Genomic DNA, 128612 nt, shown 5'->3' with positions numbered 1-128612 from the left:
CTTTTATCACTTCGGCGGCTCAGAGCCAGAGCTGCTTGTGGTGGAAGTTGCCGGGACTGTAACCCCGGGCTGTCGTGGGACGAGAGTCAAGCTCGGGCTGTCAGCAAGGCGAGTTGCAGCCGTCGGAGCCCCTGCCAGGACACGTCAGTACTTCTGAGCGTGCTTCCCCCAGTGCTGCTCTCATTAAGGAAAAGGTATGAAATCCACATCTAGACTGAACCAGTCCTTTAAAAAAAATTAAGTGTTGTTTAAAATATAAATCCTGTCCAGAATCATGGTCTAATTCCTTAGAAAATCGCTGTAAATCGAACCTCCTCTGCTCCCCGCTGCCTAGTAGCAACATGTCACATCTTGGTTTTCTCACAGAGCTGATTCACCGTCTGTGCCACTTGTGCTGCGTTGGCCTCAGCACCGTCACCTCTGCTTTATGCCCAGGTTTGCGCCGAGGAAGGACAGTCCTGCTGAACTACCAGACTGCCGGTCCCTGCAGCCATTCTCGCTTGCAGCTTTTTCCTTAGACTGTTTCGCAACACTCGCCAACAATATCTTGAGGAGGGGACTGTGACACTGAGCCCAGGAAACACCGTCAGTCGCGTTTTCCAGAGAGTAAGGAAGAGTCCAGCCTTGTCTTTTTTTTCCCAACCATGTTTTGCTGAAGAAACAATTTTAAAGGGGGAAAAAAAGAAAAACCACATTATTATGTAAGCAAGATAGAAAACAGCTTTCTGCGGGTTCCCAGGTATTTATGTGCCGTCGTCTCTGCAATGCTCTTAGCAACAACATTGCCTGTGGCTGGCTGACTATTAAGTACGGATGGTTTTGCAACAGCTGTGCGCACAGTACCTTCCTTCGCAAGCAGTGCCCTTTCCCTGGCTGTCCCCATGGCTCGGTTTATTTGTATGCAAAGCAACTGTGAGGTTATCGAGGCTTTCCATCAGCTGTACAAACTCACAGCAGAATCAGCTCTGTGTGTGTGTCTCTTTCTGAGAATTATAGGTTTTGGGTAGTAGGCTCTTCGGCAGCTCCTATGAGAGATCTTGTCTTTCTTATGTATCTCTCTAGAGGAACTGCTGCCTATACATATACAATAAGCTATGGAGTATCTATAGCCATATGTACAAGAATGAAAAAGCATATTTGCTTGTTTGTTTTCCAGCCTCCCCGTAGAATGGTTCTAAAAGCAGAAGTATCTTGCACTGTGGAAAAAATTGACAAAAACATCCTCATATTTGTCAAAATTTTCTTAGATGTTTTTCAGGGTATTGCTAAGACCTGCCAGGTTCCTCCCCTTTCCTCCCCTGCATTACCCCAGATACTTCCATTTTTGGCTAAAAAATCTCAAGTTTGGGATTTTTTTTGACCAACAGTATCAGCCAGAACCCAGGCTCTTTTCTCTAATTTTTCCACTTAATTTTTAAACTATCTTCTGGCAAAACAGAAGTATTGTTTTGATGGAAAATTTTCAACCAGCTCTGCTCATTAGTTTCTGCCAGCAGTGAAACAGGCAAAACAGTGCATCTTCCAGGAGAGGAGACTGTCCGAAGGGCCGAACACGAGGCAGGTGATGACTAACGCTTCTCTCCTCACCTCTGTGCCCCAGCCAGCATTGTGCTCTTTCGCAGGCCTCAGCCCTTAATGCGAGCTGTCTTTCTAGAGATCTTTCCAGCCTAAATCTCTCCTGGCAAGTCAGCTCAGTAATTCGGGTGCTTTGCCAGGTTAAAGGAAGATGTGGGTGGCATGGAAGGATCTTCTCTGACCGAAGGACCGTGGGACTCAGAAGAGCCGTGTTGCGCATCTCTCGTCCACACTGACTAATATTTGGAGCCCTCCAGGCAGGTACCGGTTGGCAAGGAAGGCTGGGGAGATGGGGTTGCTCCAGCTCACTTCCAAAGCAAGCTTCAGTGTGCTGTTGTTAAATGGAGATGTTTGGATACACCAGCAGCTGAGCCACGCACAGCCATGAGCAGTCTCCGTGTGACCCTGAGCCTCTCCAGGGACAGGATCCTAAAGTGGCTGAGAGGCCGAAATGACACCAGTCACATCACTGCCGTGTATCAGTTACCCATCTGTCCATGGGGAAGTGGTTTTTCACACTTAATCTGGAGCGTGAATTCAAGGGGAACCCAGCTCCTCTTGTTTCTTGAGTTCCTATGATGAACTGGGAGACAAAGAAGGAAGATGTTCTTGCAGAGTGGGGCAGAAGCCAAATTTCAGTGTTTGGCCTCTGTAGCCAAAGGAGCATCTGCCTATTGGCTACCTGAACAGTCTCCTCAGGGGACAGACATCCCTCAGCAGTCCCTAATATTTGCAAAGTTCTCTGAGATCTCTCAGTGAAAGACCTTTTAGATGTGCGAAAGTTTATAGGCCTTCTCTGACCACTGCTGATTTTAGAGGGTTAAGTTAGGAAAAGGAAATACTGCGACTAAAGGAAAGCCATTAATATTACATTCTACCATTTGCCAGATAGTCTTGTGTTATCTTTGCTCTTTCATGAAATATTTTCCAATTTTCCTTGCAGGGCATTCTTTACAGGGGTAGCAACTGAGGAGCTGTAACTTGGCACATCTCCACCTGCTTTTCTGTAGCAGTGCACATTTGTGCTCAGGGATTTGAAGAATTTCCTTTGCCTCTAGAATTGATATGCAAACAGTCAGCTGTACAGACATCAATCTGTCCAGTAGACATGCCGCGTGACCTAAGAAATAATACAGGTGGTCAGCACCATGCTGGTGACTCCTCGATTTCTGGAGCAAACAGACTCATTTTACTATGTCCAGAAGATGGGAGGTCCTGTATACACCCTCCAGTAATGTAATCTGCTGTGCTTGACTGATCACAAAACACCCACCAAGAGTTCCCTAACAAAATTATTGACTTTTGCCAAGGAAAGCAAAGATTTGCAGGAAATGAGAGCTGTGACCTTTCCACCTCACAAATAGCTTGGAGATCTCAAGATGCTCATCTCAGCAGAGAGGTGCTCGTGCCAGAGCAAACGTGGAGACCTGTGTGGTCGGTGCACAGCCCTTCCAGCATCCCTTGCTTTACTGCCTCCAACAGACGTCAACTCTGTTGTGATAAAAACAGAAATGGGCCAACTTAGTCTTCCCCTGCCTGTTTGCTCTGTTGCTGTAAGTCACTCTATGTATAGGTTCTGCTGTGTCAGCAGGTATGGAATGAGGGGTGTTAAGTCCGGGAAAGATGAGTGTTGCTGGCTGCGTAACCCAGCTCATACCATCTCTCCCACTAGTGATTTCATCACAGCCAAAAGCTGCGTGCTTGAGCTGCTCTGCACCCTGTGGCCAGCTGAAGCCTAGGGGAAAAATTTCAAAGAGAAAGAATGGGGCTCCAGAGAGCCCCATAACTCTAAGCAAGTTGTTCTCTGGGGCAGTCAGCATTTCTGTTAAAAAGAAGTCTTTCGTGTCCCATTGATGCCTCTCAGGTTGCAAGGAGAGCAATTCTTCTGCTCCTGAAGGCCCGAGCTGCAGACACAGCCTTGGAAGGGAAGCTTGCTCTCACGGCTACGGCAAAGGAATGGGAAGCACGAGATCTGGCGTGAAGTCCTGCTCCCATTGAAGCCAGTGGGATGTTTGCCATTGGCTTTGGGGGAAGCCAAGATTTCAGTCTGCAGCCAGATCTGCTGGTGTGTTGAGCTGCGCTGAGAGCAGGACCAGAAAGGGTTCTTGGTTTCCTGATGAAGCTGTTACTGCCTCGGCTCCTCTGCTGCAGTTAGCTGGTCTCTCACTTCACATTGCCTCCTGCTTGCTTTCATGTTTTCAAATCTCATTTTTAGGCCAGAAAGTTTTTGAAGAACAGACTAGCTGCATGGATGTGCCTGTTGTATTGTCCCATGACTGGAGCTCCTAGGCATCCCCACCAGCAAAATCACCCCTTCCATCGTGGATTATGGGCAGTGCAAGAGAATGGCATAAAGCAATAGCACAGGGCTGGGATATGTGGCTTAAGTGAAGTAAGACATACAGAATTTGCTCCAGGTAAATAACTGTGCCTTTTCCTTCAGACAGCGGCTTGAATTAGCTCTAGAATTAACTCTGTGTGGTTCAAGAGAGCCTGAAGAGATTGTAAAGGTGATCCAGGGCTGGGCTTTCCTGCTTCACACCAATGTGAGCTGTTGGGAATCTTGATTTTACAAGCACCCCTTTTTCTCATCTCCTCTCTTTCAAGGTGAGGTGGCAGCCAAATTGCATTAGTGATGAAACATGGCATAGGTACTCTTGAGCCTGACAGTAAACCTTTCCCAAATTATTGTTGTTCCCCCTGCTAATAAGTTGTCATGCTGCTGTAGTGATGTAAGTGTTAAGCAGTGCGTTACACGGTGCTCCCCAATGCATTATACATTCCTGTGGCAGCTCCTGCACCCACACGGCATCCACGTTTGGGCAGGGTTAGTGCCCTCCTCTGAAAGGCAGGTAAAGAAAGTGATCTCAGAGCGGACTGAGATTATTGCAGCCCCATTTTGGCCTATACGGGCCCTGTTGTTTTTATTGTAATGGACACATTGTGGAGCCTCTGTGTGCCAACAACAACAAAAAAACACATTGCAAATAATTCTCGCTCTTTATTTTTATTTCTCCCTGATCAGGTCGTATCTTCCTATTCAGTGTGTGGGTTTGGTCTCTGCTGCCCCTTTCTGGGAACATCTGTAAATGCATCACATCTAAAAAAAAATGCATGAAGGTTTCTCTCCTGGACCAAGAAGCTGCCCTGGCTCTCCTCACCTCTCCAGATGCCACATGTTTGACAGCATCTTCTCCTCCTGGCCATAGCTCGTGTCCTCTGGCCACCTGGGACTTGATCTCACTCCTTTGACATTTCCACAAAGAGTGGCTGGTGAAAGCAGCTTTCTGGTAAGTTGAAACCATTGTGATATATTTTTTCCTCACAAGCAAGGAGTTTCTAAATGTAGATGCTTAAAGTCGAGGTAATGTTGATCATATAGAGATCCACAGCTAATAGTTTTACTGTGGTTTTCTCCAGCAAGTTGGAGCAAAGCTACCCAGAAGTTCAGCACTGGTGCAGGAGCGCACCCCAGTGTTACCTCTTTAGGCACAAAGATTTTTACAGGCAAAAATACTCTTCAAGAAATAAATGGGGAAGAATGGGGAGGAAAGTAAAGAGAAAAAAACAAACAAACAAAACGAAACCAGAACAACAACAACAACCAACCAAAAAACCCCTAAAACACATAAACAATACAGTATCTTCTCCTGATCGCTTAGCTTAGCTCCGTAGCACCATTTCCAATCTGTCTTGCCCATCATTCTGAGATCGTTCCCCAAGCGTATCTTATCAGCAGATTCTTTGTCAACTTAGTGACTGCCTCTGAGCCAACTTTTTTTTTTTTCTGGTTCAGTGACTGGCACAATGTTTGCCTGAACTCTAAACTATCTACTTGTTGCTCTTCTGTTTTCTTTGCTAATATGATCCCCATCAGCTCTTGTGTTTCCTAGGGTAAGCACAATCAAACAAAAAGAATCAGAATAAACAGAGGGAATTAGTGTTCATTCTTTCTTAACGACATGCCTGTATTTTTTTTTTTCTCCATTAGCAAACTCAGTCCAGCTACTTTTGCTCATGTTAGTTCACTGTAGCAGATGAGATGAGGGGACAGGATTTTGCTTTTAGCAGGACCTCAGCATTTGTGGTTTTTGAATGTTAAGGAATGGGGCAAGGGGGCGTTACCTGATCCACTGCCACCTGGTTCTCCATGGAGTTCATTCTGTTGCTGGTAAAGTAAATGCATCATGGCCAGCATGCTCCCATGCACCCACATACCATGTTGACAGTCTCCTCATGGACATGACCCCAGAGCCAGCTTCTCATGGAAGGGGCGATGGAGAAACTCCCTTCTTGCATCCAGACCTCGAACCTACAATGTCTTCCCTCTCAGTTTTCTCCTACCGCCTGAGGTCTCTGACACTATGGCAAAAGCCCCCACTGCCCAAGGGAGCCCCTCTCCTTGTGGTGAACGTGGTCCAGAGGGAAGGTGGAGGTTTTCCCAGAAGCACATACCCATTCTATGGCTCCAGTTAGAGAAGATTTGTCTGTGTTTATTGCTAACAATGTTCTTCCTTGCATTTGGTTCAGCTGGGAGCCTGATTAGTGACTTCCCAGTGGTCTTGAAGCCCAAGGCCCATTTTTTTTTGATTTTGTCCAGTCTGTTGGATACTTAGGGAAATGGCTGGGTATATATATATTGTAAAGCAGCTTCTGACAGTGAAGAGTCCCAGCAAAGGATTGCATAGACTCCTGGTAATTATTCTCAGCCTGCCCAACTGAGGCCTGCCTGTGCAGGGAGCTGCATCATTAACCAGCAGGGACACAGCCCACATAGTAAAAGACATTGTTCTCTTCTTCTTCCTTTTCTGTACAAGAAATGGATTTGGCTGCTTGTGCTTCGTTTGGTACCTGGTGCTCATGCTGCTAGTGTTTGTGTCACTTTGCCTCTGTTCACAGTTTGCAGCTGCGGCTTTTCTAAGTCTTTATTGACAACCCAAAACTTCTTTCATCACTTAATGCATGTGCACCCCAGCTTCCCAGAGAGCTGTCTGGGCTGTGCTGACATGCCAACACGTTGTGCAGCCTTGGGTGAATCAGTTCCCTTCCCTGTAACTTAGGGAACCGCCGTGCAATAGCAAAGGTACCGCTATAGCATCACTGGGCTGCAGCTTTATAAAGCACTTTGAGCTCCTCGGGAGAACAAGGATAAGTGCAAACCTGTCCTGTTATGCTGTGGTTAAAGGGTTGCCTGAGATAATGGTTTGAAGCGAATAGAAAACAACAGCCAATAGAGCAGCTCAGATGTACTTAATGGTGGTCAGTTAGTGGTTTGGGGCATTTCCAGGGGCTACTTCACGGCCCAGTTACAGAAAGGGCAGAGCCAGCTTGGGGCTGGGACCCATCTGTTGGGCTGTGTGCAGGACACAGGAGTTGTATCAGGGCCATCCCTTTTGCCGTAACAATTACAAGTGATAAAATGGCAGTTTTCCCAACTTTTCTCCCCACAAGTTGGTTTAAAGGGAATGGAGGCAGATCCTGCTATAGCTGAGTACATTACTGGCCAACTCAAATGCCGCCCCACTGTCTTTTCATCTACATGAGACTCTTAATGCCCCAAGTCTTTGCAAGTCCTGGCACAGAGCCCAATTGAAGCATGAGCTCCAACAGAAGTTTTAAATTTAAAGCTGTTCTTTTGGCTTCAGAAATGCGCAGATTGAAGCTCAGAGATGCAATTCAGCTGTTTACTTGCAGATCTGCAACAGCCCTGCTGTGCTATTGCACTCGCTTCTGTCAGGCAGTTGTGTTAACAGCACTTTCCAATTAAAGCAGCTGCCTCAGTTACAGAAAATGCTTTTCCTATCTGGGCATTTCTGATTTTTTTTTTTAATTACTCATAGAGCAAAGGGCTGTTCTGTTTCCCATCCCTTATTATAATGAATTCCATCATCATTTCTGGTGACTGGGCTGGCTTTTGCTGGGTTTTTTATTTCTTGCTATTTCCAGCATCAGCTTGGGCCCACAGCACCCAGATGATGGCTATTTGGGGGCTCACATGATGGGGAGCACTGATGTGAGTGACCAGACAAATATCAGGTGCACAAGCAACTGCTCACCCAGAGCAGGGAAAAAGATGCCTTGTTCTGGAAGTAGCCCTGCCAGAAAATCCCAGAGCCTTGCTATGTAAATTATGGCCACTTGCCTGACTGAAATGTTCCTGTTCTGAAAACTTGTCTTTTAAGACCTTCACAGCCAATATCAAGGCTTTTCTCCGTTACCTGAACATTCAGAATCTCCAAGAGAATAAAAGGTAGCAGATGAACCCTGCACCTTTCTTCATGGTGCAATCAGATAAGAGCATCTTTTTTCATTTCACCTCACTGAAAGGGATGTGCTGGGCTCCATCCTGCCTGTAGCTCAGCAAGGCTCATCCGGTGGGATGCATTGGGATCTGAACTGAGACCTGGGATTTTTGCTCCAGCCGTGTTTGCCACTGCAGACAATGCTGTAGCTGTCTGCCGGTTTAATGTGCTTTGTAACATGAGCACAGAACTGATTAGGCTGAGACTGGAGGAACTGGAGAAGGAGCAGATGAGGTGACAAAAGCACAGGTTTCAGCGCTGACATCCTGTCCCGTGAGGCCACAAAGCCCCTCTCTCCTACGATGTGCTTTCCCATGGTTTGATCAGCTGTAGCTGTCACTCTGGGCTTGTGCCCAGCACAGTGACCCTCAAATCTTGGAGCACCTTGGTTCTGCAAGACCCTTGCAAGGATGCTACAACCACAGACTCCCAGACTGACAAGAAAGCAAAGCCTGCTGCTGCCCCCATGTGTAACTTGCTCATTATTGTTGCCATGCACCAGTAGAGACGTGGGAACCCTGTTGGCAAGCATGAAGGAAATCCAGGCTAAGCACAGCACAGCCTTTCAGCTGCTGAGGTCAAAGATCTTGCTTTGGAAAACTCTTCTGTTTCTTCTGTTCCTTCTATGAGCTATGGGCTTTCCCTGGGGCACCTTATATTAAAAAAATTGCAAAGTCAGATTGGACATGCCTGGAAGTGAGACAAGCTGGAGACAGCGTGGAGACACGCGATACGCAGCAAAGCACAGAGGTGTCATCGTCCTATTCTGAAAGGGCGCATGTGCAACACTCAGAGACTGCCATGTGATGCAGAGTGATATCGGATATCAGCACAGCGCGTTCAGGCTTGTTGGCTCCGACCACGAGGAGCACGGAGTGAGAGACAGCTCCTGGCAGGCTGAGCTCACATGATAAGGTCATTGGAAAGACAAGTGATGCTTTCATCAACCTGCCTTTCCCCAGTATCAGCACCAGCTTGAGCAAGGACTCACTTTGTGCTCCTGTAATATACTGTGCTCTGCATGGCGCCAAGTCCAAAAGCTTTCTCACAAATACATTGCAGCTGTGTTTTTCCAACCAGTGTCTCAGCCCCCACCTCCCATCCCTCTTGGTCTTGTCAGATTCCAGTTTTGAACCATTAAATGGCACATTTTGGAAGAGTTACATTCCCTCTGGATCAGTGGCACCCCTCAAGCAGAGGGGAGAACAGGCTGTAGGTACTGGCTCTCTACCTGCTGCTTCTCTCTTAGACATCCGTTAGGGATCACATGGTTTTGTCCTTCTCTCGTGGGCAGTACTTTTTTGGGGGCTGCACATGCTAATTATTCTGGAGTTCATCAATCCTGGAAGCTGCCTGAAGCCTGGGCTGATGGGTTGTTAGCAGCAGCCAAACTCTCAGTGGCCCAAATGGAGCCAGTTCGTGGCTCAGGGAGGTCGTGCAGAACAATGGCTCTGCCCGTCACCAACGCAGCTTCTTGGAAAGGTAGGGTTGACTGTTTGCCATCCTTTCACCAAGAGCTTTTTTGGACCTGGCACCACTGGGCCAAGGAAATATGCCTCAGCTAAACATTGTCCACAGACTGCCCTGGACACTGCCTAGAGCTCTCTGAGAACATGTGGAGAGAACAACATGCGCTGGCAGGACTTATGTGCTCCAGCAATTGGGGATTGCAAACATATGCTTCAGCTATGCAAGAAATCTTTGACTTGTTCTGAATGCGATTCTGCCTGGGTTTCTTCCCAGGAACATTCCTGTTCTTCACAATTTACCAGTTGCAGGAAGGGAGAAATGGGGAGGAGGGATTTTAAGAGTAAGGGAGAAGAAAGGGAACAAATCTTACAGTGCTTTCTTTAGCCAAATTCCTCCAGAAGGACAGGGTGTGGAGTATGGACTCCAGGATTTGGCACAATCCCAAGAAAATATGAACTGCAAAATTAAAACCACTTTTAATTAGTCATTTGTTTTTATATAAAGAATAAGTCTCTGTTTTTCTGAAGTAATTCAGTGTCTCCTATCACATAAACCAGGCAGTCCCTGCCAAATGGTGCTGCGTGATAGAACACAAGCACAGAACTGGGTCTCTGAGGAAAGACACATTATCTCCCCTGGGAGACAGCAGCGCTGTTTAGATCTGCGTTCTGGTTCCCAAGATAAAAGTCTCATTCCTAAGAGTCACAGCGTAGGGGAGAGACTTGCAAATGTGGTCCTCGTAGGTGGGAGTCATTTGATGTCTGAGCTGGAGATGAATGATGAAGCTGGGTCTTTGTTAGAACACCTGCTATGTTAACAAACAGGAGAAAAAGCTTGTGAGGATGGAGGCAGGAGCTGTGCTTCTGCCCTGGAAGAAGTCAGAGGCACAGGGCACCCAGCGCCTCCCCCCCTGACTCGGAGGGATGACAAATCCCTCTTCTCATTGCTGGAAACAGCAGGGTCCTCCCTGGGGAGGGCCAGGGGCCACAGTGGCTGCCATATTCAGAGGGATGGGCTAGGAGGTGGCTGCAGGGTGTCACATCGCTGCCGGGTGTACCCTTGAGCAAGGAAGGCGTACGCTGTGTCCGGGTCGGGTAAAACTGAGCCAGGGATGCCCCAGCAGATCAGGTGTGAAGCTGCTGTCAGCCCAGGCTCAGGGCTGCTCCTGCGCAGCAGCACAAACACGGGCTTTGTGCTTCTTTCCAGGCGCGACCACTTAAACGGTCAGCTTGTTCCTGAGAGTGTTCAGCTTCAATCCAAGACCCTGCAAGGACAGTCAGCAACAGGAGTAGTGCTGCTCCTATGCGGAGTTGCCCGTGGCTGAGTTTGGAACCTGCTGAGCTGGACAAGTGCTTCCAACAGGAGAAACCACTAAAAGAGGCAAGGCGTAACCCTGTGATACCAAACATGCACTCAAAGTAACCTCCATAGCTTAATTAACTATATTAAATATATGCCTATAATTAATTTAAGTGATGTTTTCTTCCTGCGTTGTGTGCCTACTGCATCAACCTCTTAATATTATTGCAGTGTATATAATTCAATCAAATTACATACAGTACCCACATAAGCTTCGTCGCTCCAGACACCAGGGAGAGAATTATTTTGTTGTATTTGGCTCATACATGCCTTAACACAGGGCATAACTTCACTGAAATTGGTTATGCTACATTAGTCCAAAGCCAGAGCAAAGCCCAGTATTTATAAATTATTTACAATAGAGGCATCATAATTTCTATGATCCTATGTCCTGAACGCTGGTGTGGTTTGCTACAGCTGCCTTCCTAGTCTCCCACTAGGAAACACCAAAATAAAGATAGAAAGGAATACTCCTTTTTTTTTAACAATATATAATTCAGCAATATCTGAAATATCAGCAGGTCCCTGTTGCTCCACGGTGCTGTATAGGAGCCTTTCCTTTGTATATGCTAAACTAAACAGGAATAATTGGTTGATATTAAGAAGCAGATGCTCAAGAAATATTTTTTTAACTTGTGCTGTACGTAGTATCAGGACAGTAGTTTGCTACCTGTGAGGATCCCCTCCTTCATCTTTTATCGACTGTACATTATACATTTTTACTGTTAATGGCCCCATATGGCAAAGTAAACGGGTGAACGATTTCACTCTGTCTTGCTTTTATTAAGGCCAAATCATGGATCAAGTCACAATTAATGGTGGCCTTGGTGATTTATGAATTGCGATTTTTACTCCTCCTTGTCCCAGGGAGTTGGAAACCATCAGATGCCAGCCTGAGCAGCTGCAGCCATTAGTACCAATGAGCAAAATGTGTGTGGCTGCGGGAAATGGCCCATCGCTGGGCAGGTGAGTTAATTGAATACCAGGGCAGGAGAGACTGGAGCTGCTTTCTGCGAGTTGCACATTCAGTTTTCAGTTTCCCAAGGGTGAAAAGCAGACTAACACTGAGTGACCTGGACGCCTTCCTGTGTTACCTCACCTAGGTGTTCCTGCCCTGGCAGGGGGATTGGACTAGATGATCTTTCGAGGTCCCTTCCAATCCCTAACATTCTGTGATTCTGTGTGATTCTGTGTGACCTGAAGCTGAAATAACAGATTTTATTGCAGAGCTTAGAAGGCTGCTTAAAGAGAAGCAAAGAAAGACACAAGGAATATGTGTCTGACGCTTCCGACACTTCTGAAATGAGCCTGAAAAAAGAGGGACAAAACCAAAGTGATGAAGAGAACAGCAGTTCTGGATCTGAGCAAGAGCTTACAGGAATCGCAGGGGTAAAAGAGAAGAGCCCTATTCTAGATTGTGCTCTCTTTGGAAAGCCGGAACCAAGACCTTCACTAAAGCTTTGATTCTTTATCACAAAGTGATTAACTCTGACGTTCCCCGGGAAGGAGCTTGCATTGATGTGAATGCTGGCTGGTGCCCAGCATCACGGACACATTGCTACTTTGGATTAAGTGAAAATGAGCACAATTTCTCAGTTCTGTTACCCTCTGCATTGGCATAAGTCAGGAGTAGGAGGATTTCTTCCTGAAATTCAGGGAACGTATGACCCTTATGTTGCTTGAATGTGTATAATGACTGAACCATTCAGCCCTCAGACAGACTTCAGTTGTTTTGGGCTTTGCAGCTCCCACAATCTATCTGCTAACAACAAAAATCTTCCAATTATTTGGAATGCTGACATCATCTATGCAACTGGCCCAGGGCCAACATCAGCTCTCCTACAAAACGGACAGTTATTTCTTGTTAAGAACGATCGTATTCTTCTTACTGAGCACATTCGGCATCACTGGAGCTCCAGCATGGCGGGGCCACTGGGAAGCAGTAACCTTTGCAGTAACAAAGCTGCTGAGCAGACACATCCCTCAGGTCACTTGGGGACCGGGTGTGAGCTGATTGCTCACATGTCACTGTGTCTCTCTGGTTTGGTTTGAACAAGTCTGCCTTAACAAAAGGCGGTGGGGAGCAGTCGAGCTTGGAGGACCAGGAGGGAGAAGCTGTTTGTGAGGTGCAGAGTTGAGCTATTCTGCTGTGAAGTGAAATGGTTCAGGAAAGGCCAAGGAACAAAAGCTGCTGGGAAATGACACAAGGCTGAACTTCAGCTGTTGTAAACAGAAAGATCAGCAGAGGATGCTCACCCTGAAAAAGCCTGGAACAAGCAGACAGGTATCTAAAACGTGTTGAAAAGCCTCTTCTTGTGGTGCCTTTTTCAGTGTAATAAATCTTTGTTGGATTAACTACCTAACAGTGAAATTATCTCACTCTGCTAGAGGCAGGTTTCTTGCTGCAATGAGAACAAGTATAATATTTTAATGTAAAATATGATAGTTTGAAGGTCCCGGAGGGCAGAAGGGGCAGGGCTGCACTCACCAAATGGACACTCATTCCCTGTCATTTCCCTGTTCGTTCCTGGTAAAACATGTCACATCTGCCACTTGAATTTTAGGCCAGGATAAAGGGAATCTTGTAAATCCCTATAGCTCAAGAATGCTACATGTTTAAAGCAGCAAGTTCTCACAGGGACTGTGATCCTTTTGCAGCACAGACTTGTTGCAGACAGACTGGGAGGGAGAGCAGGGTCATTTCCCATAAAAGGCAGGAAGAAAATTGGCAGCGTTAAGTGCCTATGAATGCAAAAAACAAAAAAAACAAACCAAAACAACAAACAACAAACAAAAACAAGCAAACCAACCCAGAAACGGGCGTTTCTTCTGCCCTTTCCACTTGGTAATTAAGGCCTGAAAGGCTCTAAATCGGCAGGTTTTGTCCTAAGGCTTTAATTCTTTCTCCATTATGGAAGACTTTCTGGACAGACAGAAAAGAGGTCAGTATGTATCAGAGGCAGCAGAGAAACCTGCAGATTCGTCTGTGCAGGGAAGTTTAAATCTCGGTGACAGGTTACCCATGACGTTGTGTTCTAGAGCACGCTTGTGTGTGGTGGTCTGGACACTGCACACATTTCTTCCAGGACAGGACTGCCAGCAAATGTCCAGCTCAGCCTGTACAAACGCACGAATGAGCTTGAATTATTTGCAATCAATTGACGCCAGTCAAGTAATTCTCTGTTTCCATGTTTACAATTTGCGTAGACAAATCCTGAGAAAGGAAGTGATTTTGAGTGCGACGATGAAAAGCTTTTTCGCTTGATTTTCTTAACAGCTGTTTCATCCCAGCAGTTGGGAGAAAACCATCTTTTCATAAGGATTCTGTAAGGACCTTTCAGCTGGATGATGAAGCAATTTCCCATCTATGTTTCCTGGTGTCTTTCCATGAGATCAATGAATAATTCTTCCTGATATTTTAAAAGTTAGAAAAAATAATAAGCAGTAAATGACAGTTAAGGGGAAGTAAGCCAACCCAGACTTAGCACTGTCAGCAAAGTCTGGTTGTTACCCCTGTTTCTAGATCACCTTAGCGGTTGTATTTTCCAGATTTGAGCAGGTTACCCTGAGTAACCTGTATTTGTTTGACAAAGCCTGATTATTACTCGTAACTTTTGAGCCTCAGTAGGCTCAGGGAAAGCATTTTGGCACGTCTCATCTAGTCCCCACGCTTGTAGAGCCCTCTCCAGCACACTAAATCCATCGTCTGGTAGGTCAGAAAAGTACGTAAGCTGGCCGAGCCCCAAAATCATCTGCTCATGAGACGAGCTGGCCCAGGAACGGAGGGAAGGAAATCCTAATACCTGCTGGGAGATGGGGTGCTGGCTCACTGCTCGGAGGAGCTGGGCTCCGCGCAGTCCTGCCTGGCCGCTCTCCCACCGCCCTGCCAGCCCTGCCGAAATCACACAGCCCCGCAAAGGCGTGCAGGAGAGCGAGAGCCGTGAGGAAGCGATGGCTGTTGCTTAAAAAAAATAACGTCGATGCTTGGGGAACCTTCCTTCCGCTCCAGCGTGTGACATTTGTCAACTGATGGTCCATCTAACTTAGTGGTAGCAAGAGCTGGGGAGGAAATACTCTCCCCTCTTGCCTTCTCTGCCTGAACAAGAGAAGGCAAAGGGATCACCAGCAACTGCGTTCAGCTTTAATTTAACTTAGAAGTAGATTTGTCCATCTCCTTTAGGGCAAAGAGCGTCTGGCAGCCCTTCACCCTTCTGAGCAAAACCCCAAGGCTGTGCCTCGTGAGAAACCTTCACGCCAGCCCCTGGGGCGAGCAGTGCCCGGTTGATTCCTGCAACCAGCTATGAGGAAATATTTCTCCTCTCCCCCCCACTAGAAAAGCTTTGCATGTGGAACTTGTTAAAGATTTGTCCTAAGCTTGTTTTTTAAACATAAGCCACGAGTCAGGATGGGCCAAGGAAAACATACCAGCGCGGAACACACCTCATCAGCTCCGCAGGCACCGGCTTCGCCGCGGCTGGAGCCAAACGCCAGCGGTGAGTCCGCGGGGCGGCGCGGCTGGAAGGCGAGATCGGCACCGGGAGCCGTGGCCGTGCACAGCGCGGCGCTGCCTTGCGCTCGCCGCAAAATGGGAGGGAAAAGGCTGATTTATGTGGAAATCACAAAACTCCAGTGGAGGTAACGTGGTGTGTGAGTGCAGGAGCAGTGTCCATGTGCCCTCGCCAGCCAAAGAGGGGCAGCCCAAGACCTGGAGTGACCACTCACCCTCCCAGCAATGGGTCACCCTTCCCAAAATTAGGCCAAGTTTACTAGAGATTCGATATATGCGTCAATATATTGACAATGTAATAACTGAAATTTTGTATCTGTATGTACAGTCAGTATAATGTATGTGATTACAATGATACCATAGGGCCGTACCGATTGATATTGTGCCCCCACCCCTGCGGGCGGTTCGGACACGGGTCTTGCCCGGGCCGGGGGGCGCGGGCCCTTTAAGTGGGGTCCGCCCCTCCCTCCCAGACGTTCCAGCGCTGACCGCTCAACCAACTCCGCTTCACCGCTTTTCACCGCTGCCTATTGGCCAGGCGGCGCTGAGAGTCCCGCCTTCCAGCGCTGCTAGCCAATGGGAGAAGCGCTGGGCGAGAGTCGGGCGTAGGTTGGTGCGTATGGCCGGCGAGCGGCGGGTCAGTGCCGGGGGCTCGGGACGGGGCCCTCCGCGGGGGCCGGGGCCCGGCCGGCCCGAGGGGCGCGGGGAGAGCGGCGGGGCCTACCCACCGCGGACCGGGAGCCCTCCGGGGGCGAGACCCTGCGGGGAGCGGGGCCCCGTGAGGCGCTGAGGGCAGCGGGGCCCGCTGAGGGGAGCGGCGCCCCGACCCCTGCACCCGGGGGAGGCCCCGGGCGGGGCGGGAGCCGGGCCGGCACCCGGGCCCCACGGCCCGCCACCCGGGCCCCACGGGCCGGCCGTGCGGGGGCCGGCGCGGCCAGAGCCGGGCTGGAGAAGAGTTTTGGCCCCCGCTGTGGAGAAGCCAGGAGCGGAGGGTGTTGGGAGGGCACCCTGCGCACCCCGGGTCACCACAGGCCGGGGTGTCCCGCCGGAGTGTGGCCTTCGGGCACGAACCCTCCTCAGTCAATGGAGTTCTGTGAGAAAGGGTTTTCTGATCTAAACTTGCCCATGGTAATAGGTTGTTTATGGGGCTGAGGGTGGAAGAGAAAATAGCAGCGTAGTAGTTGCCTGATAACTTGCTGGTGTAGGCCTAGCAGTAATTAAAGTGCTCAGGCAGGTTCTTGTGTTCGTACAACAAAATGACGTTGTCATTCAGGTTGAAGTTAAGTGTGGCTTGAGCTGTCATTAATAACGACAACAAAAGAAGTGCACTTCCATGAGATGGAAATGTGGATTCTTAAAGCATAGAGAACTAGAGACTTCTGGGAAGGTAACATAAAGGATGATTTTGACCAGTTTTTAATGTGTATTGGTAGGAGATCTGATGTGTTTCCATTAATTTTTTTACTGTAATTAAAGACACTTGGCTCAAGTGGCTCTGCTGCTTTTATGAAATTATAGAAAGTGGTTGTTAAGATGCGTAGCTAAATAGTGTTAGGTAGTGGTTTGTCCCCAGGTAGACAAAAAAAAAGGGTTTGAAAATAATCTGCCCATTGTTGAAGTTTGTGTCCATAAGGTTTCTAGTATTTCTGTCACTGCCGTTAGAGCAGCATCTTTTGGATTTGCCCCGAGAAGATCTGGGTAGATGGAAAGCTTTGTGTGTGTGTGTGTGTGTGTGTGCGCACACGTGCAAATACTGTGCTTTTTTGTCCATTCTCCCATACCTTACATGCCAAGAAATAAATACTAGTATTAAGGAAATTCAAAATGTCTGTTTTCTGTTCCAGGAGCTGGAATAGAAGATGAGGCTGAATGAGAGCCGGACAAGATCCTTCCAGGCTCCTGTCACCGTCCACAATTACCCAGGCAGGCAGGTGTACGTGTTTCCTGATGGCCGATCTGACTCAGAAGAGTCGGAGGAGGAGGAACTCAACGTTATGGAATTGCGACCGCGGGGCAAGGAGCAGCAGCAATGCAGCACTTCTCGGGACAGAGCTGGAGATGTGGTACTTCTGGAACGAGAGATTACAGAGGATGATACTCTTAACAAGCTAGCCCTGCAGTATGGTTGTAAGGTAAGAGCTATCTCTCTTTGTTTGGTTTTGATTACTTTAGAGGTATTTTAGGTGTAGTTTAGTTTCCAGAATTACAGGAAGGTGTGCTGTTGTGTAATAGTTTTGAGAATGAAAAGTGTATTTCGTGAATGGTCAATATCTGGGTAAAACTGATCTGGAAAAAGTCAAAAACAAACAAAAAGATTTCTGCAGCTAACAGCCTAGGAAGATATCAGCCCCACACCCTGCGTGACCTGCTTTCCTGTTTAATTTGGGTGACTAAGGGCAGTGTAGCAGTCACGATTTGTACTTAGTTATGTAAGTGAGGGCAAAAAGTAGGAAGCTGAGTACAGAAATGAGGGTGAGAGCCCTGCTCTCAAGGAGCATTCAGTTTTTGAAGCAAACTGAAAAGCACAAAGAAATGCTGCTCCAGTGGGGCCTAGTTTGGGGGTTTTTTTCTATTAATTTTTTGAAAGACATGAGCAAGGAAGGTCTAAGTCCAACAGGGGCAGACGTGGAGGAGGAGAGATGACAAAGTTCAGGTCACAGAGCCCAGGTGCTGTCGGTGCTTGATGTTTTTGAAGGTTTGCTGTTGTACCCAGCAGCGTGTGCAGTTCAGCCATCTGCAGGCAGAAGGGATGCATGCACGCCATGAATTTTCTCTGGAGTTGCAGCATACTACAAAATACATTTTCTTTGTTCCAAAGCAGAGCGCTTTATAGAAAAACTGTTGGGAAATTTAATTACCTGATATGAACATTTGAAGTACCCTGTTGTTTTGCAGTTAAAGCTGTATTTTTAGAGCTTCCTTTATCTGCAAGCTAGACTGTGATTAAAAAGTTCCATGATGCAGACAATTGGACGGTGACCTGGATGGGGATAATGATACGGTACTGGCTCAACCGCTGCAGTGCCATTGCGGCCTGTCTTGCTTAACAACACAACAGCTGTGTGGTGCAGCTGAAGCAAGACGGCTTAGAGGAATTGAGACAATTCCTCCCCTCCCATTCCCTTAGAAACAAAAACACAACAAAAAAGAAACCCTTCTAAGTTCTGCTGACGAGCCCGATGTGTGTGAAGCAGCAAGTCTGGTAGGACTTGAATAGGCCTTGATTGGCACCGGTAGAGCCTGAGAACGCAGAGCTGCAGCGGTTGGCTTTGTGGTTGTGACTGCTCAGCGCTAAGCGGCAGCAATTGCATTGTTATTGTCTTTTACACAGAATCACAGCAGTTTGGTGAACTCAGGAAGACTCTGAACAGCTCTTTTGGTTTATGGCATGAAAAATCCCATTGTGCCCCCTGTCCTGCCCTGCTGAGGGCTGCTGGGGAAAGCAGGCTGCTGAGGAGGGACCAGGTAGTCAGTGTTCTCCTCCCACAGGAAAGAAAACCCATCCTACTGCTTCCCTCCCTTCCAGAAAGGGCACTTTTGACTTGTTCCTGTTAAATTTAAGAGGTACAGAAATCCTTATTATTGGAGACCTGTGTATTTATCTGTTCACAGACTGGCACTGATCAATTTTCATGTATTTTGTTTTACTTGCGCAATTAAGCAGCTCCTGAAAGGCTACCAGGACATAAGCGAGGAATGTTTGTGGCCAGAAATATATGTGACTGTGTTTAAAAAATCCAGGATGAGTTTCTTCTTGAAATCGATGAGAATTTGTCATTGGTTTCAGAACTGTCAGGGCATATTTGGGGTGACATATTAAGACAGTGCAACAAATAGTTTTTTGTGTGTGCTACACAACTTGGCAGAGATGCAAAGCACTTCAAATTTCTCATTTTCACTCTTGACCATTTATAGTGCGGGCCTGGTTTTGGCATTGTTCTTAGCTGGGACAAGAGTCGCTCACTGCAGCCAAAAAAAAAAAAGAGTACAGAAAATAAGCCTAAATGGCTTGTGCAGCCAAGTGCTCCTTCACGCTTCCCATCAGCTCTGTTTGTTGTTTCTGCATGAGTGCTGCTCCACTTTCTCTTTCTAGGGCCTTAGCACAACATTGCAGTGTTTGATTGCAGACACTGCAGGGGATATTTACTGTCCTAATAATTTATTGTCATTGAACAAAACCAAAAATGGAAGCGCCACCTCAGTTAGAAGGCTTTAGGTGAGATGGTTATTTTGTAACTAAATAACTTTGCAGGGTTTAAGTCTTGATGTTATGCTGGGGCAAGCTGTGAGGAGTCGGAACCAGCAGCTGAGGATTCCTTTCTCCTCAGGGGCACCAGATGAGGATATAGATTAAACATCCCGTTTTCAGATTTCTGAAGCTTTGCAGAGTAAACGTGAGATTCAGGCATTCATCTCATCTCTGCCGTTCAGCAGAGTGGTGCTTCCTGGCTGGAGCAGACTCGCCACCTCTCAGGGATTGCCCAGCAGTTGAGTTTTGCTGTGTGGTTGGTTCCCTGACAGCCCGTGCGGCCGGAGCGGAGATCGGGGAGAGGCAGCTCCGCAGGGGGAGCCCCCACAGCTCCTCGCTCCTGCGGGGCCGGGGGTCTGACCTCCCCTGGGCACCTCCTGACACCACAGCCTGCACGTGGCCCAAACACTTTTTGCGATGGCAAAGGAGATGGTCACGCTCCCTTCCGGTGTATTCACATACCAGCTTTTCAAAGGTCTTTGCCCTGAACTGTCAATGATTTTGGTGCTGATGACACTTAGACATTTGCTTAGGACGTAAAGTGTTTTCTTGTTTTCCGTTCCCCGCTTTCATTGGTAGCCTTGAGCTTGCGCAGTGAATGCAAGTCATGCAGTGATGAGATTTCTAAAAGAAAAAAAGAGACTTTGAAAGTGCAGTCCTTGTACTATGTCTCTTCTATATGATATATCAGAGGTGGTTAATCTGTTCATGTTGTTTCTCTTTGGTTTGGGGTCTTGCTGTTTTCTTTGTTTTGCATCCTCCAGCCTTTCCCTTGAGGTTCTTTCACGTCTCTTTGGTGGCTTTGGAGAGCTCCCTGCACACACTGACAGTCCCGTTCAGTCTCTTTGATGGAGCTTTTAGAGCAGCTGAGAAGTTCATGTACTTACTTGGTTGCTGTCAGTGAACACTGTATTGAGCTGTCTTCTCTTTATTTAAATAAAGGAACACTGCCTTGCCTTTGTCTTCTCTTTGATACCATCCTTGTGACATATGCTGTAGGTATGGTTTGCACTTTCTTGCTATTCTCGCTGTTATCTGCATCTCTGAGCTGGGTGGGAACACCAGTCACGGATGGAGACCCTACACACGACCCACCAGATATGGTGACAAATGCACGGAGGTTGTTACCCTAAGCAGGAGCATTTACCGACTGGACAAACGAGCTGTGTGGAGCTGCTGTCCTGCAGAAGAGGGGTGGTGCTTGGGAACGTGAGCAGAGGGTGCTCGTGCCGGTGTGGGAGGGAGGCTCGTCTGCTCGCTGCCAGGCTGTGGCCTTACAAAACCGCACTGTGCTCAAGCTGGAGCTCCGCTCACTCTGACACGGCTTTCCAAGCAGGGGGAGGGTTTTACCTGCTCATACTGATGTTGTCCGCTCAACCGCTCATACATTGTTTAAGGTATGAAAACTGTTTTGAAAAGGATATGCTGTAAAGACTCTTCTTGCCTTAACTTGGATTAGAAATGAGAGAAGGGTAAAGAAAGCAAAAGGAGAAACAATATTAAGTGGAACACCGCATATGAGAGATACAGGAGCTCTAGAGGAGGTTATAGACTGGATTGACAGGGACCATCTCTGTTCTACAGGACCTGGAGCATCCCTGGAACAGCTTGGAATCTCTGCAGAACACCGAGCCACTTGCAGCCAGGGCTTGCCTTTATTTTCTGGCTGCTGCTTTCACACTAATTTTGCAACTACTTCCTGCTTCAGCGCTGGGTTGTCCTACACTAATATTCCTGTCCTGTTTGGATTCTGTAGGTTGCGGATATCAAACGTGTCAACAACTTCATCCGGGAGCAGGACTTGTACGCGCTGAAGTCCATCAAGATCCCCGTGAAGACCCACGGGCTGTTGACGGAGAACGGCAGAGAACTGAGGCCGCTCCCGACTGCGCCCTCCCAGACCGGCCTGACGCTCGTGGACTTACCGGAGCCTGACGAGGGTGCGAGCGGCTCTGCCGGCGGGAGGCACCTGAGCGACTTCTTCAGGGGGATTGACCAGAGCATTCAGGACGCAGTGCAGGTGGAGGTCCAGCTCAACACGGAGTACTGTATGGAAACACGGGAGAGGCTGCTGCCCGAGTCAGGGAAGCAGAAGACCGGTAATGGTGCGGACTGTGGAATCCAGTGGTGGAACGCAGTTTTTATTATGCTCCTGATAGGAATTGTCCTGCCAGTATTTTATATCATCTATTTTAAAACACAAAGCCTGGTGGCCCATACCTCTAACACAACACTACCCTCAAATATTTCAGCAGATGGATTGGAAGGGAAATTACCACAAAGCTCAGTTGTAGGAAAAAAATCCTGAGGGGGACAGGGAGCCAGAGACGGCCTCTCCTCCTGGCACAGAAGCCCATACACCAGTGACTGACTGGAGCGCGTTCAAGGGAATAACAGTACAGATTATTTTTATTTTTTTAAGTAACTGATATCGTAATCCTGAACTTGCCTGAAAGTGCGGTGATGTGATGTTTATGGAAGAATAAGGATGCTTTGTTGCTTATAAAGATCATGAGGCAGCTGGCTTGATATTCATGAAATCTGTTGAGGGAAAGTATTTTGTAGCAATTGACTCATCGTGGTTGCTTCAGGCATTTCTTAATGCCGTGTCTAAGAAGCGAATCCTTTGCCGCTGTGATAAAGAGTGCAGTATTAATGTGATTGGAAAGTTGGGGGTTGTTTGCATTTTAAGACAACACTTTTTGCTTAGATTAGAAATGGGGCCTCTTCTTTTTCTCTGAACTGTCCTTTTTATCTCTTGCAGACCATGGCAGTGTTTGCATACTTAACCCAAACATGGTGATTTTTGGTGTATTAAGCTTGGTGTGTCACAGCGCGAGGACACTGACAGCACCTTGTTTTGTCATTCTTTTGAGCAAAGGTTTAAGCTGCGTTGGTTAGGATGGTTCCAACCACAGGGGGAAGGGTGAGCCCAGGCCTCTTCTCCCCAGTTAAATCCTTCAGGGACTTCTCTTGAAATCCAGAGTCTCGCAGAGGGAGCTCACTGCAGAGTTTGTGCTTTCACCAGGGTCCTGCTAATCCAGAGCCAAGAGGTCAGTGTGACTGCAGGTGGCCAAAGTGTTGGAGGGCGGGAGAGGAGCATTAGGCCTGCGGTACATAGTACGCCTTTTTTTAAAGCCTTGTTTGTTTTGGGGAGGTTGAGCCAGTGTTACTTAAAAAAAAAAAAAAAAAAAAAAAAAATCCATAATGTTGCATCATCTCAAATCCCCAATTTCACTCATGGACTTGAGTTTCCTTGTTTGTAATTTTCAAGTGAGAAAGCTTGGCTAAATTGCATTTAATTTGCAAGGTCAGGAAGGAAGCCCTGAGTTACCTTGGACAGTCGCAGAAAGCAGTTGTCAATGCTTTACAGGCTGTGAACTGCTGACGTTTGCATTTAAAAGCTTCTGAGTGTGTAGGAAAGACCAGTGAAGCTTTGCAGGCTGGTGGTGTCTGGAGGTGGCAGTAGCCTGAGCTCTGTGCTGTTCGGGATGCGTCAGTAAACTCTGCATGCTGGAGGCGAGCAGAAAATGAGGCTTTGGGGAGTTTTGCTGTGGAGAAGAATTTGCCTCAAAAATTTAATTGGGCAAACGCTCTCCTAGAATGGAGCACTAAGGTATTTTGCAGCACAGTTGCACAAATCCTGTGGTGCAGTAACGCTGTAAGGAGCAGCCAGCTCACAGGGGCTTGCTCTGGCCGGTGTGTCAGAGTTCACTGAGGGTTTCGTGGTGGTTGTTCCTCAGAGCTCTGTGAGTGAAGGCGGGTCGGTGGTACAGGCTGTTGTACAGCCGCGAGCGCTTCCTGCCCCGAGGAACAGCAGACTGACGGTGTCTGCGCAGGGGTGACAGGATTGAAGTTTCCCAGGAGCCCCACGCCAAGTGAGCAGAGCTGTGTAATGGTGTAACCATAACCTGTGTTTCCTGCAACTGTCAGTGCTCAGCAAAGCCTGAGGGAACCTAACTTTGTAAATGAGGACACTACTAAAAAAAAAAAAAAAATTTTCTTCTGTGAAGGAAACGTATCTCTGTTCTAAGGGGGGGGTTAATTACTTTTTTAAATAAAGCAAAATGAAATAAAAGCACAAGGGGCACCACCCACCCCAGCCAGCTTGTGGGTTTTTGGCACAGCCAGACTGTGCTGTCACACAGCTGAGCGCTTCCCTGAGCCAGCTGTGTGCCTTGCACAAGAAAGAGTAAGAATTCAGAACGGTTTTCTCTGCCAAAGTTTTTTGTTTGTTTGACACAGCACCCTCCGGCTGCAGGAACCTGAGAGGTGGCCCCAGGTCCTCAGCACTGGGTCCACAACAGAACTACAGCCACGGAGCCAGAGCCGCGATGGGGACGGGGCAGTGATGGGGATGGGGCAGCTCTGCCTGCAGCCCCACCCCAGCCTCCCATACCCGTCTGTCTGTCCGTCCGGCTCAGGGCAGCGTTGACAGCCAGGACTGGGAGCCACAGCAGCACCCAGAGGTGTGACCAGTGGAGAGCGGCAGGAGGGACGGACTCGCCTTTGTTTCCCAGGTTTTTGGCAAGTTGCATTTTGTAATAAGGTTCTTACAGAGCATCAGGTCTCAACTTGAATGTGATGACAAGTGTATGTACCCCCAGAATCCACGTTAAGAGAATCACTGCTGTGATTTAAATCAGCACCTCAAGACTGTATCTGAGGAGTGTTCTGGGTACCAGGAGAGGGCAAAGATGCAGCAAACGGGAACACGCTCTGCAAATACGAGAGAGGCTGGAGTACACAGTAAAAGCCAGTATCTTTACTTTAGTGAATGCAGGATACAAATATTTTACAACAACCTCTAGCATTTTTCTTAACCATTTGATAAAAAGTTCACTAGAATATTTATTGTATATTGAAGAAAAAACAACACATTCAGGGAAAAAAATTGAGATTAACTTATTTTTTTCTTAAAAGATTCGTCTCAAGGATGGCAACAAAGTCCAGCTTGTGCCGCCAAACGGCTTATCATCATTAAACCGTGAACAGCTTCTTTGTGAACTGTTGACTACAAACATTTACCAAATACATAAATCTCTTTTAAAAAAGCCATTTTAAATATAGCAAAGCAGTGTTCTCTTGCACAGCAAAGTGAAGAAAGGTTCTACTAAGATTTAAATGTTTACATTTGTTATTCTTTCTTTCACATTCTAATTTAACTTCTTCCCATGATCAATTGTTAGGAGTTATTTTGTTCCTTATTTACTATGTATTTCTTGTGCGCACAGTAATTCGCAAGTTTCTGATGCGTTAGTGTCCTTCAGTGAAAGGAAAGGCTAAAGCATTTTTCTCTGACAAATCCCTGATAATGTTTATTTTTAAATACCATAGTGAGAGCTCAAAGATGGAGAAGTGATTTGTCACAATAGCAGATAAAAATTTTAAATCTTTCAGACCAGGATTGGATCCCCTTGCAACTTCATCAGTTAATTTAAAAAGCTGTCTTTTTTTTTAAAACCTGTTGAAATATCTGTGCTATGTTGTCTTTTTTATAAAACATTTTTACAATTCCTAAAAAAAGTATGTTCCAAAGTTAGTTACTAGTTATTAAAAATCAGGATTCCCATTTATTCAATGGCATCAGAGTCTCCTGGCCCCGGGACGTCTGTGAGATTTGTTCTGCTGAATCTCTTGGAGGGTTTGGGGCAACATGTGAACAGTCCCATTTGTGATTCCAAGAATCAATATTTTTTTTTTTTTAATTCATTGGTGCAATTTCAATACAAACTCTAACCCTTTTTTTTTCTTTAAGAAAACAGTAATAGTACTGTTTAAAAACCTGCATAGAAATAAAGACTATTGAGATACAGTCAGCAAAGCCATCTTATAAGGCACACAAGAAAATAGACAGTAAATGTGAATGCAGAACTCCCACTCAAATGTACAGCAAAGTTCATATATGTGCATAAATAACAACAAAAAAAATCACATAACTTTTCAGAGCAGTAAAAGGTTCTCTGCAGTGGTAAGTGAATTCAGTCACTTGGGAAACACCACAGTTGCCATTAGAATGAGTTGCATTTTCCTCTCTGCTTCTGGAAACCAGTAACTACCTGCAATAAATGGAGAACAATTTCCAAAGGTAAGTGGCTGAACCGAATTGAAACCTGTTTTAAGGTTACCATGACAACAGGAGCAGTTTTGGAAGCTGAATGTACTGACTTTGTGCTTCAATCCCACATTAAAGCAGCGGCCGCGGGGAGAGCCGGCCTCTGGATTGCCATTGCCCGCACTTCTTAGCTACAGCATCCAGTGATTTTTTTTTTTTTTTTTAAATTACAAGGAAAAAAAAAATAAAGCCCAAGCAAAGATTCAATAAATATGAGGGATAATTTTAAAGAGTTTGGATAACAAGACAGCACTGCAGTTTCTTCCCCAGAATTACCAGCATTAAGATTTCTTTGTATCTACGTAATTTGGTTCCCAGTACAGCCAGACACTCCACATCAGGGACCTGGAGAGAGACCAGATCTCACAAGACAAGGCCCCTCCCCAGCACCGCCACCAGCTCCACCAGTAAACCCGGTCTGTGGCTCCCGAGACTTTGAGCCGGCCTGGATGTGCCGGGGCGAGCAGACACCCCGGCTGCCCTGTCCCAGCACAGCCGGAGCTGCAGAACACGATCCACGTCCAACAGAACCTGCCCGGGGCAGGTCCAGGCCACACCGGGCCCCGGGACTGGGCACCCCGGTTCACGGCCCAGCACCAGGAACAGCACGTTTCTCACCGAGGATTTATCCCAAACCACTTACCAACTTAAAAAACCTTTTGTGCTCCTCTGATATGTGTTATTTCCCTATCAGGAGAAATTAGGTCAAGTTTTTCCACTTTTTTTTCCAACTCCTCAGAAGAGGCAGCTTTAAAATGATGCCTTAAAATGTGTTGTAACAGATTTTTTATATTTATGCAGGATGAACTTAACACCGGATTTTTTTTTTGCCACTTTGCTATTTATATACATATATATAAAATGTATAATGAAGCTTAACCATACAGCACAGAGATTACAATTTAACGGCACACATTCACCACCAGTGAGGGGGACAACCCCTTTATACACCCTCTGAAAAATCTGGATAATAATATTAATAATAATTAAAATCCAAAGAAAGTACAGTATATTTAACAAAATAGTAAATATTAAACAGTGAATACTCTACTTAATAAGGACCTCGCCTTTTTTCAAGTTGGCGTCAATCCACAAAAATATACTTTTTAATCTGGTGAACGTACAATACATAGGTACTTACACCAAAGGTGATAATATATTTAGGATGCTATATACACAAAGAGTTTGGCTCAAATTTAAATTTACATATAAGTGTTCATGGCTTATTTTTCCCCCAAAGGTTCCGCCTGCAAGTTTTTCCTTTTCATCTTCGAAAGCAAAAACTAGAAAATCAAAATAAGATAAAACTATACTCTACAAAAAAGCTACAACATACAGCTTTGGCTTATATAAATAATTCATAGCAGAATGTGTTCAAAAGTACTGTATATAACTTTATATATAGTCTTCAATTCATTAGGGTATTGTTTTCTTTAATATAAAATATACAGGAGCTAAAATCCGTTTCTATATTTTTCAAAGGTATGAACGTAAAAACAAATTTGTCAAACATATTCCAATTATAACTTAATATATTAATTTTATTTTGTTAATGTTCTATTTTCTAGGCTAATATTTTCTGAATATTTCATGCGAGTTCTCTATGTCTCTCTTTCACTCATTAAAAAAATCACTTCTTTGACCCAATACACTATTTTTTTTGCACGTGCAAAACAGGGTTTTTGTTTATTTTTTTTATTTTTATAGCATCAGCCCTTCTCCATGCACCCTCTGCAATAGAGACCCCATGCCACGTTGGGTAATATAAAGGACATTTTATGTACAGTATTGCTTTCTTCTTCCTGCTTTTCTACTGCTCTGCTGCTACAAAGCATTATTTCTTAACTACGAGTAACCATACAGCTTGAATAAAACACACAGGGACGTTACTACAGGCGAGCCCTCTTGGTTTCTGCAATCTAGTGTGGTAGGAGTATAATGCGGGTACAACGGTTCTCTGCAAAACAGGTTCTATTATTAAAACGACGAGTCCAGGTAAGTGCCAGACTAGCTCAATGCCTACGGGATTGTTCTGTTACGTTTTACCATGGGACATCTGCAGCTATACAAGAAGTTTGTCATAAGTGCCTGATGATTTTGTGTATGCTACACACACTAGCACATATATATGCATGTGAAGATATATATATGCACGTATGTATATACATATAAATATACTTATTTCATGTCCTTATTTATAAATTTAGATATGTCAGGACAGTTCATTTTGAGAACGCAAAACTGAAGAGGCAACACTGCGAGTTTATGTCACCCACGTGTCCATCCTCATTCGTTTTACCGACGGACTCTCTCTGTCCTCGGAGTTCGGTGGCCTTCCCAGCACCACGGGCGAGTGGAAATCGCTTCTCGGGTCTTCCCGGTCGCTGCCGTCGTAGGAGCTGCTGGAGCTGCTGAGACTGTCGACAGGAGAGCGACCCAGCTCCTGTCGCGACGGCGGCTGCGGCTGCTGCTGCGGTTGTGGCTGCTGCTGCGGGAACCCAGAGGGAGTTACACGGTCCCGAGGAGGTGAAATTGGTTCAGATTTTATGTTGATGTTTTGGTTGGTGTTAATGGATAAATTTGAACCCTGAGATATCTGGCTGCCAGTACTGGGAAAAAGAAAATGAAAAGGCAGAAATAAGAAAACATGAAAAGGAAAAGTGACCATTCAAGTGTCTGTGCAACGGTGCGGTCTTGTGGTTCAACACCCTCAAAATAAGTATCTAAATAAATGCAACTTACTGAAGCAAAGAAACAGAGTTGAAGAAAGCATTAATTAAAGTACTGAACACATTTATAGAAGTTAAATGTAAGGAAATAGGAAATATTTGTTGGTTTTTAAGTTCACCACGCAGGTGACGCCTGTGTCAGAAGCTGGGCCTGCAGGGACACAGCTTGAGCACTGTGGTGACAAAAGGGACAACCACGTGAAACAACAACGCTTTTCCAGCCGAGGAGCAAACTTGAAAGGCAACACACCAACACCGGCACACAAGAAACCAAAACGGTCCCGTGCTAAATATCCCCATGCGCAGATTATTCAGCCCGAAGTGGCAGACGCACCGCGCGGGCCCGGTTGTACTTACACGAGGGAGCTGAGCGCGGCCGGGCCCAGGTGGTGCTGCTGCCAGGCCGACACCTGCCCCAGGGACAGCATGCCCGGGGAGTTAAACCCCTGCAGCGCCGACAGGTCTGCGCTGGACAACGAGTAATCTGAGAGGGGAAAAACAAATAAACAAGAAAGCAGTTTGCAGATTTATTTTTGTATATATACATACATAGATCTAGGTGAGAATCTGCGCTACGTGCATGCACACAAATAGAAAGGCTTTCTGCCCAAAACAAACGCAAGCGACCCAAAGGAGCCCAAAGGTGAGAACCTGGAAGTCCTTCTAACTTCACAAGGAGCTTAACATGACATGAGCCTCCAAATGCCAATTTCTTTGCATTCTGCTTTCAGTTCCTATATGTTGCTGTCTCATATAGCTTCTTCTAAACCCACAGGTACAACATATTTATGCATTTTTAATATATATATGTATGTGTCTATCTTCCACCAAGACAAGTATTTGCATTTTTGAAGATTTTAGTCTCCATGGAAATTCCAAAATGAAACAAAAAGGGAAGAATTCACACAAGGCGTTCGGGAGGAACGGTGTTTCTGGCACTGCACTCACTGAGGATCCCGGCTCTGGCTCAGCTCGCAGGTGGGAGGCAGCAGCTGTGGGATGCCATGCTCACAGTCCCACACCCCAAACCCTCCCGGGAGCAGCGCTGGCTGCTCGTCCCGCCTGATGAGGTGGGGACACGGGCAGGGACAGGTCCCTGAGGGACAGTGTGACCATGTCACTGCAACTGGGACCTTCGTGACCCCTCTGCCCACCCCATGTCTGCAGTCCTACTGTAACTTTCTCCCTCTCCCCACGATAGCTTCACTCGTTAAGTTATGTCTGATTAAACTGTCATCTCTGTATCAAATAAACAAAAGGGACCTCTTTATTTAGAACAACAACAAAAAATAATTATTTAGAAATACAACTTACATGAATAATAGAAAGTACAATATATTCCTAATCAACACCACTGACTGGCTGTTAGTTTTGGCCAGGCTGTAATGCTGAGACAGTTCTCACTTCATTCACACAGGGGAAGTTATTTTCACTTTATCATTATCACTCACTTTTAAAACAAAGCCACAAACACTTCTCTGCTTTTAATTATTTGGTAGCATAGCTTCTTTAAAATAATTTCTAGTCTCTTAAGAATACAACAAAATGCTGGCAGCCAAAATTATTTTATACTGCCAGCAGAGGAACCAAAACTTCTGCTTCAGTAGGGTTTGTGGTTTGGGTTTGGTTTTAATTTGTTTCGGTTTTTGGGTGGGAAGAGGGGGTGAGTATTGTCCTAAAATGCCAACACCATGATGATTTCTCTCTCTTGAGATAAACTTTCTTGGACAATTTGCCCATTCGCATCCAGCAGCTTGTTTGCTGTGGCCATTTCCCGGTGTCCCTTTCCCAGCCCGGGGGCAGCAGAGCCCAGCGCGGGCAGGACCCTCAGCAAACGCATCGCGCTGAGAACCTGCCCCAGCAACTGATGCCACTTCAGCTGCCCTTTGGTTTCTTCTCAGTTGACAGTTTTATCTGAACTCTAGAAAACCCTCACAATTTCTGCACTGATTCAGAAAGATTTTTCCCAAGCTGATCAATCCAAAGTCCTTTTGCAAGACTAAAATTAAAAAAAAATCCGGCCCTCCAATGAGTAGGAGATGCCCTCAGCCTTCAAAGCAGCGAGACCTGTGGCAACGTGCACATGTGGTAAATGTAAACCCGTGAGCTGGTGGTGCTGGTCTGTGCCCGTGGGACTTCTGGAAGAGCAGACCTGAAGAAAATGTTCATAGGAATTCCATTTCCATGTATTTTTTCTTTGCAATTATAGCTTTTATGATAATGGCCAATTAACTTCTGGTACTTCGGACAGAATGTGTCTGATGACAGGGGTTTGAGGAGACGCTTTCCCAAAGAATACGTACGCCACCACGCAATTAGCTGCATTATCATTTCCCTAAATCATCATGTATCTGCTGGCAATTAAAAGCAGGACAGCAATTTCTAAATGTGCAAGATGGAAAAGTCGTTCAGACAAACGAGCGTCTTCTACGTGACAGAAAACATTACTGCTGTGACCTTAACAACAAGATAACCTTTGAAGTTTGTGACTTTGCAAAATAACTGACCTAAAGCCAGTAATATAATTTATGGCTAGATATGCTCTATCCAGAGTAAGTTACTATTTAACTGATCTCTGTGGGTTTGGAATATTTTTTTAAAATGCCTAGACTGTTTTTCCATAAGTAACTCTGTTCTTCTGGCCCTTCCTCCAGCAATCTGCAGAAAGAATATTTCTCCAGCGAAACAAATTATATAGAATAGCAAATTTGTGCAAAACTGATATCCAACGATTTAATTAAGGATCTAAGGGCTGAATCTATCCTTTCCAGCCCTGGAAAAACCTCCATCAATCCAGAAAAACAATTCAGGCGTCTTAAATTTTATCTTAGTCCTTGAACTGCAAAACTGAAATTACTATTTAAGTGGTGACTACCCTGAGAATACCCAGGTGACCATCTGGTTTCAACATCGAATTTCTGTTTGCAAATCCCCTGAAAGGCTCAGTGAAATAGAAACAATTTTAAAATGTCTGAAAAACACTAAAGGCTGAGAGCTTTTCACAAATTCTTGAATTATCAAAGGAAATGGGCTGGGTTTTAAAGCCATATCCCAGTGACAACAGCACTTGTTGATTGTGCGGGACACCAGTTTCAAAGGTCTTTGCTGCTTCCCGAGATTCCCATACGTGACAGGTAAGACTCAATGTGGGTCTTCTGAGCAGGGACCAGAACTATTTGTTTACTTTAAACAGACATTAAATACAATATATAAGCCATCTTTGTGGCAAGTATCAAAGATCTATATGTCTAGCAAATTCACATTTAAGGCTTATAATCCAAAACGAGTCACCAAGCACAATTCTTCACGCTCTCACTTATTGCAACTCCATCTTCTCCTTCATTCATTTCTTTAGACTTTAACCCCCCTCAGGGCAGCAATTATTTGCATAAACGCTCAACAATTTGGTGCTACCGAAGTATAAATACTTAGTGTTGCTGATGACTAAATAGTCCCTCTCAAAACACAAACCTCACACAAAACACACACCTCACTGTCAAAACTCCCCGGGGGCAGCACCTCTGGGCAAACCAAGGCAGAAAGTGGCTGAAGGGCAATAAGTGGCACTTAATGAGCACATTGACACAAAAAAATACAAATACAAAAAGATGTGAGTGGTTTGGCTGGAAGATGGCTACGAGTCTAAACTCAAAACTGTAGCGCAGGCTTTCAAAGCTATAAAGAGGTGCAGAAAGTGTATGAAATCCCATCTTCTTTGGCAGAGGAAAAATCTGAAAGTCTACCAAATGAGACTTAAATCTTAACACTGCCAACACAGCAGCCTCCCATTCAGAAATTGCTGTTTCAACAATTCTAGCACTTACATTTGAATGTCTTAACTGGATTTCCATAAAGAGAATGGCTAACCGGGGAATTACTTCCATTGTTTTCCTTTTTGGTTATAACCAATAGCTATTTTAACTCTGACTTACAAAATGTATGGACATTTATCTGCAATGTAGTTTCCCTGCAGGTGCATTTGAAAATTAAACACTGCATCCCAGATCAACGGTAATCAACCTAACACCATCAAGGCCGCAGACTTTCAAGAAAATGACTACAAAAATTCCTTCTCTGGTTACACACAGAGTTTGTAACAAATAGAGAACCTTGAGACTGAAGTCAAAATCAACTCTATTGGTGTGGAGACAAAGTGGGAGGCACCACATCATGAAATACTTTCTGAACTGGCAAACCAATTATGACATTACCCAATTCCTTGCATCCCACCCATCTTGTGTAAGAAGTAGCTTTAAGGTCATTCAGATAATCCCGACATGCAGTGGTGAAACGGTGAAAACGCCCTCCCGCGGGTCCTACCTCGCTCTCAAAAAGACAAGGCCCTACCTGGGTTTTGTACGTCTGGGCTTTTTATAAATTGAAAGAATCCAATTCCCTTCTGCTGCTGGAACTGAGTGGAGCAGAACGAACGGGACCGTACGCTCTGCAGTATCAGTTCTTGCTTCAACATGAGGCGTTTCCGTTCTCTGATGAACAGCTCAAATACCACTGCTCTAAGTAACGTGTTTTATTGTCTGTCTCTGTGTTCAGCTGTGTGCAACCTGACTGAAAGCTGCTTCCTGATCTGAGTCTCAACATTTACACATTTTCCAAGCTAAAGGCTCATTTCTGATGAATAAGAGCCTTCATTTGAACTGAAGAGGAAAATAAAGTGAAGCGTCACAGAAATGCAAATCTTCTGGGCTTATGAATCACAAAAGTCTCGTACAAGTGACAAACGGAGCCGCTTCTGGCAAACAAAGCTTACCAGTGTTGTAGGCGGTGGGCATGGCCGAGTACACCAGTCCCTGCGGGGGCAAACTGGGAGTCGTCACGGACACCACCGGGGTAGCAAGAGGCTGCGTAGACTGAGAACTACTTATCCTTTGGGTATTCTATAAACGATTAAAAATAACAACACTTGTGATATTGGTTAGAACAACAGAAAAATCAAGTGATTGATGTAAAAATAGCATTCAATTAAAATGTGTTTCTTCGCTTTATTTTTTAGTTACAAATGCATCCTTTTTGTCAGGATAGATCTTCTAAACAAGCCAAAACATTTCAAGACAACCAAAGTGATCTTGGCAAATTGAAATGAAAAATTAATGAAGACTCACTGGCCCGCTTCCCGTGCATGCAGATTTCAATAGTGTTAGACATAAAAATAAATGCAATTTCTTAGGGATACACACAACGATTCTCAGAAGTTCTTAAGTGATTTAAGAGTTTCTAGTCTTATTTTTAAAGGGGTTTTAGTACAGATGGTGAGGTGCAGTTCCACCAGAAAAGAGTCTCCCACTTCCCAGCTGTTTATCCAATTTTCAGAATTTTAGCTGCCAGTTTTGACACCGTGCTGACTACACCTGTCCTGAAAGGAACACGGAGATCTTCTAAATTTGTGTTGGTAAGACCTCTGTGATAAAATAAACTATGCTGTTCCCATGGCTCCCGAGAAACTGAGAGAGTTCTTGTTATAATGCAGATTTGTTTCGAAGCAAATGACATTTGAGTTCAGACAGAGCAACCGTGCTTTTTGACAGGAAAAATAGCTGAACTAGATTGTCTCAGATTATCTGTTCTAACTGTAGGCACGACGTGGCTTTTTAATAACAGTCTGTCTTTCCCATGTACCGGCATGAACATCTGTAGCAAACATATCACTCAAATTAAGCTCTTGAACCAAATCTGCTGTTTATAAAAGCTTGTATTAAACACCGTGGTCAGTACCAGCAGGCAGCACAGCTGCTGTCCCTGAACATACTGCTCTTCAGGGAGCCAACTTGAAATCTTTCTTCAAAATACGTAGTTCGACACCATCTAGCCATGCCAGACACTGTCAAGAACAGGAAATGTCACATTTTTTTATTTTTAAAACAACAGATACTTAGTTTTACCTACAGAAGTCTTAGCAATACTACAAGTCTCTACACCCTGTATTTCTACATTCTTACAGAACTGGTCCCAACTAAGGGAGCTAGATTTGAAACTGCTGAAAATATGTTTTAAAGCAAGCCTCTCGCTATGCCTGAAAAAATATTTGCCTCGAAAAGTAGCAGGTTTTCATCTCTTTGGCGGAGTTCCGTTTCCTAGCTTTAAAAGATTGAAGCTACTACTACTTTTCCTTTATTTTGGACAGGTACACAAGTATTTCAGTATTTTTTTCTTCCGCTCTGATCCTGAGATTGTGAGCAGTATTAAAAATGCATGATTCCCTTTATAATAACGGTGTGAGCAGGTACAGAACCACGGCTCTATTCCATTTTAAGTTGAAATTTGTGAAGATGAATCGAGGGCTATCAATCCTTGGTTACAACTTCCCAATTTAAAGAAAAAAGTGTACCATGGCTACCACATGAAAATTAGCTACAGTCTTCCACTGGCTCCCAGCTCCTGATCTCTGGTTTGTCTGGCTCTGTCGAAAACCCACCTTTGAGCCTCGTTAGAATTTGGAGGCTCTTTGGCATTTGCTCAGCAGATGCACCCGCTGCTTCAGAGCTCCCACATTTCAAAGCCCTCAGTCGCAGGGAAAGTCCCCGCTGATTTTCTGTGTAATTTATCCCTATAAATCACTTACGTACTTCTGAAAATCTCTGCTAGAGCAAGTTTATCTGGCATAAAGATATGTTATTAGAGCAGATTTTTGTGTCTGTCAGGAATTGACGTTTTTCCAAAGCTTTGTTGGACAGCAGCCTATAAAGTTGGGATTACTGGATAATGGAAAAGTTAGAGGAGCACACTGGGAAACAATCCAGACCAAAGGATTTCCCCATGGGATTGTTTTTTTATTATTATTTGAGTGGCTAATACAGATAGTTTTCTAAGGTAAGTTATTTCTGAATGTAATTCCTGAACACTCAGCCACAAAAAGAGTAAGAAATACTTAGTTGTGTCTAATATTTGTTGCAGTCAGAGATGCAGCCAGAGATTCCTGATAATTTTCAGGAATTTTTAAATTATTTTTTTTTAACTGGTGCCAATGACAGCAGTAACAAGAAGAATCCAATATCTTTCTTTCATGCTACGCTACCGTTCCTATCAGTGTTTCATACTCAGTGCTCGGTTCCAACCACGCCGAATCCTCGCAGTTGTGATTTGGAACCGTCTCCCAGCACCGGAATGAGCACCAGAAATCGGCGTTATAGGAGACGGAACGGTGCAGGTGTAACTTCCTATTTCTTCAGCACGTCAGAGGAAGACACAACCGCATTTTCCTGGTGTGAGCTCCCTGCCCTGGCCCAGGGTTGGTGCCACTAGAGGGCCCCGGCTCCACGCAGCACCCGAACCCCCACCCGCCACTCGCTATTTCATGCTGCAAAGAGCACGGCGATTTTTACCAGGTAGGAATAACCTTAACTGAAGCGCTTTTGTATCAGTCCAATTGCAATGCTATTTTGATTAAGTGTTTTTACATTGAATTTTACATTGAATTCTTGCGCTAGAAACCAGGCGCTCCTCTGTAAAGGTGAGAGGAATATGCATGACAGCTGTTTGTAATAATAAACCTTAAAAACTTCAATATTGTCAAAAATCACTTCCCCTTACTTTTGTAAATCATGGTTAAGCTAAAAAAAAAAAAAATCAACCAACAGCATGCATTCATCAAGAAATACATCTAAATCACTACATTCTCCATGCTTTCATGCAATTAGAGCCTCATTAGCAACAGGTCCATGTTCAAAACGGAAGGTATGTAATATGCGGACTTCTTTATGTATTATCTTCACAATTTTACTCTGATGCAGCATCTTCTGCATGGTTTATGCTACGGCAGCTAAACAATTTGCAAATTGCTCTAAAAATAAGCTACAAATGATTTTAGCCTTACGTTATTTTCCAGACAGAATGCCAAATGTTAAAACGTTTTGGAAAAAAATAGAGAAAATAAAACAAATCCCAAGAGTTTCCTTTCAAAAGCAGAATATCTTTCCACTGGAAAAAAGGTAAAATTATTCATTTGCAATCCTCTATTCCTTTTGGTAAACAGGGAACACCCCTGTGGTTTGATAATCTCACGCAGGATGAAATAATTCTAAACTCCACAACGGTGACCTCACCAGCAATGATGTAATCTCCTTGAAAATAAGAGAAGTAATACAGGGCTTGTGTTACAATCTGAAGAACTTCAGAAGTGAAGCCACTTTCTAAAAATATTCCAGTAATTTAGAGGATGTTAAGTGGTTATTTATATGAGACAGTAAATATCCTATACGCATGGACAGTTACTCTGTAAGGCTCTTTTCCAATGTTCCCTCCAAGAAAAACAATAATATTTTCAGAAAAAATAACAGAAGTTTACAAATGGAAAGCACTGGACTTTGGATGTGTTTTCAACTTGAATTGTTTGGGTTTTAAAGTTTGATAAAACAAATGTATTTTTGTCTGCTACCAAGGGAACACTGGAATTATTTAAAATATGTAATGAAACTACAGTTAAAAAACTGTAGTAAAAGACATTTTCAGCATCTTGCTCTCTCTCAAACAGCAGCCCAAACTCACCAACTCCAATTCATCCTCCTCCGACTGTACTCAGCAAACAAGAGGGATAACACGGTTACTAAAAATAGCATTGCTTTCAAAAATGAAATAAAAAGTCACATTTGTGCTTCAGGATTTATTTTAATTAATACTGTGAATTTGCCACCTGATTCTCTAAATGGTACTACTAGGAAGTATAATATTTTATGTTTCTGGCTGGACCAATCCAACAAGCATCTAGGTCAGTAATAAAATGTTTTTCACATATGACCATCGTACCATCCCAGAATCTCCGCTCTGAAATCTCTTTCCTGCTTCCTCAGAAAGACCGACAAAACCTAAATTGCATATTGTGTTGTTTTCAACAACACAACAGTAAACAGGTACCGTGCACTACCCACATCAGGACAACCACATTAACAAGACGCTCTTCTTGTATCTATTTCTAATTAATTTTAAAGTGTAATTTTCACTTTAATAATCAGCCAGAGTATTTCTTATGTCTTCTACACTTCAGCATTCCTAGAAAAACCCAAAACTTCAAGAATCATTACTCTCAGAATAAGTATAGCTTTTGTTACTTGGGTTAATTCTGTATTATTCATCATGAATGGCAGTAACAAATGCAAGCACTTGTGATACCTTGAAAAAAAAAACATAAATATATATTTGTATTGCTTATATCCTGCTCCTCTTGGTTATGGTTCATTCATCCATACACAGGAAACAGAAAATGTACACATGGATGTTTAAGATTTCTGCATGACAGTGCAAGACTGGGACCAAAGGATCTGGTCCACCAAATTAAAGGAAAAATAGAGTAACTCTTCCTGAAAGACCTGTTCTGGTCTCAATGCTGTGGTTGCCCCACACCTGATGTGAAACTTGCGTGCGATTCCAAATGTAGGCTGAACAAACATTACTGCCAACATGCCAAACCACATATAGTATTGAAATGTACACAAATAGAGACTGAGCCTGATCCTCATTGTTCTCTCATGTCTTCATCGAAGACATGACGTCCACCACAGGACACACGCGGTTGCATTCCAGCGCACCACATCAAACAAGTGTTTCTCTCAGACCATCTTTACCACTGAAGCTACATTTTACATCCCACAACCATTACGACCCAGGAAAAACAGGTACAAAATGTGCTTTAGGGCGCGTTAACACAGTTCACATCAATAAGACGAGCCCATTCCTCCACAGAATAATGCATTATCCTTTTTAAAACCCACATCCTCCAAACCAACAAAGCTCTCAGTACCAAGTCTGCGAGATGTCAAATCAAAACAACAAAATCCTAATCTATGTCTCTAGGATTGCACTCTCACCTCATTTAGGTCAGACTGCTATTTTAAACTTTAAAAAAAAATCCTTACAAATTTAATTTCTCCAAATGTAATAACTTATAACTTAGATTTCCATTAGTGAAATTTTAGAAAACAAACACCTTACTATCACTGTAACCTACGGTAAGCAGATGAGATAGTTTCTCCCTGTGCATGCGGACAAAACATTTCTACAAAGCCAGTCCTGGAACAAATGTTTTAACTTACCAATGGTGGCATCATACCCTTGCTGGAGGGTGGGATGACAACACGGAGGTCGGGTTTGCGATTGTTCATTCCAAGATTGCCTCCTCCAGGTGGAGGTGGAGACTTTGTAGGCATGACTTTGCCCAGCCCGTTCCCACCACCACTGGTTCCGAGTAGACTTGGTGAAGCTCGAGAATTAACAAACCCATTTCCTGAAAGAGGAAAAACAAAGGTACCGTAAGACTGAAGAGAAGCAGCAATGCAAAAATTTGGTGCACATGTACAAATTACCAAATGTTTATTTTGTAAAACTTCCAGTAACAAACTTCTCACAAGGGGCGCAGCATTGAATAATCGAACAAACAAAAACCACTTTCGCTAGAAGATCGATATGTAAAGGTAGTATCACCTCAAGGGCACACCGTGGCAGCTTAACCGCTGAGAAGAGCGTGTTGTCAAAGAACTATTTCTAATTAACATCTGTTGTGTTTTTTTATTTTGCCCTTTGAAGTTCCTCCAGGCTGAGCTTGCAAAAAAGCGTGTGCTTTTGTACAACCCCAGGTCATGCCCACCCCCCCCGGACACAAACTACACTGAATTGTTGCCTCTCAGAATAAAAAATCAGCTCTTAAAGTCTCCATTTCTAGAACGTATTCTTCAAATATCTTGAAGATCTGCAGGACTCCAGTACCTATTCTCAAATAAAATTAATTTCAGTCTCAAAAAATACATACTGTCCAATGATTATATTCAGCAGCAGTGAGGGGAACAAATCCTTTCCCTTCAAATTCATTCCAAGCTTTAGACACAGTTCTACACATCGTTTATGCCCATCGGTTTATTTTACATGGGTCTTTCTCTACCTTATTCCTGATACTCATTCTAAGTAGAATTAGACACGGCAAAGCCTGTAGGCCTTGGCTTCTACTGACAAAACCATCATGTTCACTAAACTATATTTATAAGAAAAAAATTAAAGCCACATTCCAACCATTTTATCATATTTATAGTAACAATTTCCAAAATACACACACACCTCATTCAGCTGCAAATGAAAAAAAAAAAAAAAAGTTGTTACGCGAGGGGAATTTCTCAACAGGAAACCCTATGGTTCACACTACAGAACTTGCGTATCTGCGTGAATAAATAAATACAATTCATAGTAAGATTATGTTTATACTAACATTCCAGTTCTGAAAGTGGCCTTTATAGTCACAATTCAGGGAAAAGTCTATTACACAAAGTTCAGTCTTCTGTTCTAATAGCCCATAGCGCCGCACCAGCATGAATTTTGTATTATTGTTCTAATTTGAATAGGCCCCTATGCTCAATCCAATTTTATTACATTAAGTACATATTAATCTAAAAGCAATTAAAATAAGAAAGCTGTCAGTGTCACATTCTACCTTCTTTAGCAATATTGTTAATGCCTTTAGAAGTCTAGCAAGAATGAAGAACAATAACTTGTTCCAGGACCAGCACAACACCTGATGAAGGTGACTGGTACTGCTAAGGTAAGTTACCTGTGTATGTTGGGAATGTAGGTGTGAATTCACCAGGTGTTAATAACAAAGCTCTTGGGCTGATCTGAAGATATTCTACTGAGTTTTATAAAGCTCTTCTGGCAACAAAGTTATTGCTAAATATTTTTTAAAGAAAAAAAATTTGTAAATCAGTAGAACTTATTGGAATTTGCAACACAGTATTCTTGTTCACAGACGGGCGAGGAGCAAATTCACAGCTTTCAAGCCAGGATTTCAAATTCTGGATTTACTTTCTTTGTGGATTTCCTGCTGTGCCAAAAGCCTGACCGTACACGGATGATCTGATACGTCCATTGAGGTTTTCAAGGCTAACAGAGCAAGGAGGAGTTATTAGAATTTAGTCTTTTCCTGAAGCATCTATATGGGAGGTATGGGAATATGTTCTCTGAGTATTCTACCATTTAACTCAGAAGTTATGGGGGAAAGAAGGAACACAGCAGAAAGAAGAAAAAGCTTTTTATGTCAGCATTCTTCCTCCTGTATTAAAAACCACAGGAAAAACTCATTTCATGATTTAAGCATCTATATTCCTCAGCAGAAAATAGCAGAAATTATTGGGATGCTTCTAGGTTCATGATAAAATTTAGTTAAACTGGTTGAAAAGTTGGGCTGGAGCTGAGCATACATACTGGAGATAAATAAGCTCCTGACTGGTAGGAGAAAACCAGCTGCAGCCAGGTCATATAGAAAAAAACCCCAAACAAACAAAAAAAAAGAAATTAAGTTCTGTGCCACCCCTAAGGTTCCTGAAACAGTGAGACAGTTTTCATAGAATCATAGTTTTGTTAAAAACTACGTTAAAAACATCAATACCTATCCATTATAAATGAGTGTAGGCATTAGTTATAGACAGCCTACATAGCATCAGATTGCAAGAAAAACCTTGTACAATGGACAAAGTAAAAATAAGTGGATTGGGAAACAGATGCAAGGGAGGAAAAACTGTTAGAAAACAACATAATTTTCACTAAATTATATCTAAAAAATTGTTACAGGTTCTTCCATTTTCAGCAAAAATGCCAGAACATTTAAATAACTTACTGTTATAAAAAAGAGAAGTCTGGGCTCCAGTAATAAATAACATTTTATTACTCACTGGGCTGTCAGTGTTACCTTTGATACGTCAAAGCTGTGGTGTTCTGAGTTGAATTTAAACTTCAGAACAATAACACTTTGTATAAAGAATGAAGCTCTGTATAGCATTTTAGTCTATCTTATGGTACCATTTCCTGTCCTCTGTTTTCAAGTATTTCGGTAGCTCGTGTGTTAAATCTGGACAGTGTCTTTCTTCCACACCCAATACAGTCATTTCCTGCAGTCCTTATTACAAGGCTCTGCCAATCCTTCCGAAACATTTCATGCTTTTTGTGGTGCTGTCAAAAACAACAAAGTCCTCGCCATTGCGTTCCCTGCGCAGCATCATGCAGCAGCAGGGCAGAGCCAAAGCACTTGTCCTGACGAAAGGCTGAGCATTTCTTAAAATGAGCGTTTTGAAAAAACATAGTAAGGATGTGAGAAACAAAAAATGCTGTAAGTGTGTAATACTACGGATATAAATCAAATAGCAGCCCTTTGCTACATATAGCAAGCATTGAACATTTAACAAACACTGAAGCATATGTATTGATTATTTGAAGGATCGTATGCTGGGGCTGCAATAAGACTGTAGAATATTCATTTTTAATATGAAATAGCTTTTTTCCCTGTTAAGAATGTAATATGAAAATCGAATTACAAGTTAAGAGTGAAAGGATAACTAAAAGCATGGTATTTCTTAGGCTAAGGTCAGGAGCCACAGAAAGATGACGATGACGGGATGATGCAACTATATGGCACTTTGCCAAACAGAGGCCTTAATAGCCCCATAAATTCTGCTTACTGTTGTCCCGGTTTTGGCTGGGATAGAGTTAATTTTCTTCCCAGTGGCTAGTATAGTGCTACGTTTTGTGTTGAGGATGGGAATAATGCTGATAACAGAGGGATGTTTCAGTTACTGCTGAGCAGGGCGTACACAGAGTCAAGGGCTTTTCTGCTCCTCACAGCACCCACAGCCTGGGCTGGGGGGACAGGAGCTGGGAGGGGACAGAGCCGGGACAGCTGATCCAGCTCACCCAAGGGACATTCCGGCCACATCGCGTGTGCTCAGCATAGAAAGCTGGGGGAAGAAGGAGGAGCTGGGGGGACATTCAGATGGCATTTGTCTTCCAAGTAACCGTTACACATGCAGGAGCCTGGTTTTGGAGATGGTCAAACACCCGCCTGCCGTGGTAGCAGTGAATGAATTCCTCATTTCGCTTTGCTTGCATGCGCAGCTTTTGCTTTACTTATTAAACTATCTTTATCTCAACCCATGAGTTTTCTCACCTTTACCCTTCAGATTCTGTCCCACATCCCACTGGGGGAGAGGGGTGAGTGAGCGGCTGCGTGGTGCTTAGTTGCTGTCTCGGGTTAAACCACAACAACTATTTTGTATAAGACAGAAGTTGTATCTAACCCACCCACTACAGACCTTTCCCAAAGACAATTATTTTATGCTTAAAACCATTATCAAACTGAAAAATGGAAGCAAAATACAAAATCCTGCCTAAGTGTTAAATAAGTCTACTGTTTTTACTTCCATTGGAAGAACTTTATTTAACTCTAATTCTTTAAAACAGACTATGAAAGCATTTTCAAAACACTTCTTTGGAAAACAGACATCAATGCAAAGATGATAAGCTCTCAATTACATGAATCATAATTTAATTAGATTTTATGATAACAAACACTGCCAAAGTATATTAGCCTACTTATTTAGTCAGAAAATGTTTACTTTTGAAATAACTTCTTTTCTGAAGCTAAATATTAAAACACACCCATTTCAACAACGGTATATCCTGCCTTCAGAAACGTAGTACAGCTTAATCTCATTTATTGTCCTGCAGCCCAGGACGTAACTATCAATTACATGAGCCAGACCCATATTTCACTATATAAATCACATCAGCTGAAACAATGAGCACATGTGGCTGGAAAGTACTCTATGTACTTATTACTACTCAAGGAATAAATTACAGTCATTGATGCCATTAATCTTTTTTTGCGGTTCACCTTTGAAGAAACTGAGCAGTTATGCGCAGTTTTGGAAAATAATTGCAGGCATGCAGCTAAGCAATATAAGATTAAGCAAAACCAAGAACAATAGTAAATAAATATTTATGCGTTCAATGACATCATACAACCCAATAAATGTCACATAATTAGAAATAAAGCGAAAACTTTGTTTGCAATAAGCCATTGAGTCACTATGCATCTAGAAGAACAGATAAAAATCTACTTAAGAAAAACATTTACATATAGGACCTTGGCAGGGGGAACCAAACATATTGCAAGTAAATACAACAATAACATTTCTATATGCATTAGCTGTTCAATCTTTTTTTTCTGAGTCCAACAGCTTTTAGTGGAAATTAGGGAAAAGAAAAACCACCAGCATATGCAGGTCATACCATTTTCAGCTTTGCACAGAAATCACTGTTGATTCTACCATTATTTCAAAAAGCCTGAATTCTCTGCTAGTTTTGGAAAAATTTTACTATGGAATCTCAAGGAAGCTGAAATAAATGTATTTCCACTGATCTTTACAAATCAATACTTCAAATAATACTATGATTAGAATTAAAGTATTCCTTTGAGAGTAATGTAAGATTTTGAAACATGTCTAACATGTAAGCTTTATACTTCTAAGGCAGTACTTTAGATATTAAAACGCAGCAAAGAGAAATACACATGACTAAGTGTCAAGGGAACGCTTACTCATGTTACAAAACTAAAAAAACCCCCTCATTCCCCAGGTTGCTAGATTTTTTTTTTTTTTTTTTCCTAAAGCTACATAAAGGAGACACCATTTTCAAGGATATTTAGAATTTAAATGGGCCTTCTTCAAGACAGGAGCTATTATTCAGAATGCAGTAGCACATCTAAAGCAAAGGCACAGTGTTTTTGTATCTGAACATTATTCAAGCTTGTGCAAAACATCAGCAGTGGCAACCAAATGCCTTTTTAGGTCTTTTGTCAACTAAACAGTTTACAGTTAATGAAATCCAAGTTCCACTTTCTGAACTTGTTCATTTCTACGTATGTGTACAAAGCCAATGTTAAGAAAGGTAAAGAATGGACCACAGAAGTGATATATTTAGAACATCTAGGGATGTGACATTACATATGGTGAGACTTCACACAAAAGGATATACTGCAATACTTTAATCCAGCTAGGAGATTAATAATTTGTTATACATGTGGCAAATTCTAACCAGAATTGTCTTGTAGCTCTTAGTAAATCAGAAAGTCTGGTAAGATAATGAACACACTTAACAACATATGAAATTTCAATTAAAATCTAAGAGTATTTCAGGGACTGAACAGACCACATGTGGATAGGTGGTTTCCAAGGAGATCTTGCTACAATTTAAAAAAACCACCTCAAATGCTTCCTTTTATCAGCATATTTTTCAGGCTGACTTCAGCCAGTCATTTCTTGTGAGCTGATCTAATCAGAGGATGATTGATGGATGGATCGAACTTTGTTAAGCGCTGAAAACATCTAGCAAAGGGTTCAGCTTGCACCCTGTGAAACACCTAGAGTGCAGTCCAGTTCCAGTGCTGCCTTTTCCTTGAGGAGAACTGGGAAGCTGTAAGAATAAAGAGGCTGCTCTCAGTGTTCTTCAGGGATCCTTCAACTTCTCCCTTGGAGAAGGGTGAAGCACCGACTGTTGTATTGATCCATGTAATCTTAAAGACCAGAGCAAGGCAAAACATTATGCCAACAATATTGACATTACAGAGCAGGGCCTTTGTCCACTGCACTTAGCATCAGTTGAACACACATTCTTAAGTCAAACCCCTTTCAATACCAGCTAGGAAGTGAGGAGCTCTGTCTAGTGAAAGACCGCCTGTGACAGATACTACCTGTCGCACTGAAAAGCCAGTATAGCAGATCAGAAATACCAGCAGTAACACATAACCTTAAGGAGAAATATGCTCAAGGTTTACAGCTGCTTTCCTGAGGTGGTCGCCTACAAGTGCCAAGCTTTTTAGCTGATGCAGATGATACAGGCTGGTGAGTTTGAGAGTAGGGGTGGAAGGAGAAGTGAGTCTGTTTTCTTGAGGAAGAAGCTGATAGCTTTGATCCAGTTTCAAGCAAAAATTCTGCAAGAGCTACGTTTTTTCTGGAGTTAGTTGGATACTTCTTGTTGGAGTGTCTCTCATTTAATAAACAAACCAACATGAATACAAACGTATGCACAGAAAGCTGTTTTCTTATTGAAGCCTTCTGGTGTACTCTGAAGAATTGCAGCTTAATAGTCCCTTGACTCAGACTTGTGAAAGACCAAGCTGAAAGGTTCTTTTATCCTCAGACATGCAGAAAGAGCTCTCCCAACCAGCCAAGCCAAGACAAAGGGAACCATTCACAGGTGTGGCCTTTCACAGTCCTCTGTCTTGATCCCTCTCTGGCAACGTACAAGCAGTTTACAGGTACGTGCAAGCTGTCAACTGCACCTCCACATAATCCCTCCTGAGGCCAGGATAAAAGATCACACAACATCTAGACTGGCTCGTAATAGAGACTGAAGAGTTCACAAGACACAGTTTTTCAAAGCTGGTGTATCCTTCAGCTCTGTTCCCAAGAAATTCAATATTCCTAGAGTTACTTCACGTTCTCAGGACCTGAAGCTTAGTGAGGACACTAGAGAAGATACAGCTCTGGAAGAAAGAGGAGAAATTCAGTACTCAAGAAGACTAGATCTTTCTTATGCATTCTCCTGATGATCAAACTGTAAGAGGAAAGATAATTTCCCAGACTATTAACTGGGTCCATAATCTGCATAACTGACCTGAAGGGCTATTTTACTGACAAAGAAATGTACAGACATAATATTGTGTCCTTGCGAGATCTTAAAGAGCCTCAACTTCCAACAATGCCTTCAAAATCACCTCAGACTAGGAAGAACTTACGGAATTCATTATTACAAAATAAATACGCTTTTTTAGAGTTATGACAGCTGTCTGAAGTAAGCTCTCAGTATTATACAATTATCACTAAATTTTCTGTTCTAGACATAAAAAGCCACTTAGCAATCTTTGCTACAACACACAGATATTTTTACTCAAAGATATTTTCCGAAGAAAAACTGTTAAGTTGGCAGATTGACTGCTAAAGCAAATCGTATCTATTCCAATCAAGTTACACAGGACTTGAGAAAAAGACTCGTGTGAACCAAATATGAGCCACTTTATGCAACATCTTTATTTGAACTGGGTCTCAACAATGAAAGATAACATTTACCTGCTTTTTACTCAGAGATAAAAGCGTATCTTTCAATGAAATGAGAACAAAATCTCAAATGCTCAAAACTTCATAATGTCGAGTGAGACTTGGGTTTTTCCTTTGTCTAGAAGAGAGTATCTGGGAATATGGCAGTGCCAGGACTCCAGCTTTTTATCTTTGACATCTCTCCTATAAACTGCGAGCTGCAAATTTGGCACATGGCCTTTCACAACTAAGTCTGTAGGAGAATTGCCCTTTCCTGAGAAATTTAAAAGAATATATTGAAAGCTAAAAGAAAACATATTTTTAAAGTGAATTCTACAACAAATGTAGCAAGAAACTAACATCATTGTTGTCTGCAGACATAATTAACTTGATACATGCACTTCAACTGCAGCTATAAAGCTCAAATTGGCAAGTCAGCAGATTTACTCAATCTGGGCATGGTTTCTTGATTTTGGTTGCATTTGAGAAGGTTACTACTGTGCATCTGACAGCACTTTAAAAAAAAGCCATGCCATATCCTAGTAGAAAGTGGAGCTCTGACAGGGTACTCTGTGGCTCAGCATTCTGGTGTTTACTAAGCATGTGCGTTTTGCTAGAGGGAGATGTTCTGCTGTTCTTGTACAGCCACAACTCTTACTTGTATGCAAGACCCTTCTAGAAATGAGTGGATATATGTATAACATTTTGGGTGCGATGTTCTGGAAAGTAAGAGATAAGTGATGCATTTTGACTTTTCACATAAACTATTAATAAATGCAAGAAGGAAAACATTTTACTGCATTAAATATGTTCACCAAGCTGCTGTAACTGGGTATTTTCTACAGTTTAATATTCTATAGCAAGTGCTGCAAACAACTGTTTTATTTGCTTATTGAAAGAAGGAGTCTTAAATCTGAGGCTGCTGTTATTAAAGCCTGATTTTGGAAGAGGCCTGAAATGGCCTGATAATAAACTTATTTAGTCTGACTTCAGAAATACTATGGAAATCAACATCTGACCTCCACAGTTTCTAAGAATAGCTATCTTTTTTCAACTGAGGAAGTTTTCTCCATTTAAAATCTTGCTTACCTGATGGAAACCACACTTTAATATTTCATATCTTTGCTGCACATAGCTGAAGAACGTATAAAGAGTGGAAAGTCAATCCTGTGCTTTCAGCCTTGTAGTTGCAGCATTTTGTATTTATAAATTCAATTGCCTGACTTTTTATCTTCAGAAACTTCTCCCCACTTGCCACACTAAGTAGCCAGTGGGCAAATACTGAGAGGACAACAGTTGCTTCTCTGAGTCCTTGCTATGAACACATATCAAGGAGAGTTACTTGTATTTCCAAAATTGACCTTCAGTCACCAAGACATCTCCAGGCATGGGAGGAACATGAAGGAAGTGGGTGAACTGTCATTTATTTTGTCTTTCTGTGGCGTGATAAATTTCAATGGCTGCATGACCCTGATCAGAGTACTAAATGTTGTTTAGAGGAGACAAAATATTATTTAAATGAAAAAGTGCTATCACATCTTTTTACTGAAGAGCAAAAAACACTGTGAATTTGATTTTTGGCAAGATCTCTGATTTGTTTTCGAAAGAAATTCTGATCATCTTCCAAAATCAGGACAGAATCTAGCTATCAGCTTCCAAGATTTATTGCTTTCTTTGTACAACTGCTAGAAAACAATTAGCAAGATACACATGGCAATACAAACAAGACAGTCTCTATTTTCTTCATTTTGATTGGCACCACAACCAGTATCAAACATCCAGGTATTGTGAAAACTAAAGTTGAGAACACAGACGAGTTTTTCTTTAGTGTAATAGTTTAGTAAGCGCAGTAAATTTCATACAAAGAAATTCAGCGAACGTAAAATCTCTTTAGAGTGCTATAATTATACCAGTAGAAAAAAACCACAAAAGCAAGAGCAGCATGCTACTACTGAAAACCACTAAAATAAAAAATGCAGATATTACTGAAGTAGAAAGGGCAAGGCAGTAAACAGTTAAATGCCCGATAAGAATTTACAAGACTTGACAATTTCAAGGCAACTAAGAAAACGGTGACCTTTGTTCTTCCACAGCCACTTTTTCAAACGAGGTCAAAATAAAAAACTGCTTCTGAATAACTGTGAAACTAAAACCACAACACCATTTTTCAACAAAGACATGATACCACACTTACCAACTGGACTGGTACCAGCTCCATTTGGCACTGTGAGGTCAGTTGTTCCCAGCATTCCACCTAATAAAAATAAACCAGAGCACTAAACTCACTTGCTCTCATTACAATATTGTATCATTTTGTACTTCAAAACTTAAAGCATTTTAAAAAAAGGAAAATGCACCAATACCATTAAGGACTTGTTACTTGGGGTTTTTTATTGTTTGTGAGTTTTTTAATTTAAAAAATAAATTAAAAGAGGGTATAAAAGGAAAGCACAATGGTACTGGAATCTTACCTGCGTTGCCAGTACTGGGTGGTCTCTGCGGGGCCCCCGGGGATACGTTGCGATGCAGGGTGGTCTGCGGTGGGGAGAGCATGGTCGTGTCCGTTAGCGATGAACTGGCTGCCAGGGATGGGGACACCAGGGAACTCCCCGGGTTACTGTAGGTTAAAGTGTTGGGGTTGGACACTGGAACCGTAACTGACATGGAGAAGTTCTGAGCAGGCAAGCCAGGCTGGAGGAAAAAAGACGAGCGACACACACAAGACAACAATATTAGCGTTAACTATGTTTGCAGAAACAGCACATTATAAAAACACACATTAAAGTTTGCCAAGAATTATTCAAGTTTAAAAAAAAAAAAAGTTAATTATGTTAGTTTTTAAACTCTATTAAGCATACAATTTTAAAACATCCATTTGTTGTAGCATATGGTGTTAAACTTATACATCATATAAATACAGTTCCAAATGAATTACTCATAAATGTCTAAAATACCGAAAGCTCGAATACAAAAAAATTGAAGATATTCATATGAATATGCAAGCTCAGAAATACAACAGATTTACTAGTTAATTTGGATTATTACAAAGCAACAAGCTGAACATGTCTACAGATCAATGAACTGTTGCACCTTCAAAACGTAAGCATAAACATGCACATTATAAAATATAGTCAGTTATTACACAAAAAAGTTAGTAATAACATTTTCTACTGATAACCTTGTCAAAATATTGCTACTAATCTCTAAAACTTTTTCAGACTACAAAAAGTAAACAGATCTTTAGAAAGTCACTAAGTTCAGCAATTTGAATTTAAACATTTCAATTGTCATTATTCTGAGCAGTGTTCCATAAAACCGTGCTTGAATAACCACCCCGTGTTTCTTTTTTTCCTAGTCTCATTCTTTAACATTCTAATTTTTACAGCATTATATAAAAGGCAACTACTTTTCTGAAGTATATATGTTTGTTATTCAACAAGTATTTGAATCAAAAGCTTAGATGCCTGCCCATCTATGGTACTCATTTGGTTCTGACTAACTTCTTTGGCCTTTGTCTCATTCCTTTCCTTTGACAGTGACGAACTTCTGAAACAAAAGGGACTATTTTCTTTCACAACTCTCATAATTACTGGAAACAAAACCATGACAAGTACAATTTAAGGGTAAAAGCTGGGTAGTATTTATTGACGGAACAGAGAGATAATAGTTTTGGTTTAGAGGTCAAATGCAGATGACAAACATTCATGACCTAGCAAGTATACTTAAAAAGATGCACTTTTGTCATATGCAGCTTAAAATTCGCTTAGAATGATACTTCTATACAAAAGTTTTGCCAATGTTATAAATATAACAATAACTATACTAATAAAAAGAGCAGAATACATTTCCTATAAGAAATAAAATCTCTTACTAGGGAGGGCCAATGACAGTGTCCCCACTGAAGCATCCTAAGAATAATTATCAATTTTTGGCACAGACGGAAGGAAAAAGTAATGAAGCGCAGCGACGTAATGCTAGCAAATCATTCACAGTATCTAACTAATGACAAGCTGTACTGGTATTTGTTTTCACAAGAAACTACTTCAAGAAGCTCTTCAATATCTACAAGAAAAAACGTTTTAAACGGTAACTCAAGTAACTCAAGTAACTCAAACTAAACTTGAAATACCTGAAAGTATGCTTTAAACAATGCTAGAAGCTAACAGATGGAACATTTTTCTGTAGGTTTCTCAATATAGAACTAATAAATGACAGCTTCCCCTCACACCTTACAGTAATGGCTGCCTCTGCCCATCTACGGCACTCATGTGGTTCTGAGTGAATTCTTCGCGCTTTGCCTCATTCCTATCCCTGACGGTGACGAGGGCACTAGAACAAGAGAAACTGTTCTTACACAGACCCATAAGTACTGGACACAGAACTGTAACCAGTCCAATTTAAGCTATAAATCCAGAACTATAGAGCTAAAAAGTAATGTTGTCTTTTTCATTTCCAGATGTCTGCACAGACAATTCAGGCTGTTCTTGAAGACCACAGAGAACCAAGGGAGAGCAATTCAGGTGTAACATCCTGAGAGACGAGGCCTGAAGGTGTCTCAACACACAAGTGTTCACAAAAGCTTCAAAACAAAGCAAGAACAAAAGATACTGACTTCATTCAAGTATAGAGAACTTGCTAAAAACGATGCCGGTGTCATGACTATCAGTTTGCTGTCAAGTCCCCAGATCCAGCCTTATTGCTCTGAACAATGGAATAATTTCTAGTATCAGCGAGTCATCTGGGGACACCACTCAATTGCCCCAGGGTCTGTGCCAATTAACTTAGCTAGTCCATTTACTTTAATTGCTACAAGATTTGCAATGTTAAAAAATTCAAAGGCTGTGGCAGAGCCCTGTATGAGTTTTCTTAGAAAATACTTCCCCCTGTAATATCAACAATAATTGGGTTTTGTAGACGAGAATTAAATTTCATTGTGTACACCGTCATGAAAAACATGCAAAGTTTACACTGCTGTTATCCCCAAACTTCTTTAGTTCTGAAGCCAAGTGACTTATGGCTGCAAAGGGGTTTGGCACCTGGGACAAAATTTTCAAAGATCTTTTAGTGTCTAAGGAAGTACCTGTTAGAATTTCAACAGCAGTAAGACACCAATCTTTTGAGGCTCCCATTGTGCACCAGTCTTTATCTTTAAACATCTAAATACCTTTCTACATCCAGTCTTGAGCAAAATAGATTCCACTGATTTGACAACGAAATTAATCCAATTATAATTGCCTGCTTGTAACACACTGTAAAATCTTGATCAACAGACAGATAAAGAGCTACAAGATGTAAATAAACTATCCTACATCCCACAACAAAATCTATCTTTATAAAAATATTTTAGGTAGGATCAGGCAATGCAGCAAGGCTCCCGAAATTTAGAAATGTTACCCCATGTTCGCATGGTATGAAAAACTGTGAGTGCAAAAGAGACGCTAGAGATACATCTTCTTATTCTTTAAAATAAAATTTATTTTAAAAAGATCAAGTATCAGCATCTCATTTTTCCTCAAAAACACGTATTCCCTTCTCAAACCGTTATGTCCTCTTGTCTTTGCAGTGGTTTTCCGTGGTAAGCAAACACCATGAAAATTCTCATGCACGTAATAGAAGCACAAACCATACTTTAGTACTCACTGCGATTTTATGATTCCGCATCATATTATCAAACTCTTCATTAATTTTTTTATATTTTTCTTCTGTATGTGGCGTGAGCACATATGAAGTATCAGGGTCCGGGCTGTCGCACCCTCTGTGTTCCTTCTTGTTCAGAGCCTAAATAATGAAGTTAATAAAAAGGATCAACAAATAAAAAGTAGAGATAAAATAAAAGTACTTACAGGGCCTCGCTTGAAAATAAAATCACTATCTTCATTTAGTTTGCTGAATCTGTCCTCCGATAGTGGACTGTGCTCAAAGTAATCGTCAGCATCAGGGCTCTCACAACCATTAAGGCCTTTCTTTCTTAAGGTCTGAAATACAATTGGAAAATTCACATACAAATCATACTAACTTGCCAAAAGGTTTTGCATACTACTGAATCATTCAGAGCCACTGAAACTACATGAAACTTTCACAGACAAAACTCACTGTTGAACAGACTATTTCAAACCAGTGGCATAGTACGCAAAGAAAAGGTTCATTCAGAGGCACCGACTCTCCCAGGTGCCATCTCCTGGGTAACTTTAACCTACAACCGCTTCATCTCACCGTGCAAAACCCTTTTTAGATACTGGCTGATGTTGCCTGACATACAAGGAACATTCAAGCCTATGGCAAAGGAATTAACGTCATCACTGGTAACTAAAAACCAGTTTACTGGATCTTTAATAAATTGATTTTAGCATTCTAATTTTAATATTCACATTTTAAAGAGCAGACAGTTAATCTCTGAGAAACACAGTGGCTGAAATTTTCCATCAAATTCAACAACTGCAGTACATTAACATATGTAACACTTGGTCTCAGTCGTTTATAAAGGCAGAATTTTCCTGCACTTCTGTCATCCTGCATGATAACAAGAACTGCAAAAAAGTATAAAAAGAAATTACATAATCCCTCTCTAAAATGACTTAAGTTTGCTAAATATGAGTTTTTTCAGACTCCTTTAGACTAACTTGATGTGACTGCTTGATTGGGCTACTTCCCATTTTCTGATGGAGAAATCACATCAACATCCCTTGGAAAAAAAACCAAACTTGTCTACAATCTAGGCATCACAAAGGAGCTACTGAAAGGAAGGATGTGAAACTACATATCTCATGATCAAATTTTAGGATGTGTATCCCTTGTTGTTTTTCTTTTTCACCCTATTACACAATCAGAAACCTTTCTTTGCAAGTTCTCATTCATAAGAAAACAAGATTTAAAATACTGCCTATGGAAAAATCTTTAAGGCTTTTTAAAAGTTTCAAAAGGAAAGCAATAGCAATTTTTAAACAGGTACACGTTTACTGTACGTAAAGCAGCAGCAGGACTATACAGGCATGAGGTAGGTTGTGTGTTTTCTTTTTGTGAAGAAAGTGTCTATATTCTATGGATTTTACACTAAAAAACATTTATAAATATCTGAAATCTGCAAGCTGACATTCTCAGCACCATAAAGAAATTGCATTTGTTTTCCTATAGAAGCTATGTTTCCATAACACACTAAATTCCTGATTAAAAAAAGACACAATAATTATATTTTAGACTATAGTATTTATCAACATTTTTGCTCAGTGCTATCTACTGATCTCTAGTACAATTAAAAAGTACACAAGACTCTCTCACTATCCATCAATATGCAAAATACTGCCTATTTCTACTTCAGTTTTAAAGCGGTACTTGAAAATTCAATTACGCCGTCTGAAATTCTTGAATATCACAGGTCACCATAAGCTATAATTCCTTCTCAAGTTTCTTGGCTTGCTCTGCGTATCCCCCCCAGTCTCTGGAACTCTCGCAAAAATGTAATCACTAAATCAGCATATGGGGAAAACAGGTGTAGGTTGCTCCGGCACCTGTCACAGCACCGATCCTGCTCCTCTAAACCAATCAGCTGGACACTTATATGGACTTGGCCATACAAGGGCCGTTCGGCCTCTCAAGGTCGGAGCCTGTTATCCCTCTCCCAGCCCTTGCTAACAAGTCAGCCTGCCAGTCTTCTACACTTGGATATCAGGAGGAAAAAATGTTAACACTGTATAATCTGGATTACACTTAACCCCTGCAACCCACCGAATTCCGTAAATAGAATCCAAATGTGTCTTTACACGGCGCTTAGCGGCAACACGCATACGCAGTGCCCAAGACTGGATTAGAAGCTGTATTTAGATACTATAAAGATCTCGCAAGAAATATGCATAATGTCTAGTTCACCTCCTTTGATAAGCACATTAGAGCGATTTTAAGTGTTGCAGCATGGGAGTTTCATTAGTGCTCCTTTCAATATTCTAAAACAATCAAGTGAAAGCTTTTAAATGTAAGGCTGCCAAATCATCCCCGCGGATCTGCCTGAAAATTATACTCAAAGTTCATTCTAATGTAAAGGAAGAGATTTAGTTGAATATAAAAACGCATCCTTCCTCTCAGCGACTGGTTATTTTTATTTTTGATAAGAATGGGGTTAACTCTGTTTTGACTCATGAGGAAGGAAAATGCCTCAGTATCTCCTGTTTCAAGATTCTGGAAACCTTCACACCAGACGGGGTTCCTGTCATTGTGGAAGGATTTAAGCCACAGTTCACTGTTACAGATAATAAGTCTGGGTCTGATATCCAAAGCTCTGTCTCCTTATCAGTAAAGCACGAACTGCCACTTTGAGGACCTAACCATAAAAAGCCTGCCAGCTTTATCACTGCCCAGTAACAGAACAGTCCAACGCTGGTGCTTGGCGGCTCGCAGCGCCGAGCGGAATGCTGGCATCTGTTCACACGGGCAGGCGCGGCCCACGCAACACAGCCCGGCCCCGCTTCTCCCAGCCCGCGGAGCCCACACCGTAACAGGCCCTCTCTCCAGGGAAAACAAGGAAAGAAAGGCACGGCAACCGGGAATCGGGCTGCAGGGACACAGGGAAGCCAAACGCCAGCAACAAGCGCTGACTCCACCCTCGAGAGTCGAGGTTCTCTACAGCTAAAATGTGTTATTTCTCTGATTAATGCAAATTACTTGCCCTCCCTGAGCTGTTTCCAAAATATTATCGTGGAGACTAAAATTTTATTAACTCTGAAGATGGGGATGGGGGTGGAATACCAATTAGCGAGACCAGAGAATATTTGTGTAACATGAATTTTATTTCTCAGCTGTGATATGCAAGCTTGCTTAGAATAAAAATCAGAGGTTTTGCAGTTGAGGCTAATAAATATAGAACATAAGTTTTTTTATTATAACAAGAGGTGGGGAAAAACACCACTAGTTTTCAAGTTTTGCTGTTGGATGCTCATTGCAATTATTTTCTGGCGTTAACTCTTATTTTCTATGTCATCTAAGGGACTGTGTAGCTGTTTGAGTTAATCTGTATTATTTTCCACTTCCTTTAAGACTCAGCTAAAGTTACTGGAAATTATTTCAATATGTTTGCCGATACACCGTACTGTGCCTTCAGTAACTGGCATTGTGAAGCTTTGATATTAGACTGGATTAACTAACTGATGAAAGTACTGATTTTTGTCAGAAAATAATGCAAAGTGTTTATGAGGAAACAAGGCAAGTATGAAATCTTTTTTTAAAAGAATCAAGCAAACACAACAATATAGCTGTGTGACATATAAAGTAACCGTACAAGTGTTCCAGACAGCTGTGGTCATCTTGATATTGCAGAACGACCCAAAACTTTTACATGGCTTTTTTTCTGTGTAAAACTGAAATATGCAAACATAATAACTATTAGTTTCATATTGATTTTAAATTTCTGAATGACAGAGGTGAGAAAACATTGTATGAGAACAGTTGGAGTAGCCGTGACAGGCTTAAATGTTACATTCAAGCACCTGGTACAAGAGCCCCAATATTTTCCTGAACTTCCCCAAACATATGTAAAGTACTTTTAAATTGCACTGGATTTTGCCAATTTAAGAAAAGAATCATGCCTTGGCAAGAAGCATCTACAGAAGAAGGGCTTCTTGCAAAACAACAAAATAATCTGCTTCTCTGTGCAATTCAACATAAATTTTACTAAAACTGATAATACAGATAGCAAAGAGCACAAAAATACAATGAAGTTATTTATTGTATGATCCACAACGAAGCAATGATGATATTCTCACACAGACTGACACTGGCTCAATATCCTGGTCAGGAGCAGCTCTGGAAACCAGAAACCGCCCTAATAAACACAGATTATTGCTACCACAGATGAAGTTACATGACAACCCCCCAACTGCCCTCCTTTCCCATGGAAGATCCCAGGTTTTACATCCAACTCCGACAGGACGTGTTGCTAATGGTTATAAGAGCACAACCAGCAGGTTTTGTGCTCTGATTTAGTGAGCGTGGTTAAAAAGCCAACACGTCTGATATTAGTGATCTGGGCTCCTTACCAGCTCTGGCAAAACTGTAGAGAACTTGATTATATTCATTGTCACCTCAGGAAATAATATTTTTCTGCCTTAAAATACAAAAGTAGGACGACCTCATATGTAAAAAGTGTTACGAAGAGCAAAAAGTGTCAGTTCATTCAAAACATTTTCAGTGTTGGGTTTCTTGTAATATTACACAAAAAGGAAATGGTTGTTGCTATCAATGCAACCATGTATCATGTTAACAGCTCTATTTTTGCACTTACTATTGGAGCTGGCCAAACAGGATTTTTTGTTGTTTCATCCCAAATTATCAGAAAAAACACTTCCAAAATTTGACTAAGATTGAAATGAAATGTGATTTCCCTTGGAAAAGTCAAACCTTTCACTGAAAACCACTGGCTAGTTGTTTCTGCTGTTGCAGTCAGAGCACAGAAAAGCTGTGAAGCAGCACAGATGTGCAGTAAATACTTTAAAAAAAATAGTTTAAAAAAGTGTAAGTATAGTGGAGAGGGAGAGGACACCGCTGCCACTTGCACCAAATTCCAAAGGCTCCTCATCCACAAATGCAGTTGCCAAGAGCTCACACAGCTCTGTGCAGGAAGGATGGGACTCAGCATCGATCTGTCATCTGCGATGGGAATATGGTAAGACCACTGAGGCAAAAGATTGTGAGGTTGCAGTCACACCAATAACACACAAAAGCTGGTACCATTACCCCAGGTTGCAATAGTGCCTCTCCTATCAATTATCAGGATCGAAGAAAAATAATTCCCAAAGGAGAGATCCAAGGATAGCCAAGAGCTATTTAGCTATAGCATAGCCTCCAGGATCAGTCTCACATTCCACCTCTGCAGACAATTATAGAGATCTATGCTTTAAGGTTATTTTCCCAAGCTTTAAGGGAACTGCTGAAATCGCTGTGGGTGCCGTTTGACAAGTTGAGAGTAATAACTGACTGACACGGAAAGTGCAGGATCCTAGAGACCACCCTTACTCCAACTTCGATGTTCACTCAAGCCTGCAATAAGTCGTTTTTTTTTCTTCACTGAAATGACAGAGATTCTCCATGATTATCCTTCATGGAACTTATTTTTGCTGGGTTGGTTTTCAGTTGTAGCACGAATAAGGTGGTTTTGCAATGTATGGGTTGAGCACGGGATACAAAGCAGGCAGAAGGAACGGCCTGTCCGTTCTGGCAGCAGCAAACCATTGCCTCAGCCATCACTGACAATCACATCCTGCTCAAAAAGCCCCACCTCTTTTCTGAGATATTCACAAAACGAAGGACAAATACAGTAGTCACAGCACAAGACTCCCACCCAGTTTTCATTCTTATGTGAAACATCAGTGAGAAAAAAAAAGGGCACATTCTTTTAACGCAGTTCAGCTCCTCACAGCAGAAAGACTTCAGGGGGCAAGAACTACATGTATCACCGCAAACTTCACATATAGCAAAAAGTAATGCTGAAAACATGACAACCGCTTTATTTTTTGCTTCCTGTTACATACTACTATCAAGAAAGTGAGCCTAAAAACAGGCTGGATTTTTCTTATTTTATAACACAAAATATTTCACTGTCATCACCCTGAACAATACTATGGTGTACCATCCTTTACACATAATTATGTCTCCCTTACTATGTACACAATATATTAAAGTATCCAAGGAGTATTCTTAGTGACTGAAAACTATTTATAACTTTTAAACAGCAGCATTGCATATACAAATTTTACCACTGTCCAAAATACAAGCAGGAGTGAATCCTAAATGCAGCGTACACATCAAAAGTGAACAGCCAGAGAAAAACCGTATCATTCAACTCTGTAACAGTGTTCTGTGTTTGAAGCTCATCAACGTTATTTCTGTAGGCTTTAATTTTACATAAAATAACCCAGTCTATCTACCCATGAAACATTTACAAATTTTGTAAATTTTCCTCAGGCTCCATTAATATTCTCAACTTCAATCACTGAAGCATCTGCAAATTTCATTAGGAAGCCGTTTTTCATTCCTTTGAGTTAGGAGACTACTTAAGTTTAGCCCTAATCCTATTCCTTTTAGTACCCCTCCCACATTTCAAGTCACTTTTTGCTATGCTATCAGTTAGAATTTCACATTCTAATTATAGCCACAAATACGTACATCCCAGAACAGCACAGTAAAGCAGAGAGGTGCCCAGCTTTCAAAACTTCAGTGAAAAGCACAGGAGGTCAAATTAGATTATGACTGACATTTCTACAAGCTAAGCAACTCGGAGAGCTTAACTTCTTAAAGAAGAAGGACTCACCAATCTTTCTGGTAGGCTCCCCAGCCAAAATAATGTATACTAAGTAAAATCTGAAAATCTGACATATTTAAGTAAGCTAAAAGTAGAATAATATTTTCCATACTTGTGCTCAATTAGTAGTGGTAGTTCAAATGTAAATAATTTATATTACGCAAAAATATCTAGACACCAAAAATTCTGAATACGGTACTTTAACAAAGTTTGTTACCATGATTATATTTCTTAGCCAAATATCACAGTATATTAGGAAAGAAAGGAGGTTTAGGATTACTTATTCTAGCGTTTTACAAACAAATTACAAGCTTGCCTAGCAACAGGTCATAAAATATAAGAAAGAGCCCTTTAGGCAATGCTCTGCTATGTTCAGTTTTAGACAAAGGTATTCATCATTTACCGATGAAAAATGTTCATGATTTGAAATTTTATCAGTGTCCCTGTTACATACCACTCCAAGAAAAGACACAGTCTTGTTTCAAATGTTGGAGCACTTCCAGTATCTGGCAAATTTTAACATGTATCCCGAGCCTGCCAAACACGAAAGCTAGCTGTCAAATTCCTCCAAGATATGATAAAGATGGCACTCAGGATCCAAACTCTCATTTATATAAAACAACACATACAAAAGGCTTTAGACGTGATATGGTATAAAGTTAAACTCTAGCTTGAAGCATCTTTGCTGTGAAACATGATTTTAAATAGATAATAACAAGCAATTACTAATGAATAACGATTTTACGGGCTATAAAATCCAGCCTTCTTTTCACCCCTAGAATATTACACAATGCACTGGACTATAAGATATAGGAAGGGAAGCTCCATACTTGTATTGGTGATTCTTGAGAAATGCTATCTGTAAATTGTGGACTTTATAACACAGTTGCTGACCTACAAACAAGCTGGATTGCTGGTTCCTAAATGAACTTCTTGAGATGTAAAATGACTAGTAATCCATTAGCACTGACAATACTCTTCCCACAGTGAAAGCTAAGCCAAGCTCTCAAGAGATTTGATGCATTTATCCCTGTTGCACTTTCTGTATAGCTTACTATTAAATTTTATACCACTGAACAGGTTTTCATTTTCCCTGTTTTACAGAAAGTACCATCAACTAGATTCTTCCATTAAAGAGTACTAAATTGCCAGTTTAAGTCGATCTTATTCAATTTTTTTATTAAAAACAAAAGACAAAGTACATCTGTTTTCATCTTCAGGAAGTAGAAACTATTCCTTAGCATATAAATTAAATCTCATTATAGTCCTTTCAGAGAATGCAGCAAAGAATTAATGGTAAAACCAAGTAAAACACAGTTCGACGTTAGAGCATTCAAAGAGATACCTTACAGTACATAAATGCTTTTTCTGATCCTTACTCAAGTGACAACGTATTATATACACGTACACATACATCCTTCAGTACATACCTCTTCACATACTTTTAATGGTTAAAATATAAATCAGCAGCAGCAGACTGGATGCCTCCTTTGAGCAACAGTATATTGCAGATAAGCCATATGGAACATGAAAAGTTTCCAAGTGTAGCAACTCATCTGCATAATATCCTTCAAAGTCTTTTGGAAGTTCTTCAGTGAAAATATTGTCTCCTACTCAGTTTGCTAAGAAAAATTTTCTAAACTCTGATTACAATTCAATGATGTAAAAAGAATGGGTTTCTTTTGGTCTACCTGCCTACGTTGCCCTGAATTTCTCCTTAGATCTTGAAAATGGGAAAGGATAACAGAAACTATTTCAAAGTCTATGTTCTCCAGATAACTAAGTATTATCAAAACAGCAATTAAAACAGCAATTAAAATAGCAACTATTCCCAAATAAAAATTCTATTAGATTCTAAAGATTTATGTGATTATTAAAATATCATTCACATGTAAGATTATGGGAACTGGCTACACTGATATCTATCAGAACAACCTTCAATTACCTTTAATGTTGGTATGGAAATGCCATTTTGTTTCACCTTAAAAGGTGTCCAACTGTATAGCCAAATAGCTAAAAGTAGGTATGGGCGTATGTGTGTGCACTAAACAGGTGTGGTGTTTGTGCACACACACAAGCATTATCCCAGTTCATAATATTACCGTGGAACATTTACAAAAAAAAGAGCATCATCGGAAAGAACAGTTATTTATCTTACTGTAGTTCCAGGAGATACATTGTTTCGGGGTCTACTCTTCCAATGTACAGCTTGTATAAAGTCACTCACTCTTGATTAACAGATGCCACGGTCCTCACTTCGAAATTGCAAAGCAAAAATATACTCTAACTGTCAATACAGAATTTCAAAACGCACCAAATTCTGCAGCAACACAAGGGCTGCAGAATACATGAGACCAGCACAGCTGAAGAACTTGTTAATGCAAGTAAACAATTATGTATTTGTGTGACTGCCTGCATGAACTCCAGCATTACCAAGTAGTGAGCTGTTACAGATTTTCTTGGATGAGATTTTCGATCCCACTTAACATCTCCAGAAGAGCTACATCCAGAACCAAATCTTTGATATGTGTTTCATGAGCAGTGGGTGTGAGAACTGGACTTTATGTATCTGCCCTACAAATTTCACACGTAAAAACATTCTCCAAACACACTGCAGAATTCCAAAAATACCACCTGCACAGCTGGGAAATAAATACAGGACTTCATAACAGAGGATAATCAGTGTTATGTAGCTGACCAGATATTGCTTTGAAATTGGGTCCATCTTTTTGAAACGCCCTGTATTTCACAATGGCAAAGTTACAATCACACAAAAATTTTAAAACTATTTAATGAGTTCTGAAGCTTTAGTAACCTTTTTATAAGTGCTCTATGTTCATTCATGGGCAGTTCATAGCTGCAGAGATATAGTGATTTCAAACTGGGTCTATCTTTTTGAAACACCCTGTAGTTCACAGGACAATCAACCATTTCGTTAAGACAACCACGTCAAAACCACTGGTATCTTGTAATACAGAAAGATTTAGGTATTTTCTCTTTCTTTTTACTAACTATATTTGTACGTGTGATACCATCCATTCCCCTTTAAAGAGAGATTAACATAAATCGGGAAAAGAAATTCTCAAAGAGAAAACCAAGGTGTTATGACCAACTCAAAATCTTGATGTGTCTCCTAACTGAAATACAAAGTTATCTTGGTTCTTAAAATACATCCACATCTCCTATTAGCAGGGTTGTTTCTGCAGAGTTTTTGGTAGACAGGTACCACACAAAGGTCCTCTACCAGTATTCAACACAGATTTCAGACTCTGGACCTCAGAGCAGCAGAGGTTCCTAGAGAGCCATCTGATTCCATTTGAGATTCTACTGATGTACAGCCAAGTAAGCTGTCATTCATCAACCAAGCTATTAGCTTTGTCTGTTAGTTTATTAAAAAAATAAGGAGAACACCACAGTGAATTTAATGTCACGGCTTTAAGATAGTCTCCCTAGTATGACTGTCATAGGACTGTCGTAGCACAGAGAGCAATCTGAATGGGAACTACATAAAATTACTAGTAGTAATCCAACAGCTAAGCACAACCATTGCTAGCAAGACACTCCAGGAACTACGCTTTAAGACGCATTCTAGAGAAACTTTGTATATATACACATATATATATATGCTTTAATTAGTGACTAAAGCTGGAATTCATCAAAATTCAGACTATTAATACAGCATGGTAGGTTTAAAAGCGAGGGGGGAGAAAGAAGAGCGACACCAGCATAAGGGGTAACTCTGCTCAGCACAAAACACACAGGTGTCTTCTGTCACTATATTCAAAATAATTATTTGCTACCTTGACCACGTTTTAAACTTTTCAAGAAAGCTGTTTCTTCTTGAACCCTGAGCGGGCAATAAAACCGCAAAGCGTACCCTTTGGAAAGCCAGGTTTATAGTAAACACTTCTTCTAGAAAAAAATAGATTTAATCTACTATACATACACATAAACGTATATATTTATACATCTATGGTTTTGATGAATCATATTCCAGACCACTTCAGTTTTCATGCATTTTCTCTCTTTTTAAGCTAAGCCAAAAGTGAGATTTTAGTCCTTAACCATACAGAAATACTCCTCGATCACCTCCTTAAAAACGTCTCAAAGGCATTTGTGTGCCGTTTCAAATTATTTGAAATGTTATATGCAGTATAATTACATTTACATAATCATTTTGCAAATCAAGCCCAATAATGCCTACATTTTCTCAGCAGCATGAGCAGATTACAAAGTCATTTCCTTACTTCACTGAAAGCATTTTTAAGCTTCTTCCTTCTTTTAAATATTTACCACTTATATCCACAGTGTGGTCCATGCTCTCTGGGGACGAAAGCAAGTGGTCCAAACAACAAAACCACATGACAACACTATTCAGAGTACTCAGATGTAATCTTGTATCAGTCCAAAGCTTTTTGGGTTTTCTTTTTTTTCCCCCCTCCCTTAAGTCCAGCTCACTTCTGGCTACTCTCCATCTATCAAATATGAAGGAATGCAAAACAACATTAACTAATCAGCACTGTCAACCTTCCCACAATCTCTAGTGTGTGTCTAAACATCGACATTCACGGTACCGCCGCTCAGCCCCGTCTCGGTTCTACTAAGCTGTATTGAAATTTCATGTAAACTCTGAGATTTCAGGCGTCTACATTAAGCATCAATTTTCATTTTCAACTGAAGCTGGTTATATTCTCTTCCTTTTTAAAAATATGTTCAAAAACTTATCAGTAACTTCTGTTATGAAACATTGCCAAGAAATACACTTGCAAATGATGTGATCCAATTTCTGCCATCTTACTTTTTAGCTTTAAATAGCAAAATATGGAAGCCCAGTTGCTTGCCAAATTGCACACACCAGGTATCCAGCAAGGAAGAAAATAACATCAATTAACTGGACATCTTTCTCATCTAATTTTACATGTGTGCATCCACTTATGCTGAGATATTCATAATTCTTCAATTTCATACGGAGTTCACTCCAATTAAAAAAAAAAATAGAAGCTATGAATCAATCCAAGTGCTACTGAAATCTCATAACATCCTATGGTTAAGTGATTACTATACTGTATGACACACCAGTAACAGTTCAAAATACATGTTGGTAATCCATAGCCTAGAAAAGAAGCAGTGCTGAGGAGGTGGAGAAGACTGGATAAAAAACAAAATCAAGAAGATTTTGGTTTATAAACAAAGTGTTTCAACACCAACTTTTCTGTTTATTCTCCCCACACTGTTCCACTTGTCTCTTGGCATATGCTCCATCTGGCTGTGGAGGTGCATCTGTTTCTTTATGCTGCGGGCTCTCCATGTGCAGATGAGCTAGTCTATGTGCTTACTCAAAGCTGGGATCTGACAATCGCGTCTGATACTATGCGTCTATGACTAAAGAACACGTATTGCTCCTATAACAGCTCTTCATTAAATTTTGTGAAAAGGCAGAGAAACAGAGTACCCATTTGGTATTTTAATGCAGGATGATGCACTGAATCCAGGTTCTGCAAGATTCAACTGGCTTACTTACACTGCTTTCTGTCTTGTTTCTGTCAAAACTATGACATGAATGAGTATGTTTACAAGAATTACTTGGTATTATTTAGGATAGATTTTTTTAAATACTTCTTAGTTGTGAATTCTATTACAGATTATTGTAGGGCAGCTGTCAATATGTGTGGTATAGGCCTTATACAGCACATTATAGTGTACTGAAAACAGCATTAAACTATACAGCACAGAAGAGGCTCATTAGCTGACACCTACCCGAAATTCTCATGGGCACAGATGCTAACTGGCAAAGTAGGTCACATTTTAGACAGGTTCCTGAAAATCAAATCACCTCAGTTTGATGAGGTGATACAATGGAACGTGTACACCTCACCTACCCACACCCAAGTGCAGGTCAAACCAACCCTGCTTTGCTGTGGCTCTCAAGGAACATCTAAATGTGGAAGAGAGACAAAAAGTTGAAGCAAACACGCAAGAAGGGCCTGCCTTCAGGTCTAGACTCCCAGAAAAACGGAGGCTGGAAGAGAGGGAACAACTGAGCAAGCACTGCTTTCTGAGGCCCTCCTGAAAGACAGAGGGACCCAACATGGAAGCGTTACCTTGTAGAGAAGCTGTAATAATCGTAACACCCCCTACACTAAAGAAGATTGAGTACGAGTGCTTGTTCGTTTCCCTTTCTTCCTTTGGTTTAAAAAAAAAGATGAACACTCAAAGTCTCAAGTTGTTTTTTATACATTAAAACATTCTGTTGACCATATGGATACAGAATCCTGATAAAACCTGAAATCCTCTTTATTTTACTCTGCAGAAGTACTCTACTTGTTTCTTCAGGAAACATAATTACTTGCTGAGAATAATGTGTTACAGAAAAAAGAGTCCATGAACATAAAAGCATCAAATTCTGTAACACCTACAGCAAGTCCTTCAAATCATAGAGTAGTTCAGTGTAACAATCTTCAACTGTGCCATTACAGTTTGTAGAACCAAATACATGAGCCTAATATTTCAAGAATTCAAAACGCACACTGAAAATTTCACTTTTTTCAATATTCCTATATGGTCCATCCAACCTTTGCAAGAGCACTAGATTTGACTCTCATAACTACGAAAAAATAAGACAAATGAAACCTTATTGTACAACAGAACAAAACCTCTCTCGTCTGATGTGGAAAGAACCACATTCTTCAAGAGTAAGAAACAAAGAATTTTTGGAATGATAATTTGCATTTCCAAAATCATATTAAAAGCTTGTTTTGGAATTTCAACAGAAGAGACATTATTTCCTTTCATGCGGCTTAAAGGAAGCATTCCACTCACCACCGCTGGAGTAAACGCCTTAGTAAAAGGTCAGAAGATCAGCAACCATAAGCGAAGTTTCGCTGTCCTCATCAACATCAGCTGTCTTCACCTTACGTATTACAGAGGGATGCAGAAATTAACTTAAAAACCTGTTAGAGCAATTTGTGCCTGATAAGCAAGAGAATTTTTTTTTGCAGGCCTGCGTATGCTCTGAGGATTTTGACTGTTTCAAACAATCCTGTTTTCCCTATTCACCTCTTTTTTCCAGTGTCGCAAAACAGAAGATCACAGAGATTGAGTCCCAGCTCAAAAATGCCACGCATGATCCTCTAAAACTGGTTACTGGCTATTGCAAGATGACCTCCCCTTATTTTAGAAGTACCAAATGGCAGGGAAGGGACCATCCTCAAGTAGACCACTGATATGTAAAAAGCTAAGCCTACATTAAAATGAAATTCTGTAACTTTCAATACCAGTGATTCAGAAGTCTATGATTCTGGCAAGATTGCTGAAAAATCTTATTTCTTATACCCATACCAGTTACCAAATAGCTACCAAAGAAAAAAAAGCATAATGACAAAAACCCATGGCAAGAAACAGATAAAGAAGTCAACAAGTTACTGCTAGGTAGACTGTTTAGAAATGGAATGGAAAGTAAAGGAGGGGGACAAGGAAATATTACAGAAATTAAAAACAAAAATGGGACCAAGAAAAACACATAAAAGAGACAAAAAAATTTGAAAATAATAGGTACAGGACAGCAACAGAGCATTCACATCTACAGTAACACAGAGTGAAAGGCATAAGAGCACATATTAAAAAAAAAGAAAAAAAAACAAGTATTCACTTAAGATGCGAGCGCTCTCCCTCCTACTATGTTTTCACACAAAGGTTCCAGCAGCAACAGAAGACACCAAGCTCTGGGCATATCAAAGCAATTCCTGTGCCAAAACTGAACAGGAGGTAACTACAAGGGGAAAATGTCTCATCAATTTCACTTAATCACTTACAACATTGCCATCTACCCAGTACTGAAAATAAGTAACAGTAGATTTGTTTCTTCCCTTATACAGCTTTTGAGCTATGTAGAATTAGCTTTTCTTCTAGCACAGCAAAAAATTCCCTCCTGTCATGCATATCAGAAACACAGTGGGTCAAGACTAGTTTCACGGTGAGCCTACATCACAATAAATACCATCTGTCATATTCAAGGAGGCAAGTGAATTACTAAAATGTTAACTAAGACATATACATCAGCTATTACTCCATAAAATGGAATTACTTATTCTAAATTGGTTTAGTATATATGTGCCAGATTTCTAGGGGATTTTTTGTCATTTTTATTTGTTAAAATTGTATTTCTATGTAGAGACAATACAGAGAAACCATTTTAAGTTATTCTTTCACAATGTTTCCAAAATGCTGGTGCTGTAACTTCACCTCTATCATGCCACAAGCAGCTGCCAATGGTGAAATTAAATGAAGCCGTCAGCTTTTGGCAACTTGCTACTGCTTAAATACAGGAGTCTTACTCTTCTCCCATGCTCCTCCCTACCTATGCTGTTTCTGTCACTGCATCTGCTCCAAAGCACATCATATTCACCACTGAACCAGTTCAGCTCTGTTGTAAAGCAAAAACGTAGGTAATTTTCTACTGAAAATGAATGTTTTTCTAAATCAAAGACATTTCTTACTTAGAGTGGGAAGCAAGCCATGCAAATCCAACCGTGCATGATCTCTCTTAATTGCCAAGAAACACTAGCTAAAGGACTACAAAGTTACCATACACACAGAGCAAATCTGAAGTTGAATCAGTTGCAAAAAATGAAACTGTGGAGTATCTCTCTGAAATACTGTACACATTATTTTCTCTCCTGGAATCCAGAGGTAAAACTTCACTCTACCTTACATATACTGAGCTTGTAAGTATTTCATCCTACCAACTTAACTTTCTCATCCAGAACACAGACATAAACTTATAGAACATATTTTCCATGCAAAAAGGTACACACTCCCCTCTCTGGATAAATAAATTTTTACTCGGAAGGGGGCGGAGGGGGAAAAAATCAAGCAGACTAAAGAGCGCACAAGACTAATCTGAAAAGACTGAGACACGCACTCCTGAATTATACTATGTTTGAAAAATGAGAGTAAAGCCCCAAATGCCACACTAGTATAATATAGTAAACCTACAGAAGAAAATTAGAAAGAATCTGCAGATAAGTACTTGCATGCTCCCCCAGAATAGAAATCACATATGCACTTGGGTACTGTATTTTTTTAATGTAGTTGCCAGTGGTCCAACGCTTGACACTGGTAAAAAACCCCACCAACAAAAACCCCCCAAAACTACAGGCAGCCTTGCACAGAAGTTATTTTGGAAGAGGTTCTTGCTCCTCATGATGTGATGAAGCACTGTTACCACAAGTCATAACACAAAGAGGCCTCAGATGCAGAACAAAACAAAACAAAAAAATAAAAAAAATCAGCCTCACTGACTTGCTTGCATCCCTACTTCGAATTCACATCTGTCACAGTCAAAAGCTCATCTTGAAAGAATGAGGTTTTCCTTTCCTCTACAGTGACTAACCCTTATTTATACTAATCCAGTGACTAAGTAATACTCCTCCAACTCTTCAAAGCTTGTATTATCCCTCTCATTAGTACTCAACGCTGAAGACAGAAGTTGGGGAGGTTTCCTTTCTGATCATAAAAGGCAGTTCAGAAATTAGCAGAGAATCTTCTCAGGAAGCAATATAAGGCATCTGTCTATTTCTCAGTTCTGTCAACCTGGTATTTATCAAAAACTTATTTACAACATCAGCTAGTATCCTCCTTGTACTCTGTGATCCCCTTGGCAAGAGACTCTTCAGCTGTACAAGGCTCATCGTTATTCCTAAATCATTCCTGAAAAGCAAGGCATCCGTTCAGAAGACAACTTCAGAATTTAAATGAAACACTTAAGTCAGCCACCTGCTTTGGTCTATTTACAGGACTAGTGGAGACATGACTCTTATCTGAAATGCAGTTACAGCACATAAAGGCTCCAATTGCCAAGAAAATCCTTGATTTCTACTGCACCTAATTTAGAAATTATGTACTGGAAAGAGTTTCCATGTAAAGCACAAGCTTAATAAAACTAGACAAAACCAATACCTTGGAGTAAATATATTCATGCTATTCTATTACTGCAGAAACTGCAGTCATTCTGCTATGTTTTAACTGACATACAGAGTGACTGGACAGAAAATTGAATTAAGTTCATTTGCTCCACAGATTCATTTTTTGTGGGTGGTTTTTTGTGTGGGTGGGTTTTTTCTTCGTTTGTGGTTTGCTTGCTTCTTTGGTTTTTGGTTGGGTTTTTTTATTTGTTGGGGTTTTTTGCCTGAACAAGGGGCAGCACAGGCTGTGGCTTGATCTGATCTGTGTGCAACATTTGACAGGTAAAGTGGTTACTACCTCAGAAGAGAAAAGGAGCCAATCATAATTGTCTTTGAGGCTGAGGGCACTCTGTGGACCTTATTCTCCACCCAATTGATTTTTTTTTTTGACAAAAACCTTGAACACTTCCCCCTCTCTCTCCCCCAGAAAACACACCATCCTTCACACCTCTATTTCCATTGCCAAATGTGGTTGAAATCAAACCTGTTTCCCAGAAACTGGCAGGGGGTGGAGGGCAGATGGGAAAACAATATGGCTGTAAAGACAACTTCTTGCTTTAGAGAAACCAGGCTAAAAGCAGTAGTTTACATTTTATGACAAAGTTTTCAAGTTATTAAATAAATTTGGTTAAAATAGCTTATAATACTCTATATTGCTTTATACTTGAAGTATTAAGGAGATAAGAAAACTGATGTGTCTTTTCAAATTGTTACCTCAACGATATCTGAGTTGGTTCTGCTTTCATGGGGCTCGTTGTATTCTGTATATTTAAGTAGAACTTTGTCCATATCAGTGCTGGCATACTGAAAGAGTTTGTTAGAGCTGTTAAAAATGATGAGCGCTATTTCACAGTCACAGAGTACACTCAACTCATATGCCTTCTTCATTAATCCAAACTTCCTCTTTGTAAAGGTGACCTAGAGAAGAAAGAATAAGAATTTTTTTTTTTTTTTTTAAACACATGACAACAAAAAAAACCCCCACTTTTTTAACGTATGCCCCCTCCTCCCCAGATTCACTGTGTCTATGATTTCTGAAAACCTGGATTAGCCACAGTAGCAATGGAGGTAATAAACAGAAGATCTAGAAAGATGAGAATACAGAATATCGGGCATATTATGGTAACCACGGCTCCCCCTAAGCTCCTGTGCAGTGTTTCTAACTTAGAAACTTCTTAGGGTTTAAAGACCACTAATAACAGAGCCTCTTGTGAGTCTTGTACAATCCATGTTCAGATGAAGAGTACTTACCATAACCTTTTTATTCAACCCTTTTAAAGCACATTTGGTGAGAAGCTCCATTAAGATACAGCACTATCTCCGAGACAATTTTATGTAAGTGCTGTAACACATTCAAGGTTCAACTAGGGTAAACAGATATTTCTATCTACTTATTGTTTAACAATTACAATACAATAGTAAGACAAGATGCCAAAAAAATCTGGCAGATTTTACTTTAATGCATCTTCTGTTAGTATCTTATTTTCAGTTACCAATTCAACAAGCTGACCATACAAACATAGGTTTTACTGGGCTGTGATTTTCCCAAATGCAGGTGGAAATTTTACTATCCACATATAACATGATACAGCCACTTTTTAAAAAACAGATGTTGTGTAAGTCTCCTAGCAGTACTGTCACTTTACACATGCCTTCTTTCAGAAAACTTAGCATATATTTATCCTGTGTTAGATGAGACACTACAAATAACTTTGGATTCCTCTGGGGATTTGTGGAAACTATTTTTTTTTTTTTAATAGCTGTTGCTCTTCTGATACTTCAATTACAAGACACTTATTACCCAAGTATGAGCAGGTATAGACAGGTATTACTGTTTAGCTTTTGTCAGGAAAAAGGCATCATAAACAAGATGTGTGTGTGCTGTATTACTTTGAAAAGTCATTAAGCAAAAAGACTAAAGGCTTAGTTCCACTGAGGACCTGTATGATCCTTGGCAAACTTCTGAAATGTTCTCTTTCTCGCCTGCTGTAAGGCTACTTTACTTGTGAGATTTTTTACATGTGAGATTCTCAGCCAGCATCAATAATTTCTCACTCTGTGTTTGCACAGTGCTTAGCACAAACCCCACTACCACTGGAGTCCAAGCCTTACTTCAACGCACATAGATTATTACAAACTCAGTCTTCATTTATATTTTTTTTTCCTCTTGGCACTTAGTGTGCCATTTAGCACCACGCTAAAAACAAAAATATCTTTACTGCAGGCCAATGGCTTCCTCAGCACTATTCTAAATACTGCTTAGCAATATGAGGCGAGGAGAAGAGAGCAAAGGCAGTAAAACTGAGCTACTTTGATATCTCATTTACTGTACTTTATTCTCTTCAGCTTAATGAAGACAAATGTCCTACAGCTCATTCAGGCAGATAAGACTGCTTAATTAATAATACAATGATAGTCTCATAACAATTGTAATCCCCCAGAGTAGTGGTCTATATATTCCATTTTGAGCTCACATACAATCCCATCAGAAATAAGATGCTTCTGATAAAACTACAGCTTTTCTTCTCACATAAATCATATGAACTTGCTCTGCAGTCAAAGCTCTCATTCTACTCATTTTCAAACAACAACAAAAAATTAAACATCATACTAAACATCTAAACAGGACAGCATATGCATGTTCTTGAGTGACATACTAACCAGCTACGTATGCCACAGAAAATCTGACAAAACGCAACTGAACTATACTTGGCAAAACAAACCCTAAACCCCCTCCTTACCTGGGTCAATGAAACAAATTCTCAGTACTTAATTAGTACCTAATAAATATCCTATGCATCATGGCATCTGACCATATTAAAACTCTATATACTAGCTATCAAAATTGCAGGACACCAGTGGGGTTCAAGAACACCACCGATACCTCTATACATTAAAAAATTGGTTCCACTAACAAAAGCCACTCAAATCTCTTTAAAACCTTTTTAAAACGCGATGCAGTATATTATAATCTGAGTTTGGCAACCCTAATTCCATTTTTAAGTTAGAGCCTAAAGCCTCTTCCTAATCACAAAAAAGTGATAGCCAAAAAACAGCCAAAACCAAAACTTAAAAGTTTAATCCCCATATTTTGCTTTAGTCACAGCCACGGTACAAGTAGGATAAAAATTGATACAAATGCACTAATTCTCCTCCTCTCCATTGTTCCAATCTGAACAATGAGATGGAGATCCAAAAGAAAAAAAAAAAAAACAACACAACACACACCAGACACCAAACACAAAAACCCAAACCTCCCCCTGAAAAAAACCCCACCACACCAAAGTCAGGGTATAGTAGAATTTCAAGCAGAACAGAACCAAGGTTGTCTAACTTAATCCAAATAAGTTTCAAAGAAGTGGGGAGAGGGATCCATTTCCACCTCTTCAACTTGCCTGAAGTTCTAGAGCAAGATCTGAAAGAACTGAAGTTATTAATTCATCTACTTTTACTACATCTAATTAAGACATTTATCTACATCAAACATACAGTCACTGTGTGATTAAAGCTGTTCAAACGCAATACTTGGCTTTCTCCCAAACTCCAATAACACTTTTCTTGCTATATATAGTCTTCTCAGAGTTTACACTGCTTTTAAGTGATACAGGGAGAAAAACAATCCTGATTTCACAAACAAAACAATGGGCTCTGAGCTGATATGTCAGCAGCAAGACAGCCTCATGGAATTCTGACACTACCCCCAACGTCAAGTTGGGGGTCGGGAGAAATTTAAAAAGCAAATACAATACTAGAAGCAAACAGAGAACAAACACCAGTATGTCATTAAGTCCATTTTTTGCAGGCATCTTGAACACTGTGCAGTTCTGGGTCCATTTGCCACCAAAAATAAAACAGCAGTACTCAAGAAGGTTTAGGGAAAAGCAGCGAGAATGGTCTAAGGTGTGGAATATGGTCTATATTAAAACAACTGAGGAAGCTGGGGTGCTTCAGCCTGAAAGAGGTGCTTTAAGAGAAAATAAGGAAATATGGCAGAGGTCTACAGAATAACAAACAAGATGGACAGACTAGACAGGGAGTGAATGCTGCCTCTTCCATGCCAGAGCTAAAAAACTAGCAGAGCCATGACTATGGATAAACGAAGAGGTGTTTCTTGAAACAACAATTTCCTATAGGTAACAGACCTATAGGAAATCCTAGACAAAAGATTTTGTAAATACCGCAACTTTTATAAGGGCTTAAAGGATAACTGAACAAGTTCACTGGGGGTGGAGGGCGGGGAGAAAAACACCACACACCACAAACCACCCAACAAAAAAAATCCATTAATGGTTACTAAATATACGGAAACCACATCCAGCTCAGGAAATCCCTGAGCTAAGAATAGTTAGAGGCTGGAAGAGGATTACAGAGCCGTCTAACATGTGCAGCTCTACCGTACGCTTACTGCTTACGATCATCATCGCACAAAAGACAGTGGCCTAGCGGCATCTTCGGTCTGACTCACTGTGCTTATTCTTAAAGATCATAAGTCATTCCTACAACACTCTTCCTTAGAAGTATCCTTCCAGATACCCCACTATACATTCCAACATCCAATTCAAACTTTATTTCGTATCTCACGTAGCAATTTAGAATTAAAGAGGAAATACAACTTTCTACACAATCATCAACTCTTGGTACTTCTGAAGTTCACAGGACACCACTTCATTGGGGCGAGAGCAGCCAGCTAAGCAGCTTTCCCTAAAACAGTGCCATTTTGAGTATTCTTCCCTTTTGATTGCCAATTTTTGAAGACTGTTGTAGCAAACAGCTCTTAGAAGGAGTATAAATCAATGCTTTTAAATAGAATCATATTAACAAAATTCATTACTATATCCAAACCGCTGTAGATCATTGTCCAGAGCTATTTCATACTCCTCTGTCAAAAGGGCTGCAGCAAATACTTCAGCTACGTCGTTCCCGGATTTCTCCTCCTTTCTCAATCTTCATTACTAAGTGTTCCTAGCAGCTATCAGGTCAAGGTGCCTGTTTCAACAGAATCCTCCAGTCTAGTGGAAGTAAAGACTAGGGTACCATTTAAATAGGAATAGTAGTTTTACAGTGAATTTGATTTAAAGTAGTAATTGATATTACTTAAAAATAACAATTTTCCCTCAAACAGTAGTAAAACCATTGAGACATATGTCTTATTTGTATTCTGGTAATGCCAGCTGTAGGTACATGAAGACAAAGCTTGGCATTAGAAGAGCGAATTAAGATAAATGTATTCAAAGTTTCCATTCATTTTTAGGATTACTGATGAACTTGTTCATGCAGATTCCTTGTTTCTCACCTGTCTGTTCCGTTCATCCATTATTCTTGTGATCTGTATTTTCTTCCTCCCCATTTTCAGCTTCTTCTTTCTCTTGCTTTGCAATCCAGAAATATACTAACCCAAGAAATGTCACTCTTCAGTATTCTAACACATGATACAGTTTCCTTTTGCTTTGTCTTCGGCTTGAGAAAAGGTTCCTATTTCTTCTTATAAGCCCCTAAAAAAATTTTTGAAAAAAATTTACAAATTATAAAAGAGGAAGCATCATTAAACACTTGTATAGCTGTAAAACATGTGCATGCATAAAATAATTGTGGTGAAGAACCAAATATTTTTAATTAGTAAAATATTATACTACAACTTTCCAAGTAAATAAACTCCAACTAGTTTGCTAGATTCTACCTACAAACTACAGATTTAAAATGACCAATAATTTCATACACTTTCAATTGGACACCTTTTTAAGGTATCCAATTGAAAGTGTATGGAATTACTTATAGTTGTCAAAGGGGGTGGTGCTCACCACTAAAAGCTTTAGGCCTTGAGTTGCCCGAGGTTTCAAAAATTTACCCACAAGCTTCTGGTAAATTCCATTAATGAGTTTAGGAAACCTTATAAAGAAAATACTTTGTGTTTCCTGTTTGTCTTGTAAAATCATCATCGCGACAACGAAACAAAGCCATGAGAATATCAAGCTCCTGTTCCCAAACCAAATTACAACTCATTTCATAAGACAATATTTGGGGTTTCATTGGGAAGCAAAAGGGAGAAGGGAAAAGGGAATCTCTTTACTTAAAAAGGATAAAGACCACACAAAATATTTTCGCAACTATTTCACAGCTATCAAGACACCAGTGAATAACGAAGATATTCACGAAATTACTCTCTCGACAATAACTTGTAACTTACACCTTTGCCCATAACCAATTACCAGTCCAGCACTTGTTTCATTTTGGTAAATTGTTTAGAAAGAAGGCATGCAACTTGAAAAGCCAGTGTGCCATCATAGATATTTTACTCTGGTACTAATGCACCAAGCTGACTTGTAAAACACTGATTTTCAGAAGAAAAAATTGCTAAGCCATATTTCAAACATACTGCTTGAACTGGAGGATAACATTAATTCAACAAAACTGGAGAACACTTCAAAAGAAATAGCCTCTAAAGCATCATCTGTATCCTAGAACGTATAAATATGAAAATAGGTACACCTTATTCTGTTACCACCTAATGTTCATTAAAATAAAAAGGGTAAAAACAGCCACAATATTAGCTTATAACCTCTCTAACTTTCCAACCCAAAATGTCTTTTCAAATCAAGCCTTCCATATTTTACTATGGGTGTCGCAGTGCCGTATCCTGGAGGCCACGTGTAGAAAATGGTGCAAACACATCACCGTCAGACAGTTAATAAGTAGAGACAGCAACAGGCGATTAGTCACAGGCTACACTTCACAGTACATTCAATTTACACTGAGGAAACAACCATGACATTCTGATGCAGCTTGGGAGAAAAAAATAAAAAGAGACCAAAAAAAAAAAAAAAAAAAAAAAAAAAGAGGTGGAAGAACATCACAAAGTGAAGGGATGCCATTTTATATTTACCTGATATCAAAGGGCTGCTTTGGTAAAACACCATGAAATAGTCAACAGTATTTAGAAATACTATTCCATGGAATTTAATATCAAATCAACACTAAGATTATGTGATGTCCATTGGCGAAAAGGATATGCACTGGACATTGTTTATACAGCACACCCTCAAGAACATGCATCAGCATTGCATTCCTTTTATTTTCTTCAAGAAAAAAAAAAAAAATCCAGGGTGCTGCTAAAATGGTATTAATAGCTAGCTAAGGCCAGATGAACAAGCCTCTATACAACCAATGGCACAGAGCAAATATTTCATATGGAAAGCAACAGCCAGCATATAAATTTATACCTTTTTTGTTAAAAAAAACCCACACCACCAAGAATGTTCACTGGACTCTAAGCTTCAATTCATAAAACATTCAGTCTTAAGTCAGCTGCCCCACTTTATTAAGAAGAAGAAGAAAAAAAAAATTCTCAGCTCATGCTATGATCACATATTAAATTTAGTTCTGCAAAAATCTGGTTGCATTCTTTGAACATAACTAATAAAAGGGTATCTATAAGCAGCTCATAAAATTGATTCTCTCCTTCATGTGTCGCTTCGTTTTTTAAATATACCATACATCATTGAAACAGTTCTCTACATACAGATTACCAGATTCCTTCCTCTGCTTTTTAAACGCACTCACCATCCTAGCAAGTACATGCAAATAGGCACCACATGTGAGACCAAAGATCCATCTGGTTCAGCAGTTTATCTGTGGCTATTAGCAAATATCACTAGGATGGGTAAAGGAAGAACATAGGAATAAAGAGATATCACTTAAAAGCAGTATTTTTAAGTATTTTCTCCAGGTATTCAGTGATCTTTGAATCAGGAACTTCTGGAGTCATATACGGAATCTCAGATTTAAAGCTGTTCATCAAATCTTCTTCCATTAATATCCCTTTTGAATTTGTGTAAATTTTTAGCACCTAGAAGCAAGGAGTTCCACAGCTTCGTTATCATCACAGTAGAAGATATATCCTTTCATTTGAGCCTGATCTTGCTAATTACATTTGGTATCCACAGACTTTTAATTATACAAGGCAGTAAACGAACAGTCACCTTCACCTTTCACGTTAAGTCCTGATTTTGACACCTGTAGTACATCTTTCTTTAGTTACCTTCACTCAAAACTAAAGACTCCTACCCCAATCAACCACTCCAGAATGCAACTTTAAAACTCCTTTGTGGAGCCACCACTTTCTTCATATGGTCTTATTTCATTCACTCAGCTCTTCCACCTTCTGCAATGTTTATTCAAAAGCGAGTCTATAAAGTGAATAAAATAAAGTGCTCACGGGAGAACATAAGAAGAGAAACATGACATGAGATTGTGCAATATATATACTTAAGGATACAAAATAAGAGATGCGCCAGTGTTTTCCACAAGTTAATGGAAGAAACAATAGCAGGGAAACACTATTATCTGCTCCATGTACCATCATACAAAGAGAAATAGGAAAACCGACAGTAATTTTCACCAATGTTTTGCTTTAGTTTTGGGGTGTTATTTCCAGTCTTTTAAAATTAGTATGCACTCTTAGGCATAAGCACTTCAACCCATTTCCCATTTACAACTGTCCACTGTTGCCTCTCGTCTCATGGCTACTACTTTCTTCAACCTTAAGCACTTTTCTCAGTCAGCAGATTCCAAATTCCCACTTGCATATCTGTCCCGGTCTGGGTCCGGCCTCTGCTCCCTCTCCACAGGTTGCTATGGACACCAGAAACCTGCCTTGGAAACACATTTGCCAAAGGCAACCCAGCTCTGGAATACAGCATCCCTTGCGTTTAAGTCACATACAACCTGATTTTCAAAGCTAAAACCTGAAAGGTAAATTTGGCATGAGCTTAGCATAGAAAGGATCTTGACACTAACTGCAAAATCAGAGTAAATTGTGCAGTAAAAAGTCACTTTTCATGCAGGCTCAGGACATCCAAACGGGAAGTTACCATCAACGACAAACAGGCATTTCTCATGGGAGCAATGACTTCTCCTTTTTCTAATCCCTGATCCCACTGGAGTTTTATTTTCCATCCTGACTAACAACAAAACTATGCAAGACATAAAATTGTGCCTACTAGATGGTAACAGCAAAAGTGTAATTAGCAAAGATTTATTTTTGCTAAATCACAACTCCACTGCAAACATACTTAGGTAAAATTCTTAAGTCACAAAGCTATTTCATTTAGAGCACCAACAAACTTTTGCGCAAATAAAGGAAAATTAGCAGACATTTATGAAGATCAATGCGCCTTTATTTCTGAAAGTAAACGTGAAACTAATGTGAAGTAACCTTGATGAAGGTAAAGTTCTGCTTCCTTAAGTGACAAAATCAAATTACAGCCACAAAAACTGCTTTACATTACTTTCATGGGCACACAGAAGCAAAATATTTTCCTTTCTTTTCTGTTTTTAATAAGAATTTCAGGCATCTCTTAAACAAAACAATAAGAGTAAGCAGCGAAGAAGAAAAAAATCCCTATGTGCTTCATCATGAGCTTCAAACAAAATAATGACAGCTTGCAATAATAATACAAAAAATTATATTTGTAGCCGTTCAAGTAAAAGCTTCTGTTACTGTATAAAAGTAAACTTCATTCCAAATTACCTGGATTTATTCCCTTCCCCAACACATGCGAAACCACCACAGTAAAAACTGAAAGACAACAGAACCATATGCAAAAATATACCCCCATGACTGCATATTTTCAGCAACCCAGATCAGTTTGTTTGTTGACAAGGTTGCTTACAGTTTCATAAACAGTGAGAGATATACAGCTTTAAAGCAAGGAAACTGTATTTGACCTATTTTAAAAGATTCTTTCAAGGGTTCAGTGGAAACAAATTGTATCTGTGCAGAACTCCACAAGGTCTTAAAGCCTTCTGGCAGAACAAGTTCGGAAAAAATGTGTCAGAATTACATTCCTTTCCTTTTTTTTCCTTTTACTTCCCTCTGCCTCTCTTTGTTTTCTTGGAACTTCCATTTCACCATCACGGTCACAGGTTACATTTGACAGTAACAGTCTCATCACAGGTCATTTACTGCAATGCACATAAAGAAAGTAGTGCCATGACGTCAGATAATTTGCATGGTAACTCTCAAAAGCCACAGCTGCATGAAAACACACATCTGTATAGATGCATCTTACACTGGTAAGCCTTAGGTAAGGCTTGCTAAACAGCAGACAGTAATTTTGACTAAATTGAGGTTAACAGGGCTTTTTCTAGTCTGAAAGGAACCTGTGCAGACATTTTTGCAGATGTGGTCCCTAAGCATGAACTGATGGGCACAGACTGCACAACCAAATCAGGGCCAAACTGCACATTCACTGGTAATTGTAACCAACACTGGGCATGTGACCAGAATATGAATATTCCCATACATATCAAGATGGAGATGAGACCTATTACAAGGTGTTGACTGTTTTACACATTAATAAGGCAGATAACAAGAGTATCTCATTTTTCCATAGTACCTGTAATGATGGAAGTGTCTTCCCTCCCTGCCCCATAACTCTTAAGTGGAAATAGCTAGAAAAAAAAGAGTCAAATAATGTCTTCAAACTCATTAATCAAAAGGTTAATTAAAAGGTTCTCAGACTCCACTTGGTTGTCCAGAAGTGAGAGATAAGAACATTTTCTTCTTTATAACCTCAAAGAGAATGCAAACCCACATAAAAAGTATACAACTGTAGGCACCTTTTTTGCTAAATCCCAAACTAATTATACAAAATACATTCACTCAGATTTGGATCTGCACTGAAACATATTGAGAGCCATGGGATGTTGTTACTGTGCTCTAGACATTCTACCAGCCCTGCTCCAAAATTCATTGCTACCACTCTGAAGCTAGATTTTAAAATTAAGATTTCAAGCAAAGGGACTCCATCTACCTATATGTTTGCACTTAACAGAGATGACACTCAAATGTGCAAAAACAGTAACAAAAATGTGTCCTACAGCCACATTTCCATAGCCCTGTCATCATACAATGCTGTAAGTGATGTAAAATACAAGTGTAAAACAATAGCATGTCCTAGCCCTTCAAAACAAGACTACATGTTGTCATTTATCTCATGTTTCCTGCAGTTATCACAATATCAGGAAATGAATCTCTCTTCCATCCTCAGTCAAGGAGCCATTCTTCTACATTCAAGCAGAGCCTTATGGAAAATGAGACTGGCCCCAGAGCTCCAAGGTCCTCAGCTAGCAAGTGATACACGGGTATTGTTAGAAAACAATAATACAACCCTTAGCCAAAATAACTTTTTTTTAAAAAAGTGGGACAACATTAAAAAAAAACCAGGAAGCTATAAACAATTCTTTATTGATATTCTTTTTTATGCGCCATAAAACACTTGTTTCTTTCAGCTGGGAAGAACAATGCACATCTTCGATACTACACCATTTCAGTAAACTATACTTGTAAGAGTGGATTTGTGGAGTTTTGCAACTAAACATTGTCCTCACTTTCCACATTAAAATCAAATCTATTTTTGAGCTCCTCACTTGTAAGTTACACAATTTTTCAAATGAAGCTTTGAAGGCATATTAGAAAAGATCTCAAAGTACTTTCAAAACATATGGTCTTACTGAAGAACTGCAACTCCCAAATACTATTTAAATACACTGTTGCTCAAAATGGCCTTTTCTGCCATTCTTCTGTGTGCTTTAAGTCCTGTCTAAGATTAAGTTGAATAACCACCTTTTCTTGCAAACAGGACTATAGAAATCTAAGCTGTATGCAAAATGAACTAAGATTCAGACGCCTGTTTTTAAAAGAAGTTTTATCACTCCTAAATGCACATTTTTTTCTTTAAAGAGAGGTTTTCCCAAGCTGACAGACCAGACAGTTTTCAAGAATTATCAGCATCACCTATGACAGTACATGCACTCCTAGGTAATATGACAAACGTGGCCTTATCCAGGACCAGGGACAGCCAGGAATTCTGCTCTAGTTAGTTATTTCAAATTAAATGTGTTCACATTTCAGCTAAACTCATTACCCAAATATTTTTCACACTGTTACATTCTATAAACTTTTGTTGGCCCAGTGCTTAAGTCAAAAAAATATGTACCATCCTATTCTGAGCATTTATACTCCCCTGAAGTAAAATAGCCATTATCGAGCTATCTGAAAAAGCACAAATCTTTACCACATTTTCAAGTGACATTGAATTCTATTTTATTATTCGCATCCATAAATTTGGTCATGATATTTTCTAAAATACTTTATCTTTGCATTCTCAAAAACACGTTAGAATACAGTTGAAAAATAGGATCTGGAAACTGATGAGCTAATAATGGACAAAGAAGACCGGAGAAAGAGAACTAAGCTTTCAGGACTGGATTAAAATCCGATTTTAGATAGAAGCAGAACTGAAAATATTAAGTCATCTCAAGAATTCTGTTGCCAGACTTCTACAAACAGATTAAGAAAATAACTGCATGACTGAATAGCAGTCTGGAAAACATGCTCCAGAGAGTTTCTCAAGAAACTTTTCCTAATTTATCACATAATTTGTCAAAAGATGTGACTTTTCCATGGTATACAAAAATAGCCATAAAGAAAGAGGATTCTGAATGCTGTTAATAAAACCCAATATTTAAAAGCTATGGCCAGAAAGACTCATTTCCTAGTGAATGAACCACAGCTTTTAGAACAATCATGCCAGTTTGATCACAATTCTAAATCTTTTGACAAGATAATCCTCCCTTTTTCCCATTTACAGCTCTTGGAAAATTAATTAACTAGAGGTAGAAATCTCAACTTAAGTTTAGATATGATTGTTCCATAACAAAACAGAAGAGCGCTGGCAGGTATTCAGTTAGTTTAAAACTCAATACATGACTTTCACAATGGCAAGCTCAAAGTGCAACTAAAAACATTTAAACACAGGTTTTTAAATGCATAGACCTCCATGCAACATAAGCCACATAAGGAAGGTTTATTTCCTGAAGTAAAATATACATATAAAAATATATTAAATGTTTTTCAAGACAAAAAAAACATCGGCCTGAACTATATCATCAATCTGTAATGGCTGTGGAACTTAACTACCATGTAGCAAAAAAATAAAATAGCACGGAGCCACATGTCTTCTTATCAAAATTCCTTTCTGCCTCCAAGAAGAGAAGCACCACAATGTACCTTCCAAAACGCTGATACAAACATGTCTGCTAGACATGGCTTTAAATTATACACAATTTCACCCGCAACAAAAAGCTGCTACAAAAGAGCTCTGCTCTGTTACAGAAGACAAAACAGAACCCTGTGAAATGAACGATTTACGTTCATCTTAAGGAAGGGGTAGGGAAGGAGGGAAGTGGGGGGGGGGGAAATCATCGCTGAACTAATGCTGCTATTCTCAGCTGGGAAGATAATTTCCTTTCTTTAAATCTATCCTAATGATTCAGTAAGAATCAGCTGAGGAGATATCTTCACAAGCATTGCTAATTACCTAAATAAACACTTAATGTGAACAATAAAAAGGTTCACTTCAATGTTTTTCTTCATCCTACAATAAGAAAGAATAAAATACATATGCAGGACTGTTCCATTTCTAATTAATATATTTACCAACCAGAATGAAGCTTTCTTCTGGTTTTGCAATATCTTAACACTTCAACCACCTTATTCAGGCTCATTGATGCATCTTTAGATAACAAACGTGTTACACACCACTGAGTTAAGTCATGGCTTTAAGAAAAAGCATTATCATTAGGAAATCTATTTCCAGAAGTCTTCATATTTCGTCAGTTACCGCAGTGACACTCAAACTTAAATTACTGCTATCTTGGCTCATTACTTTTCCCATCTCAATTTAAGTTTATCAATAGATTAGAAGAATACAGATAATTTTATTCGGCATAAGAACAGGCATTTGGCGAAGGTGTAGCTCGCTATCTCAAAGTTCTCACACCTCTGTCTCACTCATCACATCTGTATTTAACCCTACAGAAATGAGCACAGCCAATTGAAGTCTATACAGTGAATAAGACTGCAAGTGGACAAAAGATATTTTCAGTTACAAGAGCTGAATACTGTTCTAAAGCACTGCATTTATTTGGTCAGATTTCTATGACTATGAATTTCAATTTCTATGAATTCTATTGAATTCTAGACAAGCTACATCACCTGTTCTTTCATATATGTGGTCACTTACTGTTTTCATTGTTTTATAGATTGGAAGCTTTGCTCTGACTTCTTAACACGGCCATGCCAGGTTGAATTCAGTGGGAGCAGCACTTGAAACATAAGCACCAACATGTCAAAGTAACCTTAAAAATTCAGGTTCCTGGCATTTCTATTTGCATGTCTTTATCCATAAGGAATATTGTCCTTCTTTTTGTCCGTGAGAACTACGTGACTTAAGTACATTACCTTTTCTAAGGAGATTTTTCTTGCTGAGATTTTTAGTGAGCATTTTTTTTTCTCATTTTACAATCAATCAGAACAGCAAAGAACCTATATATAAACAGCTGAACATTCATAAACCAAAAACTAGACAAAAATAATCCTCTATATAAATTGTGATGCATCATAACCACAGCTCACAGCTGGATTATACGGGGAAAAAAACCAAACACAACACACAAACAAAAACAACAACAAAACACCAACAAACCAACCACTCAACAAAACCAACAACAAAAACAAACACACACAAACACCTGAAAGCAACGTCACAAAAATACAACTCACTACCTTTACACATAGTTCAAAATCAAACAAGATGCCAACTGAGCTAAGTCAAACAGCATCCTAACATAAGATTTATAATTTATAGAAATGAAGACAGGAAGAAAAAAAATACTCAGAACACAGCACATGTAGTAAGGCAATGTTACGAGATTTTTTTTTTACTATTATCCTTTTAAAACTCTCTTTAAAATGGTATTCAAATTTTGCAGGCTGCACTTCAGCTTCTTTGTAGCAAATGCCAAATAAGCAATTCTCCAGTTAAGTAAAACAGTGTCTGTTCTCAGTATATTAAAACTGACTGGCGTATAACTGGCACTGTTTCCTAAGGCAAGAGTAGAAACCACAGCAGATTTTTCCTTAGGAAATACGTATATAAAAGGCATTTGTTTGCCTCTGTTTTTCAGTTTCTTCTACTGGAAAAAAAACCCAAAGAACATAAATTATGAGGTAATCATCTTATTTAGCACTGGTTTTACCTGATATAGACAACTGTACTAGCTTGGTACTTCAGCAAACTGATTTTGTGATTTGCAGCAAGACTTCTAAAACTCAGTGAAGTTCTGAACACTTACCAGTGACTGAAGTTCTAATAATTTATTTTTACTTTGTAAAAAGAGGAAAACTGTCCACCCTGCCCGCGAAGTACAAACTGTTGAGGTAATGCAACAAACAGCTGCAGGACAGCAACTTCAACACCTTACTGAACAAACATTACGGCCATCAAAAACATTTACAGCTGACTTCAGGAATGTAACGGGATACAAAGGCAGGCAGAGCTTTCGCATGGCTCTGCTCATACCTTCTCCTACAAGGAGCTTCCTCAAACCAGACTTTAATACAATCTGGCAGTTTTTAGTTTGAAGTTCTTAACAAGGGACAAATGCAAGTAGATGACAGAACAGAGATACAGAAGGATCATAAACAAGATTCTTCCTTGTCAGACTGGCCTTTGTTTCCAAGTTTGGCTTCAGTCGGTGGCTTTGTGATACAGAGCAGCGTATGTTCCCATTTTGTACTGGGGAAACTTCTTCCCAAGGTTTAGCTCATTCTTAAGTATCTGCTTCTTCCTGATCCAATATATCAATTTTTCTTCATGCTCTGCACAAGTTGCAGGCTCCTTTTTTTTTTTCCTTTGGCCTGCTATAACAGGTCATCTCCACAACCATTTCCCTCCTGAGTATACTCTCTTTCTTAACAAACATAATATACATTTTCAGTCTTCCAGAGGATTCCACATCATCCAGGCACCCTCCCCCCTTTTAAAGAAAACAGAACAGGAAAACCGAGAACAAACGGAAGAGATATCACACACCAAAGAATCTATACGAAGCTTTAAATCACTGAACAATTATCCAGAAAGCTTTCTTGATAATTTATTCGACGTCTGATTAAATGACAGCATGCAGTCATATTGCTGAAGTGCAACAATTATAAACCAGACAGACACGACAACATAATGCTTCAAACAGCCTGCATGCCTCACTAAGACATTCCGTAAACCATAAAGACGCCTACAAGTTTCTAACAAAGATTAGTGGTAAGATTCTTTTTCTGTGGCTGCCATAGCCTTTGCTCAAAACTCAACCTCATTTTAAAATTCAGAGATACCACCAGTTCAGATGTCTTAATAATTTTTTTTAAAGTTACAGTGTACTTCCAAGAAATTAAGACCAAATTTCAGTGAATTATTCCCTTCCCTGCATCCTTTTAAGCAAACAGTACTTTTATATTTAAGTAAAATAAACCACCACTACTGTTGACATGCTACAGCAGATCAGAGGGCAGGCCTTTCCAAACAAGCATGGAGATAAGTTTCTTTATAATCTCAAGGTTTCAGAAAGTGAGGCAGACAGGTAGCAAACAATAAAATAATGTAAAAGTGAGATGAATGCACTCGGCTGCATCTCAGTAGCGATATCTTGGAAAAAGATTAAATACATGCAGAATACAGGCAAAATCAATGACCTCGGAAAGATGGTGCTGGGCACCCATGGTCAGGAAATGGCCTCATTCTCACAGACACTAATTTCAGCAGCCACTTTTAAAAGGAGTCTAGAATGAAATTCCTTATGACCTGAAACGTCTTACTGATCCCAATACTTCATAACCCTTTTTTTCTCCCCCTTCCCCACCCCCTCCTCAAGGCTGGTGTTACTGCCCTCCATTTGGACATCTATATTCTCAAAGGCAATCACAAGGTAATGCTGTCCAAAGCAAGTGTAGGGCAGGCTACTAAAAATAAAGTACTTAAGATACATACCCCAACATCTAAGCATACTATAGTAAACTCAGTTTCTACTAAGAAAAGAAGCGAGAATGTTATTCAGAATATCTTCTGCTCCTGCATATAAACCTTTTCCTTTATTGGCACGTGATGTCTGGTAGTCTGGGCATTCATATATCATTAATATAACATTAACCTAGTCGCTTTGATTCACTTGCAAAAATGTTACCTAAACTACACTCATTATAGTACACTGAATCTTCAGACAAGAACTGTTCTCTGAATAGAAAACTAATTCTAAAACTAACTTTGAAACTATTTTTTCCTTAGCAATGGCAACAAACCAGCATATATAGTCAGTTAATACGGTTCTGACGATATGTGGAAATTCATGATGCTACCGTAACTCTGTTACTTGCTATACCCGCATGGCAGAGTAAATGGTAATATCTAGTTATTCCACCTTTCTTGCAGATTGATGCAAATAGAAAACTTAAGCCATTTGACCCTAACTAAAATTACTGCTTCATAGCAAAGTTACACGATTCAAGTGGTGCGTAGCAAGATGCATTAAAATCTCTGTCTCAATAGCTTCTGGAATGAAATACTCAATGACTATAAATACAAGCAAGCAGTATCATCCATTTGTTCCCATTATTGTATTAAAAACGGAAATTCTCAAAACTTCAAAAATATCTCAGTTTCTCTTCCTGTCAACAAACCCTGACAAACACACAAATAGAGCCACTAAAAAGGTCTGAATGAGAAGATACAGCTGATAGAAGTTTAAGTGAAGGACTAAAAAATCGAGGTCCCAAGTAAGAATCACATAAGTGATCCATACGTAAATATAAAAAGCCCTACTGATAAAACTACTACATCACTCAAGAATTAAACAAGAGCAAGGAATACTGAGAAAAGCAAGACATTGCAAAAGCTAGATCTTAATGTATTTGAAAGGCAGCCTATTTCCAATTGCATTAAATAGCCAGGAATTTGAAGCAGAAGCCCAAACAGGCTCAGATTATTGTCGATTTCCCTTATTGGAAACCTCTTCAATTTAAACAAGTATATTCATTTAATTTTGATATGAAACATTAGATGCAAATGCAAGCTTTTTGGAACTGTAAGGCAGACATTCTCCATCTTTACTACTTAGTCAGCCAAGTACTATCTGATGCAATGACTGCCTAGACCTGACAATAACCAGGATCAGTCAGGAATCAGACACTATAAATATAGCTGGCCATCCAGAGCTGCAGTACTGCATTAGAAAACACAGCTTACTATCCTGATTTTGGAAAAGGAAAAATAATTATCCTCACTATCAAAGAAATTGCCAGAAATGCCAAGAAGCAGCCCTGAAAACCACTTCAGAAGGGAAGATTGCATGATCAGTCCCAGTCTCCTGCACTATTAGATGGTCAAAGTGGACACCTCGGCATTTAGTTATTGCATCAATGATTTAAACCTGCTAGGAAAATTACACAAAACACCACCCATTTCACACACATTGCTGGATCCCTTCCATCCATGCTGTCTTCTTGTTCATCCGTGACTAAAACCTCACAAAGAGACCTGTGGAGCATATTTGAGCTGTAAAGCAATTATGTAGTAGTCAGACATGAATGACTTCTCCCTGAAGGTATTAGTTCTAATTGCTGCACTTAATGTTGACCGTAACTGCTCTTATTTTGGTAAGAGCAGTTGCACCCCACTATAAAACTTTGATACTGCCTGTAGCCCTGGCAGATGGAAGTGTGCAATGTGCAAGTTCAGATACTTCAGCCAATCTTTGAGCTTAGAGAAACAAGTGGTTAAAGCCAGTGTTGAATTCCTGCATATCAACTGGGAGACTTATTCAAACATACAAATGATTTTTTTAATTCTAACAGTACCACTAGAGCACATGAGGAAGAGGCTGCAATTTCTTCCATTTCTTTCTGGTATGGCAATAAAGCACTGCATCTCCATGAAAAACTCTATATAGTCACTCATTTAAGGAAAAAAAAAAATCTCACATACTAAATGTATTCATGAAAGTGGGTTCTGTATACTAGAATCAGATGCTAACTTAATTATCTTGCAGCATCTCCTTTTATTAATTCTAAGTAAATAATCTGTGAACGTGATTATATTGAGCTATAGGAACAAAAAAAGTGAACCACAGCGAACTGGCATGTACTTTGCACACCACTTTCAAGAACTTGCTTAGAACTCTTAAACATGCAAGAAATCTTAACTCCTCTTAAAAAAAGTTATTGTTGAATACTCCAGGCCTTCAGGACATTAGAGCTGTCATTCTTCTAACATTCTGACTGGAAGCCTCACAACAGCTGAAGCAATAAATATTGACAGCTAGCTGGCAAACAGCAGAGATACCAGTGCTCGGAGTCTCCAATTTCACCTGCATCAGCAGGGACAGAGCCTGGAAGGGACAGCATAACTAAGGCCTCATATGTTCATCTGTATCACTGCTGCTTTTGCCTTTATTAAAAGTATATTTTCCCCTCAATAAGACTGGAGTACCTTTGAACTTACCTGCTTTCATATACCATCCTAAAAAATCTTCAATTAACTATTAAATCCCATTGCACCATACAAATATATAGTAACAAAGCTCTAAGTCTGGCTACAAATCGTACTGCAAGAAACTTCCAGCATCCAGTTTCATCCTTTCATTCTCTTACGTAGCTCAGCTCCCTCTCCCCAACTGATGCTGTGCAAGTTTTGCATATGAGGCCACACATTTCCTTTAAAAAAAAAACCCGAACAGTCAACTTAGAGCAAACACTAGAAAAGCTGTATCCCGAAATACAAGATCATCCTGAGAGCACATAAGAAAGGGAAGAAATAATTAGTAAAGTGGATTTTAAATTATGAAATTGTATTGGTGACTAAGTTCTACTTTTCTCTCATCTCATAACCTCTACTTTGAGACAGGGTTACAGAAGCTGTAAGGAAATGCATTCAGACTTGCTTAAAGAAAATTAAAACAAAATGCAAAGCGACAAAATTCTTTCTTCCCACTGGAAGAATGGTGTCTTTCCAGCAATTCACTCTGCAGTTCAGACAAATTGCAGATTTGATAGTTGTTTTTTAGCAGATTTCATCCTGCTGCCAAGTTAAACAGATTTTTAAACAGAGATTTGAAACAAAGACTTCTTAGTATAACCCAAAATGTTGACCACTGAGTCAGACCTAGCTGTCAAAACTTCAGCCTGCGATTTCATCTGAAGCGAACAGATTTTTACCCCTGCACAGACACACCTATGATTATGGTCTTTGTTTAGATTTGTAAGAATTCACCAACATACATTGTCATCATTTTCCCCAGCACACAGCTTCACTGGGGGAGCAGTGGAGACACCCTCTACACTATAAACTTTTGCCTGCTTTCAAAAGGAAGACACAAAGCAAAACAAGCTTACCTTGTACTTCTAGCACACACTACTCTTAACATGTTACGTCAACCAATACTTGTAGAGATTCTTCCTTCCAGCTCTTGTAGATTTTCCTTTCTCTTTGCCTACCACTGAGTAGATTTCATTTTGATTGCAACATCTGATTAACTACATTGGCAAGCCTTTAGAGATTGCAGGCACACCCCTGCATATACATCACTTAAAAATAATAACAAACTCTTTAGCATTCCGCATCAGAAAAATCTTAAGGCTACCACAAATGCACAGTTCAGTAGTATATATGCATAAGCTGGGTCTATTGCATGAGTGTGCAGCATCTAGAAAGCAGCAAAGCACTGAGCTTTGGTTTAAACAGAGTAAATTAAGATTTCTGCTCTTCCATTGTAATGCTGCCAAATCAGTCTGTTTGTATTATTTGCAATATGTCAGTGTGGGCACGGAAAGGAAGAAGTACTTAGTCTCTCTAGCGAATCCTTAGGCTCAAAATCTCCTTTTACTCAAATGGGTGCCCTTGCCTAATTCTTTCAGGAGGTGGAACTGAAGCCAAACTATTCCTGAACAGGATGGCAATATTCCCCATAGTCTTGCCATATAGAGGTGAGATAGGACTCAAGCCTCAGTTTGTTCTTGATTGGAATGAGTCCAAGTTCACTTCAGTGAAGATGCTCACCCCATGCAGCTGGAAGAACGGCATTAAAGACAAGGGGAAGACCCCAAAAGCGGGAAAAAACGTGATGGAGGACAGCAGCAGTAAGAGTTTACATAAGTTTATCTGTAGGGAGTTTTATCTGTGGCACTTTATCCAGTTTGATGCCACGAAGCATAGAACAAAGGCAGGGATGTGGATTTTTAAATTTAGTAGATTCAAACAGACATTAAAAAGAAACTGGTTCTCATTCACTTTTCAGGATTTCACCTTGAGAAGGTCTTTCAAGGACGCACATGGTATTCTTTGGCCTTATGAAAGCAAAATCAATTAAGCACAAGATTCGGTTCTTGTAAAGAAAATTTGTTTAGAAGAACCATCAGAAAAAGCAAACTAAATCATGAAACTTAAATTAATAAATATTTGTCAATAGCACTGACAAACCCACTACAGCATTTCCAAAATTTATATTTGTAACTTTTCTTAAAGATTAAGTACCTGAGGATCAGATTTCTGTTTTCAGACTTCATTTAAAAATTAATCCTTAGTCATCATGGCAGCAGAAGACTAAATCATAACAGCCTAAAAACCAAACAAAGTACTCCAAAACTTGTTGTAGATTAACCAAAAAAAACCCACCAAACAACAACACAAAAAACCCAACTAATTTTGAATTCTCAGTCCTCTCCTACACTGATATGCAGACACAATGCTGCAGGATTCCAAATTCTGCAGTTGGTTATATCTCAGTTACAAACCTAGTCTCTTCAAATAGTTTGATAACATTTTATTTAATTAACAGAACTCTGAAAACACTCAGAGAAATTGTAACTTTTGAGAGTTTCACCATTTTATTCACTTGCATAAGATCACATGGTTACTAGACACACGCATGCTAAATATATTGCATGCTATCATGGCAGCAGGTCAGTTCTGTACAAGCTGCTTGTATTAAATTTCTCCTATAAGCGACATGAGAGTTTAGCTCTGCTACAGCAAATATAGGAAGAGGCCTCACATTCCAAAGAGCCATCTGAAGGGAAAAACTATGCCAACAGAGTCCTAAGTATGCCAGTGCTACTTTAACCCACTTACTATTTTTAAAACATACATGTAAGCCTTGCATTTATGTTATCTATATTATTAATTTTTAAGATTCAAAACTCCAAAGCTAATTGGTTTGTCTTAGTCTCTTGCTACGAAGATTTAAGGAAAAGGTCACAAGATTATGGTCAATAATATATGACGTGTAAGACTGATGAAATTCAAAACAGATTTTATTAACTGGATAGGATATTCAACCATATTTGAAATGTTTTACTGGTTTATTAAACCAACTGCATACACAGTAACTACTATGACACATTTATATAAGTATCTTTGCATACTGTTCCTAAATTTCACAACAGATGTCCTCTGTAAAAGATACCAACATATAAAAAAACCTACACATTGTCTCTACATGTATTGACATATATAGAAATACACACACTGGCATATAAAAAGTACAAACAAATCTGAGTTGTCAAAATTAATGAAGCACACACTAGAAATATTTTATCTGCCTCTGTCACAACGCTTTCTGATGTCATACTACAGAAGAGTATATCACTGCAGAGTGCCAGCCTAATGGGGAAAGGAAAGTAATCTCTTCTAAACGCTGCCTATAGACTGACACGAGGGGACATTTCAGAAAATGTGTTTCATGGCTTCAGACTGCTGCCTTGGAGAACGCTAAAATAAAAGGGGAATAAAATTTGATCACAGGGGTCAAGAGAGATTAGAAAAGTACCAGTCTTCTGCTAGAAGAATTAATCCTTTTCGTAAGCACAGAGGAAACCTTAACTCAAACTCAAATACTTATCAGTAAGAGTGTAATCCCAGTAAGCTTCAGTACTGCAGTTGGAGGCATGGAGAATCCTATGGAACTTCGGTAAATATTTAGGCAGCTAGTCCACATAAAAATCTCAGACTGTTGCTACTCTAGAGAAACCATATCCTGAAGTTTAAAGTATGGTCCTCATTTATTGACTAGGTTTCATTTTGACATTAGAACTTCTGCACTAAGAGGTCACGTTAGAATCACCAAATAATCTCTATTATAGCAGAGATTTTTTTTTTAAATGAACCAGGAGAAAAAGTACAAGAACCAGCAGAATAAGTATTCACATAATGTCACACATAAGCACACGATGGAGATACTTTATCTGGTCAAATAGCATCATATTGACTAAGTGCTAATACACAGCAGTCCTCTGCCTGATAGCTTTAACACCAAATCTGGGCCATCTTTGCACTTACAGGTTTCTGTGCAGCTGCTGGTAAGAATTCCCCATCCCCCCAGGCCCGTGGGAGCACAGAAGTTGTCGCTGCAAATTAAAACCAAAAAGAAAAAAACAAAAAAACCAACCAAACACACACACAAAAAACCACCACAACAACAAACCACCTCCTCAAGAACCATGCTTCATCTCTGCATAACTCTCAAAAACGTGCACCTGGATGAATTGTAATGTTCCAGCTGTTTACTTCTGCTAAACTTTGCATTTGACTTGCTACTGGCTCAAATATTTAAGCCATCACTTCCTTATCTGTATCAATCTTGAATCTCTTTAATAGATATATCTGACAGAAAACCCATCGTTTACCCACTGGGAAGATAAATGAATTAAAGCTCAAAAAAATAGCAGAGAGAGACAGAAGGGGTGGGGGGGAGGGGCGTAGATGGGCACAGAAATACTTCTGGCTTACTTGCAACTATCTCAAAAAAAAAAAAAAAAAAGAAAGAAAACACACCATAAACACCTGAAGTCTGACATATTCATTCTTCCAGATCCTCACACCAAAAATCATATGCAACATAGCTTCAATTGTTCTCATCACTTCACTTTAGTGAAGTCACATGGCATGCCATACCTCTCTTCAAAATCCTGTTCAAATCTGTCACCCTGCCAAAGAAAAGGACAAGAGATTGTTAAATTGCATCTCGTCAGAGAGACAAAGATTAAGGCAATTGCACCAGGGTCAGAAACCAATCAGTCAACTTCCAAGGCAGGGCACCAATCCTGAATTTCCTCAATGGCAAAGCACTCAAAACAAGGCAAGGTTTGCTGATAAAAGTAACATTTGCAGCTAAAGCAACAAATTAGCAGACAAACTTTGAGACACAGAAGTCCTCCAGATCACAACTTAAACTTTTAGGATACAGGTATCAGTTGGAGAGCTAAAAAAAGTGCAGAAACGCAGCACTCTCACTAGAAAATTATTTCTACTTTTTTTATCTTCCGTATTTGTATATAGCAAGAGTTGATGGAAGTTATATTGGGCAGAATGAAGTCCACAGTTAAAGCTAATGCTTCTCAGAGTCAGACATCCATTTGGTGAGGTCAACTTACAGCAGAGTAGAAACTACCGCCACCATCATCCAACTGTTACCAACACCACAAGATCTGTACGCTGGACAATTCAGAAGCCTCTGTCATAAATACAGATCGAAATTAAGCAAAATTTTTTACCTCCCTAGTGTTCCTGATTTGTTAAAAGCCACCTGAGCAAAAATTTTCTTCTTAGGACAAATTCTGGAACTACAACTTTTACTAAAAGCCACAAACTTCACTGTAGTCTAATCATCTAAATGAAATACGTAAACAAAAGGGTTTTTTTTTTGGTAAGGATAACCGATTCAAATTTGTCACACAATTATGAAAAATTTCAAACCTACTTTTGAAAGCATTTCATGCAGCAAGGCTTGCTAAATCAAAGAATATTAATAGGTTCTCACAATACACAAAAACTTACCAAACCACATTTAATAAAGAAACAAATGGAAAAAGAATAAATGTTGGTGGGTGCTGACTGTCATTTGTTTTACTGGAACATATCAAACAGTTTCAGTACTCTTCTGCTAAAGATATAAAGAAAAGCTGAAACAGGAATTCACAGCTACAAACCACACAAGACCTCAAAACGCAGGTGTGGCGCCATCCACATCTCACTAGTGAATAGTCATAACTGAACATATTAACTCAGTTTCTCAAAGACCTTAATAAGTGACAAATATGACTCTTAAGACATGTTCTCCATGAAGAAACAGGTTTGCTCCTTCTAGGTATTTCAATTTTGTGACACCATGGATTTTTAGGTGGTAGGGATAAAAACGAAATAGTTTCTCTGTGTGGGTATCCTAACATGACATTGACTCACACAGGTACTTAAAACTAGTTTAAAGGCAGCCTGCATACATCTATCTACATACGTATCACAATATAGCCTTACCTTGATCTAGGAGGGGACCTGAGGAATCCCAGCTAAACAGACTAAAAGCCTATTTTCCTGACTTTGATCTCTAATCTAGTAAGGCCTATAAGCTTGTAACATGTCTAAACATACTGCACAAACCTCCTAGATGCACAGGTCTAAGGTCTGGGTGAAGAACCTTCTGATTTTAGGACATTTCACACATAAATTGCCTGAGACTAGCAAAACAACACTAAAACCCAGAAACACCTTTCAAGGAAAAATTATGAGAACAATATGAACATTCTCTTCCCCCATTATCCAAATGACTGTGAGCATTTCTAGATCCTCCCATGGGCAGTAAGAAGGCTGAAACCTCCTGTAACAGGCACCACAGGCAAAGGAGAGAAAAGTTCCCTTCACCTTCACCAAAGCTCTGGAATTCCAGAACAGCATTTCTCAGCCCACTGGTGCATTCTAGAAATTAAGAGTGGCGATACAAGTGCAGATCTAAAGCTACATCCAGTAGATTGAACGGTGAGACTTCAACATCTGTTGCAGCTCTCAAACAAATGTACAGTTTTGCAATGAAGGACTGCAGACATGTTCTCTAAACAATTATAAGTTCAATTAGGTATCACTCAGACATAGACTTTAATTATGCTCAAATTGTCTCCTATTGCTAAAATAAAAGTTAAATAATTTAATTTAGTATGGGAATACAGCAGAGGAGAAGGAGACAAAGACTTGGATTAAAAACCTTCTGTGAATGCCAAAAAGAGAAAAAGACAGTTCCCTATATGCTCAGGGACCATTAGAACCCGTTAGCATTTTTTGCCAAACATGGTTTTACATATTTTTTAACAGTGTTTTAGAAAGTCGTGCTAAGGCAACTGTATATTGACTATAATACAGCCAACATGTTGTATTATAAAGAAGACAATACCAAAATCTGACTAATGTGTATGAAAGAAAACACATTCACTACCATGGGAACCCTGTTAGAATTCACCACTATGTCAAGTGGTCTACAGGAAGCTTTTCTGTGCTAGACTTCTTCTCCTAATAATCTCTCTACTAATAATTCTAAGACAAACATTAGCAGCATAACAGGGAACAAGCACACAGGCAGTGCTGTCACCTTACAGCATTTTCATCTAAATACATTTAACAGACACAAGGAAACATGGTAGACAGAATACCAGAATAAAATCACCACCACTTACACCATCACTACAGCCAAGGATTTAGCTGGAACATTGAAGTTAATTCACTAAAAACTCACTGTAAGCACAGTTAGTGAACGTGGGAGAAACAACGGGAGGAATAAAAAAAAAAAATTTAAAAAATTTTTTAAAAAAGAAAAAATACACACACCACAAATACATAAGCGTTACAAGAAATGCACCAAATTCAGTCGAAAGTACAACTTCATCTAACCTGGTCTAGAGGTTTCACTAGAATAATTTTGCTGTAACGAACTGAACCATAGTAAAATGATGCCTATACCAAGCTTTTGGGATGCATAGCTCTAACACGAAGAGAAGCAAGTTCCATCTCCCAGTCTTCACTCTACCTGTATATGTAAGAGCATCAGCAATAACAGCAAAATGAAACCAGAGTTAAACATTAAACTACACATAGGACTTGCCAAGTTACTGCCATTTACAGGAAAAGCTCAAGAAATCTTGCAGCACACACAAGACATTAACATCCAGTTAAAACTACTTTTGTCACTTCCTCCGTGGAGGCAGTATATAAAAACCACCTGGAAGCAGAAACTCAAACATTATGAGGATAATTTGGTTGTGACTACATTTCACAGGGTCCAAGTTAGTCTTTCAATGATGGTGTGCAAACTCAAAACACTACTTAATAGAAGGTTTTTTTGCAGGGTTTGAGAGATCAAAAAATAGCACCTAAAAATGTCAATGTAGAAGTCTGATTAGACTACAAAATGGAGTTATCAATTCAAAACCAGAACAAATTTTCCCTAAAAAGCACTTCATATGTTGAAATAATAGACCTACATTCTCTGCTTGAAGTCAAGAGCAGCCAATTGTTGTGTATCTAACATTAGCTATTGAGATCTGAGCATTTCACCAAATGGCCAGTTGAATCATACTAAATGCTGAAATCCATTTTTAACCAGCATGGCAACTTGGCACACAGTTTTAGGTTTTTGTGAACTTCAGAGAAAGAAGTCGCATTCTAAAGAAATCCAAACAAAAAGATGTCTTCCAGAAAACATGGAATAAATCACATCGCAAGGAGCATCCTGAATGTATTATATATCAAGTTCCTTCTCCTACATAGTTACAAGAAACAAAAAATATTCTAATGCCTTGTTCAATATTGTAGCAACTACAATAACAACCACAGCACAAGCTCTCCCAAAAATAGGTTTTAAATGCAGAACTTACCCTTCAGAATTAATATACCCACGCTACTCTTTTTCATTAATATATGCAATTGTTTCCTTGTCCAAATTCGTACATTTGTCTGAGGAGATGGAAATGCAAAAGGAAGACAAGACAATTATAGAAAGTAGACAAACCCAGACACACAGTCTCAAGTAAGTAGATACATTAATGGTAGAACACTTCAAAGTTTAAAGGTCTGAGACCAGAAATACAAATAAGTTTGAAACAAAGAGGAGTTTGAGGTAAGATGAGGCTCGCTCTCTCTCAAGCATAAAAGCTGATAAACCAAGCCAGACACACTCAAGGTACAAATATAAAAAAAACAACCGAAGCAAAAGAACACCCTTGGAACTGAATTTTATATCTTCATTTGTATCTTGGTTGAAACAAAACAAAAGCTGCTTTCTAGTTACTTCAATTGGCTGTTGACAAAATCCTGAAGGAAAATATCTGTAAGTCCTAATACAGGTGGGCTGAAGGATTCATGTTCAAGATCCAGTTATAGATATATATATATACACACATATATACCTACTCCTTCCTTCCTACCCTGCGGCCCAAGCACTGACACATCTCTGTGGGTGCACTACATGAAACCAAATGATCAGGCTGGCTGTCCCTTCACTGTTCCAATAGTGCTAACAGGTCAGACTATTTTAAGATAAGCTAATTATGCCAGTGAAGTATCTTATAAGCCATTAAGATTAAGCAGAAGAGACCATGAAGAATTAAAAGCAGTGAAGTACAGATAAAACAGAAGCAAGAATTGTGATCTCAACTATTCAAGATAAGCAGCCTGAAGGATTCCTCATCAGATTGCAAATCCAAATTTTAGTCTGTACTTAATTTCTCCTGCTTCTAACAGTTTTTATAGGCACAAAAGAAACTTCACATGAAGGGCTGTTGTTCCTTACACCTTCAGAAAACTAGTCATTCAAGTCTTTAGAAGAACAACACAACAAAATCTTTGTCACTTGCTTGCAGGCATTATCTACATGCACACAAGACAGCTACAGAAACATAGATGCCTTAAAAGAAATAGATCTGAAGAAAAATCCTCAGATTATGAGTTTGTTACACAGAAAGTTTTCAAGAAGTTTATCAGATCATTTTCTCATTAACATTTCATTAAAGGAATGTATGATAGAAAAGTGGGTTGAAACCTCTTTTGAGGACTAGTCAGCCAGTATCTTCAGGAATATTGTAGCAGGTTTTATTACTGAACAATTCATCCTTTAAAATACCATGTTTTTCAAAAAATAGGATCCAGAAAGTCCTTAATAAAACACAGATACGAGCCTCACATGCAGGGGTGGGGAGAGTGATTTAAAATAAATTTGTTAGTATCTCTAAGAACAAAACAAGATATTCCCTCAACTCTTCTGTTCTCTTTCTTGGGAGTGGGGGGAGAATGAGGGGTGCAGAGGAGATTATAAACAAGGTGTTTAAAACAGAAAAATCTAAATGGTTTCCAGACAAACAGGTCTTCTGACTTTCTTTAATGCAAATAAGCTCCTGCTCCCCCACCTCCAGAACACAGGCAAAAGAGAAGCAAACTGCTGTCCGAAACTATATGCAATTATGGTCCAATATCTGCCAAGGGAAAATCTGAGGACAAACAGTTGCAATCGCAACCCAATGAGTTCCTGTTCTAGATCACAGGAATCGAATCCTGAGTACAAATGCTATGTAGTCAATTCCCTGCACAAAAATCCCCAGACCACTACAGAATTTTGCAAACAGCATCCTGAGCAGACTCGCTGGGTAGGAAGAAATCGCAAGTGTTCTATATAACCATCTTCCCATATATTTCCAAACGGGCATCATCAAAATGAAGATGTCTTTGGGATTTAACTTTATTCGGGTGAATGAATAAATCACAGCCTAACATTTAGATCAAATCAAATACATTAAAAGGAAAGCAAATTCAAAAACTGAATGCAGAGCTTTAAAAAAAAAATCATCCTACCTTTAAGAGTTTATTTCCATAAAATTAAATAAAAACACTGTTTACTAAGATTAGGCTAGTCTCAATGATGGCATTAAAATCTTGAAGACGAAAACTACTACCCACAGCTTTCTAAACCTGCTTTTCTAATACAATGAGGTTTACATGATCACAGCCTATTCTCCCTCGTTAACAGTTTCTGATTTAATTGGCCAGTTGTGCAATAGTAAAAGTATGAATTATTTTTAAGACTTTCTAAAGTGCTGCAGAATGTTTGAACCAGTGGTTGCCCTCAGCCCCTGACCTGCCGTGACCAGAGTGGCAGCAGGTTCTGCAGGATCACTCAGGCACTCAGACCAGCCACCGCTAGCAGCCCAGTTAAAATATTTCCAGAACTTAAAAGAAACATACTGTATACAGGAGATAGTCTGAAAGATCAGGGAATAACAGACTTAAAAAACAAGAGAAGCAGAAGTTCTACAAGTTTTATTATTTGCAAACCCAGTACTTTACTATTACTGTTCAGACTACTTTAAATTTATCTCCAATGCTTTTCCAAGCCATATTTTAATTTTGTAAATAAAATGGGCTATAGTACACAGAATAAAAATTTTCATAAACATATTGTCTTTGTTCTTCTCTCTTGCCCATACCACACTTCATTTGCTCCTGAGCAACCCAGCCATAAAGCTGGAATCCTTTTATCTCATGCAATCACACTGGTTATGCTTGCCTAGAGCAAATATTAACAGGACGGTCTACAGATCCTTTAATGACTTCTGTCTCCTCTTAGACAAAAAGTTAGAAGGTGAAAAGAAGAAAAAATGGCAGCAAAACCCAACAGCACCCATTAGTAACATCAAGTCAGTTGCAGCCTAGGCTTCTTCTGCAGTATTTCTTCAGTCCTGTAGCAGGACCTGATGGTTGTGCCCATTCATAAGCTCAACCAGGACCCCAACTGCTGCACAAGCACATCTGGCTCACCAGAGGGTGCTGCAGGGGCTCAGAACAGGACTAACACAGCAGATGTGGGCCTGGATCATAACCTTCCGACATGGGGCAAGTCTTTTTCCCAGCGTTTAAAAAAATACAGAGGTTTTTAATTGGGTGTCTTAGTAGTTATTAAAATTTTTATCTCCTCTCCAATCACCTCTTTTGAAGTGAACGATTCCATTATTTTCTGATAAATCCAGTGCGAGTTTTACATAAGCACCTTGTGTTAACACACTGTTCCTTGTAAATGCATATGTACTTGACAACAACAGGGCTCATGGACTAATGCTAGGGCATCCTCGAAAGATAACTATAAAAACAAGGATATCACCATTAGGTTTAATTTGACAGTACAGGAATCCCTTTCCTCAGCAAAAACATATGTGGAATCTACAAATAGGAAAAAAAAAAAGACTGCAACCCACCAAACTAGACAAGTCTTATACATAGGGCACGCTAAAAGTATCTGCAGAAAGACTGAGCGAAAAGCAGCCAGTGGGTAACTGTGGGCTCTCAGGTTATATTTCATCTTACTGCAAATCCAAACCTCCTATGTACATATGCCTGTAAAAAACAATTCAGCTAGAAGTCACTAGGAGCATCCTTCAGAATATTAAGACAGTAACAGTAGTTAAAATTTTCAACTCCCCCATAATCCTATTTCATCTCCTAAACAAATCATCAGTCTTTTAAAGCACTTTCCTCCTATTTGTGTAAAGCATCTAAATGACTCCAGTATTCAGGAACATTAATAACTTACAGTTTAAAATCCAGACCTTTCAATCATTTGAACACCACGTTTTACTAGTTCCCCGAAGCTACGAAATTAACAGTGATCAATACATTGACCAACAGCTTTTTTTTTTTCTTTAAAGGAAAAAAATCATTTGACAATTATCGTAAGATAACTCTTGTTGCTACTCCCCTCGCATTTCAACTCATTAAACCCATGACAAAGCCTGGGGGACTTCTTGAATTTCTCAGTGCCCTTCACTGGGAACAAATGTTCTGTATTTCTGTCTGATTTTGTAAAATAGATTGGGTAAAATAAAATACCTTTTATATTTCAGCTAACTCAACTGATAGTTTCCCATTACTTTTTTGATGACTATTCAGGTCAGCAGTTTTCATATTTGTGACAAAGAAAACAAGCAGCTACTTAAAACTGCAAACTACTCTTTGACATTTACCATGTTATTACATGCTATACATACTCCTTGTGAATTTTCAGATTGTGTGTGTTAATAGCTAGAACTTCTCCAAATATACCCATATTCCACATGTCCAATACCCAGTGAATACCTGCTTCCACCTACTGCCCACATCTCTTTTCATCCATGCAGGACTTTGTCTCCTTCCGCTGAAGAAGTTCGTCTAATTTAATGCTTCCAAATGGGAACCATTAATACTCTTACTGCTGGCACTTTTTTCATGGTTGAGCCCAATATCTCTCAAAGCGAAGATCTTCGTATATGCTTCAGAGACAAAAAGTTACGACACTACCATTTGGAGTGCTATGAACAAAGATAAGGAGAACAACAAGAGAACAAAACAAAAAAAAAACCACCACCACACAAGCCACAAAAGCCCTAACACTCCAAAAGAAACACGGAAGGATATTACGGAAGTCTCTCAGAGGAAATCCTTCTTCTGCACTCAAAAGCTTCAAATCCCAAAAGCCAACTAGCCAAGCTAACGTGTATTATCAAACCCAGACTAAAAAAACATAATTTGACAGCCTACAGGCTCAAAAATTTTACCAGAAAACACTTTCCCTTTCTGTACACATCAAGTGCAACATTGTATCTCTTGCCATACCTTTTACTTTCCCCCTTACACCCTGAAACCAAGGCTTCTGAGCGCAAATTTAAGACATCTGAATTGCAATGACAACATCAACATTACACAATAATTTCAAGAGCTTCAAGGAAAAATAAAAATATTTAGTTACTGAAAAATTTACTTTATTACCCTCACTGCATGACAACATAATATAAGCCCAGTGATGATGGAACATCCCATTTTTTCCAAATATTCTCAGAAGACTCAGTGCTTTGAAAGCTCACACTGGAAAAAGCAACATTTTTGAATTGCTACATATGCCAACTTATTAGCAGTCATTGTCGTCAGCTTACAGTTTTTAAGACAGGATGCATGCAGTCATATCAGGAAGAGGGCAGTTGCTGTGAAAGAATGATACCAAAACCAAGATGTCCTTAATATTGATAACCTTACACAATGTTTCTGAGCTATACTATACAAGTTTTCCACAACAGTAAGATTGTCAATTAAATACAATTCAAAGCATCTGCAGAAAAATGTCCACTCAAAAACACTATCACTTTTTTCATACCTGAGGAAAAAAACAAACAAACAAACAACTATTATAACTTCTTCCTCAGTCTCCCAGACTCACGTATTGCAGATTTTGTGAGATTCAGAGGGCAGGGGGAGGCAGTCACCTTATTCTGACACCTTTCAACCATTTCTTCAGTGGACACTGCCAAGGCAAGGCTGTTCTGACCTTTATGACATCTCAGCTTTTTGTATGGATATGCATATCTGTGTGTCTCTCAAGGTTCAACTACTTGCTTACTCTTCTCTTACAACTGTAATTCTTCCATATCCCATCATTTTACACTTATAGTACCTCCCCATGCATCATAAGGGATGCCAAAATGATCTCCTCTGACTTCTTTCTCTCAACTCTGTACTCCAATATCTTCAAGAAAAAAATGTTTTAACAGCATGGCCATAGCACACCTCATATCTGTGCTTAAGCTTATACAGCTAAAAATTTAATAATTTATGCCCCTTGACCTTCCAAACATTTTAAGTGATCACAGAAAATTACAAGATCAGACCTGTGTATATTGGTACAGAATTCAATACTGATACTGACCACAGCTTCCAAGTACTACTGCAGGTATCGAGATGATATATCCGCTTTACATATTCTCACAGGTCCATGGTTAGCTTTCAAACAATAAAAATAACATTAGTCCAACTCATGCAATGCTATATTACAATGCTGGAAGCAATCTGGTCTTCAAATGAAGCCAAGTTTCAAAAAAACTTGAAGTAAATGGAAAAAAAATCCTTCTTCCCCCCTAATTATCATGGTAAAAGTATCACGAGCACAAACCCATCCGTTCTAAACCCCACCCTTTTAGGTGACCTCCGACCACCACAGGGAAGGCAAACACATTTTTCTCCTAGTTATTTAGCTCTCTCAAAAACAAACCAAAACACCACAAACACAACACAGTGAAAGGTGCTTTGTCATCAATGCCTGGTACACAGATACTTAAAGAAAGCACTTAAAGCAAGAAACTACAACAAAGTTTGACTGATAATTCCTAACATCTACTTTTTAACTTAGTATACTTAAAAAAGGCATGCAACAATAGGCATGTAACTACCAGTGAAATCCAGCTGAGCACAAAGCAATACAGCATGCAGTTGAAGACTCTAGGTTGGCCCATAAGGACTTTGGCAGAATTCAGCTCTTCACAGACAGAGACAAATATAACTGGGAGACCTACCTAATTAAGTATCACTAACATTTTGAATATAAAGTAGCTAATTCCCTGAAAAATAATTCAATTAATCACACTTATTAAGAAGGATGTATTTTCTTCTCATCATACAGGCATGCTTGTACTGTTACAACACATGGGGAACAAAAAGCACAGTGCTTGCTGTAGAAAAGGTTCTATATTTCCCTGCATGAAAATTTTGGAAAAAAAGAGTGGTCACAAAATTTACCTGTCTTTACCTGACAGTCATTCCTGCCTAATTCTTCACTGCAGCCTCAGATTAAGGAGAAAAGGAGAAAGGAAGACTACCATACATACAACTTAAAATACTCCACCTCAGTGACTGTTATAGGGGGGGGTGGAGGGGGCGGAAATCTCAGGAACAGACTTGTCTTGTAAGATATTAGATCCTCTTTAGTGTCAAATGGAAATGAGAGTATACAGTACAAGGGTTTATGTTCCTAAGGAAAAGCACACTTGAGTTAAGGATAATGAAATCTAGAAAAAGTCTCACAGAACCATTAAACGCAAGTCTAAACAATACAGTTGATAAACAAAAATAAGAAGTGCCTTAACATGGAAGAAAACACATCCCTTCCTTTCAACTCCACAAGCCGTAACTTGGAAGATCATTAAAATAAAAATGCACCATATGAAGGCGGTGGTAAAGGTTAAAAATCTAGATCAGATGCTTACTTTAAAATAAACAGAGCAAACTACACTATTGTGGGCTACACACTTAACCCTCCATGGCATTATTTATTAGCTGGTACTCTAGCACAGAACACATGCTGAGGGAGGGGAGGGTAATTGTCACATTACACAGTTGAAGTCTGTTTTTCACTCTTAGCAATAACCTAAAACGTATTTTGATTAGCTGCCCAAAAAAGTTCCTGAATTCTTTTACTAGAAGGTCAACAAAATTAGCTTGGGGGAAAAAAGCAAAATAACATCTTGCTGTACTCTTACAAACTCCATAAGACACCAAAACCACCTTGTAAACATTCAGGGAAAAAGTCAGCTATATTTAGGTATTTCAGGATATGATTGCACCTCCAAAGACTTTATTCATTTCACATGATAGGAGAAAGAGTTAAACTAAAACCACATTCAGTATTACTTCAGCAATGCATCGGCTAGTCCATTCAAATAAGCATTGCATGAGCCTTTCAGCACAAGCAGTAAAACATACAAGGAAATAAAAACGGTGCATTTTTCTTCCCTGCTTACTTTACCAGCGCTGAAGGAGTCAAGTCTGAATGCAAGACAATAGGCACCAAAATTTTAAATTTTGTTCCATCTGATCAGTTGCAGAACACATTATTACACATGTGAAATAAAATCTTTCAAATACAAGAAATGTGAAAACTTCAGCCACTTAGTGTATTAAGAAGTTATGCAGCATATACGTTGCCACATGATGTTCAAATTCAAAGTAAGTTTTGTTTCAATGAGATGGAAAAGTATGTCCCAGTGTTTTTCACACATTGTCAGGCCGCTGTCATGACTAAATAGGCCTAAAGCCTAAGTTTTATACAGAGTATTTAAGCCTGTGGCCTTTCAAAATAAAAATTTGGTGAGGTGAATAAGATGTGCTAATGTTAATGTTTAGAAAACATGTTTTAAAAACTGAGCTGAAACACACATCTCTCACACAAGGCATAATGAACTATAGTTAGTACTAATTCAAGGTCTCTCTTATTTAGGGAAAAAAAAAAAAAAAAAACAGTTCCCAAACTAATACGTTTGCACCTTACGTAGCATCATACTGCAGTACTTTTACTATTGTTAGACAACTAATCAGCTGTGTTTTGTTACGCACAGCATGACCCAGAGCAGGTGAGACAGCACCGTACAGCACTTCAGGTCTCTCTGCAGCAGCACTTGGGTGCAGAATCCACAGAACAACATCAACAAGTTACCTGAGAAACTTGGCTAACCTTCTAAAATAAACCCCGGCAAAGCTTGGCTGCCCACACTAACCAGTTCAAGGCAAACTGCACACAATTCAGCTCCAATAAGGTTTCTCAATAAGATAGGTCTTCTGCCAAAATAAGCTATTTTATTATCTAGAATTATTTCAAGTTTTAATTCAGCAAAGTCCTTCTCATCTTACTAGTCGAACATGAGTCAATTCTACAGATCAATTTAGGTAGCTTCATAAAAAACAGTGTGCACTTATTTCTTCATCCCTTGTGTCGCAGAGGTAAAATGTTATGTGAAATTTCAGGAATCTAAATCCAGATATCTACACATACGCAAAGCATTCTATGGTCCCACTGTAGCCACATTGATTTAAATATGCACACAAAAAAATGAGGAAAATAAGCAAATACACAAGCTAAACGATAATGTATATCTACCATAGTTTACAATCTGTAAAGGCCTTCTCACAAATAAATCATTAGAAATGCTAGAATATTAAGACTGGCTGAGATGAGTCACAGTGGCAGAGAGACAGACTGCTATCTCCACTCCAATTGTTCTGAAGAAGATCCCATCCCTCTCACTGAAGGATTCTTCTCATTTACTGATGATACTCCTCTACTACTACTGGTGGACTATGTCAACTACAGATTTAGAAAAGAATTATGGAGGAGAAAAATAACTAACCAGGGCACTGGGTTATTTTCCTTCCTAAATTCCAAGCTAAATGCCCTCAATCAAACAAGGCTCATCTCCAACTGGCCAGCACTATTACAATCCATTAATATCAAGACATATTGTTCCATTCTCTCATTTTTGTTTTCTTAGCTGAATAAGTACAGAATTTCAAAATATCATTTTGAAATTATGCTCTTTACTGGCTAAAACTGCTAAAATTACATCCTTTATTACAATTCTTCTAAATTATGTAATTGAAAGACATGTCATTTTGTACATATTCTAGCAACTAAATGAAATAAATAGTTTAAAAGAGGAACCTCACAGTTCTCCCCCAAATGCAAATCGCTTGTTAGAGAGCAGGAAAAAAAACCACAGAATACATTCTAACATGTAAGAGTTAGAGATAAACATTTTAAGTAATTTTAAAAGCAGGCAGATTGTAGGAAAGTTGCTCTGATAGCTTTCACACAGGTCATTTCCACACTAGCTAGCAATAATAAAACAACAAATACCAAAACATAGCTATCTAGGTCCTAAAAATGAAAAAACACTTGTATAAGGAACAATTGTGTAGACGGTTAACATAAAGCTTATAGCCTTCCTTATGCTACATAAAAATTTACCAGGTTGTGAAAAAGATTTAAAATAAATACTGTCTACATTACCAATTCCATACCAAGCCACGTTTTCTCCCTTACTCCTGTTTAGAAATTATTCCTTTTTGTTGCTCCTCTGTACTTCCCAGAACCCCTTTTCCCCACTGTTCCCAATAAATTTAGTCTTTGCATGACTATGGGACACAATGGTTTTACACTAAGCGATTAAAAAAACCCTCCTCTTAAACTGCCTTTTTCCCTCTTCTATAGAACTTCTGTTTCTCAACTCTGAAAATAATTACCTGTCAAGTCACTATGGCTTACTTTTTCTAAGCAATCCCATTCTCGTCACCACCTAGCATCTCAAAAGCAGGTAAAAAAAATATTGGAAGACATAGGCTCATAAACTCAAAAGAATTTACTGTCTTTCCAGTCAGAAATAGAACGGTCTCCGATCCCCATGACTTCTGCACAGAGCTGGCGAACGCAAAATCCTCCTTGCAATAAGAACACAGCTGTACCTTCAATCTTTTCCTCCTCTGGACAAAAACATCCTCCAGTTTACACATTAGCGAACAGTTTCTCCTCCCATTTGCCACACACCTTTATGCGCTGCACAACTACTTTAACTATTCCTACCTTCACCTCCTCCCTTCCCCAAGCCCCATTTTTCGGAGCGTGCACCACGGACACACTCCGGGGGGGGGGGGGGGGGGGGCGGATTATTTGTTTGTTTTTAAGCGCGATGTCGCTTACCCAGCGTGGCTGCCGAGAACCAGGACAAAAGGTACTTTTCCTCCCCGCCTTTCCAGCCACACACACGGCGGGCAGCGCACCCGGCCGCCCAGGGGAAGCCGATCTTACCTCAGTGCTCCCCGGGCGCCAGGGCCGCGCACCCCGCCCTGCCTGGTGCACCAGCCCCCGGGCAGAGCCGGGTGGCCCGGTCCATAAATGTCCATCCTCCCCCCTCCAGCGAGCCGGGCAGGAACTTCTGGGGAGGCCGCGGGGAACTTGCCTACCGCAGGGACCCCCCGCCCCCGCGGGACCCCGCGCCGCCGCCCCTCCCCCGCCCGCCCCCCGCCCCGACTGCCCCGCCAGCACCCCCCGCCCCGCCGTACGGAGCGGAAAGAGGGTCGCAGGGGGGGACACCCGCTTTCTCCGTTCTTCTCAAGCCGGCCCCCTCGGCGGCTGCCCCCGCCCGCTGCCCCCGACCCCGCTCCTCGGCTCCCCCCGCTCCTCGCCTCCGACCCTCGTCACCCTCCAGAGCCGCCGGGCTCAGGAAACGCTCCCGAACCCTCCCGCTCGCCCCCAAAATCAGGGGCCCGGCCCCCCCGCTCACTCACCCGCCCGCGTCCCCTCGCTCCCCGCCGCTGCTGCCGCCTCCCCGCTGAGGCTCCTCAGGAGACACTGACACCGGCGCACGGATACCCGCTGGGCGCTATTTTTGGGAAACAAGGCCCAATCGGGGCCGGAACTACTTCCTCTGCCCCACGTCTCCCAAGAATATCCTTCCGCTCTTTTCTGCGGGCAGCTCGGCGCCGCGCGTCGCTGAGGGCGCTCACCCGAGCCAGGTAGGGGCGCGACGAGGGGGCCAGCGTGGGGAAGTACGAGGAGAACCTGCGCCCGGCGGCGGGTCTGGGAGCGCCCCGGTTTTGTTCATCGCCGGATTATTTTGTTTTAGCATGGGGAGCGGCCGGGTCTACATTCTTCACGGCCGACCCAATGCTGCGGAGCCGCGAGCCGATAGGCCAGCGCGCCGGAGTGAAAGGGCGGCAGCACCAATCACAGCACCCGCAAAGGACCCAGGCGCCCGCCAACCAGAGAGTAGTTGGTGGGCGGGGCGTAATGAAACGCGGAAGCCTTGAGTGACAGGCCCCTGCTCAATCAGAGAGACGGCGAAGGAAGCGACAGCCAATCAAAGCCGGGCTTACTGCGAAGGGAGCCCTCGGCCTTGCCCGCTCCTCACAAGCCCTGGCGGCAGCGCATGCGCACACGCGCTCCGGGCAGGCCCCCGTCCCTCGCTTCGCCGCCGGTGACGCACGTAGCCAGCCCCGCCCCACCACGCAGCGGCGCATGCGCCAACGCGCCTGCCCCGGGAGGGCAGGGCCGCGCGCGCCCCGTGCCCGGAGGTTGCCAGGGGCAACGGGCGGGGCCTGCGGGCGGGCCGGGGCCTGCGGCCTCCTCAGCCCGGCCGGTCGCTGCTCCTCAGGTCCCCGCCCGCCATCCCGGGGCCCCGCAGCCCTCCAGCACACCTCGCCTCCCGCCTCGGGAGGAGACACCGGCGGGGGAAAGTCCCGCTTTTGCCGCGCAGCCGGTCACTAAGCGATCACGAGAGCTGGAGCGTGCAGATGAACACCAGTTCCCACCAGCAAATAGCCCAGCGACCAGCACAGAAACCACCACCACTTCCCTACTATATACATGTATTAATATACGCACATAGAAAAAAACAAATTATCTATAACAGGCTTTCTGTGAAAATCATTGCTGTACTATCATTAGGATGTGAATTCTGTCACAGTCCACCTTGGTTCCTCCTCCCCACCTCACATTACCTCCTTTAGACTTACCATTAATGGTGCTTTAAGTCAAAAAGACTACTAGAGAATACATAATAAAAGACATAAAACTGGCGTCTTTGTCCTTCGCAGAAGGCAGCAGCTGAAGAATGACCCAAAAATAAAATTTTGATGATGAAAAGATACTTGCCAAAAATCATCTGCGCTCGACAGCTTCTCAAGATTTATCCTGCGAGAGATGCCTGCAGCCTCCAAGTGAAATGGTGGGAGCCATCTGAAAGGACCAAATCACCGAGGGAGAGTGCACATCTCTGCTTCAGGACACGAGAATCAAAGGTGCTTTCTCTGGAAAACAGAAATTGGACAGTGTTCTTTATATTTCGAAGACTCACTCATTAACCTAGTACAAAAAAAAAAAAGCAGCTCCACAAATGGTTAGAAAACGAGATACAAGAAACAACAACAGAAACATCAACTTGCTACCCACCCCATTAGAAGGAAAAAGGTATTTCCTCCAAGATCATTCCCAAAAAAATAATGTAAATTTCAACTGTCTTTTCCAAACATTTAGTTCAAATGGAAGTAGTAATTCACAGCTCAAAGAAATTTTGAAGTTCAGGATTTTATAATGTACATTTTACTTGGGATTTAAATATATGGCCACTAAGTAAATTGAACAACTTCTGAAATATCCACTTTTCATTCAGAACAGAAGTGTAAGAGTATGCACTTCTTAATGTGCATCTGGGGAAAAGCCTGTAAGAGGTGTGAAAGACAAATAACAAAAATACAGTAATTGCCATCTACTATGATATTTCCAAGCTGATTGTTACTGACCTATAATAATCAGGATGAGATTTAAATGCATACAGTTTTCTTACAATTCTCAACATGAACAGTCCAAATGTCATTGATTTTTATATGAATATATAAAATTCTTCTTCGTCACTATACCTATCATCCATAATATCTGTAAGGTCTATTACTAGAATCTAATGATTAATACCATGAAATTCTCTCATGACAGCAATATGCTGAAAAGATGTTAGATAAAATCCTGAATTCTTTATTTAAGTTATAAGTTTGTGGCAGCCTGAGTAAGACACTGAAGCAAGGCCTCGGATACACTCATTAATTATTTTCAGTATGTAATCATACTATTCTAAGCTGTCAAAAATAGAGCAGGAAGCCAAAGAGGTAAATAATTGGTTCCAATCTGTCCTTTTCAGTGGCACTACGAGAATAAGCAAAGCATGTGTTGCTCAAGGGATTTCTATATATGCCTTGCAAACCATTGTTAAGGGGTACAGAGCAGCGTCTTTCCCACTGAAATGCATTCCTCCCTCAATTGAAACTCTGCCATATGTAACAATTGAGAAAAGGAAGTGCAAAATATGGCACCCAATTGAAATTACAGATGTTGTTTTCCATACGTGATGATGTGCTGTGACATCTGCTCCTGCAGACCCCTCTTGGGGCTGCTAGTGAAAAAGAATGGGTGGCAGGGAGGTCACAGATGTTCTCACATGTCACAATAATCTAAGTGAAAAATATCACCCCTTAGGGTGACAGGAATAAAATCATAGAATAATTTACATATAATAATGACTAAAATCACTGCACGGCTTGACCGCCACGTTCTGCATTAGGATTTATTTCCAGGACAACTGCACAGGCAAAATGCACCTGGATAATCCAAAGGATACAAAGCTGCAGGTGTTTAAGAGAGATCCGCAGTACAGAGAAAAAAATCATGATCTCTATAAGACCGTAGAAGCAGCAACGTAACAAAGCCCCCGAGAAACTCACACTTGAGTGTCAATATGACAAGTGAAAAATTATCACAAGCATCTGCTAGGATCGCTCTTGAGATATAAGAGAACAACCGCTGAACGCTTTTCTGGCCATCTTACGTACAACGCAGAGACTGAAAAGAACCACCTGAAATCTGTTCCCTTGTCCAAATAGGCCAGCGTAATTTCCATGATATCCAAGGAAAAATAAACCCAGAGACATAGCAAATATAAAGAAAAGCTATGCAAAAAAAATTTTAAAAGACACCAGTACTTTTAATTTTAACTAAATAGCCTCACAGCTGAATAGAGTCATCATCCAGCAGTTGTTATGGCAATAAAGCTTTCTGTTGCATCGCTATTCCAGTGCATTTCCACCCACCCATTCAAGGTATTTTGGAGGCACTACCACCAAAATCATGTCTCTAACTTTAAGATTACATTTTAGGACCTTCTTACAAAACACCCCAGAGGTGTACCATGGCTGTTCTCAGGCCTCCTTTCAAATGTTCCTTACGTTCCAGAAATCAGCTTTTTCATCTTGTGTCCTGGAGAAAAATTCTTAGTCTCATGTGTCTGAAGGTGAACTTTGTCTAAAAACGAAATGCAGGACTTTTATAGACAAGAAGAGTAGGGGATGTTATGTAGCTTTTGCATATTTGCCAAACGATTAAGTTATCCTTCATGAGGAAGGAGGGTCTAAGAACGAGCTTTTAAGAACAAGGTTTCTTAAAATCGCAGGCCAGATTAATTCCTAACATTGTTTCACTTACAATGGTGGAAATACTCTATGAATGAAGATTTTGTAAAGGACTACTTCTTGCAACAAAACTAAATTGTACTGGCAGCATTTCAGGATGGGAACTTGCATTAGAAACAAAGGATGGAGCAGGGGGGACTCCCACCTAGGGAGCAGGAAACCAGAGAGCAGCAGATAATGGTTCCTTTCCATTAACACTCTGAGTAACCCCGTTAACCCCATAATGACCACGTCAGCGCAGACAGATTTTCGCTCTCAGAAGGCTGGCTTGGAACAAAATCCCCCGACCTCCCCGTCCGTGGTTGGGAGTATTGCCGTTCCACTATTTGGCTCTGGTGTTCCACTGAAGACAGATATAATTAAGTAAGGATTTCCTTATTTTAGTTAAGTTCAAATTGCCTGACAATGCATGAATTAAATTCACTCAATCCATTTCATAAACTGCCCTCTGTAAACCACTAATATTTCCACATCGTTATACGCTGCATTCAGTAATCTGACTGCCTTGGGAATATTTGTTTTTCCAGAACTTGTGGCCAAGGTACATAAGATTAGATCAGACACAGCTTGTCTAAGAATGCTGTTATGTGGGTGTACAGTATATTTGCTAGTTTTGAGTTACAGGTAGAAGTTCTCTTTCAAACTTTTCCAGCCAGGGGTACGAGCTAAGTTATCTGAAGTTGCCTGTTGCAGCATTTGGCACTTTTCGTTTTGCTTTGCTCTTGGCCTTCTAATACCAGAGGATCAACACGGGAAATATTTGTTTTGCATGCCTGGCTGGCTGCACGCCTGATCCATACCTCAGCAAAACTTGTGATATTTTAGAGGTCCTCGCAGTGACAGAACACAGGTCTCTCTGGGATTCACGCTCTTCTGCTGGGATTTTCTCACCATTCTGCATGTTAACATGAACCAACAGCTGGGTTTAAGAGATCCGATATAAATAGTAACATCATGCTGTGAGCGAGCGAGCTTCTTGGAAAGTAAAGAAAATATGTTATTTAATGCACTCTGACATTTGCCTTTCCTCCCCTTATTCCTAAGCTGCATTTCTGTAAACACCCATAATGACAAATGCAAGGAAGCTGATTTCTTCACATAGACATAACAAGTGCTGCCTTGAGCCCAGGAGATGATATCCAGAACCGTTCACCTCTTCAGCCAGACAGCTGGCAAATCCTGCACAGTAGGAAAAGGAGTCAGAACGTGGATGGAAATTCCTGCTTCCAACAGCATTCAGGATTACAACCTTTGGTATTTTATTTTCATGGTTGTTCTATGTTGCTTCAGAAACTTCCTGCTTTTGCCATATCTTTCCATTCATTAAAATTTCAGCTTGCAATTAAACATTCTGACATAACATAGCTGAGATTTTTTGGCAGCAGCCTTAACCAGAGGTTTTTCAGAGTTTCCTGCAGACAGCTTTAAATTTTCATATCCTCATGAATACTTGCCACCTTCTTTTAATAACTTGAAAAAATAAGCTTCTCTTAGGAACTTCATTGTTTCTGTATTTCCCCAGCACTCATTTACCTCTTTTAGAAATGTGTCGTGCACATGTGTATTTATAGAGAGCGAAGTGTACATATGCACAGTATAGTTTGACATCTTATAGAGAACACACAGATTGCTTAGGAGATCTAAAGAAAAATAGTTATGTTCAATATTTTCATTATTAAAATGTACATTTCTCTTCTGATGGCACTGTATTATTTCACCTCTCTTAAAAAACCCGATCATATTTAATGTTATTCAAAAACTGCAGGCCTTCATCTGTTAATAATTTTGTAGCTTTATACACACTATGACTGTCATATATTGCAATGCTAAACTATTTTTATGCAACAAAGTATTTCTTAGGACAGATCTTGCCCTTTTCCCAAAGAACTAGAAATCACTTAAAATGAATTTAAAGTTATTTGCATTTTTAAGGTGTAGAATATATTTGGAGACCTGTTCAAACGCTGCTTGCTGTTATCTCTAATATAGATTTGAAATTGATTTTAAAGGGGGTCTTTTTAATGTTCAAACTGACCTTAAAGTCTTTTGTCTTCTAACATTACCTGGCAAATAAATTCTTAAAGGGATATTATCAATTTAAGAACTATGCTTTAGTCTGGAAAATTTTCCAAGAGATGAAAGAAAAAATGTCTCCTTTTTTGTGTAAGTTTAATTTCTATATTTGACAGCAGTATGTGTGGTCAGTATCCCATGCTGTTAGGAAACAAAAGGAACAGAAATAGATATAGGAGACCATAATACCTGAGAAGTCTTTGAACTACTTTTTAAAGTAGATCTGAAGTTGACGGGGCCTCTTCAAGTGACAAAAGACTCCTGGAACTCTTAAAAGCCAGATAAGTTGGTCCTGACTTGTGCAGAGCACCCTCAGCTCCCACTGCAATCAGCTAGCACTGCTCTTAAAATGTAAATTTAAGGGTTATTTTCCCTGCATTTTATCTGCTTCACTGTAAACTCCACTGACCAAATTGCTTATAGAGAAAGGTATATTTTATTGCCCTGATCTTGTAAGCTTCATATACAGAACCCACAATGGCTCTGCATGATCTGTTGTAACGTACAAGGCATCACAAATAAACTTTTAAAGTAGCTAACTTAGGAAATAAAGCTTACAAGGTGCATTTTGGATCTTTTATAATGGTGTCCACACTCCTCAGTACAAATAGGTCATTGATGTGTTTCCCATTGATTTCTTTGGGGGTACATTTGGGATGATTGGTCTGTGTCCCGCAGGATAAATATCAGACATCAGCTTCCTTGCTCCCTCTGGCCCTCTCAGGTAAAGGCAAAAATGCTTTCGTTTGGAAAACAAGCCTTAAAAATTGAACCAGAGTGTCAATGTGGATCAACTGTTATGTATTTCTGAGTTCCGTATCTGAACAGGCATTTGTTAAGGGGTTTATGGTTTTCTTGGCTGTGATTTAGGATTATTGCATACTTTCTCAGCCCTTTACTAAAAATATGCTGAGTTCCAACCATGAAACACGGCAGCACATTTGTTGCAGTCTCTGAGGATGGTTTCTGATCTGTCAAACAGTTTCAGAGACAAACTGGCACCGAGACAACTCACCTGTTTCCCATGGTTACTTGATGATAAAATACTTCACAGACCCCGCCGTTGCATCTAGGACAAGTGTTTGGAGACAGAGCTCCGACACACATGCAAACAGGTCACCTCACGCTGAAACGCCATTTCATTTCCAAGCCAAGCCAGCTGGTTTTGGACAGAAAGTTCTCTTCTCCTTGCGTGGGCAAACGTTATCGCCTTCCCATCCTTTTTCTCTTGCTGTCACATTACTGCAGAGGTGGCGGTGGCTGATAGCAGAGTGAGAAGCAGTGTTCAAAATGTGTCCGTGTTAGTCGAGATAATATTGTCTGGTCCTGCAAGTCCACGTGATCTCACATAACCTAATCAAATATATTTCCTTTCATTATATGGAAGTGGAGAAAGATTAGCTGAGAATGAGTTCAAGTTATTGAATAAAAAGGAAAAGCACCCAAAGATTTTGTGTTTGATCCTGTGTTTCTTTGGCCCCAGTCATAGATTGAAAGGGTCCAGACTCATCCTGGATTTGGAACTTTTCTATCTCTAGTTTCAGTTTAACAAATCCTGTAGTGTTCCTTGTTGGAAAGAGGCAAATTTCTTCTTAGCTCTCCCACAGGGTGGAGTACAAAAACTAGTGTTATCTGGGAGGAAAGCTGAAACTTTGGGATTGTTGGGTTTGGGGGTTGTTTTTAAAGAAAGCTGCAAGTTCATCTTTACATTAAACTCTACAAAGAAGGATCTTCAGACTTTTCCATAGAATACTGCACTGTACAGTCAACGGAAAGTCTCTTATTAATTCAAAGATTTGACCTGCAAAACTGCACCACCTAAGCATGGAGTAGAATATGCAATAGGTATGGTTTAACTGGTGTAGAAGTGGCTAAAATCTGTCTCATTACACTTTAGCCAAGCTGAACTGTTCTACAGGAGGTTAAAACCACAACTGCAATGGAAGCCAGGCTCTGAACTTACCATGCCTTAGCTACACCTTCCCCCAGGTAAAAGAGGAGGATGCTGCCTCAAATCACCCCACATTTCATGCAGGTATGCATATGGAAAAAGCTGACACATAAAGGCTTGTTATCCCCACGCTAATTTGTCCATGTGTCCATATCCACAGTTACAGTTGTTTATGTAACACCAGTTTAAAATGATACTTTCGGGGTAAGAATACATGAATGAGCGATCTCATTCACGTACTGACACGCTCAACAACTTACCGTGCATCGGCCGAGCCGCAGTAATTGACCGTGTGTGTTTGCTCCTTGCCTGTGGCCATCTCAGATGGAAGAAACCAGTTTAGACTTTTCTTTTTCTTGGCCCTGAGGTCAGGCTGACACATGGAAGCTCAGGCTTGCTGCAGGCTAAAGGAAAGCGCGCTGCAGTTACCGTGCCGCAGCTGATGCGCGGTAACTCATTAAGTTGCTGGAACCGGACAGCGTGCCTGAGCTGTGGGTTAAAATGGGATAATTAAGGGCATAAATCAGGTGTTAGTTCAGTTCAGCGTAAGTCAATTAGGAATGGGTTTAAGGTAAATTGACACAAATCACTCTTAGTCCAGAATAAAAGTGGCTACCCAGCACTAGCTTAACTAAATCAAATACGGCTTAATCTAACATATATGGAAAGACTTTCGACTAGCCATAAAAAGCCAAAAATGTTATGTGCATTGCCTAGGGCTTGTGCATTCACTTCAAGCAACAAACACAATTAGACACATAAATGAAAGTGAGTCAAATTCACAGCTATCTCTGCAGATTTTATAGTGTGGAGACAGGGACGGAGGTAGCTGTGAAAGCAGCAATGCATTCTCTGGCTCTCCTACCAGATTTGGTACACTCTATCATTTTCAGCTGTCAACTGCTGAAGGTAAGAATGGGTGATCTGCGCTGCCTCAGAAACATGCACTCGGCCATCATTTAATAACAAGTATGTAGCAATGCTAACACGATCCTGGTAAAGGTTGATCGTGAGCAAACACGAAACAGCTGGGTTTGTTTTCATTCCTTGAGCCTGACGAAAAGTATTAAGGATCAGAAGATTATATAGATACTGAAAAGTAAATCTAGGTTTCATGAATTTTAATAAACGAAGTGTTATTAGTAATTCAATCTAGCAGAAAAAATCCCTAATGAATAAAAAGCAAATAAAGCTTGATTTTCTCAAATGGCTTCACCTCTCGTCTCTAGAAACTGTTACTGAAATGAGGGAAGTGTAGTTGGGATTAGTCATACAGGGACGATTTTTTAAATCCTTTACCAATGGGAGATTGACTTGAATGGAGGAATTTGGCCCCCTAGTTCCCGCTTCCTGGCTGAGTTATCTCTTCTAAAAAATTCTTTTATGGAGAATGTCCGTGGGAAACTAGTCTGAATTCTTTGCGTTGTGTGAGATTTTAGAAGACTCTGTTATGGATCAGCATCCCACTTGGGAGGATACAAGATGCATATGCACAATAAAATGTCAGCCTTGCCCCTACAACACACTACACAGTCCTAGCAGCAGGCTGTGCTTCACATTTATTCCTATGTGGCTGTTGAGAACCAGTAAGAAGTCATCCTGCAGCCTGTGGGAAGAAATGCAGCCCTTCCTCGTGGTGGTTACTTGGCTCATCCATCCATGGTAAAAACACATTGTCCTCCTCACTGTGCTGCAAGTGCCCTTTGCCGTGGCATGAATTTTGTTCACTGTTTTCCCGCCTGCCTCACTCCAAACACACACTGCACAGTTGCAGCAGACCACACATTTTGAACACAGGAAAAAAACAAGGATATTATCAGGATAATTGAGTGTTGGAAAGAAAGTTGCCTCCAGCACTTTGTCCAGATTAGAATCTCAATCAGTACCATTATCTGGAAAGTATCTGCAGTGACACGTGCACGCTATGCATCTCAGTCAGCAATCTGGCCTATAGCATTTGCAGAAGCTTTAGTAATTTCTTTAATGACCCTTACAAGTCCTCCATTTATTCAAAAGCTGAAATGCTAGTCTATGTGGGACAGAAACTTCTAAACCAGCAGATTGAAGTACTCCATGTAAATTGAGCAATTTCTGTGAACACATGTCGACTAAACCAGAGCTGCCAATCAGCCAAGCTGCTGCTCTGTGACAACAAACATCTGAGGTACTGGAGCTTGAAGTTAATCGAAGTTATTTATTTTATCATGCAGAACTAAGCCATCGGCCATTGCTCTCCCAGACATGGTTTTCATCTTTCCTCTCAACCAGAGTATACGTGCTTCCTTCAGAAGACATGTTATGTACTTAGCCTTAATATTAACTTTAAAATTCAGCTATTACAGTTCATGTTTATTCTGCCTCTAGTACCAAATTATGCACGCAAGCATTATTTGGGGATCACTGAAGGAAGAAAACCTAAACCACAGCTATTGTTAATTCCAGACCAAGCACTTTTGTTTGTATCAACATGAAGTAACCACGAACATAAGAACTGTAGCTAATGCTGTTTTCCTCTCATCATGTGAGTGATCTGAAAGGTTCCTTCAGAGGATTATTATTTAAGAAGTGGTTCAATGGAAGAGAAACTTGTATACTACAAGAGTCAGAACCGAGGGAAATAGCAACAGCAAGTAAAGCAAAGTACCATTTCCATACCCTACCACCAGTTGTTTCTTTTTCTTCTGGTGCACATTTTACCCCTCCATTATCAAAAGTGAAATTATCATTCAGTTAGATTGCTATAAATTTGGACCAGTTCCACTGACTGTTGATAGTTATTGCCTCCAAATGCCCTGGGGATGCCTGTTCCATACTGCACGCTCTGTGTGCCTCCTTCCCGACAATGTATAGCTGATCCCTTTCTTCATGCCAGCTTGCTCGTGAGCCATGCGGCCGTGTAACGGTTCCAACTTCCTTCTGCGTCCTGAAGATTTTGGCTCGAGTCTTGCTTGTTTGCCATGAGAAGGTTCCAAAATAAGAAACACATTCGCTCTGGCTCCTTTCTCTTCACATGGTTACATTTAGTCTTTCTTTTAGTGCTTTCTTCTCATCGCAAGGCTGGGAGTATATGCTGTCTTTTTGCTTAGGGAAAATATAATTTATGTACTGTCCCAAAGATTTGCTCGTATTTGAGCTTTTCTCAACAAACTGACTTTATAGCCTATAGCTTTAGGTGCATCTGATGATTCTCTTTTTTCCCATCATTGTTTTGGCTTGTTAGTTTTAGCACTGCACAGCACATTTCAAAAGGCATCTTTCCTGTGGGCTCTGTTTACTCGTTAATGTGGCTGAGTGTCATCTGAACTCTCGGGTGACAGCTCGCCTTGCTTTAAATTGTGGCATTCCCATGTATGATTTATTGTATCTGAAGGAAAGCACAGTTGCATCTGTAGGGAAGTGAAGAAGAGCCATGGGAAAAGGGGAGTTGTCAGAGTTGTGGCTGTGAGGGGGACTGGGGAGCTTGACATTTAGGTTCCTGCACAAGATGTAATTTCCAGCTGAACAGCTCAGGCACTTACACAGCTTCACTTTGGCCCCAGCTGTGTGCTAAGTGCAACCGACATCTCTCTTAAAAGCCGCTCACAGCAACCTGACTTCATGTGACTGCTTTGTTTTCAGTAAAAGGCAGAGGAAAAAGTTGCTTTAGTAAAGTAACTGATAGCCCACAAGAACTGGATTGGAATATTTCACCCAGGCTGCTCAGAAGTGAACCAAAGGAGGTGGGAAAATGGCAGATGAATCTGACAGCTTGCAAATAAAGTGTTACTGGAAACACTGCACACTGAGTCCAGGTCTGTGTAGCTTCTGGTACTGAATTATTGGTATCACTGGGGATACCAGTGATAAGAACAATCACAGTTCTTTCCAGTGAATCACATTTTCCTCAGTTTAGCATTAATCGACATAGATGTATTCTCTGACAATAAGCACTATGATATGGATGTCAAAATATTTTAGGTCAGACTGTTTTCTATTTTTAGCTTATCTATTCCATTATTGGACTAGTGCCTCAAATTCAGGAAAGGCAAGTGTCACAAGATACGAGCAAAATCCTGACTCCATGGAGGGTCAGTGAGAGTCGTGCTCTTGATCCTAATAGGGTCGGGATTTCACCTGATGGGTATGTTTTAATTAAAGCTTCTTCCTGTTCAAATTGTAGTTCTGTCCTCAGTAACTGAGGCAGTTACTCAAATTCCTGCTTTTAAAATGCTTTAATGTTCCAGAAATGTTGCAGATGGGCGAATATAAGAGCAGGAGAGGAGGGACTCCATGTGTTGAGTGAAAGGCAAAAGAGGTTCCTGGTTCACTGCACCATGATACTGCCTAGTACACAGCATACTGCATTCTTAGGTTTTGCTGTGGACCTTTAGTATCTTTATGTATCACTCTAGGATAAGCAACACTGAATTTTGCGTATGTACTTACATATAAACATACCTGCTTTCTTGTATTATACATAGCATGTGTGCATATGCACATATATATACACACACAGCGCTTCCCTCATTAACATTCAATAATAATGCATGATAAAATTAAGCAAAGCAGTCTTCAGAATTAAGACAATAAAAAACGTTAGGAAGAAAAAAAAACAGTAAAGATATCCATCCAAAATGGAGACAGCCTTTCTTCTGAGCTAAGAGTTGGACTGCACAAGCATGTTGTGTACTTGTCCACTTTCACAGTTCAGAATTTGGTGTGGTCAATCAGGTGTCACATTATACAGCTCCTGCTGAAACTCACAGAGCCAGTGAAGACTGAATTCAAACCCTCCCTGTCCATAACGAGTCACTGCTATCCAAACCAGAAACCCAGAGTTTCTCTTCTACAAGAGGGGTGGCCAACTGGAGGCCCACAGAATTTGGGTCAAGCCCACAAGGCAGTTTTCTTCGGCCATGGAGAAACTGGCTCTGAGGCCGACCACATGGTGCTGCTCTCTGTGCTTGGGGCAGGAAGCACAGTCAGTTGTGTCTGCCTGAGCTAACACGGGGTCAGCTCACCTGCCCTGACTGATAATAACACATGGTTTTCCAAATCCTAAGCAAGTTGGCTGTCCTTATAGAATCACAGAAGAGTCTGGGTTGAAGGGCCCTTCCCAGCTCCCCAGTGCCCCCCCTGCCATGAGCAGGGACATCTGCACCAGCCCAGGTTGCTCAGAGCCCCGTCCAGCCTGGCCTGGGATGTCTCCAGGGATGGGGCATCCACCACCTCTCTGGGCAACCTGGGCCAGGCTCTCACCACCCTCTGTGTAACAAATTTCTTCCTTACATCTAGTCTAAATCCGCCTTCTTTTAGTTTAAAACCATCACACCTTGTCCTATCACAACAGGCCCTGCTAAAAAGTCTGTCCTCATCTTTCTTACAGGCCTCTTTTAAGTACGGAAAGGCCACAATAAAGTCTCCCCGGAGCTTCTCTTCTTCAGGATGAACAAACCCAGCTCTCTCAGCCTTGTCTCCATGTTTTCCTGCATGCAGATGAAAACTTGCTTTACTCCTGGTCTGAGCTGGCCAGAGCCCTGAACCCAACCTAATATCCTGCTTCTCAGCAGGCCACAGTAATTTGGGCATGTGGCACATCAGCTGCAGCTACATGGCTTCTGGTTCTCTTGGACAGCGGCCAGAGTAAGCTCGTATCTGCCTTCAAAAGACCATGTAGACATCGCTCACGTAGCTGCTAGGCAGAAGACCTATGAAAGGAGTGGAAAAATACTGCTCCGGCACAGTGGAAAGCAGGAGTATGTCTTGTGCTTTAAAATCTCTCAGTGCCTTTTCCACATCCTGGGGATCTTTACTTGTGACGAAGACTGCAGAGTCTGACAAGTTAGGCCTAAAAGTCAGCAAGTTCTGCCTTTGCCAGCGTATGCCAAACATATACATGCCCACGCAGCAGATCACAAACGACCTGCCTACTTGAGATTCGATCACTCTCAAAACCCTGCCTAATTTCTTGTATTAAGTTTCCCGATCTCCAGGCTATCATTCCTTTTTAAACTGCCCCATTGATTTAGTAGCATCTTTAAAAAGAGCATTAAAATTATTCCCCCTCTGCAGCTCTGCTCCGGTTCATTAATTACATCACATTACCAACATAAAACTTGTAAAGGGATAGAAAATTGCAGCACTGACTTGCAATTGCTGTCACATTTTGTGATCCCAGAGTCGGGGACTGCCTGTACTCTGCAGTTACAGCCCCTGCCCTCAACGCTCGCTGCACAAACGCACTCGGACTCATTTGCTGCTTTGAAAATAATTACAGCAACACATTGTCTATTAGGGCTCTTTACAATTCGCTTGTAAGAAATCTGAAGCTGTAACAATCTGAGTGTGGATCAGCTTTTAGTGTGATTTTGGATTCTTTTTAGACATTTTCTTTCTCTGCTGTCAGAGAAAGAAAAAAACACATGGCCATCTTGTCCCCTTCTCCAGCCATGCAGAATTACTCCCTGTGCACAAAAGCAATAAAAAAATATATATTTTGTTTTAGAAATGTGCAGATACTGCAGAATAAGTGATGGCTCTCCTCATCTGTTAAGCACTAGGATCTGCGCAGGTGATAACAAGCGTCAGAACCACACCCCCATTAATTGTACTGTACTTTAATTCACAGTGGAGGTGGGTGGCAGCTCTGGAGTCTGACTCCAAGGACTTTGAGCCTCCTTGGGGGAGCACCTGAGCCTTGACCCTGCAGTGCAAGGAACACAAACAGGTATTGAAGGCTCTGGTGGTACAGCCGGGCTGTAGGAGCTGGACTGCTGCTCCACATCCAGCCCATGCACCAGGGATCCTCTGCAGAAACACCAACCGCTTAGGCTGCACTTGCCAGGGTTCACCTTTGCCTCTCACTTCAGTTTTCTACGGTCTCCAGCTTCTTTCCCTTTTACATCTCACTCTCTAAGCAGGGAGCTTGTTGAGTATCAATTGATTCCTCAGTCTTAGCAGAAACGGAGCAGCAAAGCGATCATCTTCCCAGTGAGTCAGTGCTTCTTGCTGGAGGATGCGTGACTCACGAGTCCCCCCACGGTCTGCCTCCCTCCCCCAGCGCTGTGCCTCACCTCCAGCCTCTCCTGTTCCAATCCCATCTTTACAACCACCCTCCTTATTCATTACCCCTTCCTGTCAGTACCTTCTTTGCTGTAATAAGCTTGGGGACAGGGAAAACTTAACGGTAGTCTTCATATTAGAAAAAAGTGCTATTTATTCTCACCACTCAAGTGTGTGTCTTCTGGCCTCTCTGGACATGCACACAAGCTGTGCAGCCACAGACCTGTCTGCAAAGTGACTTTGGAGTGAGGCGTATTATAAACAGCAATTCCCTGCTCTAATACATTTGTTCTGGGCCACAGGTAAGATCCCAGTGTTCTTCAGCTTCCCCTCCACCCCGTTATTATGACTTCTCAGGGGTATTTCTGTTAAGAAAACCACTCCACTAAGTTGTTATGAACCAGGATTAAGGAGAAGCAGTAACTGCTGATTGAACCAAGAGAAGAATCAATGAGCCAGTGTTAGAAATCAAGGAACAGAATACTCTTCCCGCCATCAGTTCCAGTGCAATGATGTTCACTCTCTGTTTCCTGACTTTTACAGAGGCCTAGTTATCCTCATCTTATCCCACCGGGCTAATTTTCCTCCCAGGAACAAAGTACCGGCTGCTCAGGATCACACCAGGAAGCAAAAATCACGCCTGGATTTTATGCCATTGGAAGGACAACCAGTAGTAATGTAGAAATGGTGACAGGAGAAATTAGTGGCCTTATAAACGGAAGAAAGTGGCGGCAGGGGGGTGTTACCTTTTGGGACCGGCAAAAAAATAACAGGATACAACTTTTGGAAATACAGGCTTGTGGATCAGTGCTGGGTGCCAGATTTGCAACACAAACGTGTCAGCCACTTTGCAGTGGGGTCTTTAATGGCTGGGCTTTTCTGGAAAGAGGTCTGGAGAGAGTTCAGGTTCTACCTGGGGACTCCAGGTGTGATTGCTGTGCAGACAGTAACTGCAGCATTGGCTCAGTAATGAAGTGATCTCTCCTCAGGGAGGAACCTGCCCTGGCTCAGCCCACACTGTGTTTTACCTGAAAAACAGGCAGTTCAGCATCCACTGCTCTTCAGAACATAATATCTCTTGCTAGCAATAATCACACATTGCCATCATTAAGAGCAAAACTTGACATTAGCCTTCCAAGCCTCATTTCTCTAGAAAATCATTGGAAACCAGCTAAAAAACAAAACCCCAGCACATTTGCGAGACTTTGCAGTGAGACTTTGCAACAGCGTGAGCTGAACTGCTCATGCCAGTTCCAGCACGTACTCCAACGGCAGCCAGGACAGACCCCGCTGGTGGGGGATCCATAAGAGGACCAAAGCCACAAGATCAGCTCATCCAGCCCCAAAGCTGGACAAGGAGAGGGCAAGGCCAAGGCGTCTGGTGGACAGAATGATTCAGAGAAAATTCCTCCGCTTTTTAGAACTGTCCCTGCCCAATGGAAATGCCAAATTGGTAGCAATTCTGCTTTCTTCCGTCTTGCAGAGAAATCTTTTGCCTGGAGCCGATGAGGATTAGGTAGTTACAGGGCAGCACGCATGACACATCTCTGCCACAGCTTGAGCGAACAGAGCGCACTCCTTGGGGCAATCCCTGCCTCTCCCTCAATCTTGTACAACGCCACGCACACAAAATAAGGCACGGTATAAATAACAGCGCTGTCTCCCTCCTGCTCTCAAATGCAAGCAATTTAAAACAGAAGCCTTCCTTACAGGGAAGAGCAGAAAGCCGGTGTTTTGAAGCCACTTCCTTCTCACTTGTTAACATTAAGCCCAGCCTTCTGCTCATAAATAATGCATATGGCCTCTTTTTCCTCAATTACCAGCAGTGTCAGATTCCTCACTCCGCCTTTCCAGAGTCACTCTCTGTCTCTTCTGGAGCCAGCAAGGCCCACTTGGATGTCTGCAACAGCCACAGACCCATTAGCCTTGAAGAGGATCCTTTCCATACACCAGTTAAAAGATACACAACACCTTTGTCTTGGAGTTTTGGTAATTATCCCTTGCCAGACTGAAATGCTGGGTGAGAATGTGTTCACAGTAAATAGGTTTTGCCTTATCCCAGCATTTGTGGTGCAGATTCTGAAGATGCTCCAAGATGTAAAGCTGGGCAAGAGGGTCAGCGTGTACCTCATGAGCTGGAGTGCACACCGAGCTGACAGGAGAGGAATTAAGACAACGTTCCTGTGGGCCTAGCAGGGAGACAGGAAGATCATGGGGAATTCAGTTTGTCAGGTGAGATGAAGATGTGAAAACAAAAGAAAACAACCCCTCTTCCTCTCCTGCCCACCACCTTTTCTGATTACTTTAAACTTAACTTGTTGAGATGAGAAGCCAAGATTTCTGCTCTGCTATCAACAGCTTGCTGTCTATAGATACTGACTCATTACAGGGAGGCTGCTTGCTTTTATGCCTTAAACTAGGCAGCCAGAAAATGTTACTGAAGTATTGCATGCTATAGATTGACAACATTTAAAACCTAGATGGCCAAGCTACTGATATAATTTCCATACTCATTAACCATGACATCTCCAGTTCTCCCCCACAGCATTCTGTCAGATTCGGCAGGACCAAGAACCTGTCTTAGCTGCCAGAAATAATTTCTTTACTCCTCCACGGATTGGCATCGCCTGAATGTACTCTCACCCCTCAGAGCAGAGGTTTATAGAAATCTCTTTCCCATTTCCCAGCTGTGCATCTCGCCTTCCCTGCGCACACAGACGGTCTATTCGCTGTCCGCAGCGATGCCCGTCTCGCTGGCGAGCTGCCTGTTCACAAGCTGCTCCAGCAATTGCCCTTGAGCAGAAGCCAGTGCCAAGTCCCCTCGCAGGAGTTCATGCTCTGTGGTAGCACTAACACGATCGCACTGGACGGCTGTGCCGTACATGCTGCTGACAACGACCTCCTGGGGACCCCAGGTTTGCTGATGGCAACAAGCTCCTGAGTGTCTTCCAGGCTAATATTTGCCAGGTTGTATTGTCACAGTCATCTCAAAGACCAGCAGTCTGTCAATAGCAGAGTTGGGCTTACAAATGCAGTGTGACACAGGAATCTAGGACTCTTGCAGTTCTTGGTATGAAAGACTGTTTCCCACATGATGTGACACTTGGAGAACAAGCACGGCCATAGAGGCAAAAGGTGGGTGCTGGGCTGGGCCAGGAAACCTTACATGGGCATTTTGCAAGGGAAGAAGTTTAACTGGTGGGTGTTAAAAGGGTGAGCGACAGCATTTCCAAATAACTTTTCTTACAAGGATAGTAACTTTACCCACTAATAAATCCCACCTGTGGATGGGGAGCAGTTTCCCAGGCTCCTGCACGTGGCCAGGTGAATGCCTTAGAGCATGGGTCACCATCAGAGCTTCTCGGCTGAAAAACAAACCATATTGACTGAGAAAGAAAAGAAAGGAAGAAAAATCACTGTACCATCAGCCTAGGGTATTCTCTTGTAAAAGGGCACAACTGAATTCTGGTCCTGGCAGTGCAACTGTGTGATTACTGCTACCAAGTGCAACAGCATCAACAGGAAAAAAATGTTCTCACCCACCTTGTATCTCTCGGGAGAACAAATCACGCCGGCCTGTCCAGCCAGCATCGCCACGACACGCACGACACGCTGTCGGGATGCCTCACAAGGCCTGTTCCCTGGCATAAAAGGAGCAACGTATTAATGGCACACATCACATACCATTGATAACCGCTGGCCATCCCCACACAGGGACATCGTAGGTCGAATTACTTCTGCCAGTGCCAATGTACTCTGCTCATGTCCAACAGGAAATAGTAAAAAAAGATGCTTTGCTTTACATTCTAAAGCTGGAAGAATGAAAATACATGTACATCTTAAAAATTTTGCTTAAAATATGAAACCGGTCCAAATGCTTCAGATTGAAGCTGCTGAAAGGAACAAAGAAGCAGCCTTTCTGACAGACTCAGAACCCAGTCAGGAACAATGGGGCTTAGATTTAAAACACAACCCAGAACTGAGTTCTTGCAGTTCTTGGAAAATATGAGTACTGGACTGGTGCATTTTTTTATTCACTATTATTATCTCCCATAGACATTCATCCTGATCTCAACATCTTTATTGTCCACATAGAGCAAGTTTCCTCTCAAACAGAAATGAGCGTTTCAGTAGATTTCCTTAGACAAAACCATAAAAATCAAACAAAAAAAGACCCCTTTATAACTTCTTAAAAAACATACACTTCATGTCGTGATTCAAAGTGCTCTTTGTTTCAGTAAGTATAAATACTGAATTTTATAAAGAAGAAAAAGCAAAAGTGAGAGAAAGAAAACTTCTACCGTACATGGGTTAAAAAACAACTGCAGTCTCATTTCCAGACTAGTTACTCTGAGAGGCAAATACTAGGTAAAGTCAGGGTTGTTATTTTGCTTCAAGGACAACAGATCTTTGTCCTGAACCCTTCAGTCAATACCTATAAATATTCTGAATGTTGTCATAAAATTTTGAAAAAAACCTATCAGGGACACAAATATAAGACCTTCTGCTTTAAAATTATAGCAGAATTAAGTTAAAAGCTACTATTCGCTTTTTAGTAAAGAAAGGCAATCATTTTGCGTGATATTTATCTGATGTAAAAGATCTTTTTGTCGGCATTGCTCTTAAATCCTTTTAGCTGAACTCATTAGCAGTGGGTACAGGGAGACCAGGATTCACTTCGAGCCCTCTGCATGTCACCCTCTAGCAGGGCAGTTAGACCCAGTCCCAGGAAGAGAGCAAGTGTCAGGGTAAGGACTAAGCAGGGAGCTCCGGCACTTCTGAGCCCTCCCAGCCTTGTCTTTAAACAAGGCTCAATAAATCAGCCCTCCCACAAAAATATTCTGTGACCTCTGCTGAGAGACGCAGTATAAATCCACATGAACATTTCCTTTTATTATCAGTAAATACTCTTGGATTGGTCGAAATTGTTCCTGCCACTGATATCGCTGATCTCTGAAGAGATAAACACGAGCTGATTGATGACTTGTCTGCAGGATCTATTTCAACCACCCCCAGGCAGGATACTTTCCATGCGGGTAATAATAAATCTTACTATTGAATGTCATCAAATGAAAGAAAATTATGGTAAAAATAGGCACAGTTATGTATTTCTTATTATATAATATTAAGGAAGATTTTTCAAAGATTGGAGAAGCTTTCATTTGCATGCATGATTTTTTGTAATGTAATCCTTTTGCCTGCTTTTAATATATATATTTTTAAAAGCCTTTTACAGTCAAGCAATGTAAAGAGACTATCTCCTCAAAATAGCTTGTTGTGTAGTCAGGTCTGGAAGGTAAGTTTCTCATCACAACTGAGACTGAATAAGAACAATGTCCATTCTCAACAGATACCAGGGCTGCCTTTTACTACCACTTTTTACGTGGTATTTTCAGGTATCACTAGTACTATTTTGTACATTTTATTTGCAAAGGAAGCAAATGGCATCCTTTCTTGTCAGTGAATAGAAAAGGTTTGAGGGGAGAGCTGTCACTCACTCTTATTGCTCCCAATTCTCTTCTAAAAATGATTGTAGAGTTCCAGGGAAAACTTCTACCTTCATAATGAGAACAGCATTGAAAATGCTCATGCCACCTTATTTGTGCCAAGCTCAGAAATAAAGATCTAAGCAACTTTCTAGGATCTGTTACATACAATAAAGCCAATGCTTTGTACCAGGGAGGCTGTGCTGCAGAGGAAGGAAAATGTGCAAATCCAAATCTCACATTCAAGATGTAAGCATAAGGAAAAGAGCTGTGAACACAAGATTACAGGTTGTCCACTTACCAAATGTTGTATTTCACCACTTTATTATCTGTACGGTACCAAAAAAAAAAAATCTTTGTCCCCAAATGCAATAAACCAGATAGAGAAAATGTGGAAATAGAGGAAAAGGACTGGAGAGAAAAAGTAATTTGAGGCAGCATTTTCCTGCCATCTCTGTCCTTGGTCTGTGGAGGCCAGGGAGAGTTTGGGGAGAAAAGTGGCAGTAAAACAAGCAACAACTTGGTAGATATGCCCTGTGCGATCTCTCCTCTATGCAAAATCTACCGCTCCATTCCGGGTGGAATTTATGCAAAGATGGTGAGGAGCAAAAGAGGAGGAGGATAGAACAGAGATAGGAGAGCTCTGTCACTTGAAGAGAACTTATCAGCTCCCTTAGGGACTGGATAAGCTGTTGGATATGGCCAGCAGGACAAGTGGATGATTTTTAGAAAGATTGGGGAAAGCCAGGCAGGAGTTTAGAGGCCACTGAAGAAGAGACTGGCACTGCCAAAAGGGGACACCGCCACGGATCTCCTGAATGGAACGGGAATTCATTGCGTAGTCAACTTGGGATTAATTTGGGGGTTTAGACCACATGGTTAGTACAATAAACAACAGGAACAAATGAGCCTGGAGAAAGAGATTGTAATTCTTGTGATTTCTTTTACCTTCAGGCTGCCAGGGAAAGTCACCTTTTCCATAGTTGAAATGGGGCCTGTTTGATTTTGATATGAACTTGAACACCCAGGTCAAAATTTCTAGTCTTTCTCGTGATAATTCAAGCACTGCTTTAGCACCCAAGTGATTTCTAGCACCATAAATATATGTTGAGCTCCCTTGGAAGGGGACATTTTACTCCTTAAACTGGTTCAAGCTTACGGACTGCCATCAGAAGCAGCACAGACTACACTAGGTGAGCTTAGAGTCCTGTTATTGGAACAAGAGCATCATGAGCTGTAGCTCAAGAGAAGGCACCAAATTAACCCCCTACGGCTGATTCTCCTCTGCCATTTAGTCATTAGCTTTGCGCACCTGAATCGTAA

General features: G+C 40.7%; 2 protein-coding genes across 10 annotated transcripts; one reads left to right on the top strand and one right to left on the bottom strand.

The window, feature by feature from the left end:
• The first annotated feature begins 15948 nt into the window (after positions 1 to 15948).
• On the top strand, positions 15949 to 25777 carry LYSMD4 (LysM domain containing 4). Its single transcript, XM_065641466.1, is given in 4 exon segments — positions 15949 to 16600; positions 17058 to 17345; positions 21219 to 21755; positions 21757 to 25777. Coding segments are annotated over 3 exon segments (945 nt in total). The 5' UTR covers positions 15949 to 16600; positions 17058 to 17072; the 3' UTR covers positions 21892 to 25777.
• MEF2A (myocyte enhancer factor 2A) lies at positions 25677 to 107384 on the bottom strand. 9 transcript variants are annotated; one of them, XM_065641456.1, is made up of 12 exons: positions 107010 to 107383; positions 73700 to 73898; positions 69121 to 69324; positions 52005 to 52136; positions 51802 to 51939; positions 48633 to 48852; positions 48356 to 48415; positions 38347 to 38537; positions 36806 to 36829; positions 33075 to 33201; positions 28664 to 28790; positions 25677 to 28186 (listed from the first exon to the last, which is right to left on the bottom strand). In XM_065641456.1, exons 2-12 carry the CDS (start codon positions 73751 to 73753, stop codon positions 27841 to 27843), a joined length of 1623 nt encoding a protein of 540 aa, XP_065497528.1. In that variant the 5' UTR covers positions 73754 to 73898; positions 107010 to 107383; the 3' UTR covers positions 25677 to 27840. The 9 variants fall into 9 exon arrangements, with proteins under 9 accessions (XP_065497528.1, XP_065497531.1, XP_065497530.1 ...); XM_065641459.1 differs by having other exon boundaries at positions 107229 to 107383; XM_065641458.1 differs by lacking the exon at positions 107010 to 107383 and adding an exon at positions 92241 to 92272.
• Positions 107385 to 128612: the final 21228 nt, after the last annotated feature.

This window comes from Caloenas nicobarica, chromosome 10 (assembly GCF_036013445.1).
Source record: "Caloenas nicobarica isolate bCalNic1 chromosome 10, bCalNic1.hap1, whole genome shotgun sequence".
NCBI classification, from domain to species: Eukaryota; Metazoa; Chordata; class Aves; order Columbiformes; family Columbidae; genus Caloenas; species Caloenas nicobarica.
Note: the sequence above shows the minus strand (reverse complement) of the source record. Positions and strands in the feature narration are given on the sequence as shown.

Excerpts from the sequence above, each read along its gene's own strand:
- MEF2A (XM_065641456.1), bottom strand. The coding sequence starts at position 73,753 with ATGGGGAGGAAGAAAATACAGATCACAAGAATAATGGATGAACGGAAC. Across the intron at positions 48,416-48,632 it reads ACCCAGTACTGGCAACGCAG|GTGGAATGCTGGGAACAACT; the intron begins GTAAGATTCCAG and ends TATTTTTATTAG. Across the intron at positions 28,791-33,074 it reads GCCCACCGCCTACAACACTG|ATTACTCGTTGTCCAGCGCA; the intron begins GTAAGCTTTGTT and ends TTCCCCTCTCAG.